General features: G+C 31.3%; 6 protein-coding genes across 10 annotated transcripts; 3 read left to right on the top strand and 3 right to left on the bottom strand.

Moving 5' to 3' along the window:
- Nucleotides 1–35,078: 35,078 nt before the first annotated feature.
- anchor (integral membrane protein GPR155 homolog anchor) lies at nucleotides 35,079–59,123 on the bottom strand. Of its 2 annotated transcripts, none has more exons than XM_088226640.1 (15): nucleotides 58,960–59,123; nucleotides 58,612–58,701; nucleotides 54,259–54,548; nucleotides 53,498–53,802; nucleotides 53,023–53,144; nucleotides 52,778–52,943; nucleotides 52,124–52,351; nucleotides 51,446–51,598; nucleotides 51,190–51,364; nucleotides 50,364–50,558; nucleotides 48,767–48,908; nucleotides 46,833–47,028; nucleotides 44,347–44,522; nucleotides 44,136–44,261; nucleotides 35,079–43,302 (listed from the first exon to the last, which is right to left on the bottom strand). In XM_088226640.1, exons 2-15 carry the CDS (start codon nucleotides 58,695–58,697, stop codon nucleotides 43,110–43,112), a joined length of 2,553 nt encoding a protein of 850 aa, XP_088082766.1. In that variant the 5' UTR covers nucleotides 58,698–58,701; nucleotides 58,960–59,123; the 3' UTR covers nucleotides 35,079–43,109. The 2 variants fall into 2 exon arrangements, with proteins under 2 accessions (XP_088082766.1, XP_088082774.1); XM_088226648.1 differs by having other exon boundaries at nucleotides 48,767–48,905.
- Nucleotides 59,124–61,681: 2,558 nt separating this feature from the next.
- On the top strand, nucleotides 61,682–62,309 carry Trmt112 (tRNA methyltransferase subunit 11-2). The gene has a single exon (XM_088226629.1). It carries the CDS (start codon nucleotides 61,813–61,815, stop codon nucleotides 62,185–62,187), a length of 375 nt encoding a protein of 124 aa, XP_088082755.1. The 5' UTR covers nucleotides 61,682–61,812; the 3' UTR covers nucleotides 62,188–62,309.
- Nucleotides 62,310–62,449: 140 nt separating this feature from the next.
- On the bottom strand, nucleotides 62,450–71,414 carry UQCR-C2 (Ubiquinol-cytochrome c reductase core protein 2). Its single transcript, XM_088226617.1, has 9 exons — nucleotides 71,311–71,414; nucleotides 70,150–70,295; nucleotides 69,216–69,390; nucleotides 68,105–68,236; nucleotides 66,919–67,181; nucleotides 65,375–65,475; nucleotides 64,778–64,950; nucleotides 64,430–64,654; nucleotides 62,450–62,777 (listed from the first exon to the last, which is right to left on the bottom strand). Exons 1-9 carry the CDS (start codon nucleotides 71,353–71,355, stop codon nucleotides 62,691–62,693), a joined length of 1,347 nt encoding a protein of 448 aa, XP_088082743.1. The 5' UTR covers nucleotides 71,356–71,414; the 3' UTR covers nucleotides 62,450–62,690.
- Nucleotides 71,415–76,311: 4,897 nt separating this feature from the next.
- CSN1b (COP9 signalosome subunit 1b) lies at nucleotides 76,312–79,427 on the bottom strand. Its single transcript, XM_088226606.1, has 3 exons — nucleotides 79,314–79,427; nucleotides 77,648–78,994; nucleotides 76,312–77,276 (listed from the first exon to the last, which is right to left on the bottom strand). Exons 1-3 carry the CDS (start codon nucleotides 79,359–79,361, stop codon nucleotides 77,202–77,204), a joined length of 1,470 nt encoding a protein of 489 aa, XP_088082732.1. The 5' UTR covers nucleotides 79,362–79,427; the 3' UTR covers nucleotides 76,312–77,201.
- Nucleotides 79,428–80,185: 758 nt separating this feature from the next.
- LOC148285349 (gamma-glutamyl hydrolase A-like) lies at nucleotides 80,186–90,492 on the top strand. The gene is made up of 6 exons (XM_088226457.1): nucleotides 80,186–80,518; nucleotides 83,667–83,717; nucleotides 85,062–85,291; nucleotides 85,905–86,011; nucleotides 87,223–87,320; nucleotides 89,794–90,492. Exons 1-6 carry the CDS (start codon nucleotides 80,289–80,291, stop codon nucleotides 90,050–90,052), a joined length of 975 nt encoding a protein of 324 aa, XP_088082583.1. The 5' UTR covers nucleotides 80,186–80,288; the 3' UTR covers nucleotides 90,053–90,492.
- Nucleotides 90,493–93,800: 3,308 nt separating this feature from the next.
- Nucleotides 93,801–109,959, top strand: LOC148285348 (gamma-glutamyl hydrolase A-like). Of its 4 annotated transcripts, none has more exons than XM_088226572.1 (7): nucleotides 93,801–93,926; nucleotides 95,579–95,764; nucleotides 100,759–100,809; nucleotides 103,102–103,337; nucleotides 104,498–104,604; nucleotides 107,796–107,893; nucleotides 108,959–109,959. In XM_088226572.1, exons 2-7 carry the CDS (start codon nucleotides 95,607–95,609, stop codon nucleotides 109,218–109,220), a joined length of 912 nt encoding a protein of 303 aa, XP_088082698.1. In that variant the 5' UTR covers nucleotides 93,801–93,926; nucleotides 95,579–95,606; the 3' UTR covers nucleotides 109,221–109,959. The 4 variants fall into 4 exon arrangements, with proteins under 4 accessions (XP_088082698.1, XP_088082712.1, XP_088082706.1 ...); XM_088226580.1 differs by having other exon boundaries at nucleotides 93,837–93,926; nucleotides 95,582–95,764; XM_088226586.1 differs by lacking the exon at nucleotides 100,759–100,809 and having other exon boundaries at nucleotides 93,816–93,926.
- The last annotated feature ends 34,220 nt before the right edge of the window (nucleotides 109,960–144,179 follow it).

The following is a 144,179-nucleotide window of genomic DNA, read 5'->3' as shown; positions in this document are numbered from 1 at the left end:
AAGTTATGGTTTCGGTTTTGGCCAGTTTCGGCTACGGTTTCATTATTTCAGCTTTGAAACCGGTCGGTAGAAAAACAAAATAAGTGGACGAATACAAAGTTGTTTTATTATTATTATGCATGTTATTTCTTTAGTTCAACCATATCTGTTAATTTTCTTGAAGTAAAACAGCCAAAACCTTTTTTTATTTTAAAATTTCATTGATAAACCCTTACGGGTTACATGCATTTACCAAAATATTTCACTTTTGAAATTCACATTCTACTGTTAATGATAAGATTTTTGACATCTTTTGTAAAGGTTGTCTAAATCTTTTGTTAAATTTTGTCTGGTAGTTTATTGTATAATTTCAGTCCATGGTTTATTAGTCTCGGTTGTCCTTTTCTCGTTTTAAAAGGTTGTATATGATATTTTTCTGATATTTTCGTATCGTGTCCATGTTTACTCAATTTTTTTCAAGTTTTAGTTATTCGTCTACAATTACATCAGTGGCTAACTTACGAATAAATTTTAAGGATTCTAGTTTAAAGAGTTCAGTTACATTTAATTGTTTAGTTTGTTTGAAAAGTTCTTTAGTTGCTGTTAGATAGGGTAGGTCATATAGTAACTTTAATATTTTATTTTGCTGTCTTTGTAGCCTGTTTATATCATTTTGATTTCCTGTTCCCCATAGTAGTTGCATATAACATATTTTAGTTTTCACATAGGCTTCGTACATTTACATAGGCTTCGTTTTTCTGTTTTTGAAAGTTTTTGATTTTTAAAAAAAGGCTCGATAATGTCGCCACTTTGCTAAATAAATTGTTGATACGAATTGTCCATGTATTTATAATGTTCAATTTCAGTAAGTCGTTCATTATTTATGTGAGCATCTACTTTATGACATTTTTTTCTAAATTCAAAATAGATAATATTGCATTTTTTTGTGTAAGTAAGTTTGTGTTTGTTCATTTAGTCAACATAGTTAGGTCTTCGTTTATTTTTTATAGGTTGTATTTGAAACTGTTTAGGGGTTAGGACGTTGAATGATAATATTGCAGTACATTTATTCTTCTTCTTGCGGTGCCTTATCAGGTTCCCCGACGCTGACGTTGGCAATCACTGCAGCTAAAGCACCTCGGTCCTACGCTACTCTGAGGCCAGGACTACTGCTTGTTGGATGTACTCGCCATAGTGATTCCAGGGAAAAAAATACCAGAGTGGTTTCCCGTTGCCTTCTCTGGTGGATTTTTCTGTCGCAGTTACCTTCCCTTAGCTGGCTGGTTCTGATTTGGAGGCGCCAGAAACTCGCATCTCATCGTCTCGTTATCTGCTGTGATCACACCGTTATGAGTGTGATCCCATCGCCCAGGGTTGGCGACGTGGACGCCTGAGTTGGACTAGTCAGTAATGTTACCGGTGGAATACGACTGGGCGTTCGCAGCATTTAATAGAATCACACCCTCCAGCGGGATTCAAGTAATTTATTTTAAATAATACATGCATTACGAACTAAACTTTAAAACGTTTATATTATAAAAATACAAAAAATACATAAAGAGACTCTTGTCAAAATAGTAGGAGAATCCTGCTCCGGAAAACCCCTTTGGATACATTGAACAGATCAACATCCAGAGCGATGTTGTTCAGCATAGCGGTGGCCCTTCTAAAAGGCATAACCATCGACAAGTTGGTCTTGTATATCAGAATATGAAACAATCTATACTGACGCTGTCTTGCGTAACTATTCGGAACATACAAACCAATGCTCATTATAATCTCAGAATTATCGATCATACCGCGCAACAATTGATAAAAATGTGAAGTCAAATGCACATTCATTTTAGTCTAAACTGTTGCAGCCATGCATACCCTGGAGAAACTCGGTCAGGTAGAGCTAAGGATAATACCCGTACTCTCTCATTTAGAGATATCTAAGAAACTTTTTTTGGATTTTCTCTATCATAAGAGAGTACTTCAGTGTATGTAGCCCCCAAATCATCGAGCTACTCTCGAGTCTACATCGCACCAAGGAGTTTTAAAGAAGTCTCAGTACGCGGGTATTTTCAAAAACCCTGGCAGTACGCATAACAAATCCTAACACCTTCAATGCATTACCACTGATTGTCTCTATGTGTTCATTAAATGTCAGGGTGCTCACAAATATAACGCCCAGATTTTTAACATTCGATGTTCGTATCAGATTCTGTTCATTCATTTTGTAGCGAAAAAATAGAGTTTTTGGGTCCTAGAGAAGGACGTGACCGAACACTTGGAAACATAAAACCTAAGTTTGTTTCGCCTTCCCCATTCAGAATTCAGATATATTAGATAGATGTGACTCACTGCGATCATACTGAGGCATGATGGTTCGAACCCCTATATACTTATTTATTTATTCTTTCTTTCACAATTTTTGCATAAATTTGTTTACATCAAAAATAATTTCCCGTCACTGCTATGCCCCGTGCTGAGGGAAATATTTTACTTAAATTTGAGACATGCCTTAAATACATATTAAATATAGTAAAATCATATAAAACTCATAAATAAAAACACTTTTTTACCTTTTTGGCCTGATCCACTCATCGATCCGTGCGCAACCCACTTACATTGGCATCTTTATAATTATAATTGTCTTTATGGACAATGGAAGTAGGTTGTACACTTTAATTGAGAAGTAGACCAATTCTCTTTGACCGAATACATCCCGAATCAAGATGTTTTTTATCAAACAAGTCCAGATATGGAAATTAAAGTATTGTATTGCATTGTATCTTTATTTATCTGTAAAATATTCATTCATATTTACAAACAAGTATTAAATCTTCGCAAATTCATATTTATTCGTGATCCAATATACGGATATTTTAATATTTTCTAAATTCTAGCTTCCCCGAGGCGAAGCATTTATTATACTGGTTGTCCTGAGTTACAATCAGTTTCAAATACTATAAATAAATAAATGAATGTTAACTATTATAAATATTGTATGAATTAAAAATAATTTGAGTTGAATTATCTGATAAGTATAAAAAAGGAGTATAAAATTGTATTTAGACGTTGCTTAGTAGGTGAAACAATTCAGCAAGAACTCACCTTGATCTCACAGATAAAGGTTTTGATCTTTTACTTCACAGAAGTAAACAGATAGAAGAGTTACGGAAATATAGATGTTCAGACATAGGTAGAATGGTGAATGTTATACAGTGCGTGAAGTGGTTAAAACTAACAAAAGACAGGTCATCCATAATCTCCTCCCTGAAATGTTTTGTTAGATTCTGGTTTCATCTCTTTACACAAAATACTGTTTCAAATACTATATTTTCATAAAAATGTACACTTATATCAATACTTAATCATTTAACAGAAATTACTTTCGACATGGAAAGACTGGAAAATCTCGGTCTCACAACGCTGCAGGAACGGCGAGAAAGGGGTGACGTAGGCTGCTGTTCGGAACGCTTTTATAACGTGGTATAGCGTACTAAATACGCGCCATACCGCGCTATAAAAGGGTTGAGAATATCAAACTTGGGGTGGTGTTCTGAATGGTGAGTCTTCTCTACCCCCTAGAGAGTGATTAATTTGGGGATTTTTTTTTTAATGCGTTTCCAATTTGCTTCATACCTAGCCACACTGATGAAAACATGTTAAATAAATACAAACACGTGAAATCAAACATAATGATTTACCATTAGAACATTATTGCGACCTTAAGCATTACCCAAAACACTTAATAAGGTTTAGTTGACCAAACCGTAAGCGTTTTTTTCTGTTTTTAAACAGTTTTATGCATCATTTGACGTTTAATCATAAGTGTGGTCATATATAAAGGAAATTATATTTGCACGCAAAAAATAAAAATCTAGAAATTTATTTCTTCTCTACCCACGCGATTTTTATTAATTTTTTTTCTCGTAAAACTATTTATTTTTACTTTTTCAAATGAACACAAGATAAGATAAGATCCATAATAGTACCCCTGATAGAAACATACGAGATACTCAACAGTCACTATAGCTGCCCTAATTTGGATCCCATGTTCAAGCTTATTACGGGAGTAAAAAAATATTCTCACATCTCACAACATCTTCGAGATTTGCACTGGTTAAAAAGCCCAGAGAGAATAAAATACAAGCTGTGCTGGACATTATTCAAATCCCTTCATGAAATGGCTCCAAAATACCTATCGGACCTTTGTATTAGGGAAAATACATCCCAAAGAAAATCTACTCTTAGGTCAGCATTTGATTCAGGAAGAGGAAAACTCGTCGAAATCCGGCGCTCCCCAAACACTAGATTTGGAGATCGTGCTTTTGCCGCCGCTGGCCCCTTTGCCTGGAACCAATTGCTTTCAAACTTACGAATCATCGACAGTCCCAGTCAGTTCAGATCCCAACTAAAATCTCACTTCTTTAGACTATCATACCCTCAATTTTAAATCTGGAAATATAATATATCACTTAAGTTTAGTTAGAATGTAAGTTTAGATATACAATTGTTAAGCGCCCTTGAGGTGATTTTTTACAAAAATGGCGCTATGTAAATCAGCCGATTATTATTATTATTATTGATTGAACAAAATGCTTGTCTTCGTCACAGTCTTCGACACCGCAATATGGTTGTTGATGGTTGGAATAAGCTGGTCTCAACGTGCAGTCACAATAAGTTTAAAAATTGACTAGATTTGTTTTTTGAAAGCTTAAAGTGCGCCAACAACTAACTTTCGTTAAATAGATTTGAGCATATCAGCTTTAAGCTGCTCGCTCAAAATTAAATACTGGCAGTCATCTTCAAAACTTGTTTAAAACATTAAGTTCCTCTAATACCCCGTATAGTGAACATTTAATATTGGTTTTCAATAATATGCAGATATATATATTACGTGTTTTCCAGTGTGGCCAAAAAGTCGGACAAAATGTGAGTGGTTAATTATGGCTGTAATTGTCTCATCAACAGTCCGTGTGATGGAATGTTGTATGGTAAAAAAACTGCAATTTTAAACCACCTTCCATTCCTCTCTGCTTCCCACATTAAATAAAAAACGCTCACATGAAGAAGTAATTCAAAATTAATCTAGATAACTTATTTCATAAACCGTAAAAAAAAATAAACTTAAATCTGTTAAGGAAAGATATATAAAAACATGAGCATTGCATGAACATTTGTCTGCGACAAACGACTGTTGGGATTTGATATTTATTTATTTAATTATTTAACTTTTTGTACATAATGTTATTTGTACATTAGCGGGCTTATTGCCAAATGGCAATTTCTTCCAACCAACCAATAAAATAAAAGTTTTATTTTTATAATTCAAGTTACAGAACATATTCAATAGAAAAAGAAAAAAAAAAGATTAAAAAGTGAAAAATATATAAAAATAGAAATAAACGTATTTGTTTATAAATTACCTTAAATCAAAACTATTACTCAATGGGAAAAAGGAAAAAAGCGGAAAGAGGAAAAAGGAAAGGAGGAGAGATTAAGGAAGAGAAAGGAGATGTTTCTTCAGACGTGATTTAAACAGAGATAATGTAGTAACATCTTTGATGGTGGATGGGAGATGACGCGATATGATATGTCGCGATCAAGAACCTTGCTAGAAAAATCATTTAAATCTTATTCGAAATATGTGGTCTTTTATAAAAATAAATGTTAATTGTTTATAAAAAAGACTTCTGAATACGCCTTTTTTCCTTATTATATAAAATAATTCTTGTTTCTGATTTTACTCCACAATTTTATGTGCTTGAATTTTTTTTAATAAATAGTAACTTTGCCAGTAGTTTAAAAATACATTCAAAGAAATTAATTGGTTGACTTCGACCTAGCATAAATAACCGCACATAAATTATACAACATTATAAGTGCTTTCTTTATCATATATATTTTTTTAATATGGTGTTCTCAGTTTTTTCTAAAAAAGTCTCATTATGTGGCCATTTTCAAATTTTCTGAAGTAACAATGCTTAAAAAATGGCAATCAAGTTGTGGTAGAGCGAAATTTGAACATTGAACGTCTGATCCGCGAGTCTGCGATACTACGACGTTATTCGGTTTGTGGTCCCGTGGCTAGTGTAGCGGACTCACGGGTCAGAGGTCCGAGGCTTAAAACCCACTCTACCCCAACCTGATTCCCATTTTTTAATTTAAAGGTTATTTATGACTATGATTAAAATTGGAATATTTAAATATTTAGGTAAATCATAAGAAGGTAATTTTAAATAATAAATATTTTTTAATGTTTTATTGCGGCTTAACTCTTAGGAACTAGGATTTGTGAGCTTCACTCTAATGAAGTTGTGTCATTTCTTTAGGTAAACAAATACATTTATTCAATGTCTTCACACTCCACCTTCTTCTCCTAATTTCGACTCCTCTCTAGTAACCAGTAACTAGTCGAACTAACGGTTGTGGGTTTTTTTGGACCAAGTCCGAAAGTAACACTTATCCAATTAACCTTACCGGGACTAGTAGACTGATTTCATTTATATAGCATTACTCACGATGGAAAAATAGAGATGTTATCGTCGTAAATAATTTACTCTGACGTTAAGTACGACGCTTTAATAGAATATCTGTGTATTTCATATTAAAATGATGATCCGCTTATCGACGTGTTAAAATGTTTTACAAATGGGTTTTGCCTGTGATTATATTTTTTAAAGAATATTAAATCGTTAAACGAAAGGTTTATTACCTAATTAGTACATAGCAGCATTTAAATCGTAAAATACTTTGTAGGAGTACTGATTTACAATATGTTTATATAAACATATGTTTGTTGGTAATTTCTACTAAAAATAGTGTAGATAATCAAAAAAACTGATAATTCGATTCAGATACGTTTTACTGATAAAACTTAAACTTCATCATCATCAAACCCTAATCTGCACCGGGTGATGCATAGGGCACTGCATTTGAAAAGTGCATCCAGTGTACTGGTCTCCATTAAGTGTTACGGGAAGGTTTTAAAAAAAAATATTCACTATATATATTTTTTTGCATATTACCATATATATGTTACAAATACAAAATATATTTTGTATTTGTAAACACAAAGAAATCACACAAAAGTTTAGTCTGTGTGTGCGTATACATTTTATTTTAAATTTCACTAAAGGAAACTTTAAGAATTCGATAGATATAATATTTTTTTAATAAGTGGTAATATTAAAACCATTGGCGATTAGTTAAGAGACAGCAAAATATTGCAGTGTAAAACCACCCCTATAAACAAATATTTCAAATAAATTGAATCCAGGACCTCAAGCATGGCAGGCAAATGCGCCAACCATTATACTAACGGTTTTTTCTTCACTCGATTTCCGTTTTCAAGATTTTTACCCGAGGGCAGTCGTCGAGTCGGAAACACTCGTCCAAGATTATGGTTCGATATCACATACGGAATTGCATTCGTCATCCGCTCGGACACAGAAAAGAATGACTGAGTCGCTTTTCATTATTTTTCTCTGTAAAAGTAGAACTTTTCTAGTTTTTTTTTCCTAACGACAGTCAGTGCTGCAGGCCTATTCTGTCACAATTTCGTTTCGTAAGTTTGTTCGTTCGTCATATTTACATCCATCTCATTCTAACGCAATCAATGCCATATTTTGCTCTCGTTTCCTCTCATACGATATGAATGAATTTATGAAACGAATAAGTCACAGCATAAGGCCATCGAATCATTGTGAAGTGACTCGCACGTGGAGCAGGTCAATTTTCCTTAATACACCCCATATTAAGACCTTTTTAAAATGTTGCATGGGCTGAAAATTAATCTTTTTCTCACGGAGGGTGCCAGAATATTTAAATATTGGCGGCCTCCGTGGTGTAGTGGTCAAGACGCTTGACTCACGCACGGAAGGTTCCGGGTTCGATTCCTGGTGAGAACACAAAAATTAAAATGTGATTTTTCTCAATTCACCACTGTAATTGGGCCTCCTGGCCTGTTGTGGTGCAAAAAAAAAATAAAAATAAAGAAAAAAAAAAAAAATATGTATTTGTAATCTTTTTTTTAATGTGTATTTTTTAATTAACAGTCACGATTTTCCTGTCGGACTTAATTAATTTGTTTCCAAATATGCACACAGTGCACTTAAGCATACTTACACTCTCATTTATGTTTAAAACTATTAATTATTTTGGCTCAGTTGTGGGTTAATCGTTGACTGATTAAAATACGCATATGAACAACTGATTAAAATACGCATACTTAAAAGGAGTGTGCAAAAAGTCATTTTAATGGAAATTTTAGTAAAAACGTTTGCATAAATAATGAAATTGCAAGCCATAAAGAAAATATATTTAGTCAATAAATATTTATAACCGATATAATAACCATTTTTAATAAATGACTTATGTATAAATGTACTTCTGGAGTTCTGGACAAAGATAGCGTTGACGACTGCACGTTAAATTGCAAAGATTTTAATTAATTTATTAGTAAAATAAATCGATCATTCTAGGGTTGAATTTGTTATAAATCTGTGGTAAAGCAAACGTAGTCAAAGGCCAGCGATGGCCAAGGAATTACTGCCTTTGGATGTAATGAAATTGTCTCGCTGCTTACTTTTAAATGGAACTCTTTACATTCCGTACAGCTAATCGGGGTTCAGTTCCTAGCCGGGCCACATAATAAAACAGGCGTGATACTACACACCGAGAAACCATTATAAATCAGCTACTTCGCTATGTAAATACATCATATTATTATAGTGCATGTACATTCATTCAATGAAAGATAATTACCAGTCCATCTTTCGTTCGGTCGGAAATTATACACACAAAAATATTTTTTGTGTGTATTTGATTTGTATCGTTGAAATAATTCAACGTGTATTTTGGCCCACCTGTATTTGCCTCGTGGTGTAGTGGTTTGTGTGTTTGGCTACCACCACCCGTGAAGCGTGGTTCGATTCCCGATATAACGGTATTAATTTAAAAAAGCGTTTTTGCTCTCATTTTACTTTCATACTCAAATGTCCGAGAGATGCTACACTTAGTGTATAATTTAGGGCTTTATTACGAGTAGTTAATTAGTGGCAAATCAAAGTAAAAATAAATATTTTCAGAACAGGAAAAAAAATATTTTTAGTCAGTTTCGTAGTTATTTTCTAGCGTAATTAAATAAATAATAAATTATAAGTAAAAATACTTACTGAAATTATTCAGAGATAAAAATATAGTTCTGAAAAAAAAAATATCAATAGCTGTTTTTAGGTAAAAATCCTGACAAAGAAAATCAAATGGATATAATTGAAGTAGTTGGCGGGTTCGCCTACCGTGCTTGAGGTAAAAGGTTTTATTTCTGGCAAGCTCGACATTTATTATTTGTTTTATACTGCAATATTTCACTGTCCCTAGACCCTTCGTGCTGCTGCGGATATCCTAACCAATCTTCTGAACGCATCCTGTGGTCTTGTCCCTTTCCCCTTCTCTATGATTACCGAGTGGAGCTTCTCGCTACTATCCGTGGCCATGTTATAGGTCCTGTCGGATATACAGATCTGGTGGCTTCCAAAAAGAATTTCAAGGCTTTTAAAAAGTTTAGTAATCATTTCGGCGAATTTATCATGTCCAATCAATTTAATCCGTCAGTAAAAATTCACTTCCCTCTTTTCTCAATACAATGAAGTACATATTATGTACTTCTGGATTAATTTCTTTCACCACAAAGATGCTAAGGCTACCAGATTTCAGAGAACTCCTTCGGGCAGTTTTTCTCGTTTGAGAACGAGCAAATTTTCCGTGTATGTGGGCATCGCCAAGGAGACTTATGTCCTCAGATGCGGTGTGCGGTATGTGGTGGGCAAGCTGTCCTTAGACTGGCAACCTGAGCGTAAGACTGATACGTTACCTTTCGGTAAACAACTATCAATGTACGATGCATTTGATTTACCAACGCACAGCCCTAAGAACCATGCGAATTAAGTAATAAGTAGTGTTGATAAATAGTATGAAAAATCATTATGAACAAATCTTGATAACAGTAGCTAGTTGTATAAAAAAAAGTTAAGTTACCAAAATTAATCATGTTATTCAACCCTTTTATCTCTGAATATAGATTTAGTTGAGTTTTTGAACATTTACATTTTGAATAATGTTATTTTATCAATATGTTTATTTTTCGGGTGATACCTTATGTTGGATTTGTTCCTACGTTTTGGCTACCATTCCAGGAGCCATCTTCAGAGAAACTGACTGTTTTGTAGAAAAAAATATGTGTTTTAGTACTAGTAATTTGTACCGTGTCGCAGTCAGCAGTAGACCTATTTCTATTCGACGATCACAAAAGAGCGTGTAAACATGGGCACCCGGACAAATCTTCAATAGTGGAACACTATAAACACCGGACATTTCTTCGCCTTTGGACCAAAAATTTTACATAAACTCAGTAGTTATAGTGCACGAATAATAAAAGAGGCAATTGAAATACACAGACACCCAAATAACATAAACAAAGACGACGGGCTTAAATTCAACTCAACATGGTTCCCACCACTGCATACTACAAAAACGAATAGAAATGAGCCTACTGCCGACTGCGACACGGTACAAATTACTAGTGCTTAAACTCATACTTTTTTCTAAAAAACACTCAGTTTCCCTGAAGATGGCTCCTGAAATGGTAACCGTAACATCGGAACAAATCCTATACACACGGTATCACCCAAAAAAGGAACACATTGATAACAGTAACCGTGAAAACCTTCGCACCTATGTTATTTTATAGCTTAAAAAAATAATTTTTTTCTTGTTTCTTCTTTTAAAACTTCATATTTATAAAAAAAAGGTGTTACAAATTTGTACTCACAGGGAATTGTAATATTAAAAAGTTGTTATTTTTTAATACGATACATTTACAAAAATAAACTAAAAACCAACAAAAATATTTTTTTGAAAAGAGAACTTACTTGCAATAATAATTATAGTATTGAAGTTTAAAAATAAGTAGTAATTTTACACAACTAAACGGGTGACAGCTCTATGCAAATGCAAAACTCATACCCATAATTGTAAAATTTTGGGCAGTTATTACTTCAAAATGCCCGAAAGTACTCAAAATATGCACAGACAGAGACTACTTTTATCAAATTCATTCTCATATATGAGTTATTTTGCACATTTGAATTATTTAACTTTGAACATTTATTACTATATTTTTTTAGTGCAACTTGCCTTTAGATAAAAACATATTTGTACAAATATAATAGATTGATGTTTACATTTTATGTAGCTACGTGCTTGTAAATTATTTACTCTTGAATCCGATGACTTTGCATAAATTAAATCATGACTTATATTGTAAGCGCCTCCTTCCCGAACGATACACTTTACAGCGCGCACCGATATCGTGTCCATAACAAAGTGGAAGTAATTATTTCGGTTCTCGGAAATCAATTTACTTCGCGCCTTTGTCAGGGTATAACTGATATTGAAATTTAATTTACGATATCCCGTATCGGCCACTGTGACGAGACTCCATTTTGAGATTGAAAAGAGATGAAACGAACTGTCATCGACTTGCGCAGTGACGTTATCACCACAAAAGATTCAATCAAATTAATTTTATTCGAAACGTCATCGTGGCGGCAAAAAGGCGACGCGTAATGAGGCGTAATGCAGCGCAATAAAAAGTGTTCCACATTCGCGTTGTCAAGAAATAACTCTAAATATTAATATTTATAACAACTTAAAAGTTGCTTTGACTGTAAATATATAATTAGTCATGCTTTAGTTTACAACATTGAAAACAGAAATAACCCAGGGTAATAACGTATTTATTTGTTGACAAACTACAGCAGGGATGGAGAATATTCTAGAGAAGGAAATATGGAAGTCTAGGCATTTACAGGACTCTAAGTGGCCACTTTCCACACTGTGCAACATTCACCCTTTTGCTTTGTTTGAAAATCCATATTTCTTCAATTCGTCCATCGTCTTTGGGTAAGTCTGCTGCTTTTGGGTGACCAGTGACCGGCCTTGAGTATTACCTGGGGGCGGTCTGGTGCTCCAGGGAGTAGACACTAACATTTCCTATCACTGTCGACATAAAGAGGTTTGCACTGGGTGATGGATTTATTTGTTTATTTTATTTATACTTCCCCTTGTCGCTACCTTGTAGACGATTGGGGGGGGGGGGGTTTCAGCGACAGTGTAAAGGACATTGAAAGTTGGAAATATAAATATTTGTTCGCGCTTTTCCTTGCTGAATATGGTTACTGGAGGAAGAAATATAATCAATTCAATTTTCAAGAGAGGAGTTAAGGACTGGATTTTTCTTAATAGGAGGGATTTGAGTGGGACACTCCTTGATGATTTTCTGAATGTTTCAGTTTACTATTTACCATATTGATGTGCCGTATATTTGTTTTTTAAATATGTTTATTAGTTTCGTTGTGTTTTTGATCCTATATTATATTTACACATTTAGACAGTACACCCGTTTAGTTTTATGATGTCAGTAATTATGTATATATTCGTATGTTCATTATTATATTATTATATTTTTGTACCTTTTACATTATTTTTACATAACTTTTTTCTTTTCTTATTCTTTAAATTTAAATTTTAAATTTTATCTTGTTTCTATTAACTTTATTTTTATAACTGTAAATAAGTATATGTATTTTTATTTTATTTGCAAGTTTCTAAGTGCCTAACAATTGTTAATTGCTTTTATTTTGATACTGATAATGTACTTAATCGATATCTTACACAACTGTGGAAAATTTTTATTGACTGTTTTCACAATTTTCGTTCATGTGTATTCTTATTTTTTTAAACAATATATGTAAAAACTGTTGTTTTTTTCCCAAATAAAAATAAGTAAATATTTGTGATGATATATTATGTGTCTCTGTCAACTAAATGCTCGTCCCAACTCAACACAGGACTTTTAGTCCCACAGAGTTGGGACTTATGCCTAATAATGTAATAAATAATAAACTATTGAGGTATATAACTAGAGTAAACATAAGCGTTCGAACTATGTTCCCTCAACCTGCGGCCAATTGGTCTATGTTTGATAGAGCGGACTTTAGTCTGTTGAGAGCGTTAGCCAGCTACTTTTCTCCTCGAAATTACTAAAATGCCTATATGTACGCTAAGGCACAAACAGCACAAATCGATCTAGAAAGGCGATGGTATAACCTTTCACCGGCAAGTAATGTTCTAATTTTAATCAATATTTGCTTATAATAGCTATTTCAATGTCAAAAAACGTCTTATTAATATGTTTCAATTGGCGAATTATCTCCTGTCTCCGTCCTGCTCAGTTAGTCGGACGTAAAGCAGAACGAAAAACAAAGGTGACACGTATGCGGAAAAGAGCGACATACTGAATATAACTTACAGTAGACCGATGTAAAAAGTCCGTGCTTTTTACAGTACTACTTGTTTTGCTTGTCAAAGTCGACGTGACGATATTTGCTATCTCCGCTGGTCAATCCCTGTCCTTTGGGACGACTTTTTAGTTAGGATTTGTATGGAGTGTTATCTCTATACATTATATCTCAATGTAATAAACAGTATTTTAGTAAATAAATTCGTAATGAAAAAAATATATAGCTTGTATGAGTATCCGAAGAAAGACATTTAGTCTTTAAAACGGACTCGGGTATGTGGTGGATGCTTTTAATATTGATTTTAGTGAAGTAAGGGATCTGAAACCTTTATTGTTGTGACGAAAATGTAAACAAAAAGCAATATATAAAAACAATGAAATTATTTAACCATTCAATGCTCATTTTTTCTAATTCTAACTAAAAACATTTTTTTATGCATATACTAAAAATAAAAAAATGAGGAAAAAAAAGTTTAAAAAAAAATTTAGTTTTAATTTCATATTTTAGTTTATGTGGACAATATTCTACATCGGTCATTAAAAGGTTGAAAAATACAATAATGTAAGGAAAACAAGAAATAACGATTTTTACGAATATCTTTTTAACAATATTTTGAGTTTGTCCAAATTTTTGTATACGATGAATTTCACCCGCGTAAATAAAGGTTACAGCTCTTTAACTTCACAAAAATCAACAGATGAACAAATTGAAGGAATATAGCTGTTGAAATATGGACAGAATGGTGAATTTTACACAGCGTGTAAAGTGGCTAGTTAAACCAGCCAATGACAGGTCATAAGCCCTGTAGATGCCTATACTTCTGTATTAAAATGTTATTTATCTCTGTTGTAATATGTAAATATAATAACGAAAGTTGCGGAAACAATTATAACTTCAAATCTAAAAAAAAAACACAGAAATCACCCTTTGAACTTTAGCAAAATTATAACTTTTGACAGAATACGTGCAACTGACTTTTTGTTTCAAATGTTATCAAAAAATTTTACTCTGGGGTGCTATTCTGAACCACTCTTGTGGCACAAGAAAACAGTGTTTCTCGTTTTTTTTTTGTATGAATAGGATGAGAACGATAAGACGATAATAAATATTTTAGGGGAAGAGAGATTTAGAATATCCATAGAATTAACTACTTTGACGTTTGAATACCTGATGTTTTTTTATCTGTGGGTGAAATAGAATCAGAACGAGTGACTTGATGGCTGATTAAGAGATTCCTGGCAGGGAGGACGAGGAATCTTGGTTTTAAAGATGGCTCCACACTGCAATATCTTATTGTTCCTGGGTGGTATTCTGAATCTTCTCTCCCCCTAGAGAGTGTTGAATATGACGACACTTTGCTTCATGTTATCGCCCCATGATGATGAAACGTCAAATGATGTATAAAATTGTTTAAAAAACAAATACAGTTTGGTCAATTGAACCTAATTAAGTGTTTTTGGTCATACATACATATACATAAGTCGCAATAATGTTCTAATGGAAAATCATCATGCTTGATTCCACGCGTTTGTATTTATTTGACGTGTAATCATCAGTGTGGCCAGATATGAAGCAAAGTGTAAACGCATGCAAAAAATAAAAATCTCCAAGTTAATCACTCTCAAGGGGGTAGTGAAGATTAAAAATACTAGCCATGGACTGGCGCCTGAATGAGGAATTTCGGAGTTTCAATTTTTTAAAGGACTTTTAAACAAAGCTAAAAAAAGATTTTTTTAATTTTTATGTATCGTATCGTCGGTGTTATGATTTTCATGTTTTGTATTTTTGATATTACTCCGCGTGTGACGTCACAAGTTCTCTCCCCTTTTCCGTGAGTTCTGCTGGTTGGTCAGTTAACCTACTGTAAGCCGGAAATCTATCGTAACTCTCTTGTCATTGGTTGATTTGGAAGAATTAGTGACATCGTTCAAAGTAGCTTGTTTTTTTAAAAATCATTTTTATTTTTGTTTAATACATTTTTAAGAAACTTTCCGTTTCAATTTAACGCTGTATTTTTTATCGCGCGTAAGAATACTTTTTTTATTTCCAATTTCCTGTAGGGCTTAACTTCTTCATTGAAGACTGATCACCTTATATCCAAAGTTTGAAAAATGATCCATGTACAAGTATTTTATAAGTACACGTGTACAACTTATTTTGTACAATAAATTAATTGTTACAATAAATTATTTTTTAAAACTAGACTTGACTCACGCATGGAAGGTTCCGGGTTCGATTCCCGGTGAAAACACAAAAAAGGATGATGCAAATGTTCTTAAACCTGGACGGTCTGTGCCGTAATTCAATGATCTGTTGTGATGAAAAACAAATCTGTTTAAACTTATAATATTAGAAATCAAACACTGATTTAAGTCTCCTGAACACTTTATTTTATTTTTACAAATATAAAAATAAAAACTTCGTGACAATTGTTTCGCCTTATTAGGGCATTTCATTCGTTTGAATATGCCCTAATAAGGCGAAACAATTGTCACGAAGTTTTTATTTTTATATGTTTATATTTGTAAAAATAAAATAAAGTGTTCAGTAGACTCAAATCAGTGTTTGATTTCTAATTATAAGTTTAAATATGGAGTTCTACAAAATTACCACCAAATCAATCAACAAATCTGTTTGTTAAAGTATGTATCTTTGTTGATTTAGTTACCTTTTAAAATTAAATAAAACACAAAACCGTTGCACATCGAGTTTTTGTTGAAAAATCGTGTACATATCAGTTTTTCTAGTCTGTTTATATTCTTAGTAACATATTTTCTGTATTAAACGATATTGTATCGACAATATTCAATGCATAATTTCAATTGATACATTCAATCGAACGGAAGCTATCAACATCAAAATCAATGCAATATTTCGGCAGTTGAATTATACAAGCAAAAGATAAATTATGATTAGCTTAATTACTGCATAACTCCGCCAGTATTTTTCAGTTAGTTAAATTAGCGGAGTTTATAAAAGTGAGGGAAAATCTTAACTTGCATATCGGATGTTGCAATCTCCGGTGCGGGACCGGAAATGGGCGGTATTTTATGTCCGTTGCAAGATGCATTTGTGTAGAGCTTAACAAATTAAATTGTACTTGTATGCAAAAAATAAAATAATTCATTACTTTTAAATTCATTCGTTTTTTTCTTTCTCATGTATCTCTATAATAATGTATAAACTCATATGTATGTATATATATGTGAGTATGTTTTCATATCTAAATTTATTAAATGTTTTTCTATGTACCCTATACCTATGTTGGTACATTTCCTTATTTTTACTTATTATTGTATCTTTTAGTTTTAACTAAATTTACATACTTGTGTTTCACTGCTGCACTTGAATGTAATTTCTAATATATGTAAAAGCCCGTAGGGCGTGTAAATTAATAAAATAAAATAAAAATAAAAGTTCTTCGAAGCTTATTGAATCTTTATATATATACATAATTCCTCTGTACGTGTGATGTCACCGTACTCATCCTAAACGGCTTAACCGATTTACGTGCGGTTTTCAGAGAAATATAGATCTTTGCGCTGTGCGTGTTCGTAGATATTAAAATCTTCAATCGAATAGGTAAAAAATAAGTTAGGAGCATAAATGTTTTATTCATCGATCTACGAGGGTTGTATTCGAGGAGAATGCATTTGCTAAAAACGGAAAGATGTTGTTTTTTGGTGTATGAAAAAAGTTCGTTTTTGAATGTTTACAAACAGCATTTTTTTTTTGTGGATCTTAAACAGATACTTTCCTTAAATTCCTAATAATTTCTCTCCATTTATTTCTTTGGATTTTTGGTAATACTAAAATAATATTAACCAATACATTTTTAAAAATTGTTTTCCTACATAAGTACACCCCTCTGTTGGTGAGAAGATCGCAGTTTGACGTTTGCAAAAAAAAAGGCATTTTTCAAAAAAAAAAAAATTATGTTTCGGAATTCAACCATAAAAAAGTTCCTAGGTTTCTATGTACCTACTTAAATCCAATATTTGAATATTAACAATTTTTAGTTTTGGAATTTAATCACAAACAAGTACCTAGGTACCTACTTATCAATGAAAAGTCTTTTTCCAAGCTTATAGCAAGCAAGCCAACGTTCGGGCAGGACAACGTCTGTCGGGTACGCTAGTAACCTATATAAAAGTATTATGAATTTTAGATAATTAGGGACTTCAAAATAACGTTGGTTAAGCCCACTGAATAGATAATACACATACATCTGTGGTTAAGCCGATAACTCATTCGATAAAGACTACAGATCTGTCTATGAAATAGAACCAGAACCTTGATGAGTGACCTTGACTAAGGCAAAAATCCCGAAAAAGAAAGTCGAGTAAGGGTAAGTCTTAAGAGCCCGGGATCGATTCTTGGCGGTTCGACGTAAAGTATTTGTTTTGAAGTTGGCTAACATTGAAATATTACACTGTTCCTTGACTGGTATCTGAAGCGTACGTCTGATCGCCTTACCTTGATGTAGCAGATGATTGAGATACGCTTCATTTGGAGTTCCAATGTGGTGATTTATACACCATTGTGTGCGGATAGAGGGATGATGATTTTTCATAATCATCAATAATTGACTTTAGTCAATCTACCTCACAAAACATGAGGTGTCTACAATGCGAAAGTTCATTGTTTTAAAAAAATAAAATATTTAGACTATTAAACTTAACCAAAATTATCGTATTATCAGCGCTATGATTTTTCAAGGTTTTGTATTTCTGTCAGTTCTTCTTTCAGTTCTCTTTTATTTCTTTCGATTGGTTCGTTTACGGTAAGCAATCTGGATATTCTGTACAGCTCTCATATCATTGGTCGGTTCATATGAACCAGTGACGTCGTTCAAAGTAGTGCGTTTTTATAAAAACATTTTTTATTATGTTTTTCGTACATTTTCAAGAAAATTTAATTCTCTAAATTTTACCGCGTGCAAGAAAACATTTTTTGTATCCAATTTTCCGTAGGGCTGAAGTTCCTCATTGCATGTCACAGTGAAACCGCATAGAAGCTTCACTCATTTATATGAAAAAAGGTTTACATATCATCGCAAAGATTCAAAATCTAAGGCAAGAAGAATCGGGATGGGCTTTAGTGTCAGCTTTTCCCTACAAAATGGCGAACCGCAGACCGCTCTGGCCTTGAACAGCAATTTATTATTACTTGTACAGCGGAGGCTTGCATGGAATTATTATTATTAATCGTGTGTGATTTAATTGGCTTTATTCCATAGTGCGTATGCAGCTGCCGTGTAATTAGGCGTAAATCATGATCGATATCAAACGTTTTGCGTCATATCGCCATTTCAAACCTCCAACAAAGAGATATCTAAGAAAGTTGTGATAGATTTTGAATTAATTTTCCTAGTACCTAATAGTGGTGTCTACATCAGTATTTATGTAGAATGTAGACATCAGTATTTATAATATGCCTGAATAATACATTGAGAAATAATATATTGAGATGATACTGGTAAAAAGCACTGACTGTTTACATCGGTCTACTGTAAGTTCTATTTAGTATGTCGCTCCCTTCCGCATACGTGTCACCTTTCTTTTGGATTGTTATTCTAATAATATATATATTTTTTACTATCTCTTTTTAATTCTTCTTAATGGTTATGTCTTAACACGAGCACAGCCTAAAAAGTCTAAATAATTTTATGAATCTGCAAACGAAAGTAATTTTGGATAAATAAATAAATATCAACATTATATTTGGATGGGGTATTATTGTTCACAGAATGTTGCGGTAAATTATCTTGTGGGGTAGAATACACATATTGTATTACAATCCGTCATTTAATACGATATTTTATATAAGTATTTTAAGCCACGATCAAAAATCATCAACAGCAACAAAAAAATAAATCCGTTAATCAGCGCAATTTTTTTTGAAATTCAAAACTTAACGCGTAAAATATTAACGCAAAACTTAATTATTCAAATATTTAATAATCGGCATGAACTTTAATTAAGTAGTTCATATTTTATTACGTTTATAAACGTTACCCAAAAACTGGTTTCTCCTCTTTCGCAACATAGTCATACTTAATAATAAAAAAAAACATTGACATCGCACAAATTAATATAATATTCAATGTATACATTAGAAAAAATATTTGTCCATTAATATGGTTTTAAATAGAATTATTACAAACGCCTTTACACTAGAATTTTCTTTCAAATTATAATGTTTGTATTTACATGATTTAATTTTATATTGAAAAAACATATTTCACTATTATTCATTTATACAACTTTTCGTATTTCTATTTAATAATATATTCTTATATATTTAATAGCAAAATAATTCATTATGTGTATTGTTTACTAGGAATACATGTCGGCCTCTTGGTGTAGTAGTGAGCACGTCTGCTTACCATACAAGAGGTCTCGGGTTTGATTCCCAACGTGCTTGACATACAATATATAAATATATAAAAAGGTGTTCTTCTTCTAGAATATTTCATAGTCCCTGGACTAGCATTCAGTTAAGACATCTTGCCTTCATGAAACTAAAATGAATCGGTGTACCAATGCAGTGCTCTATGCACCATTATAAATGATGATACATAATCATACTGTATAAAGCAAAGGCAAATGTAAATTACTGAATAAGTTTTTTTCTTTTCATTTCTTAGAGTAATATTATCATCTCTTTTTATTTTTGCCGTTTCTATTCTTTTTTACTCCATTATTCCTTGTCTTTCACCTTTCTTTTCTTTATTCTTTTCATTTATTTAAGTGTCCCGTTTTTTCACTTTTTATTTTGTTTTACCTTAGTCAACTCTTTTACGTAATTATAATTACACTTATTTTACACGAATTCCTAATCATTTCCATATAATAGGGTCGTGTACCCTTTTTCCAAAGCCCACCATGTCATACTAGAATGAATATGCCGTTGTTATGACGAATAAATACTTTTTATATATTTAAGGGGGTTCTCTGGTTTGATGGGTTCGAAAAATCGTTTTTTTTTTGATAAATTGTTTCCTTAATATATCTAGAATGTGTTAGTCAAGTAAATTTTTAAAATTCAAAGCCATTATAAAAAGATACAGCAGTTAGAAGAGACAGGCATTCGGAGCGCTGCGCTGGTATGAGTTGTAACTGAACTTAAAACGTGTCTTCCTCAATATTATGTTTTTTTTAACTTTCCTCCGTCATATCTTGAGAACGGCTTGGCTGCTTCACTTCAAATTTATAGGGTCGATATATAGACGCACGAAATGATCTATTATCATCCCAAAATTTTAAATTTTTCCATTTTTTTTTTGTTCCGAAGTCTGTAAAAAATCAGATTTTCAAAATATTCTTTTCGTAATAGTCCGTTCTGTGGATATAAGCTTACAAGTTAAAACCCCGCCAATTTTTTTAGTTTCAAATAAGCCAATCGCTGATTTTGCGGAGGGGGTGAACGTCCATTTGTTCAAGGGAGGTTTCTTTAGACCGCTATAACTTTGGTTTTAATGAATATTTTTAGCTAAAAATTTATGTGTATACTCTTGAAACACTTATAAACAAATTGTTAAAACTCCAAAGTTCAATCTTTTCATTGGTTCTCACGAAAAAAATCAAAAAAATGTTTAAAAATCCGACCGTCAAACCAGAGAACCCCTTAAGTTCCGCTTCAAGACGTTTACAAGTGTAATGATTTGTCGCGTGCATGTATTTTTTTGTCTACATCTCAACGAGTTGGTCACTTGGCCGGCTGCCTGCCGTCGTGAATGCATTTACAGTCAATCATTTGTGTAGTGAATTTGTTTTGTTTAATCTCGCGTTGTTTAGTCGCTGCGGCTAAATGCTCGTCCAGCGTCCAGCTGCGATTTTATACATTCAGGAGTAACAAACACAACATACATTATTTCTTTGAATAAATCCGTGTTCATTAATTAGGGACAGGGTTCCATGGATACATATCATTATTGTTGAATATACAGGGTGTTTTTCAAACCCTGTCACACCCGAAACCACGATGATCAGTATGGGCAAGAAGACATATAATCATATTTTTAAAAATATTTAGAACAAAGAAAATTGGTAAAAATATAATATTTAAAAAGGGGAGAAGCGAGGGGAGCGTTTTTCGCGTATCAGTCTCCCCCTCCAACCCCCTCGTTTTACTCCTGCAGAAGTAAGCAACCGTTTGTTTTTTTTTATATTTCATTTTTTGAAATTTAATTCGTTCTAAAAAAATATTTTAACGTGCCAATATGTCTTCTTGCTCATACTGATCATCGTGGTTTCGGAAACTTAAACACATACTATTTTCCTTAAAATACACAGTTTACCCTAAAGATGGCTTCTGCAATGGTAGTCGAAACGTCGGATTGCGATATTGTAAGTAAGAGTGGTTCCTTTGCTAACAGTACTTGTAACTATTTTTTTTTAAATGTTTTTTTTTGTATTTGTATTTTTTGTTTAGTTTTTTTACGTTTTGTAAATACATTAATCTGTGTGTATGCAATCAAATTAGTAATTTTGTTATTTTGAAACATTTTTGTTTATTATTATATTCATATTTATTAATAAATTATGAATATAAGAAAATAAATTATGGAAAAATGAGAAGTTATGAAAAGAGTTTGTCGATGAAAAATAGGTGGTGCCCACCACCCGCCACCCTACCGATATTTTAGAATGTGCTCTAGAGTACAAAAAGGTTGGGAACCCCTGCCCTAGAGAGTGATTAACTTGGGGATTTTTATTTTTTGCATGCGTTTACACTTTGCTTCATATCCACATGTTTGCCACACTGATGATTATTTCAAATAAATATAACACGTAAAATCAAACATGATGATTTTAATTAAGAACATTATTGCGAGCTTAAGAATTATCCACAACACTTAATTAGTTGACGTTTAATAACCAGTGTGTGATTATATGAAGTAAAATATAGTCCTGATCATATTTTACAGGAATGTTAGGTGATCAGTCTAAAGCTAGGGTTTCCTAGGACAGCGGTGCCCGTATTTTAACGGCCGTAGTGAACGGTGATGCAGTGGACAGCCGTCGTAACGGTGACTAGAGTGTGGTTTCCTAGGAAAACGGTGTTATCAACGCCATTTAACACCGTTTCCCTAGGAAACCACTCTCTAGTCGACGTTAAGATGGCCGTTAAAATACGGGCACCGCTCTCCTAGAAAACCCTAGCTTAAGGCCTTAGGTGTCAAGGAAAATAAAATACTGCAGTGTTTTCAGCATGAACAAATGTTTGTAGATAGGCTAGTTTTCCTCCCTAGGGAGTTATTTCGATCTAAATTTGTTGCAACATAGAGGGAAGGTTCAGCGGGATGAATCTCATTCACATGATAAAGTTTTCAGCTCTTTTACTTCACAAAAGTCAATAAATGGAAGACTTAAGGAAATGTGGATGTTTAAACATGGGCGGAATGGTGAATGTTACACAGTGTCTAAAGTGGTCACTTGAACCAGCCAAAAACAGGCCATAAGCCATGTAAATGCCTAGACTTCCATATTCCCTTCTCGAAAATGTTTTCAATTGTGTGTTTAATTTTTCAGATTTAAAATCTCATTTTTCGCATGTGTATTGGACTACACAGAATCGTATTGCGCGGATGTTTCTGGAACAGTAAGGAAAGGGTCGGCCTTATGGTGAATGGTCAGCGCGTTTGCCTACCATGCAAGAGGTCTCGGGAGGATACGAAATATTTGTTTAAAAGGGTTTTTTCACACTAGAATATTTCATAGCCCCTTGACCGGTACCTGAAGCGTAAGACTGATCACCTTACCTTCAAGTAACAACATTGATCGAAATATGCTGCGAAATATGCTGCTGTGTACCATTACTGATCGCGCCACTTGCCCGCTAGCAGATGCACGCTCGAAAATTGTGAATTTGAAAAGGTGCGAAGAGTTGAAAAAATGTGGATGATTAAACATAGGCAGAATAGTGAACGTTAGTGTGTAAAGTGGTCACATAAACCAGCCAATGACTAGTCGTAGGGTCTGTAAATGCCTAGACTTCCATATCCCCTTCTCAAAAATGTTTTCGCTCTCTGTTGCAAAAATGTAGATCTAAATGACTCTATCCAGCCTGTCAACAAATATTTGGACATACCCAAAATTTTTCTGCTTATTTTGATAGTCTTTTAACAAACTTAATGCCCCGACAAGTTGCAAGCAGTCGTGATAAATCCGGACTATACATGTACATGACCATTTAAATTATTATTATTTTATTTTATTTTATTTATTTGAATAACCAGCAGCCATAATAATCTTATATATAACAAAACAAATAAGCCAATTACAGGTTTTCACAAGTAGTATCACAGTTAGTTAAAAAAGATTCTCGAACATAAAATCAATAGTAATTTAATGTAAATTCAAAAGCAAAGAAAAATAACTACGAATTATTTCGAAAGCAAACGCCGTACGTCATTAAGATTATTTGCGAATAAATCAATGTTAAATTATTTATTTATTACATTAAAATTATTAAAAGTTCGCCATAAATATGAATTTTGCCTATAATTAGATGAAACAAGAGGTATGTGAAGAAGAAAGTTATTTCTTTAAACTTTGGAAGGAACATTCATAGAAAGTTTGCACAGTAGTTCAGGACAGTCGATTGAACCAGAGGCAATTTTTAGTAAATAAATTATATCCGCTATTTCACGACGTTTTTGCACAGGCAAAAGGTGATGTTTTTTACATATATGAATATACTGATCGGATTTAAACTCAAGTTTCAACCGGAAACACATGAACTTTACGTATTTTTTTTACAGTATATTATAATAGATACATTTAAATTTTATTATAAAAATATAATACACATTAAATAAAATAAATAAATTAACATATAAGTCATTTAAAATAAAACTACAGACAACCAACACAAATTGTTAAACAATTTTTAGATTTATAACTTGATAAACTGACAGACAAGACAAGACAGTTTGTATTATACCTAGAGGATTTAATATCAATATATTGTAACACCATCATCATTCCCTTTCCACTTTCCTTATGATGCATAGGGCACTGCATTGGTACACCGATCGCAGCGTATCTTGACTATTTTTGTCACATGGAGGTAAGATGATCAGTCTATCGCTTCATGAGCCAGTCCAAGGACTTCGAAAATATTCTACTGTAAAAACACCTTTTTAAATAATGTTTCATGTCAACCATTTCGGAAATCGAACCCGAGACCTCTTGCATGGTAGGTAAACGCGTTTACCACTGCACCACGAGGTCGACAAAGACATTGCAACAATACCAAGAATTTATAAATTTTGCCATTCCTTATTTACTTCGTTATCTTTATTTTTATTTACCTAAATATGTTAAGTATAATGTATCGCATAGTATTTCATTTTTTTGTTTTACTTTTTTATTTCGTATCTTGAAATAGGGCCCACATAAACATGTGTGCTCTAATAATATCAATGTACATCTTAAATTAAATTTATAAGTTATTTAACACACATTTCTTACTGAACCATCTATTTGAATTTTGATTTTAACAAATTACGACAGAGACGTAGAACTTTTTAGAGAAGTGAATGTCAGCCTCGTGGCGTAATGGTCAGCGCGTTTGCCTACCATTCAAGAGGTCTCGGGTTCGATTCCTGACATGGTTGCCATGAAACATTTATTTAAAAGGGTGTTTTCACATTAGAATATTGTATAGTCCCTAGACTGGTACCTAAAGCGTAAGACTGATCATCGTACCTTCATGTAACAAAAATGATCAAGATACGCTGCAATTGGTGTACCATTACTGATCGCGCTACTTGCCCGCTAGCAGATGCACGCTCGAAAATTGCTGGTTCGCGGGATGCGTTATCCTTTATTCACTTTGCTACAGAACCCTGAATACTCATCCTAGCAAATGTGCTATGTGCAACTGTGTGACCAATATTAATTTACATTTCTAGTAATATTATAAGTTTTGTATGATTAGTTATTTATGTTATGTATAATTTTTATGTGACAACATTTACAATAACAATATTATGTAGAAGCCTCTAATTGGACTTTATGATATGTGTTTATGGTATAATTGATTCTTATATATAGATGTGTGCACATAGATTAAATGTGGCGTAACAAATTACAGTGCCCTATGCACCATTAGATGCGGAATGATAATGATGATGATGAATATAGATATCCAAGCATCTACAGGGCTTATGACCTGTCATTGGTTTGTTTAAGTGGCCACTTTACACACTGTGTAACATTCTTTATTACACTTTTATTAGATGTAACATTGTTTATTACTTTATTAAAAATATTTTTAGGCGTTTCCTAGTATTTAGGTGAAGTAATTCAATTATATGAATCTCACCCGCCACAATAAAGGCTTTAGCTCAATAACTCAAAGACGACAACAGATGGAAGAATCGGAGGAATATAGATGTTCAAATATATTAGGCAGAATGGTGAATGTTACACAGTGTGTAAAGTGGCCATTTAAAACAGCCAATGATAGGTCATGAGCACTGTGGATGCGTAGACTTATATATTCCCTTCTATAAAATGTTCTTCATCTCTGTTGTAATATTTTAATATAATCAGCTCCCTGGTTGGACAATTTTTTTACTGCCATAAGGCACAATAATATAGTGCAATATATTGACATAATTTTAATAACTGTTTTTTAATTAAAAAAATTGTATTATATTTTTATAATTGAACACTTTTGTCATTTTTGCCTTGTACACTTATAAAATAATTAAATTTGTAATACTTCATAACTTTATGATTTGAAAATTGCGTTTTATTTTAATATAATGCATAATTTAATAACGCAATGCTTTTTTAAAATAATTATTAATTAAAGGATTCAATTCACAAATACATATTATATTATGTTGACAGAACCGTAGCTCTGGGCACCATTGTCCTCGTTTCTTCATATCCCTCCCAGTTGGTGACTCCTGCCTCCTGGTGCAGGTAGGTCCAGGTCCTGTGTCCTGCGGCCATTTCAAGGTCGGCCATGGCTGAGCCATCGTCTGGGATATAAGTGGAACTTCACATGGGTGGTTCGTTAGGTATACTCACTATCAGTTTAAAATAAAAATAAATTAAATACGCTTTCAATCTCAAACTAGCTGCCAAAAACTCAATCGAAAAAATGACATCTTTTGGATACTGTGAACATTCTAAAGTTTTAGTAGTTTACAAATGGGCAGAATGGTAAACGTTACAGTTCGTAATGCGATCACTTTAACCAATCGCATTTTCACACAGGGGCTTATGCCAGACTCATTCGTCTTTAGAATCGTATGTGACTTCCGTAATTTGACGAGTGACAGCATTCTTGAATCACATATACGAAAGTCGATTGAAAACCAGTTGACTTTACCTCGACTGCCCCAAAGCACTCGATATTGACAATTGAATGCGACATCGTTACTTCAGCTGTCGAACTTTCTTCGTGTAAAACTTCATTCGTGTTTGAATGACGAGTATTTTAACTTATCTTAAAATTTACAACACTGATAAATGTTACAATGTTGGTGTATCGACAATTGTGCAAGAAATATTACTGTACTTATTTTCAATCGATTATCAAATGAAATATTACTTGAAAAAATATTTTATCGCTCGTCAATGTCAATGTTTATTCGTATTGTTTATCTCGTAATTATATGACGGCGGGACAATTTCCCACGTTCATATAATTTTAGCGAGGATCTTCTAGAATGAGGGTATGTTTCATCTCTTTCTTTCCCATGCAAAACTATTGAGACAAGACGTCACGTTCTTTTGTTTTGTCCTCCCCTTACGGGGGTGGTATTCGGATCCTCTGCCTCTGACCACCCAGGGAGTCCTTCTTTATTCAAACTCGTTCTCTTATTGTAAATATCCGTGTTTTTACTTATGTTTTGTGTAATTTATGTTTATTATGTTACAATATTTTCAAGAAAATGTTTTTGTATATTTGGATACGTTTATTTATTTAAATTGTTTGTTAACATATTTTTTTGGCATTGAGGGGATCCTGAGGGGTGGGGACGACGTGTTGGCCTCTGTCCATACGTCCTACTCCCCCCTCCTTAATCTGCATAGAGTTTGTATTCCTTAGGAATATTTATAATAACTTTCCTCTATGCGCAGCTGACAGAGAGTCCCCCAGGACTCTATAACAGCTGCGGGTGGATGGTGGGTTTAAGGGTCTCCCCTCAATATAGAGACAAGACATTCGTTTTGGGACATTTTAGAAATTGGCCCGCACAGAGAAATATGTAGCGCGGATTTACGTAGGGCAATTTTTCTGTATGGCATTCGATATAATAATATATCAATAAAAATATGCGTATTAATAGGTACTTATATGTTTTAAAACTTTTTAAAATATTATTTACGTTCTTTACAATAGGTTAAAGGAACTTTTTTTTGAAAATTGGTAGCGAATTTTGGGGAGTCTTTGACCCAATGGACATAAGGCAAAGCCGCCACTGCACAGTGAATAAAAATCTTTCAGGAGAGGACAAACATTAAAACCGTACGGGCATATTTAAATCGGAGAGAACTATTTCTGTATTTCGAGACGCCTATGGTCAGAATATATTAACCCTTTAGGTGGCTTGTGCCTAGTGGGAAATGCACATACTCGGTCCACGGACGGCACATTCCGTGTGGCCGAATGCATCCGACATGCCTTGAGCTGCGGGGACGAGTCCCTGACAGCCTCACGTGTGCAGTGTGCAGTGTGCAGCGTGTAGTGTGCATTGTAGATATTATGCATAGACATCACCGATCATTAGACTCAACTAAACCTTACAAGCTGCACGAGAATGGATTGCCGAACAAATAGTATATTTAATTTCTTTGTAATGTCATTATTTTTCTCAAGATTTCGTTGCCCGTACAAAATCATTTAGTCAATAAAGCCCTTTTTGATTTTTTATTTCTAGAATTAATTACCATATTAAAAAATGAAGGAATGATCGCAATAAGCTATTTTATACGCGAATAAAACATCGAAGTCGACATTCGTCTTAAAAATGCTTTTTAAAGTTTAAATAAAAATCTGAAGTCCACTTTGTTTTAGTGCAAAAACATCAGTCGTCCCAGATATTAATTTATTTAAAAAATCAATATTTTTCATTAAAAGTTCTTTATAGGTTGAAATTATCTCATTTGGTCAAAAAGTTGTGATGTTTTGGAAGTCGCACAATCACAAAACCTTTTTTCTTGAACATTTTGTTTAATGTGACACCCGTAGTTTATCCTTTAAAATACAGATTATTATCCGTTTCGAACAAATACTTTTAATTTCTTAACTTATCAAAGCACAACAGAGGGAAATAAGAAAAAATTGCATTCAAATAATAGGTTTTAAATGTTGTTATTACTTTTTATTTACTCAATCCAATTACTATTTTTTTAGTGATGCTCATAATTTAGTATATTTGATTGAATAATCATTGATCAATAAATGAATGCATAACATCGTAACTGTATTTGATGAGGAACATCTTACTTTACCGTAAGTTTAAAGTTTTTGTTATGATTTTATTTTTAAAAGCCTATAATGTTTAAATGTTTCTAGATATCTACTCGTATATATTCAACATCAGTAGTATACTACATACAAACAGATACTACTGTACAAAGTACAAAATTATTTACATACTGTAAATAGTGGAAGGTTCACGAATAATAAATGTTAGAGACAGGTCTACCTGTCTGAAATAATTCAATAAATAGGACAATGGAGAGCAAATATAATTTATTGCACGAATCTTTCACCGTTCGGATACCCAATACAAAAGGTAGTAATGGTTTTAATACAATCGGACATAACGCAAACATTTTATCGCAAATAAGTTTCACAGTTTCATTGTCTTCCTAGGCATAGAAACCTCCATCTTATATCCTCAGTATAAGATCGCAGGTGGACAAGAAACTAGAACACAAAGAAAGTAGCGAGGAGACATAACCGAGCCAAGACAAGATTCTAGATATGTTTATATTTTATCGAAGTCTTAAAATCACCAAAGAATCATAATAGGGTTAATAAAAGTTTGTGGACAAAGCGACATTTTTAATTGGAAATGACACTCAAATATTTCTGGGCTCGGACGCGAATTGGTTTCCTACCTTCTGGTAGGAAACGAATTCGTAGGATCACCAACGACTTCATTTTTATAAAAATAATAAACTCACTTCAGCGGAAGAATTTCTTTTGATGATTTTTTTATCGTTGCTTTTGGATGGTAATCGAAATGAATGAGTATTTTGTGATTATGGACACCTGTACAAGTTTCATTTCTCTTGTTTTTGGAAGGGGGAGATCGCTTTAGTACACGGAATTATTTATATTTAGTTGCGATTCTCTGGCCGAGCAATTACCGTTTCCGAATTTCGTGATAAATTTCTCAGTTGTAAAAAAGCATTCACAGCGTTCTGTGCAGTAATATGCTGACACAATTATCAAAATAATTAATGTAAATGTACAATTATGTTACCGGGATAGAAAAAACATTCTACCCTGAGTATCGAATGTACTAAAAACAAAGATCGGAACTTTGGATGCAACTGGAACGCTATTCTGAATTTTCTTTACACTCTAGAGAGTGATTATTTTATGGATTTTTATTTTTTGAATGCGTTTACACTTTGCTTCATATCTGGCCACACTGATAAATAAATATGAACACGTGAAATCAAGCGTGATGATTATAATTTAGAACATTATTGAGACCTTAAGCATTACTTAAAACACTTCATCGGGTTGCATTGACCAAACTGGATTCGTTTTTTCCGTTTTTATATCATTTGACGTTTAATCACCAGTGTGGCCATTGTTTAAACCAAAGTGTCATCGCATTCAAAATATAAAACTCCTCAAATTAACGACTATACCCTAGGGTAGAGAAGATCGAAGGATAGCTGGTCATTAATTTCCCAGGAGTGAGGAACCAAAAAACAGACCCTGAATCTAAGACAAATGGATGAAGAAGAAGGAGATTTTGATTTAAACGTATTTTTATTGTTTTTTTCACACGTTTTCGTACAATTAAATGCTTTTTTTTACCGCGTATAAGAAAACATTTTTATATCCAATTTCCCGTGGAACTGAATTTCCTCATTGACTTTTAGAAAATCTAGTTTTCAGGTTTTTTAGGTTTTTTAATTTATTATGATAATTTCATATTGATTCGTAACCTAGTACCTTTGCACTGTGTATAAAATGCAGAGGCTGTGAAGTCACCGGTTACATTCCCAGCAAGACGAATAAAAAACTCAGATTCGATTATTGTTATTATGTTATTTTATGAGCAACGAATTTATTGACCGTTATTCCATCCTACTGTACCGGTGTGTAATGTAGGTTCGGAGCTGTTCAGATGTTCAAAGAACTTACTGAAAAAAGGAACAATCTTAAATTATATCTCCATACTCACAGTACACAATGTAAACTGGAAAGCAGTCGTGAGCTTCTCTGTGTGAGATAAAACAAACCATAATATTAAACGGATAAAAAATGTAAACCACGATTGTACAACAGTGTACACAATAATATTACAGTATGTGTTCACGTATTTTCTTTACTACAGATAGGTATTTCAACATGATATGCATTATAATTATGTTGATTTATTGTCAAATTACAACAGGGATGGAGAATACCTTAAATAAGGGAATATGGAGGTCTGGGCATTTAGAGGGCTTATGACCTGTCATTGACTGGTTTAAGTGGCCACTTTACACACTGTGTAACATTCACCCTTTTGCCTATGTTCGAACATCCATATTTCTTCAACTCTTCCATTTGCTGATTTTAGTGAAGTTAAAGAGCTTAAACCTTTATTGTAGTGAAGAGATTCATCTGGCGGAATTATTTCACATACTAGGCAACGCCTGAAAACAATTTTACAATTTTTAAACTTCTTCTTGGACCAGTTGGTTTCATTACAATATTTAAGTTTGTTCAAATGTTTGTAGACAAAAGACTGGATTTGACAGCCAATGACAGGTCATAAGCCCTGTAAATGCCTAGACCTCCATATTCCCTTATTAAAGGTATTCACCATCCCTATTGTAATTTGTTAATCTTATGACTCCCGAGGGGGTGATATCCAGTATTTTGTCTACAAACATTTGGACAAACTCAAATATTGTAATATTGATTTATGATATAAATAAATTTTAAAAACACCGAAACATATTATAAGACTTAATAATTACAAAATAACTAGGTTTACTTAGGAAAAAAATATTTTTATAACCTTTCACTAGAACTTTAAAAAATTCAAGACATGTTATAAAAAAACTTTTTTTTTAAAACCCGTAAAGATTATATAAGAAATATTAAAAGGTCTTGTCATGTTATGTCTCGTCCGGTTAATGTGGTCATCATGTGCTTTTTCAGGTTGATTTTAAATTTGTCTCCAGTGTAATTTTTCTAGTGGTAAAGTAAGTCATTGTAGTTTCAAGTCCATAGTATAGTGTTTTTGACTATCCTACATTTGTCGTTTATTTTTGAATGTAGTGTACATAAACCGAGGTACCCTGAAAAACTAAATCACTATTTGTCCTCAAATTAGTTAACAACTATAAACATGAATATAAATGTAAACATTACAATTAAACGTTCTAATTTTTATCGCGTGTATGAAAACATTATTTATTTCCAATGTATTCTAAAATTCAACATTAAGCACATGAAAAAAAATATGTTTTTTGCTTGCCGCACGTATTTTCTGAAAGAGAGACTAAATTAATAAATTAAAGATGTCGTGTGTATTTCCTGTGCTTTGCAATAAACTGTATTTTGGACAAGGGAATAGGGTTGTTTTTACGTTGATATATTTTTATAGTAAAGCATTTTATTTAATGCGCCGTATTATGAAAATGTGGGTATGGTTTTTTTAGTGAGGTGGAGCCTCACTTTCCTCATCTGAAAAATCGCCACTGTTTGAGCTTATCCGAATGTTTATAGACAGGCTGAATTTCACTCACTGGGAAGTTATTAGGATCTAAATTTATTGCAGCACATTTTTTAAAAGGGAATATGTAAGTCTCAGGCATTTAAAGAAGGAATTGGTAGAATAGTTAGTGTTACACGGTGTGTAAAGTGGCCATTTAATGGTTAACCGGTCATTGGCTGATGCCAAGGGCGAGGAAAATTTGTTACCCAAAAACATAAGATAAAAAAACACATTTTGACAAAAACGCCACAATTTTTTTTGTTTCCCATTTTGACAAAAACGTAACATTTTTTAAAACTTTTTCGGTGCAAGTGGTCCTAAATAATGCAAATGATATTATACAAAAAAAGTGAATTGTGTATAGGTAATGTTTAAGTGGGTGTGTGGGGTGATGAATTGTTGTATCAATTTTTAGAAATACTTATTGGATTTTCGTTAAAAGTAAAATTAAACAACCATTTTGATGATAACGAACAATTAAATTTTGTAGTGAAACTAGCGTTTAGATGTTCTTAACCATCAATATCTCGGTGTCCGGGTGGATGAAGAACACATTTATGTGTGTGAAATACAACCAGAATCCTGGACGAGCGTTTTTGGCATGATGTAAAATAAAAAGTGATAGGTTATAATAATAACACTCAGGTAAAAATCATGAAAACGGAAATCGAATGGCGATAAGTCCGCCTCTTAATGCAGTGGTTAGCGTATTCATCTACCATTTTGAGGTTCCGAGTTCAATTCCTGGGATGGTGGAAAAGAAATATTGATTTTAAAGGTAGTTTTACACTGCAGCATTAATATCATTGTTTCTGGAAGGTTCCTTAAGACTTATCACCTTACCATCATGTAACAGGTGCGTTTGGTGTTTCAATTCAGTGCCCTATGCACCACAGGATGGGCATAAGGGCATAATGATAATGATAACCCTCGACGTAATTAATTATATTCGTATTATTTAAAAGACAAATCCTCTCTCAGCAGGCGGAGAAAGATACGTATACTAGCGCCATCTATGTTATTTCATTAACAGCAAATTAATAATGAGGAAATTATAGCAACAAAAAAACGAAAAGAAGCCACGTAAAGTAATTACGGAGATTCTTTTTGCTTCGTAATTTTATTTTTCATTTTTTTTAATTTCTGTTATATATTTTTTTTGTAATACATCCAATGAGAATGATTTCTACCATCCATGTTTTAATAAAAAAATGCTACTTTGATTATTGAGCGAAGAGGTGAGGTTTCTAGAAGTTCATATCATTCTCACTCAAAAACTTTGCTTTATTTCTAAGTAATAATGTATATTTATTTATGACAACAGAGAAATTAAGTAGTAAATTTAGTTTTGGTAAACGTATAGTATATATTATAGTATTGTTGATTAAACCAACCGGTCCAAGAAGTATGAAAACTGAAAAATATTATCAGGCATTGCCTAGTATGTAAATTACCGCGAAACCGACCAATTTTTCCGTGGATGGATATTTTGCCCAAACAGTCTAATCTATGATCAACCTTTAAAAAAACATATTTCCATTTGATTTTGGTAAATTTTGTACCAAATCGGTAAATCGGTAAATTTGGTACCAATTTGGTACCAAATTTACCAAAATCAAATGGAAATATGTTTATTTAAAGGTTGATCATAGATTAGACTGTTTGGGCAAAATATCCATCCAGGGCAAAATTGGACGGTTTCGCGGTACCTAATTCAGTCAGATGAATCTCACTCACATCAATAAAGGTTTCACACAAGTCAACGGGTGGAAGAATTGAAAAATTTAGTTTAAACTTGGGCAGAATGGTGAATATTACAAAATCTGGCCAAAGTGGCCACTTAAAACAGCCAATGACAGGTATAAGCCTTGTTAATAATACCCAGATTACCAACAAGGGCAATAGCCTTTACAAAAATGTTATCCTTGCTTGTTGTAATTTGTATTGTATATCAAAATAATATCTGTTGTAATCTGAAGAGCAAATATTTATATTTAAAAAATATTAACATATTTTTGCAGGATTCGGCGGAACACCCTTCCTTCCATCCACCTTTACAACAATCAGGTATAAGTATGTATTAAAGTAATAAAAAGACCACACCTGAAAAATATGGTCCCATATATCATGGTATGTTATGTCTTATTGTCCTATGTTACGTATTATATTATATTTTTCAGAGACCATCAAACTTCAAGGGGGTTTCTCTGGTTTGATGGGTTAAAAAATCGATTTTTTATGAATAAATTGTTTCCTTAATATATCTATTCATTTTACCAACATATTCTAGATTAAAATTTAAAATATTTTTTTTAAAACAAAAAGTTGACTAAAAATACATGAAATTCGAAATTTTTTGTTCCGAAGTCTGTCAAAAATCCAATTTTCTTTCTATAATAGTCCATTCCGTGGATTATAAGCTTACAAATTAAAACACCGCCAATTTTTTTAGTTTTTAATAAGCAAATCAGCTGATTTTGTGGAGGAAGTGAGCGTCTATGTTTTCGAGGGAGGTGTCTTCAGAGCGCTATAACTTTGGTTCTAATGAATATTTTTAGCAAAAAAATTATATGTATACTCTTGAAACACTTATAAATAAATAATAAAAACTCTCAAGTTCTATCCCTTCATTGGTTCTCATAAAAAAATCCCAAAAAATGCTTAAAAATCCGACCATCAAACCAGAGAACTTAAGATTGGTTTTCTTCAAAATTTATAAAAAGTGACATATCATACTTAGCCATCTCTCCACTGATACATTATGTGAGAGGAAGGTAAATGGCAGAAAAGTGTTTAAATAAAAAAACAAATGGAATGCAACAACAAACGATTATATATTTTTTAACATATAAATTCATCTAATAAAATCACATTGTATCAACAGCATTATCTGGGTACACGGTTGTTTATAATTATATTATAATATATTTAGACTATGATACTTGTAAAAAATATGTAGCGAAATGTAAAACATTGTTATAAATATTTAAAACAAATTAAGGAACCTGACATAAATCTCAATTTTTTTTTTATTTAAAGTTAATTTTCAATTTCACATATGGTTAAATTGTAAGGGCTTGAGTGGCAAAGCCGTTAAAACAAAAATATTAAAATATAAATAGAAACCTCAAATAATATGTCCCTGTAAGTTTATGTATTTTTTAAGTTTTATTTTATATCAATAGTCTTCTTAAAAAGCTTTTAACTTATCGAACGCATATCTTTTAAAACAGCTGGAAGCGTCTTTTAATAACATATCATTTAGAATAGTTATAAAATATGATTGGATCATCGGGCGCATTACACGGGGACATTTGCAACAGTGAATCGACTGCCAATAAACCGATAAGCTGTACATCTTCATTGTTCCTTACTTTGTTTTAAAAATGAATGGTAACATTAATTACATATATGGTTTGCATTTACATACATATCGCGGGGTAATCACTACATCAGCACTTGTGAGTTACCCACTAAAAACACATCTTTTTATCCTCCTCTAAGAATACTACAAATAGATTAGTCATGGATTCAAATCATGATAATATGATTGAAATGAATCACAAATTTTCTATTAGCATTCGTGGAGGAAGATACAAATTGTATGTGTTATTAGTAGGTATTTAAAAAATGCTGATTTTGAAGTTAAGGTAAATTTAAGGGTAATTACCCCACGATATCAATAAATAAATATTAGTAAATAGTAAAAAAATATATGTATGTATTTTTATACATATGTAATTACAACAGCACACTAATCTTTGGATATTTTAATACTTAATCAGATCTGGTTATTGATAGCCACTGATTGTAGCCTATAAAGATATAATTTATAAAAATACCACTGTATAAATAAGCCAGTTATAATACTGGCACAATTCAATGGTACACTGTTTTATTATACATAGTACGTAGTTTCTTAGAGGTAAAACACAGTAGAATTATCTAGAATTATTAGCAGCAAAAACCTTTAAATAGACATCGATGTTAATATTAGAAAACAAAGAAAACAACCCTTTGTCACAGTAAAATTTAAGAGTAAAAATGGACCGCAGAGAAACCCCGTTGAAATTCAATTGGTCCGTAGGAGTAGTTGAAGTTAGTTTAGATAAATTGAAGATAAATTAAGAACATACAATTTTGTTTACATAATATGTTGTTGGTGTATGGTTCTAATTTGCTAGGAGTTTCCTGTTTATGTCAGGACATTTTTATTAATACACTTTTTGAAATAGACTATTTTGGTTAAAATAAAATATAGTATTATTATATATTAGGTGTATAATTTTGCTTCCGCCGTTTTCCTGTGGCTTTAGCAGAAAATAGTGGTTGAAATAAAAAGATCATACATGTTATGCAATAAACTTGGGCAACTGTAACATAGCCTCATAGAAACATTAATCGATTTGTGTCTTCATCATAAAATTATTCTTGATTGAAAATGCCAGTTTACGAGCCTAATTCTTGTCATTTGTGGGAGGTTTTAATTTTCTGCTTCAATATGAAGAAATATGCGGCTGAGGTTCATCAAATGTTCTCAAATACTTACGGTGAGGCCGCTATAAGTGAAAGAACATTTCGTGAGTGGTTTCAACGCTTCAAGAATGATGATTGTCACAATGAAAACCACCATAGCGGTGGAAGAGAGAAAATTTTCGAAGATGCCGAATTGGAAGCATTACTAGATGAAGACTCGTGTCAAAGTCAAGAAGAATTGGCACGATCATTGGGAGTGGCTTAGCAAGCAATTTCAAAACGCCTCAAACACAATTAATGCGTTTGAGCTGAACATTGAAACACAAATGACCACAATACAATGAGAGATACGATAGTGATTTTGCAGTATGACAATGACATACTAGGAAATGCTGAAATGGGAAGTCCTGCCCCACCCATTCGATTCCCCAGACGTTGCTCCCTCTAACTATTACTAAACGCCCTGGCTGACCAGTACTTCTGGTCTTACAAAGAACTAAAAAATTGGATCAATTAGTGGATCGCTTCAAAAGATGACCAGTTTTTTTTTATTTAACGCGGGATTCCTACTCTGCCCGAAAGATGGGAAAAAGTAGTGGCCAGCGACGGACAATTCTTTGAATCATAAATGTATAACCAGTTTTTTATAATAGGGCCTCAAATTTCAGAAAAAAAATAGCAGAAGCAAAGTTGTACGCCTAAAATATATTATTATTTTTTTATTTAAATCCTTTTTCGACACTTTTTCTCAAAGGATCCACTCATATAGACACATATGATTATCTTATTTTTGGGAATATTTCGCTGCCGACTGGTGCGTAGTTGACGGTTTGAAGTAAATCTTATTTGACTGGGACGCTTTATTGAAGACTGTTTTGTATAGGGGATACAATATCTCTTCCTACCATATAATTACTTCACGTAGGCTAAAGCCGTCTTTTTACTACTAATGACTATAGCCGTTATTTTCTAAATGAGAGAGATTTTGACGGCTATAGCCGGCATAGCATGACATAATATACATACATATTTTTAAAACTTTATTACAGTTTGAATATATTGTTACAATATATTAAAACTTTATATAAATTAGAAGCGCCTTTCCAAAAAAAATAGTGTTCTATAAAATTGTAAAGCAGGCTCTCTAAATCGGCCTATGTGAGAGCCTGCTATATGACCTCGTATTATTGTTGTGGAATGATACTAAAAATTCAAATACATATTGAATAATGTTTCAATAAAAGATTCCTATAGATTTTTAAAAGGAATAATTTCATCCACATCAATAAAGGTTTCAGCCCTTTTACTTAATACAAATCAATAGATAGAAAAAATAAACAAATGTTCAAACATGGGCAGAATTACAAATATTACAATGTGTAAAGTGGTCATGTAAATACACTAAGGACGAGTCATAAGTCCTGTAAAAGCCTAAACTCCCTTATTTAAATTTCAAACAAGATTCTACATCTCTGTTAATAAAATATATATTCACATTACAGCAAAACCAAGATCTGCACATCTAGAATTGTTTTAAAGCCCAAGGGTATTTCTAATGATCAACAAATAAGCATGCCTAATTTATATTTTCACCCACAAATTGCTTAGATTTAGACATTCTTGAAATAAAACAATTAATTCAAATATATATGATTGCAAAGATATATCTTTTATATATATTTTTTTTTGAAACACTACTTCTATAACTTTCAGATAAGATTACATAATATTTAAGTATTAAATACATTTTATAAAAAGCCCTGGGGTTTTATTAAAGTTTCTCCTAAAATATGTTATTATACTCGTATTATGGATTATATTATTTTAGCGCATTTTATTAAGGCCATTAACTAACAATTTTCATTGTTTTGATAATATTACCAAAAGCCATCACTTTATAATAATTTTAAGCCGTTTTAATAATACGTATTTCAGGGTTACAATTTCATAAAATTTTTAATTTATATTTTTAAAGGAAGAAATACTGTAGAGTAAAAAAAATATTTTTAAATCTATAATTTCAAATCCCGAGAAAACAATTCATGGCATTGGCCACGCCCCTAATATGTCACAATTCGGTAAAAATTTTAACTTTGTGACCACTTAAATTTAAATAGAACATTGTCATGAATCTTGATGTCACAATTGTCAAGGCCAAACATGTCGCATTTTTGAGGGAACATTTTTTTCAACAATTTTATTATAAAAGTTATATATGAAAACATTTCTCCATAATTCCATATTGATTTTGAAAATACAGTTAATTATTCTAAATCCATTTCATATATTTTTATCGGTATTCGTAGTATGTGATATTTCCCTATGGTTTTTTCCAACCACTAAAGAGGTAGCATGAAAATAATACCCCCCTTTAATGATTTTAGAATGTTTTACTATCTGCGATGATAGGAAAGAGGAATTACATTTAATTTATTTATGCATATAAAATTTCAACTCCTGTGTAAAATTTTGAGCATATTGTTGAAACTACATATATGTTGAGAGAAAAAAAGTTGTCGTTGTTATGTTTGATTGATATGAGACATAACATATCTACTAAAAACATTTAAGAGAAAATACATTCGATTTTTTTAAAAATGAAAAGTCTCTTTTCATGTTTCAATCACTCTTTGCAGCTTATTATTACAAAATATCTTAGACAAAATTTTGACAATGTTGTGGTGTTGCATGACAAACATTACAACATTATAATATTGAGAATATATTTTAGAGTACATTTAGCACAAGTATTGCAAAAAAATATTATATAAATTTGGCAAAATATTTCTTAGCTCTATGAAAATACATGAGCGTAACAAGGATATATATTATGCAGATAAAAGCACTTATTAATACTTTTTCTTTAATTACTACAATTGTTATTTGTTTATGATTTATATGCAATTGTCGCAACAAAAACTTTACAAATTAAACTACCAGTTTTGTAAATTCATCAAATAAAGATTTAAATATCACAAAACTATATTTTGAATACAATTTTTTTATTTATAGCCATTTTTTTAGTTGTCGAGTAAAGCTACTTTAAAAGATATAAAATTAAAATAAAACCAAAATAGTTAATCCTTTCTTAACTATGCAGAAACCTCTTTCATTAAAATCAAGTAAAATTAGATTAAATAATATATAATCTGTGAATATTTCGAGAAAAAAAAACTCATAATTGATAATGTAGAACACTGTAAATACCTTAAACTATATGAGTACCATATTAACCTAGGTGAGAAACGCTTAATTAGATCCAAAATGTCGGAAAACAGTGCAAACAACAAACTGCATAACAATCCAGAAAAATTACAAGATTTATACTATCCACCTTCAAACAAAAGATTAAAAAATCGATTATGAAAAAAAGCATAGCTGTATTAACAGCTATCCTTTTTTCAGGCTATAAACTCAACCCAAATACAGTAAAACTCCGTTTATCCGAACTCCATACCGGATTGCCAAATATCTAGACCGTTATCAGGAAATAAAAAATAAAAGAGAAGTTTTTCATTAAACTTCAATTGAGCAATTAATTTTTCTGGACATGTTAAAGTATGTTTTTTATGTGATTCCAATTCATTGTACTATTTCAAAAGGAAATAAACGCAATAAAATCATTAATGCGGATAGTTGGAGTAATACTGTATTTAAAAAATATCTTTTTGAAAATCTACACATTGAATGATATGTTAATTTTAAAAATTCTTTATCTTACTTTATGTTGCAAGAATGACATAATTTACTGATAATGTTTTGTATGAAGGTAAGACGAGAAACTTGATTTTCAAATCCAGCCCAGACTATGAAATATTGCTGAGAAAAAATACATTACAACAAAAACATGTTTATAAAATGTGCTAATAAAATAAAATCGGTAAAAACTTGACACATTTTAAATACACGCATACCTCATCATTCATAGATTAATTTGCCAACCATTAATTAACACAGAATAAATTTAACTTCTTTTTTAGAAAAACTAAGAGTTTTTTTATTTTTATTCTGATGTTTTTGTAGATATTTTTTGATCAAACTCCATAGTAAATCATTTCAACTTTTACCATCAGGTACAATTTTAAATTAAAATTTATCTTTAAGATATTTATATAAAAATTTTAGAGGTCTATTAAAAAATGGTGTATATAGTAATATTATTGTCTCAAAAGTGAGAGATATACAATAGACTTTGTGACTTCCAATAATAAAGATAATAACATTATGTAACAATAAAAACAGAACATTAACAAATATGTTCCATAACATTAAAGTAATACTGTTATTTCATTTAAAACATATATTTACCACAGCAAGGCAAATTGAAAGAAAAGTTTACTTGTACATAGTAGACATATCGAGCAATGATTGTCAAAACATCGTAACCGACAAAAATAATATTTTACGGGAGAGTATTTTTTCTTCTTATTTATTAGGGAATATTTGTAATTTGAGAATCAAGTTTTGTTCCAAATATTTATTTTATTGAAATCAAAAGTATAATTCATAATTAATTAAGAAAAAAATATTCTCCGATAAAACACTGTTTTTGTCAGTTACGATGTTTGGGCGATCATGACTCAAAATCAAATTTAGAACAAATGAAATTAATTTAAATTTTTTGAAACACATACAACCATATCAACTCACTACATTTATTTGAGCTTTAAAAGTAAAAATATAATATTAGATACTAGACTTCATTTTCGTAGTTTTCAATTTCAGAAAAATGTTTTAAAAATAGAATATTTAACCACTTTGCCCTTGCCCAACCTTAATGGTGTTTAAACTACAGATTAAAGGGTGTATGAAGGATAAATGACAAACCCATTAATGGGAAAAGACATTACATATTAAGTTCAACTAACTGATTATAAAACACTTAGGCTATGGTTTCCTAAGAGAGCAATGTCATCATCAAGTGACCGTCATGTAGCAGTGGAGGATGTCATTAACACGTCTGTACAAACCAGATACCGCTGATTTGTTAGATAGCGTTGATTGTAAGCAGAACGTCAAATAGCAATGGCGCCATTTGCAGAACGAAGCTGCAAATATTTTTTCCCTGAAAATGCGCGCAAACATATTTTGGACTATCAAAAATGACAATTTTTTTATTGATTAGTTGATTTTTAAACATATCACTCTACCCTAAATGATAGTTTTCGACTTCCGATGAATCCTTATCTTCCAAATATACCTACTCATAATGCTACTAGATTGCCCATTTTCTGTGGCAGAACATGTTTTATAAAAAATATATAGTTTATCAGTTAATAAAATTAGTTGATCACGGCCACTAGATAACGGGCACTGCTACCTATAAGTTGACATCTGTGGTCACCCGTTTTGTTATGCCCGCTGCATCACGGCATATCATGTCTACTAGATATCGGCATCGCTTTCTTAGGAAACCCATAGCTTTACGGTCTACTTACTGCTAATTGATATAAGAACTGTGACATAAGAAATTGACAAAGTGATGTGATGGAACTCTTTGAATTAAAGGATATATCATGATTAACACTATCTGTCAGATAACAGTGAAAATTAATTCTAGAACTTAATACCTATCATCTTATTTGTCAGATTTCTCACTGCGATAGTTTAAACATATCGAGAAAAATAATTTTAAAGCGATAGTAAAATCTACTTCACATAAATCTGACATCAGTTCAACAGCCAAGAAAAAATACATAAATATTTATTTACCTAACTAAGAAATATAATAAATCACAATTGCTTTAACAACTAAGTTGAAGTTACACAAAACATATGTAAAACTATCACAATCATATATAGGACCTTTTGGTTATGGAATAATCTATCATCAGTAGGAGTTTGTGCATTATTTTAAACTTAAAATATATTTAAAAAGCTATAATTCAAACATCTTTGGATAAATAAGTTTGTATCTGTAAATAGTATACGTTAGAATAAATTAAGGTATCAAATTTGTATGTGCCAGTGTTTGTATGTAAGAGGGTATTACTACCACGAAAACAAGAGGCTAACTAGTAAAACAGCAAATTGTCAAATATATTAATAATGCAGGCATTTTCTCTAAAAACTTAGGTGTAAATTATGTTGTTGGCACATATAAATTTGGTTCCAGTTATTATTTCATGGTAATATTTCAACAATTATTTAAAATACATCTCTGACATGTTTATAAAAACTATGGGATTTAAAATTCTGTCCGAGTAACTCGACAGATTTAAATAAACCTCTTTCAAATATTTAAAAGAGACTTGCGATTTTGTAACTCATTTTGTTCAGTTAAATGGTTTTATTTACGGAAGTTAAATCCGTACCAGAGGTGAGTCAGAAATATAATTTATAATTTGTAAAACTAGCGTCCAAGTCTAAACAAAATTGTAAAGAAGTGGAGAATCGTGGAAATGATGGGCGGAATTAATATGCGCAATAAGTCGCCCTTCGAGCAGGTGACGTCCGTACGTGACAGCTTCCGCCGAATCCTTAGCCAATCCTATACTGCATATCCAGTGCACCAAACACGAGCCACGAAATACGCCATGGTAGGTCTTCATGCGCCATCTTAACATATCAAAGAAATTACTTTAATATCAAAGATACAAGAAACATTAAAAAAATTAGTCATTCAATAGATGGAATACAAGAAATTAGGAAGCCCCTGTAGTGTGAAGGCTGAGACGCTTGTCTCACGCATGGAAGTACTGAGTTCCATTCCCAGTGAGATAACAATAATTAATTGCGAGTTTTCAACGGTCTGGATGTGTCACCACTATGATTAGGCATCCTTTAGCCTGTTGTGGGAAAAAAAAACTCTATGATAAGTTCCAATGAAAATAATATACAAACATAGTTTGATAAAATACTTACAAAATGCAACAAAACACATTTATTAGCAAAAGTTGTAAGCTTAAATATGAATGACTCATTTCTCAAAGGTTTATAAGTTTTCGCAATAATATAATCATATTGAAAAATGTGAATATATATTATAAAGATTCAATTTAAGGGGCTCTGAGCACACATTTATACTGTTTCACAAGTTTAAATAAATTTAAATGACAAGACACTTACAAATAATGTTAATAAAATACATAAGACACGACAGAAATAAAAATTTAAGGCTTTTTGTAGATATTGTATGCTCCAACTAGGGAGCGGGCATGGAATGACGATGAAAGTAATTTGGTCAATGAAACACCTCTATAAGTTGTTTTAGTATCAAATATCTGTTATATACATTATTTTCTTGCTTCCTGATTAAAATCTCTGTGCGACCGTCTAAGTTAAACATTACGTAAACACATCATTACGTATTTAAAAATGTTATTACTTCGTAGAAATGTCAAGATGGTACATATGTATATTGATTTTATAAACATTCAATGTAATGATACCTTGTGTCTTTGGCAATGGCGGCTTTGCATTTTTCTAAATGATGGGTGATGAATTGTTCGCAAACATGCTTTGTTTCAAATGACAACTGATCCACAGGAGTCAATGTCAAAATATCAGCTCCATACCTAAACAAAAAGTGAAGTGTGAGAATTACCATAGAATCAAAATACATGCCTCTAATATAATAAAATATTATATATTATTATTTACCAAACACGTCTCCAGAACTTAGTCAGAGGTACAATAAGTTCTTGTGGATCTATGCCAAATGCTGCCCAAAGGATTAAACTTTGTCCATAATTTAAAATGATGTCCAAAAATCGGAGTTCTACGTAGATTCCAGACATTTCATCCAGAAGTAAACTCCATGTAGTGTAACCCAGACCCTGAAATATTCCAAAGCGTTTAACTTCATGTTGCTGTATAAAGTTTTATGGTTTTGTTCATTTTTATACGATTGGTCACAATAAATTAAATTGAGTGAATGATATACAATATTTTAAAATAAGCGCAGAATATTTTATGATTGCTTGATTTAAAAATGTAAGGATGAGATTATGATAATGCAGATGCATTTTTGCTAGTAAAAGGAGTCCCAAACTTTGAAGAAAAAGAAGAAATGGGCCCGGTGTCAGTGCAAGAAGGTCGGCATTTATTGATCATTTATTTACTTGCTATCCTTTGTTCTTTAACATATTTCACCTTATCAAATTTAAAAGTAAAAAAATCCAATTTTGATTCTTCAAAATAATTTATAAAAAAAACTCATCTGCTAAAAATTTACATGATTCTGGCTTACGATCTAACTGCTCGTTGGCTTTATGACACAGTTACACTGACACCTTTGTGAATGCGAATATTCACAAACTAATATTTCAACTATTTTCTTATAGACGATCGAGATTTTAACTGAAAAATGTAATAGCATTTTTTTAAACAAATCTAAATATGTACATATATTGTTGGCGATACTGTAATATGGCAAAACTATAAATTGGAGAACCTAAAAACTGTTCTGTTAATATAAATATTACGTAGGGGTTTCTTTTTATTTTTTTTATGATTTCAACCATCCATATAAATAGTTTTATGAAGGCTGGGATTTTTAGAAGATCCAAATAGGAATAGCAGCCCCCGAAAAGTTCACACCATTCTCACACTTATGGTTTTACTCAATCAAAAACACCGCTGGAGTATTAGAGTAACTATGATAGTTCGGAGTTCAAATAGCAATAATTTAAGACTAACAGCTCTTAGTCCCTAAGACAAATTTATGCAGTAAAAACATTTTTGTAAAACATGAGGTTATGCGAAATTGCAACATCACAGACGATATGAAACATTGGCATCGCTTTAAAGAGTAAAAATAAAAATGAAAAAACTAAAAGACAGAAAACATGGTTTTATGACATGTTTTTAAACTACATACTAGGCTTTCCTGGAAATTCTGTTTTTCGGGTTGTGACTTTATCGGATGTGCGATATTATAGTTTTTTTTTTTTTCTGAATAGGTATTTGATATTTGCAAATGAATGAGTGAAGCACATTAAAATTTCACCATTATCATCGTTTCCCATCTGCACCCAATGGTGCATAGGGTGCTGTATTGGTACTCCAACCGCAGTGTATCAGAGATCATTTATAATTTACAAGGAAAAATAGTTGCTCTTACGCTTTAGGAACTGGGTCCAAGGGCTATAAAATGCAATTAAAAACTGTGCATTACATCAATATTTCACATAGTTTTTTTAGGCAGCATGGCAGCATTTAATGGCAGCAAAATGTACTCACCAGTACACCATGAGGTGAATTAATTTCCATGTTTATTTTTATTTTTAGATTGTATTTTAGACTGAGAGTAGCCATCGAGTCAAAAATACACCTCCGGTTCTAGGTTTATTTCACACTACAAAAATGTATTCTTTATTCTATCCAGAAACAGGATTCTTTTAGTATAAAGTTATTTTAATCCTCTATCTCACAGTATAAATTACACAAAGATACAGTGAGAAACAATGGAGACTAGTTAAGCATTTCCATGAGGGTTTTACCATTGTGGATTTGTATATACACCCGAACCTCTTTTCAAACAGTTTTAAAATACCACACAACAATAAAATTAAACATTAATTTAATAATGTTATATAATGATATTATTTGTTTTTGGCAATCCCTATATTGTTCTTTTACTTACTGAAGGGTGATAGAGTGTAATATTTGTTACAATTTTTTTAAAGTATTTTTTTGCCGTGTTCTATTTTTTAATAAAATAAAAATAAAGTGTAAAGAGGTTCTGGTGTACCTGCTTTTTGCCTTTATTTTGTTCATGTTCTTAAGTTTCTTTCTTAATATTTGCGTTTTTTGAAAATATTTAGCTTTTCTTCTTATTTAATTATTATTTTATATTCTTTATGATTCTTGTAACTCGCATACTGTGGACAGTTGTATAAATGTACGAAACTCCGGTTTCCGGGCAGTATTAGACATCAAGGGCGGAGTAATTACAAAACTTTAAAAAATCACAGAAATGATAATATGTTTTTAAAAATTTGATTTAGTTTTGATAGTATATTAATAAATAAAATAAAAAGCACCGAACTTCCTCATTACTGGTCCAGTTATATTATGTTCTGTATGTGTCTGTGAGTGTCGCTAGTAATTTGTTAGGGTCCCAAAAATAAATAGATAGTTGTTACCAAGAACATAGAGGCTGTGTAAGCGACGATTACGACGGTGTGTCTCATAAGCTGGCCTCCTCGACCTTCCGACTGTTCTGGGGGGGTGAGGCCTAGGGCCCCCGCGTCCCTCTCCCGACTCTCGAGGTAGGGGCAGGGCTGGGCCGACCCAGGGGCACAAGAGAGGCTACTATTGCCAGGAGGACACTGGCAGTCACTGAGAAAAGAAAGATTATAAACCTTCAAATTAGGAATCTCACATAAAACCTATTTTTATTATTCAAAAAGCAGATCAAATATGTATATATATATTTAAAGTATAAATTATTTGAAGAGTCAACAATATTTTGAGTTTCTCCAAATGATTGCAGCGAAAGACTGGATTTCACTTGGTAAGGAGTTAAAAAGAGTTACATATCACAACAGAGATAGAGAACATTTTCTTTCGCCTTTTGCCACATCAGCTCCTAGGTGGAGCATGTGAAGGCCACCAAACGACTAAAGGAGACCCTATAGCTAGCTAGCTTTCTTGCCTCCTCTCACGTCAATCCTACGTTCCTTAATTCTGCTGAATAAAGCCGAAGATCATCATCAACGGCCTTTCAGGGTGGCCGTCAAAAGCTGTTAATGCACTTTTGATGGCCTTTTAAAACAACCAACCACGGTTTCTATAAATTTCAAAATTAGTTAATGAAGCAATTTTAACGGCTTTTAAAATCAACGAGCCTGGCTTCTATTAATTTCAAGATTAGTCCATGAAGCACTTTTAACACCTTTTTATTTGAAAGGTGAAATTGTTTTGCGCAAGAACGATGGAGGTTTGCGACATAGATAGTAACGGGATCTGGTCGCGGCCATGGAATCACTTGACAGTACTTAAGTAAACTCTTGTGTGCAACATAGGTCTGAAACGCAATGAAAGGCAATGTTACAATGCGACCGGTAAATTTCGTTTAGTCAAACATAGGTCTGGCCCAGTTCAGGGACTTCAAGGACTGTTCGGGCTTGCGAGATGAGCTTCAACACGTCCGAGTTGCGAAGGGCGTGCGTGCACAGTTAGATCTTTATTGGCTACAATTTAACGCTGGTGCAGGGCTGTCACAAAGTTAATCCAACATTTCAGAGATGTCCACATTTTATCAAAGGAATGGCGAGAATTATTTCTAGACAAAGAGTTGAATAACTGACATTTCATTTTAACCGAAGACTAGAGTTCCAGAAAATACTGATTATTAATAACTTTAAGTTCCTACAGCGTAAATTGAAGAACTGTTACATATAAGTTATATGTGTAACATAACAATGAAGCAATAAGTGCTAAAATAAACTAATTTACTCTTTAAATTCATGTCTTTTATTTCTTTGTGTATTTTATTTAACATTTATTTTAGCAAACTCGTCAAGTTTAGCAATGAAAATGCCTAATTTTGGGCGTTTTGAAGTGACTTCTAAATTAGTACAATAAGCTTCGGTTTCGGCCGAAACTAGAACAGAACCGAAATTTGGTTTCGGATGAAAATCTTGTTTCGTCGGTCTCTAGTTAAAATAGAACATTTTAGAGAAGAAAATATGTATGTCTAGACGTTTACAGGGCATATGACCTGTAAGCAGCCACTTTACGCACTGTGTAAATTCACCATTTTGCCTATGTTTAAACATCTATATTTCTTCAATTCTTGTTATCCAATAAGGATTTCGGCTCTTTAAATTCACAAAAATCAACAGATAGAAGAGTTTAAAAAATATAGATGCTCAAACATAGACAAGATGGTGAATGTTACACAGTGCGTAAAGTGGACACTTTAACCAGCCAAGGACTTCTCTAAAATATTCTCCACCTCTGTTGTCATGTTTATTTAAACACAGAGATACATAAAAAAATTGAATAAGAGTATATTTTTTTTAGAGAGCTACACAATTAAATTTTTTTACTTTACAACAATAATAGTACATACTTTTTTACAGGTGAAGCCAAATCCTCAATATCCACAGTTCTGGAAGTACCGGGAATAGGAAGGCCAGCATTCTCACAGTTAGCACTTCCTCCACAACAGTTACCTTTTGTCGGCGTTCCGCTTATAGTGCCGTATGTAGCTGCTGAAGAATAAAACATGCAATGTAAAAGATAAAAACTACTTTAGGCTAATGTATGCTTAACAAAATAGATTTATATTTCATTCATTCCTTAAATTTTATTTTATTTAGAGAAAATATGTTTAATTTTATTTGATTATAAAGTCAAAGTAGTTATTTCTTTATTAATGTTTTTCTCAAGTAACAATATTTTTTCTAGACCTCATTAGGTAACCTGCATCGAGGCATTTATTTATTTAAAAAAATATTTTATGTAGCTATCTAGTAAAAATAGGTCCAATGTATGATTAAGCAATTCAAAATAATAGTGACAAAAAAAATACAAAAAATGTTTTATTTATCAACCTTAAATATCAAGAACACATTGCATCTAATAACTTTTATATCTCTGTATGTATAATAAATACTTGATTAAGATTTTCGGTATTCTTTTGTTAAACACTTACATATCCATTCAAATATTTTATTATTAAATAATAAATACTTGTTGGGCACAGAAAAAGCATTTCATCAGAAATTGGAGATAAATCACCTATACAATCAAAAGCTTACCGATGTGTCGCATTGCTGCGGCGATGCTGAATACAAAGTAAAAAAATACCGAATAGATGATTGTCTCAAACACTCACTACATCTCACTCTCGATGCTAAAGATATACTCGTGAGTGAGAGACAATTTCACGCGTGAAGCAGGCCAGCTTGTAACACTGCCACAAAAAGCTCTCTTGCTCTCGGAGCTAAGGGTAAACTATTTACGATATTAACAAAATGACTGAGATAGGACAATAATTAATTGAGTAGACAGGCGCCGTGGCGCTGTTGGTTAGACGGTCAACTGTGAAACTGGCGTCGCAGGTTCAATTCTCGCCAGTTGCAAGAAAAAATCCAAGAAAGATTATTTCTCAATTGGTCTGGGTGTTGTGGTGTATAATTCATCAATTATTTTCATATCCTTTTTTTCCTACCTGCTGACAAGCCTCTAAAATAGAGGCTTAGCGGGTTATTCTTTTTTTTTTAAATTTATTAAAGTAGTATATTTCGATAAATAAATTTAATAATGATGGGGACATTTGAAAACAGTTATAAGAAAACATATCAAAAAGCCTTTATTTTAAGGTTTTGAATATTATCATCTAACTGGACATAACCTGTGTTTGAATCTATCCATTTGTGAGATTATTTTAGCAAAAATTTTGGTTATTTTTAATTATAACAGACAATTATTTTCAAAGGATAGAAGCAGATTTTCATTCAGATTTTTTGATCATGATATGCAGCAATCCATCTTATTATATCTAGTTTTGGTTACTGTTTTCTGTCCATTCAAGGGTTTGTGAAATCTATTAGACTCTGCAATACAAATATAACGACAGACAGCTATTTAACTTAATGTAATTTATTTTTGGCGAAAATAATAGAAAGAAGGATACTCCATGGTAAAATAAAATCTATACACACCACTTCCATTGTTTATTGATCCAGTGATGTTGGGTGTCTTAGAAACTTCTTCAATATTTTCAATCAAACTTGTTGTCTCATTTTCACAAGGATTAATTAATTCTTCTTCACGTCCTGATACTTCGGCAGATAGAGACAAGTACCTTGCATTGCGTTTCCAATACCGAACATATAAAACAAGGCTGATAATTGACACTGAAAAATTGACATAATATCTAATTTGCACATTTGTTGAGTATGAATTTATTAATTTTTATTTTACTGCCAAGTTTTTGTAACTACATATATATAAAGTTGATTGGCTCCCACTAATGCTACACTCAGTAGACAAAAATATAAATTAATGAATAAATAATTAAATTGACAGGATGAATTAATTTGTATGATGATTTTCATTCCAAATAACACTTCTACTTCCTGTTGAAGTTTAAAATTGAATACTGGAATTATGTTTTCTTCAAACAAAAACCCTAAATATTAATGGTTAATTCATGGGGTAATTACTACAACTAGGTAACTTCAAAATCAGCAATTTTGAATTACCCATTATAAACACATACATATTTGTATCTTCCTCCATGAATGCTACAATTAGGCAAGTTGTGATTCATAAAAATCATAATATGACGATTTGAATGCATTATGTACTTGTCTTTTTGTAGCATTCATGGAGGATATTAAACTAATGTGTTTTTAATAAGTAATTCATAAAAACAGATTTTAAAGTTACCTAGTTGTAAAAATAATTGATTTCATTTAAGTAAAGTGAGCTTTTTTTTATACAAAAAGAAAAATGACAATTATAATATAGAAATCAATCAAATACCTGATAGACAAACAGCCAACCAAATTACTCCGACAGCATTCATAGCACTACCCTCGTTCAAATCTCCCGATGAATATTTTATAATAATCATAATTGAAATTATTACTAAAGGTATGCCCCATCCAGCAATACAAAGCCACGGGAAAATCTTCACCACAAAACATGGACCGCGGCACTAGAAAAATATTTTGAAAATTATTATAAATTCTTCAAATGTATAAAGGCGGATGCAAAGCCTAATTCATTTAGTACTTACTTGTAGAAAGACTAGAACCATAGCCAAAATAGCAGTCCAAGAGCGGCTGGCCATTATTCCAAAATATTTAACAGCTTCGAAAGATATTTTTGCCAAGGGAAGTGCATTTTTAGGCGTCAAACCACCCCAAATTATTCCAATAGCCATTATTAGCTAGGCAAAAAAATATGTTAGGATTGTTTGTGAAAAAAAAAGATAAGAAAAATACTACAAATGATAAATAACCTTAAGTATTGTATTTTAACCCATAGCTATTTCACCTTTACGAATTTAAATTTACCTTAAGGATTTTAGAAGATACATAATTGTCAGTTTTATTAAAAATACAAGTTTACATTTTAAAATTGATTCAAATACTTTGATTTTAGAGCCATTTTTAAATACAATAACTGTGCTACAAAATAAGAATCAATTTGAGATAGATAGATAAATATTTAAAGACCTTTGCTTATGTGGGTGTAAAATAAAGTTTTCATATAAAACATTTAAGTGTGCACATTTAAACAAGCAAAAGGTTCACCGACAGGCACTAACACATTAACATAGGCCATTGAATATTTAAACGCAGTGTACTAACATACTTCTTCAAACACTTTTTAAAGAGAAAGATAATAATCCATATTTCTATTCTACAGTTTAGTTCATTTGTAAACTAAAATTTTAATTTTAAAATCCAACCTGTGTAACAGCCAAACAAAACGTAATTCTATGAGGCATTCGGTTGTACTTTTTCGTTATTATGAAGAAGATTATCATCCATAGAGATGCAACAGTTGCCACGATTGAAACATCAAAACCAAAGGCTGACAGTTGGGGGGCGTAGTCCTTTGTAATGGTGACCATGTGTGCTGATATAAACATCAGAGGGGCAGATATAAATGTACACGCTACCATACATGAAGCAATCTAAAATGAGAATATATTTAGTTTAAATTTAACAAAAATATTTTGAATACAGTAAAACCTCATTTTTACATTTTCTTGCTTTTTACGCTGAAATAGTCCCATTTTTATTCATACATTCTCATACAAATATTCCCCCCAAAAAATGCATATTTAATTTTTAACTACCCTGGTTTTACATTTTAAAATTGAAATAAATGTGACAAAAAAGGTGAAATTAGATTGGCATAAAAACTGCACGCCGCGCGTTCCTTACAGTAGAAAAAGGCAGGTAAACAACAAATAAAGGGTATGCCAACTGTCTCAAACTGAATTTTGTTAGACATAAAAAATATGCACATAACATTTCATCAGCATTGACAAGATAAAATATCCTTATTGTGATAAAACAATATAATTTTATATTGATAAAATAATATTTTTATTTACCAGATCAACATCCAAGGAATACTGCGTGGCAAAAACGAAAACAGCGGGAGCGGAAGGAAATGTTCCATAAAGAAAACCATACGTAGATAGATCTTGTGTGTCAGTTGTATTGACTCCAGCATGTAAAAGACTTACAGTTTCTCGCATTATTATAGGCAAAACCATTCTGCAAATAATATAAAAATTAGATTCCCTAACTTCATTATAAAATAAATATTACGTTCCATGTGTAAAGTGTAACTTACAATTTTACAATAATGAGGACAACCGGTAGTAATAAAGCTGGTCCTCTTAATCTGTGAACTTTTCCTACCATACGCAAGCCAAGCAAAAATAGTGCAGTCCCAGAAAAAGCAGAACCTAATACCTAAATAATACAAATTAATTACAAAGTAAATATATATTTATAAAACGGTGTGTGCAAAACTACAAAACCAAAGTAAAAACTTCCGTGGCAATTGCAAACAATTTAAAGTAATATATACATAAACAGTGACATAAACAGTTTTATGGATGTTATTACATGAACTGTGTTTTGACTGGGTTTGTGTTACATTCACTCAACTAAACTCGGCTTCCCCGAATATGTATACTCTAATGAATGCTTCATCTTGAAGCATAGCAGATCAGACCTGGAAAATTTGTGTATGCGGTGCGCCTAAAGAAGTTTTCACTTTTAAAAAAAGATGATATTAATTAAAATGACGTGCATCAAAATACCTTTAGTATTCCAGATAGAAACTGGGGTAACGTGTGTTTAAAGATGGCGTTTCCAACTATACCGAGTGTTGTCATAAAAACAATTGGGTTCGTAGCTATTCCTTTAACAACTTTATATGCCATTCTGATGTTAGAATGCGGAGGTTTGGGAGTTAAGTCTGATTGGATTGCAGCAGTGATTTCTCTCTCTTTTCCAATCTCCATCATCACAAAGGCGATTGGATTCAAAATAGCGAGGGATATTGGAGCCATAAGGTAAAGATAAGCGGCATACTCTGGATGAGTTTGCTGATAAACAGCAACAACTGGGGAAAAATAATATTAATTAAGACATGTAATGTTGTTAACTAATCAATAAAGTTCAAAACAAATGGCAGATGTCTTTTAACATAAATAGATATGAAGATTGTAAACATAAAAAATTGTAAATAGATACATACCGATGTTACAATTAGGTAACCAAATGATAATTACATAAACATATTTTATACATCAGAAAGTAAGGAACCGCAGTAAACTCAAATTAATATTATTAACAAAGCAGGCTTGTAAGTGATAACTAGAAGCATTTAAAATAATAAGGATATAAATACATAAATATTTAATCGAGATTTTATTACTTGGCTTGAGTTTTAATATGAAATTCTTTATCGGTTGCTTGATTTGTGTTTCAGGCGCCAGTTCAGGCATTGAATATTGCAGTGAAAAATCACCTTCACGGAACTATATTCTTCATTCAAAAATACCAAAACATTGTTTACCTATAGGATATCCAATCGCAAAATCATTACTCTGTGTGCAGAATATTGCCAGGAGACCAGCTCTTCCCACATTCATGGGTCTGGCTACAATAAGGCACACAATGATGACCATCAGAAACACAACGGCTTTGGCCACCAACATGGCCAGTAGAAACCACCAGTTAACAATTCCAAAGTTTAGCTCGGCCAGGGACAGGAAAATCAGCGACGGTAGCGCAAAGTTACCGACAAATGTTCCCAGGCCTTTGGCTTCGGTTTGCGAAATAATATTGAATCGACCTGCAACATATCTAAAAGAAAAAAATATTACGATGATTATACATATCGATCGTTCAGTAAACAAGTTCGAAAAAATTAGATTTAAGTTGCAGAATTATGTAAAATTTTCTTCTCTATCTGATTCATTACTCGAGTAATTGGAAATTGATGGCAGAAAAATCTGATGCCAAAAAACTTATACAGAATCCAAACGTTTATGTAAGTTTAATACCGCCGAAAAACTAAAAACTGAAGAAGGACAAAAAAACATTGCGATTTTAAATATACAAATAAATGCAGTTTATTTTGGGTTGTTGATTTATACAAGAAAATCTACTTTTGATATCGTATTGTTAAATTGGCAATTACGCATGGCGTATTCGCTGTATTGCTTTTACGGAAATTAAGTACATCTAATCCACTGTATTGGATTTAGGGATATACGCGTGTTTCTTTAGTGGAGATGAATCGATGGATTGAGATGGCATTAATTTTTTTTTAATGCAAGCAGTCTGTTGGTCAATTTCAAAATTTAAATACACCAATCAATGCAGATGGTCCCATTCAACTGAAAATGTAAAAAAAAAATATTTTGAAATGTTCCGCTCATACGCTCATAGAACTTGCATAGACGAAATGGTGATTTGAAATGTTGAAATTCTAAATAGTGATCAGTTCAGTTCAGTTCAGTTCATTGACGAAAATCGGCATTTATTATAGTAAATAATACAATATGTTCTGTTTGCATAACAATGAAAAAGATACAATTAAGTGAATTTAAATGTAATACAATTATGTAAAATTAAATTATAAGCAAACATGTTAGACACTGTCTATCCTCATTAGGTATAGTAAACACCTGGAATTAATGGTTGTCAAACATTATTAAGTTTGATGCATCTTAAAATTTGATAACAATATGTGACCCAGTATGTTTGTTCTGGGTTATGTGGTAATTGTTTGAATAAATACGTACATACATGTCGTGAATAACAACTTAATGAAATAAAAAAACATGAAGATCTAGGGAGAAAACAATGAATCAATAAAAAAATATTACAAAAACATTATTTAAGAACTTATGTAATCATGTATATTGTGAAATAAATATGGTAGGTACTAAATATTTTTTTAGAACTAATACATTTTAAGGGTGCGACCTATTTATTTATTTATACAAACACATATATTATAAAAAAATAACAACGCATCCCTAACTCTATGAGGCCAAGAAGAGCCCTGTGTTGAGTTGGGATACAACATAATGAAAAGTGGAAGCGTACATATTATTAAAAATTACCAAAAATAAAATTATTAAACATACATATATTGAATTTAATAATGAAAAATGAATACTGGTATAGTTTACTGTCCGCCTCAAGGTCAAGTGGTTAGCCCTTTTGCCTATCAAGCAAGAGGTCTCATTAACAGTTCAAGACATGGTTAATATGAAATATCAATTAAAAACGGTGTTTTTATATTAGACTATTTTAAAGTCCCTGGACTGGCACCTGAAGCGTAAAATTGATCATCTAACCTTCATGTAACAAAAATGAGATATTGGTATGTTATGGATGTTTAGTGTGTTAAGTGATCAACAAATTTAGTCAATGATAGGTCATAAATACTGTAAACGCCTAGAGTGTCTTCATCTCAGTTGAAAGATTTGTATATATTTGATATAAGTAAATTATGCTTTTGGTATAAAAAATAAATAAAGCGGAATTGGAATCTTGTAAATAAGATAATTTCCTGTTTTTAAAATTAATTAAGTTCAAATATTTTTTTATAGTGAATTGGAAAGTTTTTATTAATTTCTGTCTAACAAATCTACTCAACTTTAGGGAGAAACATTTATCATAATTTACTTTTGAAACTTGGGGAAAAAGTATGTTAAGTATGGAAAAAAAATACAATGCTTATTAGTATTAAAAACTGTACATCCAAACTTAAATATTTCTAAGAAAATTATTAAACTCGTCACAGTTTATTTATTCATTTATGCTTTATTTAGTTAGTTTATAACATCTTACGAACTAATTAATAACATTCAAAAAAATTATCTAAATTTCTCAAGACCATATTTTTTCAAATGAGTTTTTAATATTTCAATGCTTTCTATTTCTTTAGATAACTCCATTGTACAGCTTCAATCTCTTGTTTGGTTTGTTCAAAAAAGATTAAACTCTCATAATAAAATATTAATTACAGTACTTCAATGTTTGTATTTTTCGAAGTACTTCCTCTTGCTTGATTATACCAATATAGCAACATGTGTATAACACAGCTCTCATATTTTCTTCCATTCCTTGTATGCTCCCGAAACGTTTTTGGTGTAATGGCTCGTAACTGTGTAAGCGATTTTACTTTAATTTCTTCTACACTTTGAAAATGAAAACTTTTCAAGATGATTTTTAGTTTGAGTAATGGGAAAATGTCAGCTGGAGCCACATCTGGAGAGTACAGAGGTCAGGAAAGGAGAAATATGTGACGGAAGCGACTTGATCTTTAGCTGAAGAAGAGCTAAATGTTGACAGCATGACAACACTTAAAATGGCAAATCCCTCGCTTCTGCTCGTATGGCAAGTTTTGGCCAATAACAGACCATGGAAGAAACAATAGGAACGGTGCATAGTAGGCAAGGGGGAGTTCTTCGAAAGTCATAAGGAATTTTTAAGATGGGTAACATCATACATGATAGATGTAATGAAGGCAATAAAGGTATCCATGATAGTAAGACACCAAATGCCGAACATTCTTTAAGTGGATCGGAAAGTCTGTTGACAAATGACAACAATCCGGCTTCTTCTGGCGAGTTTTTAGTGGTTTCCTCATTATTAGAGCTAATGGGAAGAAGTTCCTAAAACCGTTCCAATCCTTACATATTATAAACATAACAAATTTATAAACAAAATAGAACTTTTTTTTGTGTTTTTTTTAATAAAAAATAAATATTAGCATTTTTATAATTTACCGAAATATTTTAATTTTGGTGGCCTTTTTGAACGAGTTGTAAATAACTATTAGGAAATGGAAATCAAGTTGGGGTAGAGTGGGGTTCGAAACTCGGACCTCTGATCCACGAGGCTGAAACACTAGCCACGGGACCACAACCTGATTCTATTTTAATTTGGAAGTACATGTTTTTTGAAGTAATCAAATAAATAACTATCATTTTAAGTAAATTTGTACATTATAAGAAAGGTTAAAAAGAATACAAATACCATACAATTTAATTTTTTAAAAGTACTAAATATGTTGTAACAAAAGTTTGATTTTCATTGTTATGTACAAATACTAATTGATAATTTTAAAACCTTTTAAGCTTACAATAGATATTATTGTTGTTTTATGTATGTGAATTAGCAACCAGCCTGTTAGCCACTTGTCTGGCAGTAACTAACTACCTACAATATACAAAAGCTACCTTTTGGATATCTTTCCTCATTTTGTTAACCATTATGTTGAAACAGTGCATTATATGTCTACTTTTTTATTGTTTGCTTTTCAGCATGAACACTTGACAAATTTACCACTATGCACAATATTTTTTTTTTTTTAATTTCTGATACAATTTCAAGTTGCCAGAATGCCAATTATTCAGACGCTTTGTAGCTGTAAGGTGATTGGTAATTTATCTTCAATGTATAAATGTTATCAACTATCAAATACCTAAATTTTGAAAACGGGGTCTAGAATTCTAACTGCCCATGCGCTCAAATGGACTCCGATTTTTTAAATTAGTTTTTTAAGTACATTTGTTAAAATATATTATATCATTAAAACACTTAACTTCATTGTCAAATTAAAACATAATGTAAATGGGGGCTAGATTACTTACCGTCCATGCGCTCTGTAGCTGCAAGATGTGCTATAATCTAGCTCCTATTTGTTATAATTGAAATATATCATAATTGGAACCTGGGGAACTAGAATCCCAACCGTCCATACGCTCTGTAGCTACAAGAAGTGCTGTGATACGTATTTACTATACAGCGCCCTTAAGGTGATTTTCACAAAAATGGCGCTATGTAAATTATCAAACTACAATAATAATAATATGATATATGTTTTCTAATCTAGGTTAAAACTTACCCGCATATTATGACTGTGAAGCATTCTAATAATGCTGGATACAGATTATCTGTTGAATCATCGGATGTATCTGTAGTTCCCATCATGAAGCTGAAAATTACAGACATAATACTAAATAGCGAAAATGAAAATGGCAAATACTGAATTTCACGCACAATAGGTAACAGCACTTCCGTTTAGTTTACACGATCTTATTTGCTTTCTTTTAGCTTGGATTGGATTATTTTAGCATTAACGTGATAATCAATTTATTGCAAAAATCAATGCAAAAATAGAGTTATCACTGGTCAATCCTTTCATATTAAAATAAAAAAGAATTCTTATCAATAATTGAAACATTTTATTTACCGGAATACAGAAATCACTATTAAGAATACCGTTCACTGAATGTGTTTTGAAATTATGATGACTAACATCTTCATTTTATTATTAATTCGTCAACATATTGACAAGATGCGAATTCAGAATTTATAGCAAATTAGATATGTCACCACAGGCACAGATTACTAATACTAATATAAATGTCACTCATAGTACATTATCTCTTTGTCTATGAATGTCACCACATATAAAACTAAATATTATTATTACAGACGAACAGCTGTTTATTTTTCTTGAGAGCAGACAATATTTTTTAGTCTATGGTTCTATGAAGCAAATGTTCCTAAGATCGTATCACAAAGGAAAGATTGATAATTGGAAACACAGATTAAAGATAATTAGAAATGATCCACCTCTTGTGTAGTTGTTGGCTCGTTCTCCTTCCATACTTGAGGTCCTAGGTTCGATTCCTGTTAAGGTGGATGTGAAATATTTATTTGAATGTGATTCTACGCTGCAACAATTTATAGTTTATGGACTGGAACCTGAAGCGTAAAACTGCCCATTTTGCATTCATATCTTGGATATTCTGCGAAAAAACACTAAGTCAAAATTTTGCTGTTTTGACTTAATGATGAGGATATACTATTGAAAAAATACTCTACGATCTGCAAAAATGCACTAAATCCTATTTACACTACAAGTCGAGATATTTTCTGTAAAAAGTCAATATAACATAAATCCGTTCAGATAAAAAGCACCAAGGGCAAGGGACGCCGTATTGGTGGGCCATCAAAAACAATATTTCGGATATATTTAGAGGAGCTTATGGAGTAGTACTGACTTGAGAAAAGGTAGGATTGTTGGTCGGTGACATAATATCTTGGAGATGTCTAATAAGTGATGTCTACATGCTTTTCTATGGGGCAGCAATTATTATTTTCTTTCTTTTCTCTTTTAACTAATTAATTATTATTTTACCTGATGTAATAGGTACTTTCGTTAGATAAAATGAGTATATAACTTTTTTAATTAAATAAAAAAAACATTTCTCACAAAGTGATTATAGTAGGTACAATGTGAATTCAATTTGAATTCCTTACTGTGGTATTATGTATCAGCGAAAATGCACTAAGTCATGTCAATCTACTATTATTTTGAAACAAATGTTCTGAAAGTTCAGTTATTATTTATAAAACAATTGAATGAAATGAAGTAAATATATCAATTTACAATTTTTTCAAGTTGGCTTTGTAATGTTTAGTATAAAAAAAAGTTATTTCGTTACAAACTTTGAACTCCAATTATATCAGAAGTAGTAATTTTGTCTATTGCTTTTTCGCAGAATACCCTCGATATACATTATAAATAAACACTGGTATGTCATGATTGCAGTACCGATGCAATGTTTTATGAACCACGGAGCGCGGATAAAAAAATGATGGCGTAGTAGGCGGAATAATAATACATAAAAAGATATATATAAATGTTCTTCATCTTCTTAGTTTTTTTTTGTCTTTTTCACCTCTCAATGTATGAATGTTGAGGAAGCGATATTCATATGGATGACAGAGTAACATGGTGTTACATTTTTTCTGCTTATCACTGTGGATAAAAGTTTGTTTTTTTTTTATTTTTATAAATTTGTTAGTTCTTAAAATATGAATATCAATGGCCGTCGTTGGGGATTATTATTTTTACTTGGATTGTATTAAAAAAGCATGTTTTCCCTGCGGAAAAGCTAGGTTAATTATTTTATTGTTAATGTTATTGCATTTTTTAAAGAAAGGTTTTTTAAATACTGTAAGTATTTCATCGCTTAGTTTTTTGAACAACAGGTATATTAAATCCCAATTGACTTTAACAGTAGATGGAAAATATTGTTGTACTTTGCAAAGGTTCAGCTAAATATAATTTGAAAGGACGATTTATTTTTAGAATTTCAAAAATTTAGGTTTTTATGACACCGCGTCCATCAAAATAAGCATTAAATTTCACAGATTTTCACGGACTTTCAGGGCCCGTATAAACATGAAAAGTTAACCTAGTTATCTCTTCAATTGTCTATAAAGTAGAATCGATATGAAAATAAATATTTTCGTGTAAATTCATTTATAAAACACGTTAAATTATAAAAGTTACTGACCAAGATACTTAAATTTTTATACACGTTATATTTTACAAATAATCCAATTTTACTTTATAGATAATAATTGAAGATAATTCTTTGAACTTCTCATTGTAGTCGGAATTCTGATATTGATGGTATGTTTTTGCATTATGCGTAATGCCGTATACATATGATAGCATTTATAGTTACGTTTCTATGATGAAAACATTGAAACCTGCAACGCAATCCAAAACGTTGGCAAGCGGTTATTTTCCGACATAAACCATAATAGCCGAAGATATTTTAACACATGATTGTCAGATTAATTTAAGTGTTTACTATTTAGGCATCTAATATGGTAGTTAAAAATAGATGAAAGTATTTTCACAAATAACAATTTCAGTAGATACACTTTTCGAAAATCTATCGACCTCGAGCTAACTCGTAATGATATTTGTGTATGATTTTTTTGTTTTTAGGGAAAAAATAGTTGGTATTTTGATGGTTAAATTCAGAAGACTAAAAAAACATGAAGCTAGCCAACTTTTTTTTTGAAGGAAGAAAAATCAAATCAAGCTATGTACGATTTATTTTGTCTCTGGCTACCGAATTTCAATTGATAGGTGTTGGCAACTATGTGCGGCTTGACTCTGCCTATTTTGTCAGTGTCCGGCTGTCTATGGATTCTAGAGACTGGCTTTTGACGTTTGTTTTATCGCGTGCTTTTCAATTTTATTGTGAAATATTGATCGAGAAATAGGAAAACAAAAATGAAGCTAATCACCCATAATATGTTGACTTCAAGGTGTGTAAAAGGTGTAATCAATGGCTACCCTCTCACAATAAAGGCTAAAGAATGTAAAGTGACTGAAGTTGACTTCAATATAGATTTTATATGCAGATTAATACCAAAATTAGATTATCCTGTTTTATGGAACGCGGCAGACAGCTTAGGTTATAGCGAAGACCTCCCCAAAGCTGTTGTCGAGAATTTCGAAGAGAATGAAGTATTTCTCAAAAAAGTGCACAGAGTTTTGATGGAAGTTGAGGTTCTCGAAGGATCCCTTATCTGCCCAGAGACTGGAAGAGAGTTCCCAATCGTCAGAGGAATACCTAATATGTTGTTGACTGAGGCTGAAGTTTAATTTTCAATACAATCAAAAGACAATTCCCATAACATGTTTTGAACTTGTTATTTAAGCTTAATATAAATATTCTGTTTTACGTTTAATATATTTATGTAACAAATAAAAAACCCGTAAAAATCCTTTGTTGTATATATCTCAGATTATCCTGTATTGAATAAAATAAAAAACCTTCGGAAATACTACACAACCTAACTAGATGTGCCATTTAGTTGTATTTGTGTTAAGGCAAAGAAGTTGATTTAAAATAATAAAAATTCAGTAATTTACAAATATTTTATTACGCCATGAACAATAAATTATTTAAACAATAAAGAATATGATCACATGTTGTATGGTTTCCATCTTGCTGTGTATAATGCTTTAACAATGAACTTAATAGTATATAATGTATGTATTTTGGAAATACACATCTAATTATGTTACTGTTTGATGGAGAAAGGATTAATAATACAATTAGCTACTATTGTGCTCCTTACTAAGCAGGTATATTTCGAAACAGTTTATTGTAATTCATCTATGTACGGTACATTGATAAGATTGCCCGCAGCACCCATGGACAGCTTTCCTTGACAGATTTTGCTAGCAACCTGTGAACAAATATTTATGAGGTAAGTGTATAATGTTATTGACAATATTTTAAACATGACCGAATGGAATATTCATTGACAAAGGCTGGATTTCCCAAATGTTTTCCCATTGTTGCGATAAATCCAAAGTTTTATTTTTATTCAATAGGATCCATCCTAAGGACGATTAATGATAGATAATGTAATTATAACTCCTAAATAAAAAATAAACCAAAAAAAAACATTTAGATGTTTAGGTAAGGGCTAAATGTTAATTCCATTCTAGTATAGGGTGTTTCCTATACAGTAGAGAATTTCAGGATCAAGGGTAAAGAGGAGTGATGCTAAATTTATAGGACAGGGACACTTTTGAGAAAGATTTTTTTAGTTTTCACGGTTATCGCTGCTGATCTTACAACAGAGATGGAAAAACTTTTTATATAAGGCAATATAGAAGTTTAGGCATTTTCAGGGCTTATGATCTGTCATCTTTGTGAAGACCAACAGATGGAAGAATTGAAGGAATATAGATGTTCAAACATAGGCAGAATGGTGAACATTACAGTGTGTAAAGTGGCCACTTATACCAGCTAATGACTGCTCATAAGGACTGTAAATGCCTAGACTATCTATATTCCCTTCCATAAGTTCTTCATCTCCGTTGTTATATATTAATAACTCTCAAGGGGATTGAACCCATTTCTTGTCTACAAAAATTTGAACAAACTCAAAACATTGTTGATCATTTATAATGATTTTTATGTTCAATCACTTATCTTAAAAACAAATTTGTTAAAATTAAATGTGGTTTTAGCATCAAATTAGTAGTTGGTACAAATAATATACTACAATAATATCGCAGGGTAGTTACAACTAGGAAGCGTTAAAATCAGCATTTGTGAATTATCCACTGAAAACACATTTTTATCTTCCTCCATGAATTCTACAAATAGACAAGTCATGCATTCAAATCATCATAATCTGTTTTTAAACCACAACTTGCCTATGGGTAGCATTCATGATGGAAGAAAAAAAAAGATTTTTAGTGGGTGATGCTTTGAGTTGATGATTTTGAAGTTACCAAGTTGTAGTGATCAGACACATATCACATCAATATAGAAAGAACAAACAAAGACGATTTACATGAAACAACCAACTCAAATAATTGAAAAATCACCAAAGAGTTTTCTTCTTTTGAGTTTGTCTTAATATTTGTAAATATGTAATGGATTCAACCTTATAAGGATTTGATCTGTTATTGGAAAAATGTGTTCAATTTTCGTATACATAATATTATTTCCCTATATTGTGAAGAATACATGTTATGAAATTAAATAATTATCATATGTACTTATTCTTTAAAAAAAAATTTAGTTTTGATCATTTTTGACTCCAAGTTGCAAGTTGCTACACCACAAGTGACCGTGTTTCATCATGACAACATTAAGAAAATACCATTTCTGGTAGCACTACATCTATTTATTGAATCGGCATTTACTTTGTCACACTTCATGATAGATGAAATATTATTTATGTTTTTATGAATAATCTAGCACTAAACTTCTTTATTAAAATTAATAATAATATTGTTATAACACATAAAATTATACCGTCCTGATGGTATTTCCTCATACTCCGTTAACAGGTTATAAGATAAATGGCAGTGTTCTTACTTTAGTTATGTCATTGTTGCTTATCTTGGTAATCAGGTCTGCGAGTTCATTTGTCTTGACCAGATTTCCAGTGAGAAGGCCCTGAAGTGCGAGGTCTTCAGCCTGTTTGTACTGAGTGTCTCCGTGGCACAGGACTTCGGCCAAGAACTGGGCACGACCGCGATTCAGATCGTCACCTCCCAAAGATGCAGCTTTTTTACAAACTTTAGTAGCAGCTTGGACGGCCTAAAAAAAAAAAAAAAATAATATAAAGGTCTGTGTTATGATGCGTGGTTAGTGTGGACTAAAAAAGATAAAAATTATAAAAGTGAATTAATAATTATATTTATAAATTTGATTTGTACTTACTTTTCCTGCTACGGACTTGGGAGCTGAAATAAGAATGCCAAACAAGCCATCGTCAGAGTAGTTAATACTGAAGGCGTTGACAGCAAATGGAGAGTCACCGAGTTGGGAAGACACCGCTTTACCAAGAGGAGATATATCTCCTCCCCATTTTACTTTTGGTCCTGATCCAAGAGCTAAAAATAAAACAATATTTTGCAATGATAAATTCTTCCGATATTTCTACTTTTGGATAGCAAATTAAAATAAAGTTCATTCTTATAATTTTGGTTAGAGGATAATATTGTTTCTCAACAATAAGCCCTCTTCAAAGAATGTGACTAGGAGATGGTGTAAACTCAGTTTTAATTAATGAAATCTTGTTTTAAAAAATCATTGGAAAATAAAAAAAAGGATAAATCTGTCATGCAGACTTGGTTTGTAGGAACATTTTTTGTAGCATAAAACTTTTTATGATATTTTTGATTGGTTTAATTTTATCGACTTGAATCACAATTTTGATTGAAAGTATAAATTATGTATGTACATTATGTACATTGTACGTCTAGTTTTACTTTTTGCAAGCACATTAATTATTACTGTAGATAAAAAATTACAAACCTCTGGATAGAATAGCGAGGGCAACGGAATCATTGATACAACTAAGTGAGGTTCCTTGTGTCCCTATTGCAATATGAGCCAGATCACCACCCATCTCCTTCCTGACAAAGAGATACAAAGTAAATGGTATTGTGGGTAAAGAAAGTTTAAGGCTTTAGGCTGTCATTCAATTTCTATGATTCCCCCCCAAAGGCGTAAAATATACCATTTCAATATGAAGTAAAAAAAAATATATTTAAAAAAAATATATATATACAAAAAATATACATATAAAATATAAATATAAAGTAATATACATATATAAAAATATAGTAAAGTCGGCGCCTACGTTCAAGGAAGGAATGCAGTGTTGTGATTTGTGACTTGTAACACTGTCCCGTTTGAGTTTAGATAAAAATTAAGTGGTCGATATTAAAAAATATATTATATTCTCCAATCAATTTTAATCGAAACTTAACCGAGCAGCGTCAAAACATATTACCGTATTCCTTCTGTGCGCCTTGAACGTAGACCTCGTCATGAAATTTAAAAGATTCGTATCGGATCTGTGTACGACAAAAATTATGTCTCGATTTGTTGGTTCGGTTAATGTAAAATTAGTTTTTAAAATTATTTTACAAATTTGAACACACAAATCACTAGAAAAAACAACACGATCTTGAAGCTGATGTACTTTGCGTTGTAAGAAAAATAAAATATGAGTTTCGATCAAGAAAGAATTTAAAAAACCTTATAAAAATGCAAAGCACAGATACAACGTTCACCACCGGCCGAATAATGGCCGTAATGAACATAAACATTTTATTCAAAGGATACTCAAGAAAATTGAACATTTTCAAGCGAAATTCTCTTTTTATTATTTTTTTTCAATTTATAGTTCCATAAAAATAGTTTTCAACTAAAATATTTTACTAGTTACATTTTTTAAAAATGATTATCAAAGACATAATTTCACATAGAATTAAAGAAAAATACCAAAGTAATTATGTCATTTTAAATGCTTGTATTTCTTTTTAAAACCAAAAATTTAAGATTTAGCCGGAGCTTTTCTAATGTTCAATTTATTATCTTCAAATCATAGAATACATTTTACTTTAATACTTAGTCTTTAAAAAGGAATCGATATACCAAAGTTTGGTCTAAATTTTAAAAGGCGTAATCTGCCAGTTGAAAAGTAATTATATAAACCTTAGAAGTATATTTTTTAACAGAACAAAAATTATTGATTTTATGTAATGCATGTTTCCTAATTTTTTTTTAACCGCGTGTTTTTGATAAAACATCCTTTTAAAATAGCAAAATCGTATGATTTCCTAATTTTTCTCGCATTTACAGCCTTAATGACTACACATATTTAAGTATAAAATAAGGATGAAATAATCAGAGAAACCAAAATAATAAAAAATTAAAAAAATATTTAAATCTGTTGAGAGCATTAAATATGTAAATATGTATATCATGTTGGTTTATGAAATCTGTATGAAGTGCAAATTTGCAATTTGGCATTGGTCTGATGATATGTGATTATGCACTTTATGATATACCTGAGATCTCCTCCCTTGAAAGAAGAGGGGGTGTTCTCTGCGCAACTGCTTCTAGTAAAGTTGATGTTCTGAGCCAAAGCAACGGCCCTATCCAGGGGAAGGCCAGCCACTCCGACGGCACATCGTTCGGCTGTAAAATTGGTGGACACAAAGTGCTGGAGAGACTCGGAGCTGAAATTGCCAGCCTGGCGAGGAGAGCAGAATAGGGAGTTCCCGAGTCCGCGGCGGAAGGCAGACTTGTGAAGGAGATCCAGTGCCCTAACCTAGAAATCAAATATAAGGATAAGAGGTTAATTTCATATAGTACAATCAACCTTTCGACTATAGGAATTATTATTGTCAATTAATATAATAAGAAAATAGTACAATATTAAAATAGTATTATTTAAATACGTAATACTTATTTTTAAATCAAATTTTTATTTCTTCTAAAAAACTTGCATAATCAAAAAATATTTAACCTACCAAAAAAGCACTTCTTAATTCATGACATGACATATGTAGCCGTTTTGACAATTAAAATTATGATATTTAATTTTTCATTTGAGTGGTAGAATTTCGATTTGAATTTGTATTTAAGATCATGCTCTGAGGTAATTTTTTGAGATGCTAGTTGTCATAATGTAAAGTGTGCTATTTCATTTTCTTGTAGGTTAGTTAGAAAATATTATGTTTTTACAGCAGTATGTATGATGTACAGTGGAACCTCTATATTCGTCAGCCCCCATCTTTAACAATCTTCGCATTCTGATGTCAATTTTTTCCCTATATATATTTGTTAGTATTTTCCGTATTCATCAGCCCCACTCCCACCGCTGGCACTGGCACATTGGATGACACAAACATAACATTGAACAATTTTTTTGTCAAATCGAATGCTACTGGAATCATCGGAAAACACCCCATGATTGGAGTCAGAATTACTATCGGCTGTTTTGTTTCAATTGAAAAACCCTACTCTTCTTCCACTAGTATAATAAAGTTAATGTTTAAACATTTTTTGTACCATTTTTAAGAGCCGAAAACAGTAAGTTATTTCTTATGGGAAAAATTGTATCTATATTTGTTAAACCCATGAACAGATTAATGACAAATATAGAGGTTCCATTACTTAAACTATTAAAGGCAGATTAAGATGGGTTGGTTAAAAAACATTTGTTCATCAGCCATCTCACATGAAACATACCTGAGGAGTGAGTCCAGCAGTTTCGTACTTGATGCGTTGAATAACTTCATCGAACTCCCACGAATTAAATACTTGCTTGGACGCAACATCATTAAGGAATTTCATGGCATCCTCAATTTTATCTTTGGTAGCCTGAAAGCAAAAAAACATAATTTTAAATTTGTAAAGGATTTTACAAACATAAGATGTCTATTTTCATTTTTCTTCTCTCACAAAGTCGGTTTGACTTTGAATACCAAATATTTTTTTGAGATTATGATTATTATGGATAACTTATATAGCGCTATTTTTGTAATATTATACCTCTATTCTACTTTCTTTTACTAGTTTTATCTACTATATCTAGATCTACTATTAAAACTCTTGGGCCTTTGAGAGAAAGAATACTATATTTTATTTTTGATTTATTTAGAAAAAATAAGAGCTGTTATATAAAAATATAAAATATAAAAATATAGTACATACATCCAGTTTAAGTTTTTCACAAATATAATGAGAAAACATGTTACACAGCAAAGAGAACAAAATATATATCATATATGACCCTTGAGGTGATTTTCACAAAAATTGGTGCTGTATAAATTATCCACTATAATAATAATAAAAAGACAACAATATGAAGGTTAAGGGATGAGGAAATAGAGTGGAGGAGTAGAGGAGAGGGATTTTCATAATATAGTTAACCGATTCAAATTTTTTATATGATAATAGCATGAACATAATTAAAGGTACATAAACTTATTACACACTGACAAATGTTTCATTTTACAGTGTTTCAAAAAGTGTTTTTAGAAGTCACAAAATTTTATTTAAAATATCTAAATATAAAATAAAGGAACAAAGTTCTTCAAAGCATTTTCAATATCGATTCCGAAAAATGAGTGCTCACTTAACATAAGTGTTTATATGATTGAAATAAATTATAAATAAACTCTTGTGTATTTTCTTTTTAAACATATCTGAATAATAAAAATATAAACTATTTTACTAAAGCATCAACGGACATCAGAAGCGATTTCGCAGGAAAAAAACGTCATACCACACCCTTCACCCATCAACCCGTTGTCTGACTAATTAACTGGGTGATCGATATAAAATATTATGTACATACCTCGAGAGTGTAACAGATTGTTTCCCTGTCAACAGTGGCTGTTAAGTTAGCGCCAAACTGTTGAAGGTTTCTTATGATGCCGAATGCGGTGGAGCAGGAGGTTCCATTACCAGCTGCCGCACGCAGAAAGTGAGTCAGTCCCAGTTCATTACCAGGCTCGTACCTTGATCCACCCCTGGTAACATAATATATGTAATAACATTAACCTATTACGCATTAACAATTTAATATAATGAAATTAATTATAGTAACACAGATCTTAGGATCTCTTAAGAGATGAAGAAGAAGGAATTAATTATTGGATAAATATAAGCTTAATAATTGGATGGCCGTGTTCTCTGTTTCAAAATAGTACAGCGCAAAGAAATGATTTTAAACAAGGAAATCATTTTTTCATCATACATTTTTCAATATTTTAGTACACTTTTTTACATAAATTAAGATTTTATGTAAAAAAAATAAAAATTCATATGAGAGCGAATGAAGGTGTTATTTTATCAATAATTGAATTGATGTTTAAAGCTTTAACCCAAGATATATCCGCTTTTTGTTTTTGTCACATAACACCTTTATCCACTCGTGTCTTCAATTGACAAGTGTCCTAATATATTAGTCAAATAAAATTTACTTTAAATCATCAACTATGGTCCGATCGGAAGAGAAATAATAAAAAAATATTCACATTTATATATGGTCTATATCCATATGAGAAAAAAAGCGTTGGCGAATGTTCAAAAGCAATTTTATAGTCGGTAGATTTATAAAATTAATTTTTGTTGCAACATAAGATTTATCTAGAAGATACAAATTTCATCCAAAGACAATATCTTTTACTGACTTCCAAAGCACAAACCGTAATGAAAAATATAATGTTAAATCTTAGTTATTTTTATAGTTGGCGAACAGCAGCATAGTGAAAATACTGTGAACTTACTTGTAAGCAATGGTGACACGAGCTACGGGGGCACCGTTGTCTAGCGCAGCAACAAATAATTTATTTTGCAGAACACTGGAGCTGACACTCGCATTCTTGGGTGGAGATGGAGGAATAGAGGGCTGAGCTGATGCAAAGCCCCTTGACTAAAAACATTGGTTTAAAAACAGTATTTTTGTTTAGATGTTACAGTTAATGTAGGATGAAAACAGTTAAAAAAGAATTGACGTGATCAGATAAATTAAAACCTTGAATATAATCATGTCAAACAATTAATTTTCAAAAAAATTCACATGTCAGAAATTTTAATAACTTTTCACCATCATTCTCTTTCCGCACCTAATGGTGCATAGGGCACTGCATCGGTACACCAATCGCAGCGTACCTTGATCATTTTTTGTTAATGAAGGTAAGATGATCAGTCTTAGGCTTCAGGTACCAGTCCAGGGACTATGAAATATTTTAGTGTGAAATTTTTTTTTTTAATAAATATTTCATATCAACCATGTTGGGAATCGAACCCGATACCTCTTGATTGGTAGGCAAACGCGCTGACAATACACGACAAGGCCGACAAAATAATAACTTTTACCCTTTTTAAAACCAACTATTTAAGTTTACAATTTTCAGGTATGAACATAAATATATTACTAGAAACAACGTTTGATTATTGGAGAAAAAAGAACCCTGCATTCTACTGCTATTAGTTTTAAGCTATTAAAATAGTCTCGCAAAGGGGGTTTAATCAATAAAAACTTCAATTTGCCAAAATTAGTTTGCATATAATTAATTAAGATGGAAATAAAACACATTACTGCAATTTAAAATTTTAAAACGTCTATTGTTATACGAGATATATTTCATATCATATATTTTTTAGGAACATACAAACTGAGACAGATACATAATCTAACCTAAAAAAATATGAATCTACTAGTTTAATTTAATATTACATTTAAATGTAAAATATGAAATAATATATGGTTATTTATTCTTGAGATAGAGTTAAATAACTAAATATATAAACTATCACTCAAGAGAACAGCTTTTAATGTTTATGTAATAGGCCAACAGATTTGTAGGTATCGGTTATGTCAAAATTATTTTTCGTATGAATAATGATTTCGAATCATTAATTATGATTAAAATAAATAAACTTACTGAAATAACTCTAAATAGAGGCAGTTTTGAGGCTTTGCAGGCCATTTTTTCTTTTAATTTATCTTGGTGTCGACGGGTAACAGCTAGAACGTATTTCAATGGCCGACTGAAATGGTGGCGCTGCAATCGTTTTAACGCGATGGCGCCTTTTTCAAATTAATTTTGAAGATAATTAAACATGTTTTCAAGAAAATGAATAAATCTTTTTTTTGTTTCACTGGATTGATTGTTTAAATCATCAGTTATTAATGAGAAAGGGTCACTACGATGGTTTGGTCATTCATTCTTGCTATATATATATGCAAAATATATATATAGCAAGAATGACCGGAAATCTTCCATAGCTCTCAGATCATAGGTTGATTCACATGAACCAGTGACGTCATTTAAAGTAGTGCGTTTTTATCAAAATATTTTTTATTATTTTTTCTGTACATTTTCAAGAAACTTTGCTGTACAATTTAATGCTCTAATTTTTACCCCGCGTAAGAAAACATTTTTTGTATCCAATTTCCCGTAGGGCTGAAGTTCCTCATTTACATAGCGCTATTCTTGCAAAAATCACCTCAAGGGCGCCGTACAATAAATAAATACTGCAGCACGTCCTACAGCTACAGAGCGCATGGACGGTTGGGATTCTTGTTCCTCAATTCCAATAATGATCTATTTAAATTATAACAGATAGGAGTTGGATTACAACACGTCTTGCAGCTATAGAGCACACTGACAGTAAGTAATCTAGCCCCCATTTACATTATGTTTTGATTCGATAATGAAGTTTAGTGTTTGAATGATATTTAAATAAAAAGATAATTAAAAAAAAAAAACAGTAAAAAATAGGAGTTAGATTATAACAAATCTTGCAGCTACTGAGCGCTTGACTTCATGTAACAGATGGTCAAACTGCGCTACATTTACCAATGCAATGCTCTATGCACCACTGGGAACTGATAGGGGATGATCAGGTTTTTTTTTCAAAAAAAAATTTTGAATTCTTGTGATTTATCTAAATATTTCCATTTTGGGGAGCCATTTTCAATAAGTCACTATTAGAAAATGGGAATCAAGTTATGGTAGAGTCGACAACATTAGCCACGGAACAACAACCCGATTCTTTATTACATTAGGTGTTAACATAAGATGTGTCCGTTATTTTTCAAATTTAAAAACGAGCACAAAATGGTAAAAGTTTTACGTCATTCGAATGAAGATTTTGTGCTCTATAAGGCATAGTGTATGCTTTTATGTTACATATATTATTTAATTTGATTACAAGCCTTCAGAATGGAATGTGACGTAATCGAAAGTGAGCATTTCTCGACTATAATACTTTAACTTCTTTAACTATACTGAAAACTTAAAAACCTCAACTTCTCTAACTATACTGAAAGTATGCAGCACCATAGAACTCTCTCCAAAATCGAAGAATAATGTTAGACCAGTTATTTTTGTACAAATTAATAAACAATAAAATTGATTCCCCTAATCCATTCGATAGACTTTCTTTCAATTTGCTATCTATATTGAAAAGACAAAATCTTCTGTTTTACACAGACAACAACGCGTCAACAAACTATTCAAAACAATCTACATTACCTAGAATTTAACTATAGATTTACCGAGGCTAATATTTTTCATGATAATGAATGTAAATTTAAGTCAAATGCCATAGAGACATTGAGAGATGCAGATATTAATTTAATTTTATTATTCTCATACATCTTTTACATTTGTTATAACAATTAAAATTATTGTCTTAAGTACAAACATTTTTTTAGTGTATGCATGCACGGGTGTCCTGTCCTACACTAATATACAAAGAAATTGTAAATAAATTTTGTACATACTGTTTGTTTACCCTATATAATAAATAAAATAAAACGTTTCATATTTGGCCATGATGGGAGTGTTATTCCTGATATAGGTATTAATATTGTTAGCTTCTTATTCTTAAAGGTGGGCGTCAGTGCTATACAAGTTCCTGGCGTCACTGCGACCTGTGAAAATCTATTGTAACAAGTCCCTGTGAATAGTTCTCGCCCCCCAAGCCCAGGGAAGGGCGAGCTCTTCAACATCCTCAGGTTAACCATGGCACATGGACTATGGACCAGTGGTCCCTGAGGATGCGGCATCTTTTATGATGTAAAACATCACATTCACATATAACGTGTATAGGTTTCTTCATCTGCATTGCAGACCTACATTTAGAAGTTTTGGAAAGGCTCATTCCAGCAAGGTGTTTTTTGAATCTGCAGTGCCCTTTAAGTGCTCTAGTGATAACCCTCACTTGATTACGGCTGAGCTTTATTAGGTCAAAGCAAACCTTTGCGAGTACCTTTTTATCAGTTCCTTTGTATGGTGCTGACCAGGTACTTTTTGCCAGATCATTACGCTCTGCTTCCTGACCCATGACCTAAGCTCCTCATTATTGTTAGCTTATTGAAATTTCTGTTATGCTTGCATACATACCTACAAGTCTAAGCCCTGAAGACCGGATCATTAAGCAACATAAAAAGGCTGAAATATGCGTATGTGAAAAATCTTCGAAATATGCTGATAAAGTGTGAAAATATGCATCATAAAATAAATAACAAATTAGGGTTAGGATTAGGGTCAACAACAAAGTATTTCTCAAAATTTTCTTTTCAAAAGCTGCACCTTCAAACAGTCAAAATATTTTTATAAATTGAGAATGAACTTTCAGCGTTCGAGGTTACTAGGTGTCACCACGCCACACTAGAGCAATGTAATTCTGTCCGTACAATATGCATAGAAGAGATATTTATTATTATTTTATTATACATATTATTTTAAAATCTGAGGATACATGTCCCAAATGCAACTTAATTTTTTTTACTTGTTACTTTGGTGTTCATTGGTTGGAGTTAGAACTATGTAAAGTGGGGCTAATAGATTTGGCATTGGTTTGCCTTTTTGAGTCTTCACAGTTATACCCTCAGAGTAATAATTCTCTAGAGAAACCCTTAAGCTCTACAAAACAAAAGCGTTCCAAATTTTTTATTTGGTTTTTAGTTTAACAACAAACGTGTAATGGACGGCTTCAGTTAGAGCTCGCAATTCTGAACTCAAGTACCTACTGCCCATTCTATTGCTGTAATCTGTAGCTAACTTCGTGGTCAATAATCGAAGAATTGTTTTTCACTGTATGGGCGACTCTGTTAGGTTATTACCCTAAGGTTATACCAATGTTCACATTAAAAATATACCATAAAAAAGGAATTGGTAAGAGGAAAAAGAATTAAGTAAAATCCATGTTGTCTCTTAAAACTTTTATTTTATTTTATAATAATATGTAATGTTATACAGATTAATGTACGAATGCTCATGTAATACGACTTTTTGTGTAAATGTTAAGAAGAAAACAACAGAACATACTGACAAGATTAAATGTGGACAAAAAAAAACATATTCTGAGAACAAAATTAGTTGAAATAAACCGGTATTTAATTTTAGTTATAATGGCAGGACAGTATTTAACAAAATGAAGCGCAAGATAATATTATTGGTAAATTTTTTTCAAGCATTTTTTGCAAAAATAAAAAACTAGAAAATAAGTTTTAATTAATAAATTGTGATAGGTAGACATTTGAAATCAAAATATTGTATATATAACACAGAGAAACATATATTGACGAGCTGGATTGAATACATAATAACCAATGATACTATATAGGGTATTTTTGCAAATAATATCCAAAACAAATAATTATGAATTATCAGAAATTTCAATCACACTGCTGTTAGAAAATAAAATAATTTGGTCAGCTAAAAACATTTATGAAATGTAAAAAATCAGTTAAGATGAGTTAACACATTCATCAGATTGGGATTGAGTTTTAAATTTGTTCTAATTTAACGGAGCCATGGGTATTAATTTTCAAAAGTTTTTAAGGCTGAATTAAAAAAAAAAAAAAACACTTTTCTACAATGCAGGACTTAGTAACATGAGTGGTGATTTATAAAAAAATGAACTAATTTCAACATCTAAATGTTGCAACACAGAGGGAAAACATCTTTGAGAAGGAATATGGAAGTCTAGGCATTGACAATTTTTATGATCTGTCATTGGCTGATTTAAGTGGTCCAGCCTATCTTCAAACATTTAAACATACTCAAAATATCGTTGATTACACTGGTAAAAGAAGTATAAACATTTAAAAACTGGTTTAAAGCGTTGCCTAGTAGGTGAAATAATTCTGCCAGGTGAATCTCACCCACATTAATAAAGGTTTCAGCTCTTTTACTTTACAAAAATCCACAGATGGAAGAGTTCAGAAAATGTGGATGTTCAAATATAGGCAGAATGGTGTTAAATTAGTCAATGACAGGTCATGAGCTCTGTAAATGCGTAGACTTCCATATACTCTTCTCAAAAATGTTTTCCTTCTCTGATGCAACTAATTTCTATCTTAACTTCCCAGGGAGGAAATCCAGCCTATCCACAAACATATGGACACACTCAAAACATGGTTGATTTCAACATATTCTGTTCTTTTAAATTTTACTGCAACTGAGCACACTGCAGCCAGTTTTTTGTAAATAATATCATTTTGTTTGACAAACAAACTATTGTTTTGTGTTTAAATACCTAGAAATGAATTATATTTTATTTTTATTCTAGAAATAAAAGACAAGTGATAGTTAAATTCACAAATTTGGAATACCAGTAATCGGTTATTTCAAATTTGTGAATTTAAGTATCACTCATCTTTTATTTCTATCATAAATTACACCACTAAGAATTTTCACTAGCAAACTTGAATTATATTTTCAACTAAGCGTACAGGTAAGCAAGTACTAAACAATAACTTAACATGTTCCTTTTTAATTAACATTCGATCGACTTATCTTACATATTTCAGATATACAAAGGAAATCAGAGTAACCAAAAGTAAGATTCACGTCATCCACAGTGAAAAGAATATCTATTTTAAAAAATTAAATGAATTAAATTTAACAGGGAATTTCTTATTTAATATATTTTTATGTAAAGTCATTAGAAAAGTACAGAAATAAAAAATTATGGATATTGGTATGTTTGGTTAATCCAAGATTGTGGTACTGGAAAAGAACGCCAGAATAATCCTATTTATTTCAGTATTTTATCTTTTAATTCTGTTTGTATTTTTTGTACACAGTTGAATATTACTAATGAATGCATCAGAAAATCAATACTAAGCTTTTAACTGACCAGAACATATGAGAAATTATCAAATTACCCGAGCAGCTAATCTTTTAAAAAATCTTATTCGTAGAAGCTTTAAAGACGCTTGCGTTACAGATTTACATAATATATTAGAGGCATAAGAAAAAAAACTAGACAATTGAGGGGGTTAAAAGCAAAAACGACACTGTCCATGATAACTGTTTTTGGGAAAACCAATAGCGAAAAGACTATTTCTTTTAAGTTCAATGTGCATATTTGTCTTGTCGCTATTTTGTACACTACGCACAAGTTGCACATTAAACTTAAAAGAAATTGTATTTTTGCTACTGGTTTTGTTGATCTTTCCAAAAACAGTGCTCATGGACAGAGGCGTTTTTGCTTTTAACCCCCTTAATTGGGGGGATCCAGCTGTTAAAACCGTACTAAATTGTTTAATTTACCTCTGCCGATACAATTTTGTTTAATGTAACAATTGATCCGAGATGTATCCGATTGACATGGCAAAAATATTAATAGTATGATACCTACATTCATTATAAAACAGAGATTTATTATAAAATCATATCAATGTAATATTTTTCCACTTTGTTCCGACACTCGTCAATTATCCATATACTCCAACAATGATTCCCTCGACAGCACGCATGACATGAGAAATTGTGGATGAGTGGTTAACAGATGACCAGATTATGACAGGTATGCTTCAGTTCAGCGGAGGTATACTGGTACTGGATCCGGGAGCTTCTCCTCCCTGTGGTCCACTTTCACGAATCATATTCTGGAAACATGTTCGGGTTTCTACAAATGCTCATCAGGTATTGACAATTCAATGTTGAAGACTAAACTTATAGATTTTAAGTCGATCGATCAAACAATATCAATTTTTAAATAAAGCAATCTTATGCTCGTTCAAAACATTATAATTTTAAGGCCATTTCCAAATAGTCGTATAGTGCCAGAAAATGGGAATCAAGTTGTGGTAGAGCGGAGATTGAGCCTCGGAATCACCGAGCGGTAAACTTATTCACAGAAAAAATAGTACTTTAATATTTAAAAAAATGTTGGTAACATTAGATAGCCAATAAGTAATATGGTGATAGTACAAGGGTAATAGAGAATATTTACTTGATAAAATTAGACTTTACTCACCTTAACATGTATTTGGCTTTTGAGCATCGCCGCTCTCAGTATTAACATTGATGTTCTTCTTTGATATTCCTTTCCTACGACGAGACTCCTTTCGAATGTGGTGCTCCGTTGATCGACATCTTTCGCGTACAATATTTTGTTATGTGAATCTATCCGAGCTTGAATCTGCCCGTCTAGAATGAGCTGCATCAGCTCATCTTCCAGAGCGCTCACCGTTCTATTGAAGGCTCCGGCCATTTTGCGCATATCTGCCGACAAGTAGGGACTGAAGTACTGTATGAGGGCGCGGTTCCGGATCATGGTGTACAGTGCGGGCAGGTGAGGGGCTAAGTACATATCTAGAAGGAGGTTGTCCCGCACATCGTCTAGCAGTCTGAGGCACGAAGCGTACTTAGATTCGTAGAATTTGAAAATAATGTCTCTCAGTTGTGGCTCCAGCTCCAAAAACAGTTTGAAGGAGCTGCTGAATATTACTTGTTTCTGCAGTTCGGCGCGGTCGAATGTAGCGAGAGCGCACAGCCCTCCATACAGCGCTACATTACTACCGCTCAAGAGCTCGGGAAAGTCGGTGTGGTCTAAGCTCGCCGCCAGGAAGTGCTTGGCAGCGGACTTGTATTTCTTGGTGGCCAACTCCGCTAAGCCAGCCGCGCATTTTAATCTCGTTAGTATAGTTTGATTAGAATCCTTGCCGTGGACTTCGGTGAAGTCAGGAGTGCCCTCTGCTTTGGAAACATAACTTAAAACGTGAGACCAGTTCTGCAAGTAAACCGATACTTTAATTACATTAAGACACATATTGACAACGTGCTTCCCGCTAGTGCAGTAATCTCGAGCCCTAGAGTAACACTTCAGGGCGTTGGAGAGATCGCCACAATCCAAGTAGTGGTCTCCCAAGTCATCGTGCCCTCTTCTAATACTCTCCTTTATTGAATTTGATTTGTAATTTTTTAGATCGGTATCTAGTTTTTCTAACTTCAGGGCGGCTTTCTTGGTTTTAGCTTCTATCCATAAGTTATCTAGAGCGGGGACATCTTGCGAGGTAGATTGGGCAGCTATGTCGGGTAGGCTCGGGCCAACCATCATTTCCGCCAGCTTTTTGTGGAGTTGCTGATATAAATTTACATTGTAGGTTGTCATGACGTACGTAATCGCCATTTTGAGAGCTTCGAGTCTCAATGTTGGGCAATGATCAGCGATGTATATTAACCTGTACAGTTTAGCTAAACCAGTATATGAACTGGCGTAAACTTCTAAATCCAACGAAGGATTTTCTACTATATAACTTTCGGCTTCATTATTCTCGTTGTCTTCTGGTGGACCGTCCACCTGCATAGGCTCTACCGCATTCTAAAACAGAAGAGTGCAAATATGTGTTTAAGTTAAGCGATGGAAAATACGACAATGGCGATTGAAACTATGGTTCTAATTTAATTAAATTCATATTGTATGCTATTAAACACATATAATTCTCGTTCGCGATAGATTTTAATAAAATTATCCTAGTGGATTTGTCAAATAAAAACTGTCATTATAAATACCCAACCTAAAATGACAAGCTATACGCATACGAAAACAGGTTAAAACATATTATAATATGTTACATACAATAATAAACATAAATTACTTGCAATAATTTTCCAAAAATTGAATATATTTCAAGAATTACCTGCAATAACACATTCTGTATTTGCAGCGGCATTTTTGCTATTTTCATTTTCTATGCCAATCCATCTGTCTCTTTCTCATCCGGCAATTTGGTCGAGTCGCGAGCATATTTACAGGTTTCTAGAATACCGACCATTGACAATAGTTATATGGCTATAAAGTTATTTTTTGAAAAGTCACGTTTATAAAAACATAGGTAGATACGCAGTCCGTGCAAAAAACTTTATCAAGGATAAGTACCTACATAAATATTTCATTTTAAAATCTTCGACGTAAATTTTGTAAGGAGCAAAATATAAATTGTCCAAAAAACAGCAAATAAAATTTTCAAAAATAGTATTTTATGTTACAAACATTGTACAGTACGACAAAAATAAATATGAAATTAATCGAATGACAAAATCAAGAAATCATTTAAAATGTTTTTCTTTCTGAACAATATTCGCATTTAGTACTTCACAGCAATTTAAATTTTTATCGGCAATGTGTATGTTGTGTTCTAGGTTTGCTTTTTGAAGGTAATATTTGCAGGTATACAAGATCATTATTTTTTGTTCACTTACCAATCGTTTTTACCTCACAATTTTTAAAGATTTGAGTTGGAAACTGCTTGATGATTTTTTAATGATTTATTATTACAACAAAATATTTGTATTTGTTTTATATTAATATGCTACGTGTATAATAATTTTAATATTTATTTTATTTTTTATAATAGTTTATTGTACTAGTACTCAATAGTTAAGTTTCTGGCATATATTATTTCAAGTGAGAAAAGTAAATGATAAAAAAAAAAAAAAATGAATGAACAGAAAAGACATTTTATAAAATTATGATAATTTTTTTATCTATTCTAGCTCCCGAACATGCACTGTTATCTACTACTATAACTAATTTATTTTCATCATTAGGTGTCATGACTTTTAGTTAGCCGCTTTGGCAGAAGATAGTAGACGTTATCAAGAATACTAGCAATATGAATCTGTTGACGGTATCCGTTTTAGTTATACTTATTTTCAATTTGAATTTTGGTTCATCACGGAAGTTGATTGTTCGAAAGGAAAATGAGCGTCCTATAATTGGAATCCTTAGCCAAGAGCTTTCGGCGAATATTGAGGCTGCCTACCCAGGAACTTATAAAAGTTTTGTCGCAGCTTCTTATGTGAAATTCATCGAAGGGGCTGGAGCCAGAGTAGTGCCAATATGGTATTAAAATTTCAATTATTGTTTTGTTTTCATAAGATTTATGGTCTAATGCAGTGTTTTTCAACTTTTTTTGAATATGCGACCTCCTTGCGGGCAGAAAATTATCTGGCGACCACTCCTCCCACCCAGGTCCAACTTTTGTCTAGCTTGGGGGGTCGCAGTCACGACCAAAGCCAAAGCTATATAAAATGATGGTCCTGGGGGGGAGGGGGTAGTGCCAGATTTCAAAAGATCTGACGCTACTCCCCCCATAAATTAGAAATAAAAAAATGTAAACCCATCATGGTCATGCCTTTGTGGGATTATTTTTCGTTATGTTTTAATGTATTGTGTGTTTGGAATATTTATTGTAAAAAGTAAAAGAATATTTTAAAATATTAAAGTCAGTAAATGCTTATAAAATTATGAGAAAAACCCTTTTCAAATGTTTAATAAACCTATATTTATATTAACATACTACAACAGAGATGAAGAACATTTAAGAGAAGGTAATATAGAAGTCTAGGCATCTACAGGGCTTATGACCTGTCAATGTGTAACATTCACCATTTCACATTCACCAGAAAAAAATAACTTTTTCAGGCGTTGCCTAGTATGTAGGTGAAATAATTCAATTAGATGAATTTCACCCGCATAAATAAAGGTTTCAGATTTTTAACTTCACAAACATCAACAGATGAAAGAATTGAAGGAATATATATGTTCAAATATGGGCAGAATGGTGAATGTTACACAGTGTGTAAAGTGGCCACTTAAACCAGCCATTTACAGGTCATAAGCCCTGTGATGCCAAGACTTATATATTACCTTCTCTTAAACGTTCTTCATCTCTGTTGTAATATGTTAATATCAACAGCTCCCCAGGGAGTTGAATCCAGTCCTTGTCTACAAAAATTTGGACAAACTCAAAATATTGTTTCTATATTTGTATTTTAGTGCCTGTCGGTAAACCAAGTAAACACACAATTTTTGCTTGTGTAAGTACGGATATTTGAATGATTTATATGAAAACTTATTGATGCGCACACACAATACAAGGTTTATTGAATATTTAAATGGACCGTATATGCATTGAAAGACAGACATCGTACTATGAACAGTAATTTTATAAGTGAATATAATATGAAAACAGTAGCAAAAAATATTAATTGTGGGATATTATCAATATATGGAATACGGTTTCTGCAGATAAAAATATATACATGTTTTTCTGTACATATTACATAATTCAGCAGCTATCTACTTTTGATTTATTAACTTATGATTCGTATGTCTACATTACGTAATTGGTTAAACAATTTGTAAAGTAGCGTTGACTACAATTGTTATATAAATAAATAAATATTATTACAAACACGATAATCTAAACAATATTTTTTTATTTTATTTCTAACAGCTAATTTCGGAGTACGAAATATTTTATTTCCTTTAATTTGGAACCTTTTTTTAGATAAATTGTTAAAATACTGATTTTTAATTGTTAAGTATAGGGGTTCTTTACTTTTATTTGTTAGGAAAATTTGGAAAATTTAAGTTCGTCTAGTAATAGTAGTAAATCAAGATTGTCCAGCTTATTTAATACATGCAATTAAACATAAATATACTAGTTCAGTGCGTTCGAATGTTTACAAATCTCATATTTATGGGTTAGTGCCCGTCGGTGAACAAAATAACCATACAATTTTTACTTGTGCAAAGTACGCATATTTGAATGACTTATATGAATATTTATTGTTACGCATGCATAAAACAGAGGTTATCAAATATTTTAATGTACTGTATGTACATGTAACAAAGTTATATTATGCCATAATTTGCCTCTTATGTATACCTACATAGTTTTTTATTAATGTAATAAGTGGGGGATTTGAAATATTTTGGATATTTGTTTTACAAGAATATCCTCAGGTAGTGATTCTAAATTATTGTATTGATGCAAACTTTTAACGTGTAACTTTTTTCACTTTGATTTATTGATTTTATTTTCATCTGACAAAACGAGTTGTTTTTGGTAAAAAAAATCTACAAAATATTAAACTATAAAGTAAATACTAACTTCCTCAATAAAATACGAATAAATCCCGGATTGAGAACTTAACTGCCTTTGTTTTCAAGTAATGAAACACAGCACACACCTATGGCCCGCATGTGTCGGGAATATAACATTGACTCCCGAAATAACTACATCGTAATTTTTCATGATCTCTTTCATTCTCCCAACTTTTGAGAACAATCTCTTGGGAATAAATCTTAGTTATCAAGTACTCACGTACAACTTATTTTTTAATGTGTTGTATATTGTAAAAAAAATTAAAAAAATAATAAACAACAAACGTAATTCTATCTATTTTGTGCAATACTCGTATATAAATGTGAAATAGTATATTGATTGATTGATTATTGATTGATTTGGTGTTTATTTTGTAGAACTCCATATTTAAACTTATAATTAGAAATCAAACACTGATTTGAGTCTACTGAATACTTTATTTTATTTTTACAAATATAAACATATAAAAATAGTATAGACGAATACCAACAAATTACATGTTTTCTAGTATCTATCTTTGTTAAATTACCTTAAAAAATACAATAAAATAAATAAATGTTAAATAAAAAAAAATCACTCATGTGTTGGCAGAGGAAAGAACTATTTTAATGAACAAAATTGACGAATTACGGACCATGTACAAACTCTTATAATAAATATGGACCTCCTTTAAAATAATATTATGTTTAATAAACATATTTTTATTTGTGTTGCTACCATTTTAAGGGAGCAAGATGCCCGTGTTTAGAGAGGATGTTCGTTTTTAAAAAAAATAAATTTCAAAAACAATTCATTAATATTTTGATTGCATGAATCAATGAAGACAGCATGGAATATGGGAGTAAAAATTATACAAAATACACGAAAAATACTAAAGTCTATGATTTCTCTAAAAATGTTGAATTAAGTATGATAAATTCATAAAATATAATAAAACTATTTATTAGTTCTTCATCACTCTTTCTTAATTTAAAAACGAAAACTTGTGGGGTTATTGTTTTGCGTATAACATAATATGTTCATGTATGTAATATGTGCAATATTATTGCTTAAATCATACCACATACACAAAGTTAAATCCAATATTTCTCTTTCCAGGATTGGTCAAGAAAAAAAATACTACGACGATATATTGAGTAAAATTAATGGGTAAGTTAAGTTAATCAGAAAGTATTACTATTTTTAGATTTTAAAAAACAAATTGATCTAAGAGTCCTCCTCACAACCCACAATGATAAGTGCTTCTGAGGGAAACTGTGCACTGGAGTGTTAACTTTTTCATTAGTTAAATTGAAAAAATACAAAAAAAAAATCATGAAATTTATGGTCGAGTCAAAATGTAAGTGTCGTAGATAAACGTCAATGGTTTATTTTTAATTTACCAAAAGGGGCTGTGGTTTATGGTAGTGTTGATGTCACGGTCAGAAGGTCTCATATTCGAACCCCGCTCTACCACAACTTTTTTCTATTTTCTAACACAGTTATTCACGTTTATGGGTTCAAAATTAAAACGTTTGGGTAAATCATAAGAACGAAAATATTCATTAACAACAATGATTTACAATGTTGTGATATCTTCAAATAAGATTGAAATGTTTAGAGCCTCGTTTGGGTTTTTCAAAGTTTTTTTTTACATGAAATCATTAATCTACAAGTGCCTGTATTTACATTAAGATTAATAATAGGCCATTGATTTAATAACAGTATAAACATATTTTTCAATTGCTTTGGAGCGAAAAGTGAGGCGAAATATATAAGATGTCATTACGCACCTGTATGAAAAAAAAAGAAATATACATTTTTAAAACTCTCTCATCTATAAGGGCTAATATCGTAAATCGTAATATTGTAGAGTAATTATTTAGCCATTTTGTGGTGTTATAAAGAATTGTTTGACGTCTTTGATAACAAATATTAATAAAAAACATTACAACACATGTATTACCTCCCGGTTTCCAGAACCAACTTGCCTCTGGTCATGCCGATTGGAAGAGCAGTCAAGCAGCTGAACATTATCACTTTGGAGATCGACATCTTTCACATTAGTGAAACTATGTTTAAGAGGCAAATATTCTTGCTATTAGAGAGTATTATACATGAATAATGTCGAACCATTGCTCAAGGGTTCTTAGTTTGATATAAAGTTCCAATTTAACGTCTTAAATCCTTTGTTATTTGTTATGTTACTTTGTGAATAAATAATTTGTTATGTCACGCCCATAAGCGCGTCTGAGTGCGAGAGAGACTGAGATTATTTTCATAATGCGAATGCCGTGCGATGTCATAGCTCATACCATGAGCTTATTCACAGATACTAAACAATGCCTTTGTGTATGTATTGTGAACGCGCCAGCTTTAAAAAATCCATCAGTATAAGGAACAGACGCAATCAATCAATTCTGTAGCATTAATGTTATAGATTTCAAATATTTCCCGCCGACGCAACGAAGACATGTTTTAACGATATTAAGGCAAGTAATTATGTTTTTCCAGAGTTTTGTTTCCAGGAGGATCTTCCTGGTTTGAAAACAAAAATGGATACGCAGATGCTGGAGAGATTATTTACAAAATCGCACGAGAAATAAACGATGGGGGAGAATATTTTCCTTTGTGGGGAACATGCCTTGGTTTTGAATTACTTACATATCTCTCCGCTGACAGAAGAGAACACAGAGCCTCTTGCAGCTCCCAGAAACAAGCGTTGAACCTACAATTAAAACCTGGTAAATACTATCTATGTTTTAAAGTTATAAAATGTCCGGAAGTCGATAATTAATTTAATTTTCACGGCTTTTCAGATACTTGTCGGGATAGTTTTAAAAAAATGTTATGTCGTATGCCTGTCAATGTCCAAGCGGACGAAGAATGCAGTTATGTGTGTGTAACAGAACTAGAATCTTGGACAAGTGTTTTTGATTCAATGGCTACTCTCAGGTGAAAATTCCGAAAAAGGAAATCGTGAAAGCCCGCCTCGTGTTGTAGTGGTTGGCGTATTCACCTGCCCAAGCTCGAGGTCCTGGATTCGATTCCTAGCAGGGTAAACATGAAATATGTATTAATAAGGTGATTTACCACTGCAACATTTCGCTGTCAAAGATTAATAAGCTTACCTTCCTGTTACACATATGATGGAGATATGCATGTACTTTATCAGGGCAGTGCCACATACACCATCAGGTGCGGATTAGGGTGTGATTGATATCTTCTTCGAACGTTTAGAACATCATCGTAATAAGCCCAGGCCGTGTTTTTATTGTTATCACAAGTCATTTCTTTTGTATTTTATACCCGAAATTAATTTAATTATTTAAAGATTAACAAAATATATTTTTTTAGATTTCGAGACAAGTAAAATGTTAAGCGGAGCTTCGAAGAGAGTGATTTCAATTCTTTCAAACGAATATGTGACCTCAAATTTCCATAGTTTTTGCACCACAGAAAAAGTAAGTGAAATTTAATGAAACGTAATTTTTATATTAGAAGCACTAATTTTGTGGTTATTCATTATAAATAAAACAACTTTGTTTTTAACCACTGATTTATTATTTTTTTTCCACCAAGCAACCAAGCTTCTTTGTCAAAGTTTACGTAACTAATGAATTACTTCCTTTTTTATTTTTGTCATGTCTACTAAATACTATACGTGGAGCCAATAAATCAAGTCTTTTTTTGTTTCTAAAGGGGTGGTTATTTGATATGATTTTTTGGCTAGAAAGGAGTGGACTAAAAGAAATGTTATTTATTTGGTTACTAATGATTTTTTTCTTATTATGAATCGCTTTTTTAATTTCTAAGATTTCTAAGTTGTCTAATTTTAATATTTTATTTGAATATTAATATTAATAACCAAATAAACAATATTTAAATAATAGACGTGTGCGCCGATCAAACAATCGCCGGCGGCATAAAGTTCTAAAAACAGTCTTGCCGTTTTTTCCGTTCTATAATCTAGAATACTTCTTTCATTCTATTATTGAAATCTTTGTGATTTCATAAAGCCTTTGTTTGTTTCTATTTATAAATAATGAATGTCTTATAAAATATTAATAATTCTAATAAAGACACGGGGTTAAGGGTTCTACACGTTGGAAATAAAATATTGAAATTACACAGCTTAGAAATTCAAAGAGCGATAAATAATATTTCAAAAATACACACATGTATTTTCTATAATCCACACTTCTGTCTAGTTTTCTGAAAACAAGCACAAACTATTGAACTTCAACCCCTCTCACAAACACAAAATACTACTTGACACTAAGACTTAATTTTAATAATTTTTTGTAAATATTTTTATATGTGATAAATATTTAATAACTCTAATGCGGATGCAATCATCCGTATTAGATTTATGTTGAAATAAGTTTATATTTATTTCTAAATTATACCTTGATAAGGGTGCACATAAACATCGTAACCCGCCGGGAATAAAAAAATAATATGTGGTTACAAAAAAGTGTTTGGTATGAATTTTTACTAAAATAATAATTAATAACAAGAAAGTTTTTCAAATATATATAAAAAATTCACGGCGGCTTTTAAATAAATTGTTATTGTTTAAACAAAGAAGCACATAATGTTAAATGAATATCAAATTATTTCAAAATGTAATTATGTTTTATGCAACATTATTCTAAAATATTTTCTTTTACAGAATTTGACTCAATTCGACATTGATAACGAATGGAAAGTAATCTCAGAGAATTATGACGTAAACGGGTTGAAATTTATTTCTGCAATTGAATCACGCACGTTAGTATAAATTCTTTTTTATTGATGCAGTATTCCTAATTTCACAATATTCCTAATAACGCAATATTCCTGATTACGCAATATTCATAATTAAGTAATATTCCTGATCACGCAATATTCCTAATTACGAAATATTCACAATTATTCACAAGACTGCACAAAATTGGGATCTCATAAAAAACTTCACTGAAGAGATGAGGATGAAAAAAAAACACGATGAAACAAGACATCAGATTGAATAAGACAAAATGCAGTCAAAGGTAAGACCGTAAGGATGTCGTCATGTAAAACGCACGAAAAATGAATAAATCATACGATTTTGCCATTTTAAAACGAATGTTTATTAAAAATCGCGCAATAATAAAAAAATATAAAACATAAATTTGATAAAAATCATCGTTTTTAATGGTTTTTCTATTAAAAAATAAATTAAAAAATTTATGTAACTAAAATATAATTCTTTTTCGACCATTACGCCATTTAAAATTTAGACTAAACTTTGAGGCGACGATTTTAAAATAAAGACTAAGTATTGAACTAAAATTTGGCGTATTGATTTAAATATAATAAATTGAACACGAAAGTGGCATACGTGAAGCCTGCAACATAGAAGATATCGCGAGATGGGACAGGAAAAGGAGACGATTCTGGCGCAACCACTTGGAGAGCATGGAAGCCAACAGACTTCCACACGTGGTAGCAAACAACATGCCAGAGGGTAGACAGTTGGAGCTCCGTATCCCAGGAGACTTCTTTGTAATAAACAGATCCCTGCATCTACTTCAAGATGAAGAAGAAGATGTATTATTATACAGGTGTTCATTAAACCCTGTCACATCTGAAACCACGATGATCAGTATGAGCAAGAAGACATATTGGCACATTAAAATATTTTTTTAGAACGAATATTTTTTTATTAAATATTAAAAAAAAGAAAATGGTTGCTTACTTCTACAGGGCAGAAACGAGGAGGGAGAGGGGAGAGTTTGATACTGCGCAGCGCTCCCCTCACTTCTCCCCTGCAGAAGTAAGCAACCATTTGTTTTTTTAATATTTTATTTAAAAAAAAATCTTTGTCCTAAATATTTCTTTAAAACATGCGAATATGTCTTCTTGTCCATATTGATCATTGTGGTTTCGGATGTAACAGGGTTTAAAGAACATCCTGTATATTTCCAACTTGCATGCAGAACGAGAACGGCAAGTAACACGTTTTATGATCATGTGAACCCAAATCTCAAATCTGGTCATCTCAAAAGCACAAAATCGAATCAAGTATGACAAGATGTAGAATGTGGAAAAAACTAGAAATGTATATCAGGATTGACGCATGTGGCATTGTATTCAATAAGTAAAACCCTACTACTATTGGCAAACGGTGTGATTTTAATTTTAGTAGTTAGTAAAATGTCTCGAAGATAAGTCTAATCCGTATGTAAATATTAATGTAAAACAAGTAACAACATATTTTAACACAGTAATATTTCATTATGATTTTTGATAAAATTAAAAAGTTGTTATTAGTGTTACTCTTTTATTTTATAAAAATAATACAATTATAGTGTCGGAAGAGTACTCCTTCCATCGACGGGAGATACAAAGCGAATATTACATAATATTGTTAACAGTGTAATCAAAGAACCTTCATTGGTGATGAAACGAATAGTGGTTTGGCCGGATACCGGATATTCGGTGAACCCCTAAGCCGGATACCGGATATCTGATATAGGATATCGAATTTCTCTCATAGTTTTCTCTCACCATTTGTAATGGGCATATAATAAAAAAAGGGTAAATATTTTTACTGTGTTGATTGATCAATTGATCACTTGAGTTTCGTACATTATCAGTACGGTTTATAAGTTTATATAGATAGATAATATCATCCATTGCGCTTGATTTTTTTCACTTACATGTATTTTTAATTAAAAAATAATATTTGATAAAAAAATATTATTTGCGGAATAAGTGTTTTTTCTAGCGTGTACTCGTTTATTGAACACAAAAGTAAATTTTTCTCATAATGAATATTACTTTTTTTCCCAACACAGTCTATATCAATAAATCTATTTAGTGGCGTTGATTTAGTTAACTTTTTGCAGTTTAATAAATAAGTATCCGACGGATATTGAGCTACTATCCGGTATCCGGCCGAATAATAAAATTAGGTGAGATAGGCCGGATATCGGATATCCGTTTCACTTTTCATCTATATAAAAAAACAAACAAATAAATCAGTGGTAGATACTAAAGCAGGGTTCTTTGTTTTTTTTATATGGATTCTATGATTAGTTAAAAATATTCCGTATTTATACTAGTTTTGTATCACCCGTCGAGAGGTAGAGTGCTTTCCAGAAACCATACTTGTATTAATTTAATTGAATAAAAGCGTAACACTCACAACAAGTTTTTCATTTTGTAATTATTCATTATGGTTAAATAATTAATATTATGATTTTTTCATTTATTTTAGATATCCATTTTATGGTGTTCAGTTCCACCCAGAAAAAAACCTATACGAGTGGGTAACCGACAAAAATATTACCCATACTTCAAACGCCGTAAAAGCAAACAGTTATTTTGCTGAATTTTTCGTCAGCGAAGCCAGAAAGAGTAATCATAAATTTGCTGAAATATCAGAAGAGGCATCAAGTTTGATCTATAATTTTCCATCGACTTATACCGCACTTCAAGGAGTCAATATTTATCAGCAATGCTATTTATTTCATTAACTATAAAATTAAATAATTCATCTTCTTTTCTATTGAATACGATTTGGAAACCAAATATCATTAATTTGAATCGGATTAAAAACAGTTATAATCATGAGATGCTATTTTAATACATATTAAAGTTGGTTTCAAAAAATGTTTTCTTACATGAGAAAATTTAGAGCATTAAAATATACCGCAAAGTTTCTCTAAAATGTTTGAAAAAAAAAAAAAATGATTTTAAATGACGTCTTTTAAATCAACTTAGTCAACTTTTTGGCTTAGTTTGATAGTCAAATAAATTTTTTAAAAAACACTGAACTTACTACTCATAATTGTGTAATATCTATTTTTTTTTACAATAAAACTTAAAGAAAAGTAATATTAACTAAGTTTAATTAATTGAATGCATTTAGAAAGTAAACATTATAAAAGTGCATTATTAAAATACGAGTAATTTCTTTCGTTGTTTTATTTATATCAAGTTCCTAAACACCATCACCTTACAAGTGTGACGCTTGTAATAGTATGACGATGCCTCGTAGTGGTCAGCGCCTTTACCTACTATGCAAGAGGTCTCGGATTCGATTCCCGGCATGGTTGACTTCAAAATAGCTTTGTCTTCAAAGGTGTCAAAAATTACAATAATATCCCCAATAAACTAATAACTATTAAAACCAACATATCAATAAATAGATGCAAAGTAAATTTAAAGATTTTTTTTGTTAAGTTTAAAAACTGCATTTAATTTTAATTAGTATCAATGTATTATAATGTTCTGTTTTTCTTTTTATATCCTATAAGTTTTTATTTCTTTTCTCATGTAATCGTATATTCAAAATTATATAAATTCTAATAAAAAATAACTATAACAGTGTAAGTCATGTAAGAGTTAGTCTCTTTTTTTGAGAGTTACAGTTTTAACATTTACTAGATGTGTAAAAGTGGATTTAAATAGGCTAAAAAAAACATGTACCATTTATGAAGTATATTGATTGATAAAAAAAAGGGTGTTTTTACACTAGAATATTTCATAGTCCCCGCACGGGCACCCGAAGCGTAAGACTGATCATATTACCTCCATGTAACAAAAAAATCAAGAAACGCTGCGATTGGTGTACCAATGTAGTGCCCTGTGCACCATTATGAACGGAAAGGCAATGATGTTGATGAAAAGGGTTTTTTGCAAATAATTCTGCTCCTGTAAATTCTAAGATTTTTTATTAAATTTGTTAAGATAATATTACTGTTTACGATAAGCGATGAGTTGCACGCGATCCTAATTATTTAAAGGTCATTGAATTTTTTTAATACAAAGATTGACATCTCATCATGTTTAAAAAAAAAAACCTTTTACGTGACAATTTACAGTGGAACGTAATATAGTAGATTTTATCAATAAAGTATTGATAAATAATCAAACTATCTAATTAAATTATTATATCATTATAGCATCTACCTACTCATAATTTAATAATGGTATGATACTTATTTTTCTCGTTCCCGAGCGAAATTCAGATTGCAGTTCTGTGTGTGAAATAGAACCAGAATTCTGGGCCTTCCAGAATCTTCACCGGTACATATTTTTATTTTCTTTTATTCAGGAAACATACAGTACAGTTTCATAGTTTATAGTATATAAAATTAGACTTGATTCTAATGGACTAGTGAAGTTTCCACATTACATATGACACGCTAAGGTTATCAATGAACTATTTTTTAATAAACAATGTTTTAAGTATACCCAAATGATTACAGACAGGCTGGATTTCGTCCCTAAGGCAGTGGCGTCTTTGATTCAAAATTTCTAGTGAAGCTCAGATTTTAAAGATAAGTATATTATGCGTAAATGTTAAGTAGGTGCCTATAGTAAATAACACAGTACGGACCATGTTTGTAGGCATCTTTGAGCATTTTTATATTGGTTGCTAGTTTTTTACCTTCATAATGTGTTGATATAATGCGAATTAAAATACATATCAGGGGCTGGTAAATATCAATGATTTCTTAGTCAAGCTCAGCCTCTCTTGCTTCACATGCTCCTTCGTCCCTGCCCTAGGGAGTTATTCCGATCTAAATTTGTTGCAACAGTGAAGGAAAACATTTTTGAGAACAATTCAGCTTTTTTGCAAACATTTGAACATCAAAACACTGTTGAATCAACTAATTGGTAAAAGAAGAAGTATCAAAATTGGAAAATTGTTTTCAGGCGTTGCCTAGTAGGTAATTTGGTTCAGCCGGATGAATCTCACCCATATGCTAAAGGTTTCAGCTCCTTTACTTCATAAAAGTTGACAGATGGAAGCGTTGAGAAACTGTGGATGAAACATGGACTGAATGGTAAATGTTACACGGTGTGTAAAATGGCCACTTAAACCTGCCTATGACAGATCATAAAAATGCCCAGAACTCCATATTCCCCTCTCAAAAATGTTTTCCACCTGTGTTGCAACAAATTTAGATATTTTTTATTATTTCTAGTGTAATAATAATATTATAAAAGAAAAAAATCAAAACTGAAAGTAGTTAAAATATTAAATTAGAATCATTAAAAACATGCTTTAATGCAAAAAAACATTTTTAAAAAGGAAAAAATAAAATATTTTAAGCAATTTAAAAAAGAACAGATATGAAGCAACGATAAAGTTAATTAAAATATGAGAAATTAAAATTAATTTGTTAAACAAATTAAAAAATAATAACAAATTACAGTGATAATAGTAATAAATAATTATGAATAACAGTATTTCAAGGACTATTTTTAAATTTCAAAAGTAATATTTAGGGAAGATTTTAAATTAAGGGTAACTTATTAAAATAAGAATATTAAAGAGATATAAACAGTAACAGTAATAAAAATTGAAAGAAATAAATTTAATTAAATAAACCATACATACCTACTTTATCTCAATTTAAAATAAAATGTATACCCACAAACTGGCCATGCCTTTGTGTGATTTTTTAAAACTTATTTATACCTATTGTAAAGTGCCATGAAAAATTTTAATAAATAAAAAAGTAAATTATATAATAACATCAAAATATGTAATGTAATGTAAGAAAAAAAAGGGCGAGTACTTATTTTAATAAGATCAACTTGAGTTTTGTTCAAAGGTTTTCAGTAAACTGTTTTTAAATAATTTCAATCCCGTATGATAAATATCTATATGATAAATGTTATTAAATATTTGTATATAACCACTTACCGACTTTTCTTTGTCTACCGGTTTCGAGACGTACCCGTCTCTTTGTCAGGACACCAATTAAACCAAGATGCAAACCAACATGCAAAACCCACTATACAGCTTCACCATAGTTGTTGTACAAAAATATAAAACCAACAGGACATGCATTTTATAAGCACATGCACTGATTAGGACAAACATGCACTGATTAAATTATGAAAATATTCTAGGTTTGTTTTTTAAGAAATGGTTGAAAAAAGGTAGAGGGGATGGAGGGAGGGGGTGAGCTTAACATGTTTAGGGTGACCATTACAATGGAACATCGTATGAACGACTATATTGAAATTTTGTTTGATTATTGATCAAAGTAACACTATTTTTTAAAGCTTTTCTTTCGAAACCGGTAGATAAAGAAAACTCGGTAAGTGGTTATATACAAATATTTAATAACATTAAGTAAACTGTTTGACCACTAAGTTAGTGCTTTAAAAATAATAAGATTTCAATTACATTTAAACTCGAGTATAATCGAATTACATATTTGCTCAAAATGCTTTATTACAGGAATAAAGTATTAATTTTTTATTTTCAAATCGTAAATACGCATGCGTGGGTCTGTTAGTTCAGTTGTGCCACATCACGCTGAAGTGTGACGACAAGCATAACGTAGGAAAGATTTTCCCTACAAATATTTGCTGCGAGTAATAATGGTAAGTTAATTTCCATTTCGATCTATTTTTAAGACATTTAAAAAGCACCGCTATTTGTATACAAAAGCGATGTTTATAAATGAGGAATTATGTAATAGTTTATATATTATACTCAAAAGCATATATGTTTACCGTGCGTTGTGTTTTTGTAGTTTACTTAAAAACCGAACCTGAAACTTTTATTGAAAACGCATAGATGGCAGTAATACTACGATTAAAAATATTTTTGAAATGTCGGCTTTTCTATTCTTCTGTAAGATTGGAGTGTAGGAGTTGTTGCGTTGTAGAATAGATTATGAACTGTTACAAACGGCTTAGAACTGCTATGAATTGCTGGGTAAGGAAGCCTTCTTTTAGTATATAAATATAGGGGTCCCGCTACTATTGTTGGAAGGGTGAGCGTCAGTTACAACAGTTTGAGCTGGCATGTAATATTTTTATTTAATTCGTTTTTAAAAATTTAATATTTTTTAATGACTTATATAATAACGATTGTAAACGTATTTTTATTGTTTTTCTTTATTTATGTATTTATTAACATCTGCTAATAATTATCGCGGTCAACAAAGGCCCTGGTGTAATAAATGGTGACACGTTTTCGAAAGGTTTATTTCTGTAAGATTTATTCTAGTATTAGTTTTCGTTTTCTAATTCCGGGCTTTTCAATTTCTCCCAGATTTGACGCCGTAAAGCTAGGGTTTCCTAGGACAGCGGTGCCCGTATTTTAACGGCCGTAGTGAACGGTGATGCGGTGGATAACCGTCGTAACGGTGACTAGAGAGTGGTTTCCTAAGAAAACGGTGTTATCAACACCATTTAACACTGTTTCCCAAGAAAACCACTCTCTAGTCGACGTTACGACGGCTATCCACCGCATGACCGTTCACTGCGGCCGTTAAGATACGGGCACCGCTGTCCTAGGAAACCCTAGCTTAAGCTAAACCTGGAAGAAAGGATAGTTAAATAAAACTACAAGTCAAAAAGTATCAAAGTCGATTAAATCTTATTGCAAGATGTGTTGAACCTTTTTACATTTTAGTCATTTTTTTATATTTTATGTACCTTTATATTATTTAATATGCAGGTTTTAACTGTTTAAAATTAGAAAAAAAAAAACAATATAATTTTTGGACATTAAAATAATCATGGACCTTAGTGCAAATGGAGAACTGATGATGATAAATAAAATGTATTATTTTATAAAGCGAACGAAGTGTTACCCGTACGGCAAATAATGTGATATTTTGAGAAACTCAAATCATATAAATAAATAAATAAATAAGATTGAACTTCGGATTCTTTCAAATTGTTTGTCCAACACTATTCTCAGATCCAATATGATAATAACAATATCAAACTTCAATAGAAAGTGATATTACGATTAATATTATCAAAAATAAATAACATTCATAATCTTGTTATTTTACAAAGCAAAACGATATCATCTTTAGAAACTGAAATTTAGTAGTTATTTACTTAATTTGGCGAGATGTTCAACCAAGTGTCAAATTAGGCCGTGAAATTAATAAAAAAATGACAGAGCAGGTGAATTTTTGAAGACTGTGATACATATAAGTTATCATTATCAATAAAAGGAAATCTTTAAATTAACTAGACTTTCCGTATTATTCTTTAGTATATTGTGTTTTCAGGAGAGGAGTAAAATATATTAGCCGAAAAATGAGTTCAGCTAATGATCGTCCAATTGTCGGAGTATTAGCTCAAGAAGTAGCGCACACATTGGAAGTCATTTATGGAAAAGGAACCTACGATAGCTTTATTGCCGCTTCGTATGTGAAAAATCTAGAAGCTTCAGGGGCAAGAGTAATTCCGATAAGGTAAACAATATATTTTTATAAATATGTTCTACTCTGATAAAAAAAGACCGAATTTTCGTTATAAAATATTAAATTGTTTACAGTACAAGTTTGCAAATATTTGTTTCTTTCAAGTAATTTACTTTTTAAGTAAAATATGAATATAAAAAATCACAGTTAAGTCAAAATAATAAAATAATAAAAATAATGTTATAAATAGTTTTATTTAAATTTGTTTCATTTAAACATTTATTTATTAACCCTTGCGGATTATTACATTCATTTTACAAAAAATAGTCTATGTTTTTTTCATACTCTGTTGTTGATAATAATATTTTTTACATCTTTTGAAATGTTTGTCTGAGTCTTTTGTTTAGTTTCGTCTGGTAGTTTATTGTATAATTTCAGTGCCTGATTTATTAGTCTCGATTGTCCTTGTTACATAATAGATTGAGTTTTTTTACTGACATTTCTTGGTGGAACTGCATTCAATTTATAATATTAAAAATATGTCTATAGTTATATACCACTTTCATTTACAATTTTTTCGTCGTGACCGACATCGTTACACCTAGGTCTGACGATTTTGGTCACGATGAAACCCGGTTACTGGTAAAAATTATAAATAAAAGTGGAATAAAACTGTATGCGTATTTTTATTGTTATAAATATCTATATGGTAAAAAAAGAGAACTTTTAATTGAATTATTTATTTGGTATTAACGTAACAAATAATAATATAATAAAATACCTTCCTTTGACATGTCATATAAAATAAAATACTTTGCGCCACACACGAGTGATTAGAACACAACTTGCTTCAGGTATTCCGAATTACCCATCATCAGATCATCAGATGTAAATATCAACAGTTGATGGTAATTTGGAATACCTACTGGAAACTAGTTGCGTTCTAATATTAAACTCGCGTATGGTACATAATATATCGTGGGTATACAAGAAAAACCAGCTAACTGCAAAAAGCCAGTTTTGCGTAAATCGAATTTTAAAGTTTGGTTGTTCATCAAAAATCTAGTTTTTTTATTTTTTTTTTAATACTTATTGTTTATTATTCATGAAACATATTTTCATACATTACAGAATTTATATGAAATAAAAAGCAACAGAATTTTGAGAAAAAAATTATTAAGGTAAGATAAGTAAAATAAATTCCGCATTTTTCTGATTTTCATTGTGAAGAAATTTGTGCTGGTTGAGTTAGCCGGTGACATTGTCTTACTGAATTTGAGTTATATCAAATTCAACACTGTCTTCACCTTCAGATAAAGCATCTATTACATTAGCGGAAGTGGAAAAACTTTTTTACCAATGATGGCGTTCTTCAGGAATGATTCCTGTTTTGCATAACTTTACCAATTTTTTTTTAACAAAGTTTTTCGTTGTAGTAAGGTTTTATTAAGGCAGATATTTTTACTTCAATGAAAACTAGCTAAACTCACATATTAGTTGTTTTTACTTGTAATACAAACTTTGGATGTGATATTGTTTTAGTAACGAAAACCAGATAAAGAAATTTAACCGTTTTTCCCTGTATATTCATAAAAACATAAACTTTAATTGAAAAATAATCACTTAAAATCATTTAAGTGATTTTCTTTGTTAAGATTTGAGAAGAAATACTATATATACGTTTTTACTCGCTCTACAATTGTCTGCAACTCATTTAATGGCAGTAATATCATTTAACCAATTATACCTGTAGATAGGGGATACAATTTTGAAGTTAATGGTACTTATAACTCAAATATGCCAAAAACGTAGTTAATCGGTTTTCCTTTCCTTTCCTGTTTTATTTTATACACGTTTAAAATGTTTTTCCACAAATAAATCATATAAATATAAATAAACAACACATAATACAATCCACCTTCGACTTTTTCATGTTTAAATGGCAAAACACTAAATGGCGATACGCCACTCGCTTAAAAAAATACACTGTATTCCTTAAACTATAAGTGTGAAACCGCTCATGTACATGTACAATAGGGTATTATGACAAATCGATAATAATGTTGAAAGTATTTGTAATATTTAGAGCGAATTTTTACGATTCTAACGATTCTGGATTGCTATATTATAAGACCGAGTGGAATAATGGTACAAATCATCGAGGAAAATACATGTCCTTGTCCCAAATGCAGTAGGAAAAGATTTTTTTCCCTCTGGCATCACCGTTCATAGTGTAATTTTTTAGACACAAATTATTTGTTGAAATATTTCATTTTAAAGACATTTTTGGGACTTAAACAAGATGTTTTTGTTTTAAAGGGTGTGTATACTGTGCATATCTGAATATACAAGTATTTCAATATTTTCGTGAATCATTATTATTGAAGTTAGCGACAATGGTGTATATTTATTAGTTTATTCCATAACTTTACTTTTTATATGAAAAAATAGCTATGGGGAGAATTGCTGATATTTCTCTTAAAAAATAAGGAGAATTCGGTGGGTTATTACAGTGAAAAGAGTAAAGCAAAAATTGTATTTGGGTAAAGGAGTGTGTGGCAGAAAACCGATCACAATACCTAGAACTAATAGAAAAAGTAGAGATATGCGTTTGCAAAATAGAAAACGTCTTATAAATGTATTAACCACACCGCAAAAAACAGGGTATTGAGACGCCGGTGTCGTAAAGAATTTGGGTTAACGTATCATTTCCCTGTTCGCAAACTCAAGTAAACTCCTACAGCGTTCAAGAAACGTCTGAAATGGGCAAAAAAATGAATATTTCTGAAGATGACTGAAAAGAAGCATTGCTACTAATTGATTATAAGTATTTCATTAATATACATTTTTCATATGTTTTATAACGACTTTACGTGTACTCTAAGGTTTGTTTTTTGGATAAATCAGGTTTTCCAATAATTATCATTCAATCAAGCTTTGTTATGAAAGGAGTAGGTGAAGAATCCCATACGGACTGCATTGTTCAAACAGCGAAACATTCAGCATCTGTCATGGCATGCTCCATTATTAACTAACAGATTGTTACCACAGCTGTCACAATGGTTTCCAAATGGCGAAAATTGCATTTTTAGGCATACCAAATCAACAAGTATTTTTTACGATAAAAAAAGGTTTTTTTGATTGGTCTGGGAATTTTCCGAATCTAAATCCGATAGGGAATGTTTGGGAGACTTTCAAAAGAGTAATGTCCTAAAGTGTTATAAATACCAAGCAATAGTTAATAGACAGTTTAACAAATGTTTGGCCACAGGGAAAAACCGGTAAATACTTTAAAAAAAACTGTATTTTGAGCATGGCGTGACGGATATCATACAAAATATTTTATATTTCAATTTTTTATTGATAAACCTTTACGGGTTACATACATTTAACAAAATATTTTTTCTTTTAAAACTCACATTCTACTGTTGATAATAATATTTTAAAAATCTTTTGTAAAGGTTGTCTGAGTCTTTTGTTTAGTTTTATCTGGTAGTTTATTGTATAATTTCAGTCCATGGTTTATTAGTTTCGATTGTCCTTTTCTCGTTTTAGAAGGTTGTGTATGATATTTTTCTGATATTCTCGTATTGTGTTCAGGTTTACTACAGTTTTTTTCAAGTTTTAATTATTCGTCTACAATGACATCAGTACATATTAACATGTTACAACGGAGAAGAAGAACATTTAAGAAAAAGTAATGTTGAAGTCTAGGCATCTACAGGGCTTATGACTTGTCATTGGATGGTTTAAGTGGCCACTTTACTCACTGTGTAACATTCACCATTCTGTCCATATTTGAACATCTATATTCCTTCAATTCTTTCATCTGTTGATGTTTGTGAAGTTAAAGAGCTGAAACCTTTATTTATGCGGGTGAGATTCATATAATTGAATTATTTCACCTACATACTAGACAACGCCTGAAAATTTTATTTTTTCAATTTCTATACTTCTTCATAGACCAGGTGGATTTATCAACAATATTAAACAAAATATATTAAAATTTGGACAAACTCAAAATATTGTTGAATTACATCAGTGGCTAATTTATGAATAATTTTAAGGATTCTAGTTTAAAGAGTTCAGTTACATTTAATTGTTTAGTTTGTTTATAAATTCTTTAGTTGCTGCTAGATAGGATATATTAAAGTCACTAACGAAAAATTAAAATCACTAATTATCCTTTTTTTAGTCAGTTGAAAATCTAATAACTGTTATTTATCGTTATCAAATGCGTTTATTTTATTAAAAAAACTACACATATTGTAAAACAAGGACATAGACATTATTTTTTTTACATTCAGTTTAATAATATGGCAAGCTGCTGTATACGAAACGAGTTTTCATTTATAATTTTTGGGTTTTAAGCACATGCAAAACGGTTTACAGTTGGCGTCATTTTGATGTCACATGTTAAGTCCGCCGAGTGCGCTTCTAACACCAATCGCGTACAAGTATGGTGCGATAACGCAATACGTGTTGTTTGTCATATAAAGTGTCAAACGTCTCGTTTTTAGGTCTTTAAAGGTCGTTTTTAGGTATCGTAGACGTATAATTTAATGTAAAAACTACATTAAATTGTAATTTGTATTAATGTATTATTGTTTTTTCTTTGTATATCCTATGTTTTTTTTTCTCATGTATCCGTATTTAAAGTTACAAAAACTTTTATAACAAACAATAAACAACTACTACAGTGTAAGTCACTCTCCAAGCACAAGAGTTAGTCTCTTTTTTGGAGAGTTACAGTGATGACATTTACTAGATGTGTAAAAGTAGATATGTAGAATTTAAAAAAAAACATGTATCTTTTATGAAATATATTAATAAAATAAAAAAAAAATAAAAAAAACAAAATTTAAAGCTTTATTTTTATTTTAAACTTTTGTTAAAAACATTATCTGACGTCGTATTACACAGCAAAAGTAATAATACTGTTACCATTGCAATTTGTTAGCATTTGTTAAAAAACTACCGGAAAAGGCTTTATTAAAGATTTAATAAATCATAAAATTAATCAAATTAGTCCATTTATGTTCCAGTATCGGACAAAATAGGGAATATTATGAAGACTTACTTGGCAAAATCAATGGGTAAGTGAACATTTTTTAATACAGTTTTATTAAAAAAACCACAATGCCACTTAGGGCTAGTTGCACTACAAAAGGTTAGTTAAAAAGTTAAAATTTAATTTAATAATTGTTGCGTTTTCGTCAAAATGGGCAAAAAGTGTTGTTTTATCGTACTTTCTTCACGCAACTCATTTTGCTCATTTTGAAGAAAGCGCAACTATTATTTTACTTAAAACTTTTTTTGATGCAATTGGCCCTTAATAGGAAGTTAGTTTATCTGCACTTATCCGTTATTTAAAAAAACTTTCTGACTGGGGACTGAGCTGACTGATTCGCTATAAAATGAATTTGAAGGGAGCCAATCAAAGATTTTTGAAATAAAAAATAAGAATATTTTTTCCAAACAATTTCGAAACAATGTAGAGTGCTAAGAATTAATAACTTAAACATATTTTTATTTAAACCTAAACGACAATGAGGAAGTTCAGGGGCACGGGAAGTTGGATAAAAATAATGTTTTCTTACACGCGGTAAAAATTAGAGCATTTAATTTTTGGCGAGGTTACTCGAAAACGAACGAAAAAATTAATAAAAATAAACTGCTTTGAATTACGTCACAAGTTCTTCGGAATCAACAAATGATTGAGTGTTGTGATAGATTTACGTTTTCCGGGAAATAAACTAACCAATCAGCCAAACTGACTGACTAGAACTTATGACATCACATGCGGAGTAATTTCTTATAATAAATTTTAAAACTCAGCGCTGATAATACGATGCAAAAATTTATTCTTTTTTCTTTTTAAAATTTATGTCTATAACAACTAAATAAATGATTAAAAAACAGTGAACTCCTCATTCGTAAAATAATCTCAGATTATTTGAGATATAAATAAATATATAAAGAGAGTTTTATGAACGTAGTACGAGAGAGTTTTTGATGTAAACGCCGAAATTTAAGTCCAATATCCACGGTGTTGGCTCATACGACGCAGCTTAAAATTTTGACAAAAGAGTTATTATACAATTCAATTTCGGCTCTAGTGGCGCGTAAGCCACTTAGCCTTTTTACCGTCGATATGCATGTTTAATGTTTTGATTTCCTGAAAAAATAAATCGAGTAAAAATTAGTCAGCTATTTTGTGTGGTTGTTGGCGTGTTTGTCTACCATTCTCGAGGTCCTGAATTCGATTCCTGGCAGGCGTGAAATATTACGTTAGAAGGTGATTTATATGTCACATTGGAATTGGCAAGTTTAGCGTAAGACTTTACCTAAATGAAACAAAAATAATCGATTACATTTACAAAAACAAAAAAAAAAAATACACGCTAACATGCTTAAAAATAAAGCACAAAATCCACAGAAAAAAAAGTGAAATTAGTTTGAAAAGTTAGAAAGTTAGAAATATTTGAAAAAATGTAATGAAAAAGTGATACAAAGTGAAATAAACTAAAAACGAAGGTAAGCAAGAAAAAACAGTAAGTATATAAACAAAAAATGCAAAGATATAAATTAATGAAGTAAATTATGTAAAGCAAACAAAATAAATAAAGTGTATCTAAATAATCAAGCAAGCATATTTTTGCTGTGGTTCGAAAGGTCTGTAGTTCGAATCCCACTCTACCCCAACTTGATTCCCATTTTCTAATAGTGAGTTATTTACAACTCGTTGAAAATGGCCCTCAAAACTAAATATTTGGGTAAATCATAAGAACGCAAATATTTCTTAAAAAAAAAAAAAAAAAAGAAAAAAAAAAAAGAAATGCGTATTTGGCAATAATTGCAATTGAATATTAAAGCGAAACAAAATAATTTAGGGTAATAAAAATAAACAAGTAAGTAATATAAAATGGAGACACAAAATGATAAAATATGTGACGAAATAATTAAGTAAAAAAAAATAATTAATAAGTAAATAAATTAAATAACATGTTAAAACAGTTACAAAAGAAAAAAAGAAAAGTGGAAGAAACCAAATTAGAAATATTATTATATTTGGATCACATTCAATGTAAAAGTTTTTGAAAAAGGAGTGCCAGAGTTAATAATAAATAATTTAGATGAAAAAACTTGGTCCTATTGACTATTACTTTATTACGTGATTGTCCAGCGGATATCACGCGTTTTGTTTGTTTACTACGAGCATCTAGTAAAAATGTATTAAGTTTAGATACTCAATCGCAATTCGAGCATCTAATAATGCAGTGCCCAAAGCAATACTGGGTGAGGATAGGGAAATTATGAAGATGATGATGAATTCCTGAACTTTCCATTTTAAAGTTTATTGAAGAACTCAAAATATTTTTTTCCAGGGTATTCTTTCCAGGAGGAGCCACATGGTTTGATCAAGCTAATGGATATGCGGATGCCGGTGAGCAGATTTTCAAGTTGGCTATAGATCTCAATGAAAAAGGAGACTATTTTCCACTGTGGGGTACTTGTCTCGGTTTTGAACTGTTGCCATACCTTGGATTACAGAGAAAAGACAACGGCTATAGAATTGGGTGCAACTCTTTTAATGAATCATCGGAATTAATTTTTAAGAAAGGTGAGTAAAATTTCATTTGATAAATAATTACATAAATAATATTGTAATAATATCAGTTTCAGTGCTGCAGAACAGCGTTTATTCGATATTTTTAGGAACATATATTATAATTAACTAGTTGAACCGACAGACGTTGTCCTGCCCGGACGTTGGCTTGACTTGAAAAAATACTTTTTAGTGATAAGTGGGTACCTAGATACTTGTTTGAATTCCAAAATTAAAATTTTTAAATATTAAATTTAAGAAGGTACTTGTTTATGGTTGAATTCCTAAACATAAAATAAATATTTTTTCAAGTATGGCATTATTTTTGCATACGTCAAACTCCGGTCTTCTCACCAACAGAGGGGCGTATTTATGTGGGAATACGATTTTTTTAAATGTATCGAATTTAATATAATTATAGTATTACCAAAAATCCAGTAAAAAGAAATAAATGGGTAGAAATTATAAGGAATTTAAGGAAAGAATCTGTTGATATCCACAAAAAAAAAAATCTGTTTGTAAACATTAAAAAAAAAACTTTTTATACACAAAAAAAAATCTTTCCATTTTTTTGTAAATGCATTCTCCTCGAATGCAACCCAGGTAGATCGATGAATAAAACATGTATGCTCTTTACTTCTTTTTTACTCATTAGATTGAAGATTTTAATATCTACGAACACGCACAGCGCAAAGATCTATATTTCTCTAAAAACCGCACGTAAATCGGTTCAGTCGTTTAGAAGGAGTTAAGTGACATCACGCGTACAGAGGAATTTAGATTGAATCGCAATCATTACAAATCAATTGGTATATTACAGATTTATTATATTTATGGACTTTGTCTTTGTGATTTTTTAACAATGTTCCTATATTATTAGTTGTGTAGAAAGCCGGTTTAATGTTTGATGGTAGGGAATTTGATAATTGTTTTGAAAAAAATACATTTATAATTAAATGTAATAATTAAATGTGTTTGAAAATCAAAAAATTATGAACAAAAAAATCTGTTTATTGTATAAGTACTTGTATATTGGCTTTAAACAGAGTGTAAAGTGATCACTCAAACTAGCCGATGACAGGTAATAAGCCATATTCTATATTATCTTCTCAAAAATGATTTCCATGTTTGTCATGATATAAATCAATAAATACTATGCTTGACATATTTTCCAGGTTACAAGAAAAGCAGATTATTTGGTAATGCCCAAGATGATGTGTTGAAAGTTCTATCCGAACAAAAAATAACATTTAATTATCATCAGTTTTGTATCACTGAAGAGGTATGTATTTGTTACATTTTAAGTAAGTAAAATTATTAGAAGATTAAAAAAACTACCAGATTTCAACAGATATAGGAATAAATACGTAGAGATATGTGTACAAAACTAATCTTGATATGCTTGTTTTGGTAAAATCGCCCGTTGGTCAATAATGAAATAAGTAAAACAAAACCAAGAAGCATAGAATTAAGAATAGTCCAGAGGAAGCGTAGAATCATATTTGAATACATCGGAATGTGTCCAATAATTCCCCCACTATGCTTCACTTTCGCCGCGCGCATTCGTGAAGTCACAGGGTAATGTTGCTAGATGGGAAAAAAAAATCATAACACTAATGTAAGGTAAAAAAAAGCAATTTGTTAATTTCTCTAAAATTTGATTGTGTACGCGGAAATATTGATTGACACAACAGAGTAGATAAGAAAAGGGTAATTTATTAAGAGTAATTGAATTAATGAGCTTCGAACTTATTATTTAAAATAAATTTTATTTGACATAAACCGGCTATTTTTATATCATGTCAAATAATATTTAATGTTTTAAAGGTAATGTCGGTCAAATTCCTTCGATAGAGATTTTAAATCCGAGATCCAATTTTTATTAGTTCTCTCATTAGATACGCAAAGTAGGGTAAAAAAAAATACTACTCTGGCAACACGAACGAAATGTTCTGACAAATTAAGTAATGCATTTGTTACATACACATTCATTTGCTAATTACACATGAAATGTGATTACATCCTGTTTCTTTAAGATCCTAGCAGTATTTCTACACTTTAAAAGGACACAACACGGCATAGTTGAATTCAAATCAGAAGTTGCGTACTGAGCGACGTCTACAAAGAAACTAATGGGTCAAAACGTAAACCTTCTTATTTATGAGTAGTTTAGTCGCCTTCTGTTTGATGTGCGTATGCGGTTTCTGGACTATTCTTAATTCTATGGTCCTTTCCCGTTTTTCATACTGTAGATAAGTTCAATAAAATTGATTTGTATGCACATATTTTTTGTGTAATTGGTTACGCCACATTAACTTTGTTGAATTTATTTGCCGCCTACTGGGCCCTGGTTAAGATGTTGCGATTCTTACTGTGGGTAGGTACCACGTTTTTGTCTCCGGCCTAACATATTCAACATTATTCAACATTATTCAACAAAAGAACAAAAATATAATAACCCAACTGTCAGTGTCCATGTGGTTAGATATTCTCACTTCCCACCGCGATCGCGAATTTTTGCGATTAATAATTACGGTGTCGTATAATATTAAAAATCAAGAAATCACGTCAAGTGCTTCTCCTTCCTGACCACAGGATCTGATCTGATCCTGACTGCTGCGAGACAAGTTCCAAATAATAAGGTACCAGAACCCCAGTGCAAGGTAGAAAATTGCATTCATTGTATTAGGGTTCGGTGGGAAAGCATAAAGATAACACATTCCGCGACATAGACGATTCCGAGAGTTCATCTGCCAACGGGCAAGTGGAGCGATCAGTAATTATACCATTTTGTTTGTCACATGGGTACGCACTCAAATTAAAAAGTAATTATAAATAATAAAATAAAAAAGGTTGATTGAAAGATGTTGCCATCTGGCTATAAACTCGCTAATGTGTAAATGAAATTGTAAAAAAATACAAATAAATATATTTTTTTTTCACTGTGGAGGTTGGCTCCCATCATGGCAATTTGAATTTCAAACAGGCGCTCTGAATAAGGATTTGGAGTTACAGTAAAACTACATTTTTGTCTCTAAAAAAGTTTTCAAAATTACTTTTAAAAACTTTACGAGCACATATTATAAGATGACATCATATCATGTCTGGTGTAGTTAGAGTCATAATGTAATTTTTAATGTTGATTTTAAATTTGTCCGTAGCATAATTTTTTCAAGTATCCAGGTAAGTCATTGTAGTGTTTAAGTCCATCATATAGTATTTTTAACGGTTCTGCATTTGACCTTCCATTTTTAATGTGGGAGTATTATAGTTTTCTGGCATTACATTTGTGTATGCCACCATTTTCGGTTACTGGTATATCAATCGTCTCGTATGTAATCGAAGATTTTAATATTTACGAACACGCACATTGCAAAGATCTATATTTCTCTGAAAACCGCACGTAAATCGGTTAAGCCGTTTAGGAGGAGTTCAGTGACATCACACGTACAGAGGAATTATATGTATAAAGATATACATATTGATTTTCCACAAAAATGGCGCAATTAAAATTATCCAGAAAAATGAACAAGAATATAGTACAGCACCAATAGTATAAAGTAGAATTCCGTTTATCCGAACTCCAGTCATTCAGATTGCCAAATATCCGGATCGTTATCAAGAATTTAAGAACTCGCCCTTCTGAAAACCTCTTTGAAAGAGAAAACATGTTCTTAGCTCTTATTTTTATTTATTTATTTACCACTTTACATACATATAGTACATACTAGCATACCCGACAGACGTCCAGCAAGAACGTTGGCTTGCCTGCTTATTACTTTAGAAAAAGACTTTTCAATGATAAGCAGGTACCAAGGTACTCGTTTATGGTTGAATTCCAAAACATAAAATAAATATTTTTCGGGCACAGGGTAAATTCTATGTGTATTCAGCCGGTGCTCAAAGTGTTAAAAAGTAAGGCAAAGTATCTTAAAAATATTCAAAAAAACAATAAAAAATATTTTAATAAAAACGAACTATTTTGAACGACGTAACTGGTTTATATTAATCAGCCAATGATAAGAAAGCTGTGAAAGATATCAGCTTTCCTAACCGTAAATGAACTAATCGGGATAACTGACCAAGAATAAGCGGAAGATAACCTATGACGTCACACGCGGAGTTATTCCGGAAATACAAAACTTTCAAAAATCGTAGCGCTGATTTTACGATATATGAGATTGAAAAAAAGTTGGCTTAGCTTAAATTAAAAACATAAAAAACCAATGAACTTCAATGTGGAAATATTTTTTTTACCAAAATATGTTAATTTTGATTTCAGTGTACAAGAGTCATGCGAATAACAAAAAAAAGCAAGACAGTACAAAGTACAGTGTGAACAGTTCTCTTTATTCTCTAGAATTCTTAAATATACTTTAAATACATTGTTCTAGATGTACGAGTTTATTACAAAAATAATTCAAATATGTAAATGGTATAAATATATTTGCAATAAACTGTTCTTTTTTTTAGACATTTAATAAACATAAATTGCACCAGGACTGGACGATTTTATCAACAAGTTACGATTCAAATGGCTTGGAGTACATTTCTATTTTGGAATCCAAAAGGTATATTTGTTTAATATATTAATCAACCAATAATTCGAGTCAATTAAATTAGAATTAAACAAAAGAGTTAAAACGAAGGTGGTATTTACACTCTATGAAGATTGTAGGTGTTTATCGTCAATATCAAATATTTGCGTACCACGCACGAAACCCCTGGTTCACCGGTAAAGTTGACGAATATAAAAAATACGCTAAAATATTTCAAGGTTCTCGGACTGGCACCTGAAGCGTAAGACTGATCATCTTACCTACAGTCAACAAGTGATTGAGATCGATAAACGTGATGTACAATTATTGCAGTAGTATACGATGCGCTTTTTAGTGCAGTCTAGGAAAACCGTGAACTACAGTGAACAACACGTTATATATTCGAAGATATTTTTGCATGTTGATCTTATCGTGAATCAAACCCGGAACATTATGCACGGTAGCTAAACATGATACTGCATCACGGAAAGATATTTTTTTTATTCATAACAAAAATCAGTTGTTTTTTATTAATTTCTCTATTCGTTGCTCTTCCTCGCCATTGATTCTATAATGTTTACTCGTTAATGATTTTCAATATAAGATCATTTCTAAAAATATCGTTCTCTTCAAAGGTATCGTTTGTCCGTATTTTGTAGTTAAAAAATGACGATTTGATTTGTGAACATGTTTCTTTGTATATTTAGATCAATGAAAATAAATGTATTTTGAGAATCATTCGCCAATTCTAAGAGAAAATGTTTTTTTTAAACTTATTTATCTTCGATAAGATATAAATATAATCAAAATACCTAGAATTTTTAACATGTGCCCTTTGTAATTCCGAGAAACATTTCAATTTATCACGTATCTGTAATTTTTATTTAGTGCGGAAACAAGTTTTGCAAGTCGTAATTTTTCTTTATCACACAAAAACATCTAAAATATATGAAAGGCGGAAAATTTAAGATCTTAAATATGGTACAACTGTAAACCAGGAGATTAAATTTCATAATTTTATTATCTCTCTAGCTTCAAGACGCAATAAAAATTAAACGATTAGTGCAAGCTATTTACGGTACTTAATAATTATTTCAGGTTTCCATTTTATGGGGTCCAATTTCATCCAGAAAAAATCATTTTCGAGTGGTCGATAAACTCAGCGATTCCTCATACGGAAGATGCAATAAAAGCCAACAGATATTTCGCCGATTTTTTTGTCTCAGAATGCCGGAAAAATAAACATTATTATGCTGATTCAGATGAAGAATCAAATTTGTTAATTTATAACCATCCAGTAACATACTCGGGAGCCAAAGGTAGTAAGTATGAGCAATGCTATTTTTTCAAAAACCCTTAAGATAAATGTTCCTTGCTGGCATACACGAGATAAAGAAATATGGAAAAAAACGAATAAATAAAAAGAGGCAAAAGTATATTTACAATTAAAACAAAATAATTTTCCCATGATATTATGCGAACAGTATTGCAGAAATAATTCTACGTTTTGATTTAACTGGAAACGACACCAATCTTCACATTTTTGCCTAAGTAACGCAGACGCAGATATTAATCCTCACTTTGCTTTTAAAATCTACCCTTTTTTAAATTATAACTTGTCAATTTTGATGACTTTTCATAAAACCGTGAAATGGTTTATAGAACCCTCCAAAGTTTAAAAGTTGAAGGAAATCATCTTCATGGACATATGTTTACAAAATCGTATTATTGAGAAGGCTAATTTTTATGTACTGAGTTTTTATTATTATTGATCGCATTGAAGTAAATAATATTGTGTTACTTATGTAGTTAGAAAATGAAATATTATTATTTTGGGACGAAATGTAATGATTTACCATCAATATCTACTTGAAAAATCTTTAAAAAGAATACTCTTAAGATATAATCTTTCAAAGTGTATTTTAATGTATCGGATAAATTATTATTTATAAGTAAATATTTGAATTTTTGAATTATGTTTAGTTTTTTAAATTTGACTGAATGTGTGTTTTTTAATGTATTTAATTTGTCTATTGAGGTTCCAATTATAAAAGTATTGTCATTATACCTTTGTTAAATAAATACGTATGAAATTAAAATACTGTAATATTAATTTATTCATTAACCTTTCCAAAAAGCCAAAAAAAAAATGTTACTTATATTGTTAATTGATTCTGAGAATAATATTGGAAATATTAATTTAATAAATAAACACTTTAAATTATCACCTAATGATAAAAATGATGGTCCATATTTATTTTTTTATTTACGGACTTATTATGTACCTAGAAAATTATTCTATTCTATTAACTAATGTATTTTTTTTATGTGTTTGGGCCTATAAAAAGTACAATTTTATGTGTGAAATACTACCAGAATCCTGGACAAGTGTTTTCGATTCGATGACTATTTATTTTTTTATTTTTAATTTTTTCTTTCTGTTGACGCCCATGGGGCTTTTACATTATACATACTATATAATAAGAAAAAGTTACACATTAAACATAATTAACATTTTTTCAAATATAAAAATTAAAAAAAATATATTATTGAAATTTAAAAATAAATTTACATAGTTAACATAATACACTATTAAGACATAATACATACATTATATTATGTTTATAATATAAGGCATAACAGGATTCAAATAAAACATAATTATAATTTTTTTTTTAAAATTTTTACACCGGTAAACTAAACTTTAAAGTGAAGTTATTTCAAATGTTGACTACCCACTATCAGGTAAAAATCCTAACTAAAAGGGAAAAGAGTGGAGAAATGTTTGTCTCGTAGTGAAGCAGGTCTACCACAGGGTGAACGGGAGCGGCTGCTCCAGGCGCCGAGTCCGAGGAGGCGCCTCAGTGATTAAGAAAAGTAAATGGAATTTTTTAGTTTTTTGGTAAGCTTAAAATTTAATAAAAATTTTTCTCCAGATGATTAAAATAGTCAATTATTATTGTTAGTATCACGCCTGGAGCCTAAGTAGTTTAAATTTTTTGTAAGCGTTGTTACATTAACAAGTGAACATAAGTACTAGTACCAAAGTTGATTGCATAATAAACTTTCAATCAAGCATTTATTGATCTCTTGAATCAATGTAGACTACTTTTTTTATTAGTAAGTAAAGTAATAAAAACGAATAATCTCTTTATAACAGTATTTTTTTGTGATCAATAAATGTAATTTAGTTCCTACTTAGTTTGTTTGTCATTATACATTAGAATCCAGGCAACTCATAACAATCTGTATCATAAAGGACTTAAGATGTTTAATGAGTTGCTAAAAGAGATTAGGGATGCTGGGTCTGTCGCATCGTTTTGTGGGATGGCGATGATTTTACTTAAACATAAACATCTATACAGGTATATGGCAGGGGCGAATCGTCTAAATAAGCGATTATGTACAACTTACAGACTTGGGTTACTGACAGTATCCCAAGTCAGCTTTTTTATTTAAAGATTCTTAATTTGGAAATTAGTATTTCGAACATGAATTCCGAAGGAATCTTTTTCTTCGATAGGATACCGTTGACATATTATGTATCACATAGGACATGTGGCGTTCGCAGTGCCCGTTTTTATCATAATTAGTTTAAAAATGAATCGGCCAGTGCTCAGTGTTGACGGTTGCTGCTGAACGTCATTGTGGTATTTGTGAAGAAACTTTTGTACAATAATTGGATTAAAACAGTGTAGAATTAAGCTACGTATATTGCGTGGTAAATAATAATTTTTGTTTGAGTTGATTTTCACAGAACCACAGAAAAAAAATGACATTTATAATTTATTTATTTATTCAATTATTTATATTTTTCTCTTACAAACTATAATTAATAATAAAAATAATGTGTCTTCACTGGGGTTACGCGTGCCGAGGACACTTAACAATATATTTTTTTGAAATGTTTTTACATTAGAGAATAAACAAAGAAGACTTACTTAATAAACAGAGATTATTAACAATATATTCTCAGTTTTTAAAACAAGGTATATATTTACATTTATATTATTTATGTTACAAAACGCACAATGAAAATAACAAAAACCTAACATAAGCTATAAACTTGTGGAGCGGTTGATTCAATATTGGTTTATTACGTAGGTACTTATATATAGGTAAAAATTAATAAACATTTTTTTGTAGATTACCTGTAAAATAAATCACGGCTCGTCACTCGTGTATAGTGACAACGAAAAGCGTCTGGATTTTATAACGATGTTTTGTTTTTGAAATTATTTTTGTATATATGTATATTGTTTATTAGTAAAGGTATAACTAGGTGTTCAGATTGTATTTGTACAACTATCTAAAATAAATTCATTACATTACATGAACTTTTTAAAACTTTATGTATTTTTTTTTTTTTTTTTGTTTTTTTTACAATATGCATAAGAGGTAAAACAGAGTATTAAAAAAATATAGGAAAATTACGAAGCAATGATATACATGTTAAAAGTAAAAATAGTAAACAAAAAATCCCACAAAGGCATGGCCTGTTCGTGGATATACAAGAAAATGTTAAAGAATTTTTACTCCTATAAATAATAGACTTTTATAATATTTTTGTGTTACATAAGAAAGAGAAAATAAAATATTCCGTAAAAGATTACATAATAAATTTTTTAATTGCAATTAAAAAAGGAAATAAAAAATATTAAAAAGAAACATAAAAATATTCCTTATTATCAAAGGGCAACAAAATATATCATAGAAAAAAAGAGTTCGAATCTTTATTTTGAATCCAGGATAGTTCGTGTTTTTTAAAAGAAGGAGAATTTAGAAAGTTTGGAATCAATAAAATATTATCAGTAAAAAAAGAATTAAAAAAATTTGGGCCTGTAAAATACGCATGTCTCTGTGCGACCCTCGTTTTACAAGGTGGTATTTCTAACACACGATTCCTTCTTTGACTTGATCTATTTAAATTACTTGTAAATAAATTTTGGTTCTTAAATTATATATTTTAAACATTGAAAACAATATATTTGTCTTATGTCAAAAAGTTTAGCTTCTTGGAACAATTGGGAAGAGGGAAGAGTGCGATTTTTGTGAAGCATTATTTTTTATATACACTGTTTCTATAGCTACTTTGATTAGTACAATTCCAACGAGCATGGCTGTTTTCAATCGACAAATTAGACAGTTACTCCCTGTTCCGTGCTTGCACGCACAACTGGTAGATATTAGCGGCAAGAAGGGGGCGCCATAATTATTGGAACTCGCTCCGTCCTTTTGTCTATAGAGTGATTTTATGCTGCAATATTTTATTACCCTCGGACTTGCGCATGAAGCAAGCAGAAATGACTTACCATAGATAGGTTCAATTGGCACAAAGAACCAGATACTTGCTTACAAGTGTATATTCTCGTCCGTTTTCAGTTAGTGCGGGGCGCTAGATCCCGTTAGATACGGCGCTGAGCGCAAAAGAGATAACCTTACCTTTAATCTGAAATATGACCCAGGCACATTACGGATAGGGAAATGATGATTATGATATTTTTATGTTAAGTAGAAAAAGCTATTTACTTTTATTAGGTAGCATACCATGTCTTAGAATAATTAAAATAAAGACTTATATGGGCGAGTTTTACAAGATCAGCCGTGGTGAATTTCCATTTTGTGTTCATTAAGAGTGATCAGAGAGTTTAATGACCTCAGGGTAAGTCGCATGGGGTGGAAATTTTCTAACTCCACTTAATATATAACGCTTAAATGCGGAAACATAAAACGACTTTCTCCCTACAAAAAACTTTCCATTGATGTTTGAAAGCACTGCTTAATTTTCTAGGTACTATTAATTATCATTTATTTATTTTATTTATTTGGATAACCAACAGCTATAATTATCTTATATATATAACAAAACAAATAACAAATAAGCCAATTGCAGGTTTTCACAAGTAGCATCACAGTAAGTTAAAAAAGATTCTCGAACATAAAATGAATGGTAATTAAATGTAAATTCAAAAGAAAAGAAAAAATACTACGAATTATTTCGAAAGCAAACGCCGTACGTCATTAAGATTATTTGCAAATAAACCTATGTTAAATGATTTATTTATTACATTAAAATTATTAAAAGTTCGCCATAAATATGAATTTTGCCTATAATTACATAGATGAAGAAAAAGGTATGTGAAGAAGAGGGTTATTTCTTAAAACTTTGGAAGGAACATTGATAGAAAGTTTGCATGGTAGTTCAGGACAGTCAATTGAACCAGAAGCAATTTTAAGTAAATAAATTATATCCGCTATTTCCCGACGTTTTTGCAGAGGCAATAAGTAACGTTTTTTACATATATGAATATACTGGTCGGATTTAAACTCAAGTTTCAACCGGAAACACATGAACTTTACGATTTTTTTTTGAATATTTTCAATGCGTGATATCTGCACATTGTACATAGGATTCCATATTTGTGATGCATATTCTATGTTCCTTCTCACGAATGTACAGTAAAGGATTTTAAGTGTCTTTGCCATAGTGAACGAGGTAGAGCTACGCATAACAAAGCCAAGCGCACGCGATGACTTTTTTATGATGCTGTCAACATGGGCGTCGAAAAGTAATTTACTATCATGGAAGACACCTAGATCCTTTACACATAAAGAGCGTTGGAGGTTTTGACCCTTAAGCACAAAGTTAGTACGTAAAAAATTTACTTTGCGACTAAATGTAATAACTGAACACTTAGAAGGATTAAGGTCCAAGCAGTATACTAATTATTATTTAGGTACTTGCTAATTATAATTTGGGTAATGATTATCATTCAGGTACTAATAATTATCATATCATCATCATTATCATTCCCTTACCGCATCTAATGGTCCATAGGGTTCTGCATTGGTACACCAATTTCAGCATATATTGATCATTTTAGTTCCATGAATGATTGCAAACTATGTTTGAATTTCATATTTTACATTTTTATATTTTTTACGTTTTTTACATTTTTCGTATTTTCAAATTGAATATTTTCATAATAAGAACGTCTGATGCAGTTTATTTCTAAGAAATACGTGTTCATATCTCGTTAATTTATGTAAATTTTTCCTATTAATTTGAGTTTGGGCAAGGATTTTTTTATATATTGCCGTTCAATTTAAAACGCGGCGACAAATGAATTATTTACGAATTTTTGGCTATTTATATTTACATTGCTGGGTACTGTTTTTTGTTATTATCAGGTAGATAGAACAAAGCCACAAAAACTGGTGGTCTTCGCGATGGAATCTGATGCAGGACGACCCTATGTCGTGTTTTGGAAAACCTCCGAACCAGGACAAGGGCGCAAAATTTTGAAATGTAGCAGACAACGGAATATTTAGAATTCCGGAAAAATTCCGCCAAACGGAAAACAGGATGGCGGGTCAACCGACGCCGACGCCGACGGTCAGTTCTCATCACGGCTTTCGACTATCAATATGTCTTCGCGGTCTCCTCTTCTTCGGCCTTCTACTTCTTTTTTTAAAAAATAAATATTTCCGTTCATATGATTTACCCAAATATTAAATTTTGAGGGCCATTTTTCAACGAGTGGTAAATAACGCACTATTAGAAAATGAGAATCAAGTTGGGGTAGAGTGGGATTCGAACCACGAACCATTAATCTGTGAGTCCTAGACACTAGCCACAGAACCACAACCCGATTGTGTAGTGCTTCATGCGGAAGAAGTACTAGCTGACCATTGAATTTTGATGATTTTACTTTGAGCAATTCTTCTTGCCCTTTTTGTATCTGTAGAAATTCCTGCAAGTTGTCGTAAGATATTTGTCAACTGAATATTGATAACAGTTCCTGGCAGGAAATGTTTTTTTTTGATATCGACGATTTTTCCTTTCCATTATGGCGTTTGAGCAGGAATTAAAAAAAAAAGTCGCATAATTTAAACAATTGACAAAAATAATTCCACTTGATTTTTCACTCCATCGAAGCAAGTTCAACCTCTAAGATTTTTTAAATGTGCACAATTTATAAAGCACCATTTTTCTGAAATTCCCTCAGAGGCGCTGTACCTACAATAAATGTCCCAACACCTCTTGCAGCTACATAGCGCATGACGTTGGGATTCTAGTTCTTTGTTTCCAATTATGATAGAATTTAATAACAGATAAAATATAGGAATTAGATTAAAACACGTCTTGCAGTTACATAGTGTATGGACGGTATGAAATCTAGCCCCCATTTACATAATTAAAAAATTTGTGTTCTGGTGTTTCTAATCAGTTTTACAAAATCGTAAAAATAAGAGCTGGAAAAAAAAATACTTCATGTCCTTCAGCTACGAAGCGCATGGATGCGGACGGTTGGAATTCTAGACCCTATTAACGAATTTTAAGTATCGAATAATTTGATAACTGATGAGATTTATAAGAGAAAGTTAGATTAACTTGTCTTGCAGTTACAAAGTGAATGTAATAATGGAATTCTAAAAACCTAACAATGATTTTAATAAAAAAAATACATTGAGGGGAGTAGTAAGTTAGTAAAGAGTTCACGATAAAAAATAAAACAGTAAAATAAATGAAGCACTGTTTTCATATGGGCCTTACTTGCAAACTTGGTACAAAGTTACGCCTAGGCATAATGGTAAAATAAGGATGGAAGTACCATCCTTATTCTACCACTGTAACAGTGTGGTATTCACGTCCTTATTCTATCACTGTGCCTGCGCGTAATTTTATACTAAGTTATTAAGTAAGGCCCTATATTATATTATTGTTCACAAAATAAGGAAAGCGACGACCGCCAAAGTTGAGCTATTGCAAGAAGTCTTACGTAGAATTGACGCAATAAAAAAGTACCGCGGCCGCAAATTATAGATCTAAAAGTGACAGATACCGTTTGTCAGTCATGCTGTTTACTAAGGTTGTTTTACGAAAAATAATTGCCAAGAAAGTGCTTTAAATTTTATTTTTAACTGAAAGTGTTGAAAAGTAATGCCTGTGAAATGCTTCTTAAGGTGGAAAAGTCTGATGAGTCAAAATGAAAAATAAGGATGTTTTAATTCCATTACGGAAAGTTCGTTGCCGTGTTGCCGCCATGACAGGTAATCGTTAGTGTTGTCAGTTTAAAAACATTACCCCGCTTAAAAGAAATACTAATTATTATTAGCGTATCAAAAAAAACCATTTCCATTTAAGTTTTTTGTGATGGAAAAATATATTTGAGTCATTCGCGGTATTGTTGGTTGTGCCGCGGACTTCTATGCGGAAATCTTAGGTTCGAATCCCAGTACTGGTTAATTTGAAGCATTTTCCCGTTTATTGCGAGTAAATAAGACGGATACTCAAGTCAACTGAGAGCCTAGATTTATATAAAACATTTAAGTTTGTAAGTGAAAATTCTTGATGGAAGTTCATTGTAATTTATTATATAAATAAAACACAAGTGATACTTTAATCCACAAATTTGGAATATCCAGTGACCTGTTTCATCGCTTTCGCGACATCTTCGAGACTGGTATCTTTATTAAAAAGTTAAATGTATTTATACAGAACAGAGGTAAGGATACACAATTCAAAGTTATATGTAAGTAATTCATAGTAAGTAATTCAGTTTTATAAAGTATTCATTAGTTAACACAAAGAATATTTGTTGATAATGATCCTTAAGATAAAAATAACTTTATTTAATTTACTTACATATAACTTTGAATTATGTATCCTTACCTCTGTTCTGTATAAATACATTTAACTTTTTAATAAGATACCAGTCTCGAAGATGTCGCGAAAGCGATGAAACCGGTCACTGGATATTCCAAATTTGTGGATTAAAGTATCACTCGTGTTTTTTTTTATATAATAAACTAAATTTATATTACATATAATCCTTAGTAAATATTTATTTATTGATAAAGGGGTTTCTAAAAAAACCATTTGCAGAATAATCAAAGAGGGAGAAGAAGCTGCAAACACATCTTTAAAAAAATTGCTTCTGGAAAGAAACCATCATTTACAAAAAAATAAAATTTTACGATTTTGAATTGGGTGTTATCCGTCAGAAAATTTATCACTTTCATATTGTAAATAAAGAATTGTCAGCTGTTAATAAATTACGAATCTAATTAAATGCTGATATTGATTTCTAAGGCCGAACAATTTTGCAAAATATATTGCGAATAAATGTTTGTCTAATTAAAAATTGTAAAACTAAACTAAAAGTGTAATGGTATGCTTCGATATAGCGTGGCGTTCAAAATATATACAAATTTTGAAATTGTTTTGAAAAAAAAATCTTTTATCGTTTATTACCATCAAAATACAGTTCTAATGACGGGGGAAATCAGTTTAATGTGACAAATGTGCACGTTCTTCTTTGCACAAATCTAAAAAATCTGGTTGCTTTTTGGTCAGCTTTAGTCTCAAGTCGTCTTCGAGTTGAAGTCTGTGACGATGTTTAATTTTAAGCTTATCATGGCCAAAAATTCGGTCTCGCAAAGGTACGTCATGCAAAATGGCAGTAAATATTTTATTGCTGCTTCCCTGACACGATAAATGTCTTTTAGACCAGCCCAAAAATTACCTTTGTCAAGAGATTGCCGCGCGTACCCCTTGATGCAATTTCGCGTACGCCCAGGGTACGCGTACCACTAATTAGGAAATACCGGAATAGATTTATAAAATTAAATATTCCTTTCTTACATTAATCTTCACGTTTTTTTCAAAAATTTAAGTTCTTCGTTTCACTCAATAACTTTTTGCAAACTTATGCACTAAACAGCAATCATCGTACAACAATCGATTCCGGGGATTTTAGTTGCGTTCCGGGAGTCGGGAGATTAAAAAAAATAACAACATATTTTCGGGAGAATCCCGGGATCCCTGGAAGGTTTTCAATCCTTGCCATGCGCCGTATACACACGATGCGTTACGAGAAGTACGAGTGGGCGACACCGGACTCGTGCCCGGCCACCTGAATATTACAAAAAGTCTGCCTGTCCTCTTCCTACTACCTTCACTGAGGACGCTATCCTTCTCCCTCGCTCCGACTCAGCTTATCACATAACGTCTGCAGCACATTCACGTGGCCAAGTAAGATGTCGGAGGCATAAATTTAGTTTGGAATAATAATAATATATTGCACTAGAGGGACGGAAAAGTTTTGTATCTTTAAATGAATTGGGTTTAATTTATTAAAAAAGGTTTAAATGATAATAAAATATTTAAAACGGTGTATTCTCATTATAACATATTAAAGTCCCTGGGCTCGTACGTAAAGCGAAGGACTGATCATCTTACCTTCATGTTGCAAAAATGATCAAAGTACCAATGCGGTGCCCTATGCATCATTAAGTGCGGAAAGGGTATTATGATGATGATGATGGTGAAAATAATAGGTTTAAATATGTGGTATTGAATATTGAATATTTATTTTATTTAGTACAAACTGTAATTTGGTTTCATCATTTATAACTTTGATTTAAACCTTATGAACCGTTTGAGTATTTTTAGCGTTTTTCCTTAATTTTATTGTTACTGTTTGTATTACATTTTTTTTTCAAGTTACCACATTTATTTCTTGTTAATTATTATGGTTTAACATGGGCACAGCCCAAAAAGTTATGAGTTCGAGAATTTTTAAACAAATGTAATTATAAATGAGAAAAAAAAAGAAAAAAATGTGACCAATTGGTCTCATCGTCATCATTATTTCTGCATCCATATCCAGTGGCGCACAGACACACATATATTTGAATGTATTTTTGTTTTATGAGGTGATTTTTACAAAAAAGGCGCCATATAATCCCTTAAAATATATATGTGTATATTTATGGTTTTCCTTTTTTTTAAATGTTATTATTTTTTATTTAATTTTTACATCTGAGCATGTTTTTCGTTCTTTATTTTAATTCTTAACTTTTAATTACTTTTACAAATTTTCTTCATTTTTTACTTTAATTTCAATTTTTAAACAACTTCTTTTTACGTTTTTTCCTTCTCTTTTTAGTACTTTAATTAATAACCTTACATATAATTACTTTATAATATGGAAACTTCGCTGGTCTATTAGAGTTAAGTCTAACTGTGTAAAATATAAAATTATGTAACTGTACTGTATGTTTCCTAAATAAAAGAAAATAAAAAAAACATAAAAAAATATGTAAACTGGCCATATTAATAATATTTGTTCGACAAGTTTACGTACCTACACCACAAAATATATGTTTCAAGGCAATACATGAATAACAATCACAATGGATATTAATAATAAAACAAAAATACCCAGTAATTAAATTAAAAAGATCTTAATGATTTTAAATGGAGAGGGATAAAGTTTTTAAAAGAAGGGAACCTAGAGGTGTAGGCATTTATATGTTTTATGACCCGCCATTGGCTTGTTATGGTGGCCACTTTACATTCTGTGTAACTTTCACTATTCGCTTTTGTTAAAACATGCATATTTCCTTAACTATTATATCTGTTTATTTGTGTGTAATTTACTGATGTTGGTGAGATTAATCTAGATGAATTATTTCACCTACTAGGCAACGTCTGAAAACATTTTACGATTGTTATACTTCTTCTTATACCAGTCAGTTTAATAAATAATGTATTGAATACGTCCAAATATTTGTACAAAAAGAAGTCATGCTCTTTCATCTTACTTTCGGTTACACGAAAGTTGTTGATATCGGAAGAGATATTGCTGAAAACAGACATTGATTTTCCCACTGGCATTTTCACTGGCGATGGCGGGCTAGTTCTGCCATCAGGAAGACAAGGGAAGGTAATTAGTCTTAGTTTTTAAATACTTTTCTAAGAATAATGAAACACTGTAGTGCAGAAACATACTTTATACTAATAGTTCTCGTTCACCCTGCCAAGAATCGAACTAAGTAGCTCAATCGTGGAATGCGAATATGCCAACCACTGCAATACAAGGCGGACTTCTCTCCACTAGGTTTTATTTTTAGGATTTTGATTTGAACGTAGCCATTGAGTCAATAACACTATATTTAACACGCAGAATTGTATTATTTTTTATTTCTATCATTTTGAAAGGGAATGAAAGCAGTAGAGTTAAATTCAATTTAAATCGCGGTTAATAAAATTGATATATATCTCAGTTTTAGAAAAATAAAATGTTTTTAGTAAAAGCGAAACCAAAAGGGCCCGTACGTATATAAAACAAACGGTTTTCGGGTATGAGGAGGGAGTGCTTTCACTGTTTCTGGAGCGGCACCTGAAGCGTAAGACTGATTTTCTTACCTTTCTGTGATCGAGACACGCTGTACTGCTGTGGGAAACTGGATTTTTTCACCCGCTAGTTAACACCTGGAAATATAAATTAGCTGAATAATATTTTTAGTATGTCCAAAGTTTGTAGATGAGGCTAGGAGGTGGATCCAGCCTCGTCTGAATAGTCATGGTAAAAAAATATTGATTTTGTATTTCCTTCTCAACAATATTTTCCATCTCTGTTGTAATATATGACATAACTAATTGTTGTATGTTATGATTTATTTTACGTCGTTTTTTTTGTCCTACTTTGGCACCCGACAACAGTCTTATGTAGCTATAGCGTGGTTAATTTTAAATTTGTGATGAGTTGTGGGAAAACGAAATAATTAAATACAATCATAAAAACTTTATGACTTTCATTGTAGGGGTAGGCAGAGAGGATACAAAGACACGCTACTGTTTCTTTAAATACGGACTTTGCTTTCTATACATTCATAGATCTAATGATGCACAAACGCCGATTATTTCGATTTTTTACGTGTCCATTTTCAAAGATTTGTTTGCTTCGGTTATGCCATGTCATTTTCAGCGTTCCTCGTTTTGCACATCTATCAAACTTCGAATCGCAAATTACATTAGTTGTTCATTTGCTGTCTATTCGCTCTATGTTCGAACATACGCACTATACCATTTTCTTAATTTTGTCGCCAGTGCTTGCTTCAAGGCTCGCATGCTACACGGATCTCGAAATTTGTGCACATATCGTAGATAGTTTTACCACGTATTCGCTTGAGAGATTGCATTTCGAAATCATCAAAAGCAATGTCCTAGATCTGCCTCAGGAACAAAATTCTTAAATAAATTCCCGCAAACTTGAAAAAATTAGAAAAGTGCAGGTAAATTATATTTAATATATGTAAAGAGTTTTTATTTAAAAATTACAAGGGGAAATATAAAATAAGTAGTGAGTATACGTAAATAAAAAAATATGTAGGGGCAAGTTGTGCAGCTTTGGATAATCATTATATCTCTGGAAAAACAGTAGATGAAAATTCGCCAAAAATATGTTGGGATTACATTTTTATCAGCCGGCAACAAATTTCTGTCAAACTTGTCAAAACGTTAATTTTCATGCTATATTTACTACTTTTTTTACCACATGTGAAGTCTGGATTTTACTATTTGTATATTACATATGTATAGTTGAAAGTGTTTTTTATTTGTTAAAGCATGTGATTGTTACACTTCTAACCTCAAATTCAAAAGACCGTTTTAGCTTTATATTTTCAGTGTACTAATTACATAGTATAAAATTATATATAATTAGTTTTCAAGGAAAAAAAAAATGTAACCACCTAACTATAAATATGTTTTTTTTTGTTTGTGTTCTCTCATGACAGTGTACGATTCTAAATTTTGTTGAACCTTTATTTTATGAACTATTGTTTCTTTTAAGTTAAGAACTATTTTTATTTTCACATGTCTAAAGGTACACTCACATGTGTATAACAACTGTGGACAAAAAATGCATTTTTTGTAAATCGATATACGATAACATTTCTAGCATTTTAAAAATTACAAAACAGGCAAACAAAATTACAAATCTGAAACAGAAACATGTAAATTTCTATATCTTTTTACATATAATAAAAAAAAACAAACACTATAAAAAATTACCAAAGCTACACCAATTGCCCCTACCTATAAAATAGCAGTGTAAATATGATTTATTAAGACATTAATTGTACAATCGTTTTAAGTGTTAGAAGAATAATAAATGTGTATAATTAATTATAGAAGTAAATAAATAAAATGATTTTAAAAATACATGCGTACTTTGTTTCCGAATATTTTATCTGACAGGTGCCGTGGTAGAGTTGGTGTCCGATGACACATAAATCTGATGAAAAATGTTCATTCATTTTTTCATAATTTCCTTTCCGATCTGAATGGTGCATGGAGCACTGCATTGATATACCAATCGCGGCGTATATTAATCATTTTTGTTTCTTGAAATTAAGATTATCAGTCTAACGTTTCAGGTGCCAGTCCAGGGACTATGAAATATTCTGGTGTAAAAACTCTCTTTTTTACAAATAAAATTAATTTTCACTATGTTGGGAATTTAAACCGAGGTCTATTGGTATACTCGTTGACCATTCAATAAATTAACCCGTAACATTATGTAATTGGTGTATTTTTCGTAATAAATTCATATTAAATAAAATGTGATTGTCTAGATCAAAATGAAGTATGTACTCTCGTAAAAATATTTGTTAAACACGGAAGTTCTCTTTTTCTCTTTTAGAAGTTAAATATGCAGAAATCATCGATATAAGCTATTTTATACGTGAATAAAACAACGAAATATTTTTTCAAGTTGAAACAAAAATCTGTAGTCATTACTTTGTTTTGATGTGAAAAACATCAGTGTTATTGTGTTATTTTAATATTTATTTATTTATTATACGGCACAAGTGCCTTTTACAACATACAACATAAGAATTCAATGAAATCAGTTAGATGTACAAAAAAAAACAATATTATAATATTACATCATATGTACTCTTATTTTTAAAATAATCATTATTTTAAATTGACATTTCTTTTTTGATCGAAATTATCTCATTTGGTTAAAAAAATATGATGTTTTGGACACACGCGGTTAATCCTTCAAGGTACATACATAAAATGTATAAAAAAGAAGTAAATAAATATAAATACAGCCATTTTTGATATACTCTCTGAAACGTCTACGATAGAAAGAATTGAATAAAATTTCATGTACATGTATCTACTAGCATGTTTATCGATGTACGCACAATTTGATATGTTTCCACGTGATAATGAAATAATTTAGCTAACAGCGATAGACACACACGTGCAATAATTTCATATTGTAAATGACATAATAATCACATTGCATCGACCCAGCGTTTGGTGAAATTTTCTTACATGCATGACGTCATGAGGTTGATTTACAAGTTATAAAATTATAAGTGTGACCCCAACCACTACATATTTTAATTGGACGAGATTAAATATACAATATAAAAAATAAAACCTCTTGTATTTTTACGCCACACACGAGTTTAATATTAATAAGAACACAAGTTTCGGGTATTGAGAACTACCCATCATCATATAATCTTAATGAACTAAACAGAAATAATTATTTAAATTTATTTCAACAGAGAGGGAAAGAAATGTGGATGTTCAAACATGGGCAGAATGGTGAATGTTACACAGTGTGTAAAGTGGCCACTTAAACCAGCCAATGACAGGTCATAAGCCCTGTAAATGCCTAGACTTCCAAATTTCTTCTCGAAAACTTTTTCCCTCTCTGTTGAAATAAATTTAAATATGAACAACTCCCTAGGGAGGAAATCAGCCAGTCTGCAAGCATTTGGACATAATCAAATATTGTAGAAATAATTATACTTAATAGTGTTAAGTTACTGATAGGCTCGTGTGGAGGGAGTAAATTAGGGTGGGTTTTTTGGCACCAACAATTTAGGAAAAATTCTTGACAACTTAAAATAAAAAAATCGTTTATAAAAAAGCGGCTAAAAAATTGTAATACGAGTAGTAAACAGTGAGGAATATATAACAAGTTAATTATGTTCATTATATCTATGAAATTCTGAATAAATAAACAAATATACTGGCCAATCCGAGAGATATTTAAAAATTAGAGTAGATACTCTCCGCGGTCTTTCTTGTAATACCTTATCTTAATTCGCAAATTACATTATAGATACAAATAATTATTTTCATTAGCATAAAATTAAACTTTTACATTCTGTTATATACACCTAAAGACATAATCAATATCATATAATATATGTATCAATACAATATCATGTAATATATGTTTTGAGTATGTCCAAAGGCAGACAGAATTTCCTCGAACACTCCTCTAGTGGAACGGAAAGCCTGTTGACTACTGTCAACAGGCCGGCTTCTCCTGAGGAGTTTTGAGTGGTTTCCTCTCCACATGAGCAAATGTTGAGAAGTTCCTGATTGGCCCACGTTAGTATATCCCTCCTGATCCCAACAGTTTAGATAAATTTAAAGAAATTTAATTGCAGAAAAATCCACTTTTGAAATATAAACCTTATATATATTAAGCAAGGTAAATAATAAAGCAACACAAAAAAAAAAAAAAAAAGACAGGATTTCCTCCCTAGGGAATTGTTTAGATCCAAATTTAAATTAAATAAAAAATGGAAAATTGTTTTCTGGCGTTGCCTATTAGGTGAATTGGTTCAGCCGGATAAATCTCACCCGCGTAATAAAGGTTTTTTTTACATCACAAAAGTCAACAGATTGAAGAGTTGAGGAAATGTGGATGTTTAACCCTGGATGTACGTACCCTGGATGTACGTACCCCAATTTTAGAGGTGGATATTTCTAATTTAAAACATATGTCTTTGTTTTGTTTATTAGACACATATATAAAGCAAAGGTTGTTTTAATAAAAAAATACTAATTTATAAAAATTTTGTCAAAAACGTATTTTTAAAAAAATATTTTTATTATGGCACTAATTTTTATATCTTGGAGAATATGATTTCATGTGTACATAATTATTGAAAAAATGAAGATTAAATTGCCTTGTTTTCTTTAGCGAACTATTATCATAAGATTATCTTTACAAAAAAATATATTAAAACTAATTTTTAGAAGCGCAAGTTACGCAAAAATCAACTTTATTTTACAACAAATTGCGGTGTTACATTTTGATAGGTCAGTTTTTGAATACACCTTTTTTTATAGAAACAAAGCCCAGAACTTTGTTATTTTTCTTATTATTGGTACCTCTGAGGTTAAAGATCATTGCTGGACGTTGACTGACCATCGCTTTGACTTTCATATTTCTTTGCAGCTAGTAAATCTTTATTTATGTGCGTTGGTCATAGAATTAAGAATAGTCCAGAAACCGCATACGCGCATCAAACAGAAGGAGACTAAACTACTCTTAAATGAGTAGTTTTACGTTTTGAACCATTAGTTTTGTTGTAAACGTCGCTCAGTACGCAACTCCCGATTTAAATTCAACTATGCCGTGTTGTATCGTTTCAAAGTGTAGAAATGCTGCTGGGATCTTAAAGAAACAGGATGGGATCACATTTCATGTGTAAGTAGCAAATGCACGTGTAAATGGAAAATGCATGTGTAAGTAGCAAATGCATTACTTAAAAATTGAATTATTTTTCCATCTGTCAGATTGTCAAAGAGAACAAAATGAATGTTAGTGTTAATATTAATAAGAACACAAGTTTCGGGTATTGAGAACTACCCATCATCATGTAATCTTAATAAACTTAACAGAAATAATTATACCTAATAGTGTTAAGGTAATGAAAGGCTCGTGTGGAGGGAGTAAATTAGGGTGGGTTTTTTGGCACCAACAATTTACGAAAAATTAATTAAAGTCATATTTTTTAAGCTACTTTTTTTTTTTTTTTCATTCTACAAAATTATTTTTATTTTTTAAATTCATATTCTGTAGTTAATGATAATGTTTTAAAAATCTTTTGTAAATGTTGTCCGAGTATTTTGTTTAGTTTTGTCTGGAAGTTTACTGTATAATTTCAGTCCCCGTTTTATTAGTCTCGACTGTCCTTGTCTCGTTTTAGAATGTCGTATATGATATTCTTCCGATATTCTCATATTGTGATGTTTACTCATTTTTTTATTCATGATTTAGTTCGATATACAGTTCTATATAAATTCTTTGCTCATCTAATGAGATAACTAATGAAAATTGGACCTCTCGGATTGAACAACGCCGCGGTGGACATTTGACTGACATTATATTTAAAACATCAAATATTATTTAACATGACATAAAAATTTCCGTTTTATGTAAAATAAAATTTGTTTTTTTTAAAGTTCAATGTTCATTAATTAAATAACATTTATTTAATGACCCTTTACTTATCTACTCTGGTGTGTCAATCAATATTTCCGCGTTACAATAAAATTTTAGAGATATTAACAAATTGCTTTTAAAAAAAAAAAAATTATCTTACATTTGCGTTATGATTTTATTTTTCGCAATCTGGCAACACTATGCGGCGACTTTGCGCATGCGCGCGGTGAAAGTGGGCCATAGTAGGGGGATTTTTGGACACTGTCCGTTGTATTCAGATATGATTCTACGCTCCTTCTGGACTATTCTTAATTCTATGGCGTTGGCATTGTGTGAATTTCTAATTGGATTTTGATCCATGGTTCTTCTTATTCTTCTTCTTATATCTGATTGGTCACGAATCGGTCAAATAATAGGAATGAATCTATCGTACTATTTACTGCACGAGCTGGTCCTCTGGCAACTCGTACAATATTTACTGCAGCTGCTTTGCCTGAAGTACGCCCTTCACTCGTGACCCAAACATGACGGTTCCGACTGTGGATATTACTTTGTCATAAAGTCAAGATACTTGAATTACCGGAGATGTCTTCCGATAGAATAGGCTGTGATTGTAGTTCTAACACATAATCCAGTGAACCAGATGAGAATCGTCCTTGACTATTTATTAGGTTATTCTTACTGTCGGACGGGTCGCAGTCGTCTTGATTATCACTTTCCACATCATCAATCTCCTCATTGTTGTTTTGTTCACCGTCACATGATCCTCTAATTCACTGATGTTCTAACCTTTTAATAATAAACAAATGATATCACCATCAGGCGCAGCGAAAAACAACAAAAGTATCACGACTTGTCTTCAAAAATATAAGCAAACCATAACCATTCGTCGAAACGACGAGTAAATTTACGATTTCTCGAAAAATGGTGTACTTACCCGTCGAAAATAATTTGCTCCCGAAAGACAATGAAAAGCACAGAGTCGACTAGCAACCACATGATCATCGGCATGCGGGGAAAAAAGAAACAGCGTATTTGCTATGGCGTATTCGTCGATTCGATGAAGGTTAGGTTTCTAGGGTTAAACATATGCAGAATGGAGAATGTGTCACAGTGCGCAAAGTGGCCACTTAAACCAGCCAATGACAGGTCATAAGTTTTCCCTTTCTGTCACAACAAATTTAGAGCATAATGAATAGTTTAGAAATAAATAAAAAAATACAGACGAAACTTTTATTGATACCTGTTATTGTATTCCAAAGTTTTTCATTCCCTCTTTCAATATTCCTAATAAATAAATAAAAACGGAAGAGGTGTTTTTTTATATAAAAAAAACTTATACATTTAAACATTCTCTTAATTAATTCTTAGTGCCCTAAATTTCTATCTTTAAAATATATATTTTCTTATATTAAAAAATTAACTAGATAAAATAAACTTGTTTTTAAATTTTTTATTTTATTTAAAGCTATGTTTCATTGAATATATTTAGTTAGAGTAGTCTCAGATTCGTTATTCATATTTATTCTAAAAATTATCTTCTTTGAAAAAAGCTAACGAAATGGACTTTGCTTTTGATAAATCTGTAGATAAAACAGCTGTTTCCATTGTTTTAAGAAAATACAAGTTATGACACGTATAACAAATTCACTGTTTTTGATAAAAACCAAATTATTTTAGTAATGCGTCTCGATTGTCTTTTTTTTCATATGAATAAAATAACTTTTGAATTTATTAACTGACTATTATTAACTGACTTTTATTTACATCTTCTTTGGACCCCGAAATGTTTGCTAAATAAAAAATGGCCCGCAGCCTAAATGAAATTGGACAGCGTCAAATAAGAACATTGTTACAATACGCGACTTCAACAAAATGAAGGTTTAGTGATCCCGAAGATGTGCAAAAAATATGGAAAAATATTAATAAAGTAATCTATTTATTAAATTTATGTTAAATTTCTTGCCAACCTGTCGCTACCAATAGAAAAAGAGAAAAGTGGCTTTTCAATTAGGAATTTATACATGAATACCATGTATTTCTTTTTGAAATTTTTAATGTTTCCTTTTAATTTACCATTTTATTGAATGATCGGGTGCGTTGTTTAATTATTTTATTTCGGGCCCTATAATTGTAATTATTTTATGATTTTAACAAATAGTGTAATTATTTTATGATTTTGCAAAACATCTCCACTGACAAGCCAAATGAATTGGTAAATGTTTTATTAAATTTATAAGCACGTCAATTTTATAACACATATCATGTTTTTAACATAATATTGTATCTTCATAATCGTACATAATAAACAGCTAGTGTTTGCAAATATGTTGATATGGAAAATTTGGTTCACCTTAACCCACCCCGTAACCTTATGTTTTAACTTAAACAAGCCCGTGTTTGAACTTGCTTTATGTATATTTCCTGTTTATGTTAAGCTCCTAGAATAACATGGGATGTGAAGTCTAGGCTATTTTAGGTGATTAAATGGAAAATTTTTAAGATAAAGGTGAGAAATCTTTGAGGCTTTTTTATTTTAGTGTGCCTAAATTAAACATTTTCTAAAATCTACAACGAATCGACTGTATTCAAGATCATTGGACGTTTTTATCAAAGATATTTTTAATATGTCCAAATGCTGGTAGACAAGTAGATGTTGGAATTAATCCACAAGGGATTTTATCAAGATTGACAAAATTTCAGCCGTTTCTTAATAGGTGAAATAATTCTAGAGAATCTCACTTACCAAGGTTTCAGCTTATTTCATTTCATAAAGATCAACAGGTGAAGTAATCGAAGAAATTGTGAGTAGGTACGAGTATATACCGTATTTCCTTGTTCAAAATCTCTTATGTCATATCTCTTAATCAACCTAAATTTCCATTTTTATTTAAATTACGCAAGCAATGTAAAAAAAAAAACTTTTTTGATTTAATAAAAAAAAACAGGTAAATTGATTGTGATTTCAATGAATCAAAGAATATAAAAAAATAAAAAAATATATGCTTATTTAAGATAAATATTTAGAATTGCATGAGTGATTTTTGACATAAGGGGTTCAAACTGTCAGTAGGGTCGCAGTGAGTCACATCTTGCTGGAGGATGCGATTTTATAAAATGCTGCAAACGCCCAGTTGCATTCCATCGGTAACACTACTGACTAGTCCAACTCGTTAGCGTCCATGTCGCGAACCCTGGGCAATGCGATTACACTCATAGCGGTGTGATCACAGCAGATAACGAGAGGTGAAAGGCGAGTTTTTGGCGCCTCAAAACCAAAACCAACTAGCTAAGGGAAGGTAACCCCGACAGAAAAATCCACCAGAGAAGGCCACGGGAAACCACTCTGGTCATCTTTTCCCAGGAATTACTATGGCGAGTACATCAATAAGCAGTCGTCCTGGCTGCGAAATATAAAAGTAGCGCAGGACAGATACATATGCTTTCGCTGTAGTGATCGCCAACGTCGGGGGGACCCGGCAAGGCACTAGAAGAAGAAGTGATTTTTACACTGTAACATAATATTCACCAATTTTAAGACGTCCGTAAGAGCGTGAAAGGCCTATGGTAAAATAGTTAAGTAAAAGTGTACAAAGTAGACTAAAACCTCTTTTTACACGAATTCAAAACAACACGGTGTAAAAATTTAAAAAAAATTGAATAACGCCATAATTAATTTTGCTACTTGTTTTTAGTTTCCATACACCGCTTTTTTATTTTCTAAGCGCAGAAGTATGCGCAAGGAAAGGATGATGGAGAAAAAAGAATAAAAAAAGGGTTGTCACGATATATTTTTCAATAAAAGTAATGTACAATAAATAGTACACAATAATTTTTTTTTAATTCTGAAATTATTTTTGTTCAAGGGAACCTGGAAAAACGTGTGCTGGTGTTGTAGCCAATTCAATAAATATGGCTTTCGATCTCTACTAAATAATAGATCTTTATAAAAGTGGACTGTATAAAATATTTATTTTAAAGCATAGTGGGCTCCGTGACGACCGAAGACTTCGAGAAAAGGCGAAATAGAGAGGGATGATAGCCTTTGTGCTATCTTTTAACTACGCAATGAGTATGTTTACTAGCAAAACTTCATCCTGATAAGACGCGACGCTGCGCAGAAAACTGCGGTCGCGAGTAAAATATAATTAAATGTAGTTTTCTATTGAATACGCAAAACTCTAGATTATTTGGAAAATAATGATCAAAATAACAAAAAAAATAATTATGTTTTGAAAGGGAATGTGACTTTGAAATTGAAAAAATATTTGCGGCAAAAAATCTAAACATAACTGATCTATTCAACTTGAAAACGAGTAATCTGTCAACAGCCCAATTTGAAAGAATGTTACATTTCATACGTTTTTAGTATTATGATAATTTTGTATGTATTATGTTGACGAAATTAATAAAGTATTTCGACCTTATGTTGACATTAATTAAAGTGTGGATTAACCTTATACTGTACCACGTATGTAGGATATTTCTAGAAAGGAAGCCGAAGAATACATACATTTCTCCTATGTGAGAATTTAATTGCATTTTTTTTTTCAGTTTTCTTATTATTTAAATAATATCTGTATACCACTGACGTAAAATAAATAGACATGTTATTCCAGAAATCTAAATTAAGCAGATATTGCGTTGCCGGCGTTAGAAAAAAGATATGAAAAAAATCACGATCCATTTTCAATAATCCATGAAAAAATGAGATATGTATATTTCCTTAATTTATATTTATTTCTGTGTAACTAGTTACCATACATTTGACACTAGCTGGAAGCTGCAAATATATATATATATATTTTTCAAACAATTGGGTTGCATTTACTGATGGAACGATTTATCTGTTTTGTGATTCTCAAGTGCAGTATAGTTAAAGTATTTTTTAACTATATTTTATGGCTTCTTTTATTACGATGAAAGTCCGTAAGAGACTGAAGACACGAAATAAAATTACTCATGAAATAAAATGTATTTTTTCTCTTGTAAAGCGTCTATTTCATTATATGCCACTGCTATATGTTTATACAAAATAAAGTAATCCACAAAATAGAGAATTAGAATTATGAACACTGGCAACACAAAATGCCAGGCCCTCCAAATTAACCAAACTAACACGTCACTAGCGCGTAGAATGCTGCGGATACCGTGGGAAGCTTATGGGACTAATGTGTCTATAGCCCGAGAACCGGGTATTGAACAACGTCTTTCCTCACTGTACAAATCCGTGTTCTCAGATGCTTTGGCCACGTTACGAGACAATATGGAAAAATCAGTGGTACAAGGACGAGTAGAGGGAACTCGATCTCGCGGAAGAAGTCCTACCAGATGAACAGACTCGGTGACAAAAGTGACTGGCGTCCCTATTCAAGTGGCCTTCAAAAGGGCCAAAGATAGAAGCAGATGGAGGCGGGTCGTATCGGCGTGCTTCCCTCGTGCCAACGTGACCACGACTGCTCTGCCAAAGTGAAACGACTAAGATGAAGAAGTTTTAAAATTGATAATAAAACTCCATGTAATGCGAAAATGAATAATTTATTTTAATACAAGCTACCTATACGACAAAACATTGGGTAAGTTCAAATTTAATATAAATATCTTTACCAGAAAACAGTTCACTACAGAATCTTGACCCCAAACTTTATTTTCTCCTGTTATTGTAAGTTCTTACAATCAATATTAAATAAAGTACAATAAAAATTAAGATGTTTTTAACGAAAATTCACCAAATCTATTCATGGAAATTTTAAAGTAAATTTTTCAAATTTACATTTTAACAGTGAAAACCATTGTAAGTATTAGAACGTTGAATTATTTTAAGAGGCAGGTATTGTAAAAAAAATGTTGATTAGAACCGATGGGGTTGTTCTCACTGAAACGTGGATAAAAAATAAGGAACTTATGGAAAAGTTCTACAAACAATACAAGCTAGTTGAATATTGAACCGAGCTCTGGTCTAGTGGCTAGTGTCGCGGCCTCACGGATCAGAGTTCCAAGATTCGAACCTCACTCTACGAATCTACCGAAACATAATTTAAATTTTTTAATAGTGAGGTATTTAGCACTCATTATAAATGGCCCCAAAACTTTAAATATTCGGTTGATTATAAGATCGCAGATTTTTTTTTTAAGAATGCAATAAATAATTTATTATAAAAAAATGCAGTAAAATCTAGAACCAGAAATTAACTATTACATTTCTAAAAATATTTTTTTTTAAGTTTGTCATCAGATAGGAAAGATAGTACATTGAAGCAAGTTATGAAAAATACTCCAAAACACCCAGAATAATGGAGAAATAATATTTTGTGAACTGTTTTCTTAAAACTGAAGGGAATACAATAGAATCTGCGGTGTCAATTTCATAGTTGTCTGTCAACTTGGCCAGGGCATAATGGAATAATTTAAGAAATATGACTTTAAATATGGGTAGAATGCTTACATCAGCCAAATACATGTATCACGTCTCCGAAGGTTTTCCATCCCCGTTGAAATATTATTTTTAATTGAATGCAGGAATTAACATTTTTATTTTTTCACCCCAGTCCATTGAACCTTTTATAAAATAAACCTTCGTAAAATCAACGCATTGAACCATCTTCTTACAAAGATTTTATCTATTCATAAAATTCAAAAGAGTCATTAACACCTTCCCAAATGTCAAGATTAAGTTCATACGGCTATCGGACTAGTAGTAGTATATTTTTTTTCAAGGGTCAAAAAACGTACGATTAATTAAACAAAGTGTAATACTGACGCAAAAATCTTTATTTTGAATGAAAATTGTATCATTGGGCGTTTACAAATGAAGTTAATGTTTTGTATATATTTTTTTGCATGAAAATTATACAACTAAAGTAATTGAAATATTTTCCCACATTATCTAAAAAGTGTTGCCATTTTAACCGTTGTTTATTTATGCCTTTGCTGTAAAAGTCCTATGGGCGGAAGACGACAAATGCTATGAAGTTTTTGTCCAGAGTTATATTAAAAAATATATATGTCATTTTTATTTATTACACATCATCCTTTTTTTCTATATGAACATCTCACTTGGCGCAATGAGCCTTTAAGCATTTTTTTTTCGTTCTTGACGGGAAAGTCTCAGAAACTAAATTTTACCCGGTAGCGAATACTATCGGCTTTTGAAATAATTAAGCGGCCATTTTAAAAATTAAATTTGCGATAGTACGGAAGCGTGGCATAGCGTCAACCACACTGGTGTCAATAGTTGGTCACAAACTAAAATGGGATAGTCACCAACCTGTTCCTGGCTTCTCCTTTCTTCAGCTTTAGCATTTTCCTTCATACTAGATCCTGACATTTTACATATATTAATGGCGCGGCAATCGCGCGGTATATTGATGAACAGGTTAGCGGTACGCGCAAGGCCTTCGGCGGCGAGCCCCGAGACACTGGTGCGAGTGGATGAACGAGTACATAGCGGCGGTATATGTACCAGCTTCAGCTGGCACGTGCGGATGAACAAAATTATATAGCGGCGTTGGCAATTTCTGCTTCAGCGGTGGTTGACAAAATACTGATTAGTATGAATGGTCAAGTAGGTGGGTTATGAATTTCGCGAGTTTGTGACAATAATCACTCCTATGCATTTGCGCAGCCAATTATTATATCGATTTATTTTAATGATGTTATTATTATTATTATTATTATTTATTTATTAACGGACATTGTCCATGTATACAATTTATAAGGTTTAAATATTACAATAAAAGAGTAGTTTAAAACATTTAAAGAAAAAAGAAAGAAGCATTGACAAACATAAGGGACATCGAGACAAGATCTGGACTATTTATTTAGTGCTCGTTTAAATCGTTGTAAACTTAAACCAAAAAAGTCCAGATCCTGTCTTGAGTTAACAATACGACAAAGGCGGGTCATTGGAGAATTTAGGCCATAGTTTGTTCTATGCTGATCGATGAACAGTACTTCATTGTTTCTCAATCTACGAGTCGGAATATTGAATTTTACTTGTCCCAGTAATGATGGAACATCGATTATACCATTTAGTATGCCGAACATATGTATGGAGTCAATATTAGTTCTACGTTTTTGTAGACTAGAAATATTTAACATTGACTCTATTTCAGCATAAGAATAATTATCTCTCTCTAGTCCAAGCATCCACGCTATTTTTCGAAGCAAGCGATGTTGGACTGATTCAATGTGATTTATGTTATAACTTATATTATATATATAATTTATTAATTTAAAAATACTTGGTACACTTCCACTTATTTATTTGACCAATTATCGCTTTCACCCTCTAATAAGCATTTTAGACTGGTGAATATTATACAGTGTAAAGATAATTTACATAAAACTAAATATTATCTTAAGTGTAGGTACATAAAAAAATAAAATACAATACGCAATATTTTAATGGAACAGAGGGAGACAAATTATGGAAACAGGTGTTAGCGGTGTACTTTAAGAGAAGATTCTATTCTATAAAAAACATTTATTGTTTTATTACAATGTACAGGGTCCAACTAGGGGGGCTAATAAGGGTGAAATATACAGATAAATGAATTATAAAATATTTTTTTTTCATTTAAAGAAACGAGTTAAATAAAATACGCCAAACATAGTTTTATTTCATAAATCGCACATTAATATAAATAATTCATTTGAAATAAAATACTACTGTAAAAATAAATCAGCCAATTAAAGTTCATAAGCCTTGTAAAAGCCAATAATTCAATAAAAGTTAGGGGACAAAGCCTTATGTCAAGTCACGCATCGATAAAGACATAAAAAGTCAGTTTTGACATTTTCATATCATTAGGCACAGACTGACATATCTTGCCCCTCCCCAAAAGAGTGCCACAAGTAGAAAAAAGTGTTTCTAGTTCAATGTAGCGATAGTTAATAAGAAAAACCCAGTGTCACTACTTTTCAATATTTAATTATTAAATTAAATAAATAATGAAGCACAAAATTAGTAATGATTTTGATGAAAAATCGATAAAATTCTTGGGTTAAGTTTTAATTTGTTTTACTTGAATAACGAGCGCTTTCATTTAAAATCAAATATTTAATTAATTAAAATTAGCACAATGGAGATATTGTTTTGTTGTTCATTCAAATAATTGGTAATTGTACTTCCATTGTCTAACGTAAAATATAAAAATAGACTGATTTGTTGACTAGTAAGTAGGTTTAAGATTTTATATTTACGTTTTTTCATTATTTTATAGCTAATAAGTTAAAGTTCCTATTGACCCAGACGCCAGCGGTGCTATTCTGAACCACCGTAGAAAACACTTCGTCGTGTTACATACAGTAAAATGGCACTCTATCTGGAAATAATTCAAGGAGTTTTAACAACTAGTGTATTAGATAAAACTGGGAATTGTAAATAACATATTCTGTTTCCGACCTTGAATTATAAGCGGAAGTTTTCAAACAAAAGCAAAATATGCTCGAAATTTTGGTTTACTGAGCATATCTCAACTTTGGCTTATGCCTATATAGCGTACATTAAGGACTGTTACATATAAATTATATGTATGACATAGCAACAAATCAAAAACACGAAGTAAGACTACCATTTCGTAGAAAAAAAAATACACAGAACTCATTGATGAACCGAGCTGTACAGTTATACTCGTATTATAAGGAAATACCATTAGAAATAAGAGAGCAAAAAAATATTCTTTAATTTAAATGTGAGTTAAAAAAACATGTGTTTAGCAGATAAGTTAGTTTTTTAAAAGTTATCTTATTCGTGTTAGCTTTACAGAAGTTTTAAAATATTAATAATTAGTATATGTTTTAATAATAATTAGATAAAAGTTAATATTAGGACATTCATTTATTATGTTTGTACTATTTTAAGACAAAATAAAAGTTGTGCCTTTTATTTAATTTCGAATTTTATTTAAGACTTATTTTAATGAACTCTCAAGGTTTAACAATAAAACATGATTTAAATATTAGAGTATTCAAAAAAGTATTCTAACTTACTTTAAAACATTATTATCGAATGTCAAATATAATGGTAAGCTGTGCATACTCGTTTATTTTGACGATTCGCCTCTGAAACGTGGTTATATGGTCCAAGATCCTTCAATCTTCTACCTAAAGAATTACAAAATATTCAATCGCTGGTATAGTTTAAAGTAGTTTGAGGTCTTGGATTATCATGAAAGGAACAGATAGACACCCTTTTCATTAAAAAAAATAAATAAATAAAAAATAAAAATAAAATGCACACTGCAAATAAATCCTGTTTTCGATAATAAGCATATGTTAATTTTGTTTTTCTTTTCTTTTGTTTTCTTTTCATGGTCATGTCATACCATGTTTATATGCTTTAAACTTATTGATCACTAAAAAAGGAATGGCCCACGCTAAGACGCTGAAGTCTTTGTGGGCATTTTTTCGAAATTTCTTTCGAAATTTTAAGATGTATTTTTTTTAAGTGTATTTTTGTAATTGAAATTTTATGAATATGTAAATATGTATGAAAAAACAAACAAATAAAAAAACATATGTATATTATTTAACATGGATAACACTAAGTGCTTCAATTTTTCATTTTATTTACCATCATTAGTTTCCAATTATCGAATGTTCGGTGTCCTGCTTTTTTTTCTCAATATATTGGCCAAGATGGTGAAATAATAAATAAAAAAAACTTTTTTCGACATACAATTAATGAGTGGCAGTCTTCAAAAATTTCTGTTCAAATTAGTAATTGTTTATGATATTTGTTGATGTACGAAAAAAAATTGAAATTCAGGTTATTGAGCGAATGTTAAAATCGAATTATTTTTTAACTGAGAGAAAAAACCTATTTGAGTAAGGAATATAGAAGTCTAGGCATTTACAGGGCTTGTGAATTATTTTGACTAGTTAAAATGACTACTTCATACACTGTGTAACATTCACCATTCTGTCAATGTTTCATCGCTATCATCATTCCATGTCAGCTCCCTAGTTGAAGTATATGGTATCCACAAAGAGCCTCCATGCATTTCTGTCGGCTGCCATCTCATTTGCGTCCTCCCAAGTCAGGTTCTCATCTCGAAGTTCTGACATAAACTGCCGACAAACTGTCAGTAGTAGACGGCCAAGACGTTGAGAACCCGATGCCTTGTAAAATTGGCAAGCGTGGTTAAGGCTCTCAGGAAGCATCCGCTGTACATGGCCAAGCCAACCGTATCGCCTCCGCTTGACGACAGTTGTCACCGGTGCTTGCTGCGTCCGTTCTCTTATTACCTCATTCCTCACAAAGTCAAACTACCGCACACCCAAGATTCGTCTGATACACCTATTCTCAAAACTCAGAATTTTTCTATTTTGGGCTCTAGTGAGGTGCCACGATTCGCATCCGTATAGGAGAATAGGTATTATGCAGACGTTATATAGGCGGTATTTGGTTTTCACTGAGTAAATATCCGATCTCCAGACAACCTTTATTCGATTGAAACATTCACATTTCCGTTGATTCAACTTCTGGATGACTTCTGCATCTTCAAAATCGCATTTCCAAGTTTCTCTCATTTAGACTTGTGGCACTGTTGACGCGGTGGAGTGCGAAATACGTATCACGCATTTCATTTTAACTTATTTTTCATACAATTATGCCGTAAATAGAAGACTAGACATATTATCTAAGCGAGATGAAACCGTTAAAATGATAGTCTTATCTTTTATCAGCGTGTGAGTATAAGAATACAATAAGATACATGATACACGTCAAAGCATTGTATTACCTGGGGTTAACGTATTGCATTTTTTCTCCATTATAGTCTGAATAAATAAATAAGACATTAACCCTTCTATAGAAAACTAAACAAAGTATACGAGTTGTTGGATAAATAATCAATATCATTCCCTTAGCCACCCCTAATGGTGCACAGGGCACTGTATTGGTACACCAAATGCGGTGCATGCATCTGTTACACTACGACAAGAAGACAGAGTTTTGAGGTACTTTTTTTATATCTACTTTAGCAGAAATTGAACCTGGGATCTCAAAGGCGAACGCGCTAAACGAATTTTGGATACTTTATAATACGAAAACGAAAATTTATAAATAAAAGTGGAATAAAACCAAATACTTATTTTTTTTATATATAAAATGCAGTTCCACCAAGAAAGGTCAGTAGAAAAACTCAATCTAATAAATACATGTATTGAGTTCATACATATCGTGGTTATACAAGTAAAAGTGACCATTTGCAAAAATTAAAATATGTGACCATTTGATAGAAGCTCAAAGATTTTTAAGAAGTAAAACTGAATATTTCGAATATTTCGATTATTTTAATTCGATTATTCCCACCATTAATCTAGAGTTCTGATTAGTGACGAACGTAGTGTCCTGAGAAACGTGAGAAGAAAGATGATTTAACAGTCGCAAAGAAATTAATCTGTGAAAAACTGAGCCTTTGTTAATCAAATGTAACTGAAACCATAAATTAATTTGACAGAAATATTTTCCTAAAGTAAAAACATTCTTGTGTTGGCGTTGGTGTAATTAATAAAGGTGTTTTGATTGGCACTTTCTAAGAAAAAAAAGAGAAAAAGTAAAAGCTAGTGACGTACGTCGGACCGTCTGTTGATGTAAGCACAGGCCGATGGCGTGACTAAGAAACCCAATGATGAAACTCTAGATTTTCATTCTTTTAATACATTTCGTAACGCCTGTTCAACACGGATCAATAACCGAAAAATGTATTAGTCTGATTTATTTGATTTTATTTTAGTTGCATTTTTAAGGAAAATATTTGATTTCAAAATATTAAATACATAAATTCATTTAAAAGAACACTGTTATGAGATCACTTAATTTTTTTATTTTATTTTCTACCATATAGTCTTGGAAAGCACATATCTTTTCATCTTCAGTTGTAGTTATAGACTATACATTAATATACTGACTAAACATAAAAAATTGGTACTGACAGCTTCAATATAAATTCAAATGGTCTCAAAACAAAGTGTTTTATTTAATAATGGTTAATCATTTTATTCATCAAATTTATATACGAAAATTTTGTTTTTGTAAACATGCATAAAATATTATTTATGTACTCTTTTATTTATATAATAATTAACAATAATGTCAAAATATAAAAAAATAAAATTTATATTTGAAGCACTAACTTTGTGGTTATGAAATAAACATAAAACAACTTTGTTTTTAACCACTTAAAATTTTTTCAACCACAAGTGTTTTTTTTAGGTAGAATTTTCTACAGGCAAAAAAAAATGTTTCATATTTAATTTATTATAAGTTGATAAAGCAGTTAACACGGACAAATATTGCTTGTTATTTTAAATTTTGATATTTAAAATATTGTATTCAATATTTTAAATATCAAAATGTCAATTTATTTCATAAAGACTATGTAAAAAAATGTGTTCAGCAATAAAAAAGAAACCCTTAAAAAATTAAATATCGAATCCCAGGCATTTACATGACCTATGCTGTTGGCTGGTTTCAAAAATATAATACACACTGTGTAACATTTACCATTTCATCTAAGATTATATATCCATATTTATTCCATAATTTCTTCTCATATGGGCTGTTTAAAAAACGTTACAAAAATCATTTTTTATTGGTTTAAATGTCAAAAAAGTTTTGGATTCATCCCGCTAGTAAATTAATGAGTGTTTGAATCTTAATAAATGCTCAATAAATTTCACAATTTTCCAATTCTTCATACGATTGTAATTTTAGTAGGAAACAAAAATCTTTATAATATGTCATCATCTTATTTTTCCCATGCTTGTTTCATGGGTATATATTCAAATTCGTATTTAAACCTTAATGCATTATTTTCTAACGTAAAGTATTTTCTGTGAATTGTATGTAATTCTCGTAACATTGTAAAAGTGATAAAAAAATATGAACTTATGAGCCAATATCATCATAAAATTAAATTTTTGAAGATATGTTGTAAGTCATAAATATTTTGCAAGATGAATTATGTATTCTTTAAAAGAAATAGAAAACAATTTTACTAAGGTTACTAAGCAATTGAAAACATCAAAATGCTCTAAATGTAAGGTGTACAACCAATTTGCTTTTTAAATGGGGTACAAATTGTGGCCTTGTGAAAATTTTCAGAGCTTTACGGCCGGGAATTTAGTACTTTTATTTAACAAAGAAAACATTGTACGGTTTCAGTTTTTTAATATAACTTGTATGAGAAAATCTGGAGTAAAATGGAAATGTGTAAAATATTTCACGAGTGGTAACAAAAACACAAAATGTATTGGGGTGCTTCATATTTGACGAAAAAAACTTTTTAAATAATTTTTGTACGTCATACTTTTGTTTGATTCTAAGAAAAAAAAAGAATTTAAAAAAATTGTATATAGCCGAAACAGGATAAAAGAGACCAGTGATCTTATTCTGAAACTTATTCGTATCGTATGAGAGGGAACGAGAGCGAAATACGATTGCGTTAGAGTGAGATGGATATATGACGAATAGACGAACTTGCGAAACAAAATTAGGACAGAATGCTGAACATAAAAAAACATTTTTTAAAAGAGACCTGGCTAAGGGTCCCGTCATTTTATCCCGAAAACTTCTGTAAAAGAGAGCGGGAAAAACTCTGTATAAGAAAGTCGTTCTATTTAAACTGACCTCTACATAAGAGAGAGCCGAAACCGTGACCTCTATAAAATAACGTTTGGCTTGCAGATGTAGCTGCAGCGTCACTGCTTGTGCACGCGCACTTTACCTAATACATCATGTCATGTGCTTTCGTTTCATTTGTATCTTCTGTACATATGTACATAGTAGTACATACATAATAGGAATAAGAAGCCTGGTTATGTTTGTAGACATCTGTAAAAGAAAACATAAAAGGACAAAAGACGTCATTATAAGAGAAACATTTTCAGGTCCCCTGGGCTCTTTTCTACCCAGGTTCGACTGTGCCTGTACTTTTATATTTTTTCAACATCATCATCATTATCATCCCCTTTCTTTTCATTTTCTTTTTTATAATCTCAAAATAGAGTAAACCTTCGATTTCTCGGACTAGCATCCCTTCCGCAAACTCCGACCCCTCCCCTACAAAAAAAATTGAGATCAAAACGTATTTGACCAACAAAACGATACGCACCAGACGCGGACAAGGTAAGCGGCTGAGTAAGAGAGGAATAGGGGTTTGTGGAGGAAGTGCGTGTCCAAGAAATTAAGGATTTACTACATTTTGAGATTAAAATAGTTTTTTTTTTTTAAATATCTTTTTGCAAAAAATTTACGAGGATTTTTTTAAAAACTTACCATAGGGAATGAACTTCCTCTGAAGTTTTGCGGTCTGGCTTTGAAAAACCGTGTATAAAAGGCAATGTTTGCATGTACATATGTCTTCGATAGACTGAATAACTACCGAACTGATTTGCATGCGGATTTGATCAAAATAATATGGTTTGCCATGGGTATATTTATAACTCTTAAAATATTTAATATGTTCTGTAGAAAAAAAGTTAGGAGCGTAAATAATTTATAGATAATCATGTTTAAACGTATTGTAAAAAATCTCTCGAACTTAACTATCGCATTCTTTACAACCGGCGCTCCAAAGTATCTCGCTGAAAACTTTATTTACCTCTCTGATCGTGGCCGTGGTTCGTTTCTCTCAAGAAAGAACACTTTCTATTCCTTGACATAGCACATCATTCTTCAGCAATTTCTTTTTTGTTCAAGGTGCCAGACTTTTGAATGAGTTACGTCTTACCATACAAAATGCACATTTTTTATTCACCCTTAAGAAACACCTGAAACATTTTTAAATATCGTTAGAACCTTAATCACACATCTTCATTTTTATTTCTTTTCTTTCCTGAATTCTCTTCCTGTATCCTTCTATACTCCTTACCCGATACTTTGCATTTCTTCCCTTATCATGTTATGTGCATTACATAAGTGTTTTTATAAATACATCTATTGTACACGTACAACCTCTATCAGCTCACTAAAAATAGCTGTTTTTAGTAAATATAATATATTTTTATACTTAATTTGGAAAAATTAAAAACATATTATATGACCGTTTTTTTTCAAGTTTTTTTGGATGGCAGGAAGCTATTAATTTTAGGAATAAGCCCTCCCAAGTGGGTTTGTTTTTGTACTTGAGGTTAAAAATTAAAATAATCACCTATCCCAATATGAAATTTTATATTATGCATGTAGACGTAGGTACTAATCGAATCTTACGTAAATGCGTGTTAAATAATTTGTTATGTATTTACAGTAAGCACGTGAACCAATTAGCACGTTCTCCGCCTTAGAAATTACCATGGTGTTGCTATAAACATAGAAGGCCTAACCTGGCCTAGGCACAATTTTACACCAGGTTTATAATAATCACCTGAATAAGTATTTTATTAGTTTGTAAAAAATCGTTGACTTTTTAAACAGTTCATAAAATTTAATCTGAAGTTCATATATCCTTTTTTTAAAAAAATTGATAGCCTTTGTGGTATTGCAGTTAAGATACTTGACTCACACACGAAAGGTTCCGGGTTCGATTTCCAATTAGAACTCAATTTTTTTTTTTTCAAGCCACTGTGTTCTGTGCTGTAACTGAGCTCCCTGGCCTGTTGTCGATAAAAAAATATGTATTCGTATACAAAAAATAAAGTAGTTTAATTTGTACGAAAACAAACTTAATCAATAGGTTTTTTTTAATCGGGGATTTCCAGTAGGTGTACAGGCAAAATTATTCTGAAAAAAAATTCATATACATTACTAAAAGTTTTGAAAACAATATTTATTGAAATTCGCACACCTCGCCAAAAAACTATTTTTTTTTAAAAAAGATAAATTTTGTAATTTTAATCATCGGCGAAATGATAATCACTTGGCCCGTTTTTTGCGTGAAAGAAATTTTAAAAAAGTAATACCTGAAAAATACATACAAAGTTGATTTTTGATAAATAAAAAGAATTCTATTTCAATATTTGGGCTATGTATAGCGTGTGAGCTCGCCAATATATGACAGTAAAAATTTTATTGTCTTTGAATTTCCTAGAGTTTTAACCATCGAAAAAAAGAAGATTGCAAATAAAATCAACAGACAATGGAAATTTGATGTGTATTATTTTAATAGATTGTTTATAACAGAAAAATACATAGAGAAATATGCATTTTTATTTTTTGTAATAAAACAGTCTAGTAAATTCGAATAAATAAAAATACGCTTTATATTAACAATATAATTTAAAATGCAAAAATAACATTGAATACT

Source organism: Micrasema longulum, unplaced genomic scaffold (assembly GCF_059751315.1).
Source record: "Micrasema longulum isolate JH-2025_06_02 unplaced genomic scaffold, ASM5975131v1 h1tg000040l, whole genome shotgun sequence".
Classification (NCBI taxonomy): Eukaryota; Metazoa; Arthropoda; class Insecta; order Trichoptera; family Brachycentridae; genus Micrasema; species Micrasema longulum.
The sequence above is the reverse complement of the archived record's forward strand: the minus strand, read 5'-3'. Positions and strand labels throughout refer to the sequence as shown.

Excerpts from the sequence above, each read along its gene's own strand:
- anchor (XM_088226640.1), bottom strand. The coding sequence starts at position 58,697 with ATGATGGGAACTACAGATACATCCGATGATTCAACAGATAATCTGTAT. Across the intron at positions 53,803-54,258 it reads TGCGATTGGATATCCTATAG|TTGTTGCTGTTTATCAGCAA; the intron begins GTAAACAATGTT and ends ATTTTTCCCCAG. Across the intron at positions 50,559-51,189 it reads GTTGGCTGTTTGTCTATCAG|TGTCAATTATCAGCCTTGTT; the intron begins GTATTTGATTGA and ends TCAATTTTTCAG.
- Trmt112 (XM_088226629.1), top strand. The coding sequence starts at position 61,813 with ATGAAGCTAATCACCCATAATATGTTGACTTCAAGGTGTGTAAAAGGT.
- UQCR-C2 (XM_088226617.1), bottom strand. The coding sequence starts at position 71,355 with ATGGCCTGCAAAGCCTCAAAACTGCCTCTATTTAGAGTTATTTCA. Across the intron at positions 64,951-65,374 it reads CCTCGCTATTCTATCCAGAG|CTCTTGGATCAGGACCAAAA; the intron begins GTTTGTAATTTT and ends TTTTATTTTTAG. Across the intron at positions 62,778-64,429 it reads GCAACAATGACATAACTAAA|GTTGCTAGCAAAATCTGTCA; the intron begins GTAAGAACACTG and ends ATTTGTTCACAG.
- CSN1b (XM_088226606.1), bottom strand. The coding sequence starts at position 79,361 with ATGAAAATAGCAAAAATGCCGCTGCAAATACAGAATGTGTTATTGCAG. Across the intron at positions 78,995-79,313 it reads TACAGAATGTGTTATTGCAG|AATGCGGTAGAGCCTATGCA; the intron begins GTAATTCTTGAA and ends CTTCTGTTTTAG. Across the intron at positions 77,277-77,647 it reads AAAGCCAAATACATGTTAAG|AATATGATTCGTGAAAGTGG; the intron begins GTGAGTAAAGTC and ends ACATGTTTCCAG.
- LOC148285349 (XM_088226457.1), top strand. The coding sequence starts at position 80,289 with ATGAATCTGTTGACGGTATCCGTTTTAGTTATACTTATTTTCAATTTG. Across the intron at positions 83,718-85,061 it reads ATATTGAGTAAAATTAATGG|AGTTTTGTTTCCAGGAGGAT; the intron begins GTAAGTTAAGTT and ends ATGTTTTTCCAG. Across the intron at positions 87,321-89,793 it reads TCTGCAATTGAATCACGCAC|ATATCCATTTTATGGTGTTC; the intron begins GTTAGTATAAAT and ends CATTTATTTTAG.
- LOC148285348 (XM_088226572.1), top strand. The coding sequence starts at position 95,607 with ATGAGTTCAGCTAATGATCGTCCAATTGTCGGAGTATTAGCTCAAGAA. Across the intron at positions 100,810-103,101 it reads TTACTTGGCAAAATCAATGG|GGTATTCTTTCCAGGAGGAG; the intron begins GTAAGTGAACAT and ends ATTTTTTTCCAG. Across the intron at positions 107,894-108,958 it reads TCTATTTTGGAATCCAAAAG|GTTTCCATTTTATGGGGTCC; the intron begins GTATATTTGTTT and ends TAATTATTTCAG.